The 121,896-nt window shown below is 45.3% G+C and overlaps 3 protein-coding genes and 1 pseudogene across 5 annotated transcripts; 2 read left to right on the forward strand and 2 right to left on the reverse strand.

Annotated features, from left to right (window-relative positions):
* Nucleotides 1-13,564: 13,564 nt before the first annotated feature.
* Nucleotides 13,565-39,236, forward strand: CSF1R (colony stimulating factor 1 receptor). The gene is made up of 21 exons (XM_036242096.1): nucleotides 13,565-13,958; nucleotides 17,937-18,197; nucleotides 18,598-18,882; nucleotides 20,525-20,661; nucleotides 21,337-21,496; nucleotides 22,610-22,793; nucleotides 25,169-25,284; nucleotides 25,438-25,558; nucleotides 25,642-25,832; nucleotides 27,224-27,339; nucleotides 32,432-32,558; nucleotides 32,684-32,788; nucleotides 33,261-33,371; nucleotides 33,890-34,040; nucleotides 35,960-36,048; nucleotides 36,160-36,254; nucleotides 37,172-37,294; nucleotides 37,374-37,485; nucleotides 38,061-38,160; nucleotides 38,781-38,889; nucleotides 38,987-39,236. The coding sequence occupies exons 1-21, from the start codon at nucleotides 13,910-13,912 to the stop codon at nucleotides 39,119-39,121; spliced, it is 2,877 nt and encodes a 958-aa protein (XP_036097989.1). The 5' UTR covers nucleotides 13,565-13,909; the 3' UTR covers nucleotides 39,122-39,236.
* On the reverse strand, nucleotides 21,468-83,452 carry HMGXB3 (HMG-box containing 3). Of its 3 annotated transcripts, none has more exons than XM_036242094.1 (21): nucleotides 83,000-83,035; nucleotides 79,783-79,921; nucleotides 78,305-78,479; nucleotides 74,495-74,992; nucleotides 73,413-73,511; nucleotides 71,596-71,727; nucleotides 66,784-67,202; nucleotides 64,930-65,105; nucleotides 64,697-64,794; nucleotides 62,474-62,572; nucleotides 60,557-60,706; nucleotides 56,650-56,951; nucleotides 56,026-56,153; nucleotides 52,798-52,929; nucleotides 49,531-49,715; nucleotides 46,180-46,399; nucleotides 44,705-44,838; nucleotides 44,116-44,232; nucleotides 42,440-42,649; nucleotides 41,131-41,496; nucleotides 21,468-21,509 (listed from the first exon to the last, which is right to left on the reverse strand). In XM_036242094.1, the coding sequence occupies exons 2-21, from the start codon at nucleotides 79,917-79,919 to the stop codon at nucleotides 21,504-21,506; spliced, it is 3,783 nt and encodes a 1,260-aa protein (XP_036097987.1). In that variant the 5' UTR covers nucleotides 79,920-79,921; nucleotides 83,000-83,035; the 3' UTR covers nucleotides 21,468-21,503. The 3 variants fall into 3 exon arrangements, with proteins under 3 accessions (XP_036097987.1, XP_036097988.1, XP_036097986.1); XM_036242095.1 differs by lacking the exon at nucleotides 21,468-21,509 and having other exon boundaries at nucleotides 40,077-41,496; nucleotides 66,784-66,959; nucleotides 67,056-67,202; nucleotides 83,000-83,037; XM_036242093.1 differs by lacking the exon at nucleotides 21,468-21,509 and having other exon boundaries at nucleotides 40,077-41,496; nucleotides 83,000-83,452.
* A 9,390-nt stretch (nucleotides 83,453-92,842) lies between these two features.
* On the forward strand, nucleotides 92,843-93,370 carry LOC118615933 (annotated as a pseudogene).
* Nucleotides 93,371-102,475: 9,105 nt separating this feature from the next.
* Nucleotides 102,476-120,184, reverse strand: SLC26A2 (solute carrier family 26 member 2). The gene is made up of 5 exons (XM_036242077.1): nucleotides 120,112-120,184; nucleotides 117,409-117,520; nucleotides 108,749-108,933; nucleotides 105,466-106,195; nucleotides 102,476-104,455 (listed from the first exon to the last, which is right to left on the reverse strand). The coding sequence occupies exons 4-5, from the start codon at nucleotides 106,168-106,170 to the stop codon at nucleotides 102,896-102,898; spliced, it is 2,265 nt and encodes a 754-aa protein (XP_036097970.1). The 5' UTR covers nucleotides 106,171-106,195; nucleotides 108,749-108,933; nucleotides 117,409-117,520; nucleotides 120,112-120,184; the 3' UTR covers nucleotides 102,476-102,895.
* Nucleotides 120,185-121,896: the final 1,712 nt, after the last annotated feature.

A 121,896-nucleotide genomic window follows, 5' to 3' on the forward strand; every position in this document is an offset into this window, starting at 1 on the left:
CGCAAAGGGGCTCCCTCCAAATGGGTTGGACTTGAAAAAGTGAATGTCACATTGATGACCCTGCACACTCTTGAAGATCTGATGAGCATGAGGATGGCCAGATAGATGTGTGTGGAGACCATGTTCCAGGAGGACCGAAGAGATCAGAGTGCTCACCTGGTGCCTCCGGGAAGCACAGGGTGCCCTACATCGTGGGGGCCTGATGAGGGACAGGGAACAGAGTTGCCTGGGGGCCCAGAATGCAGCACCAGGAGCAACAGGCAGGTGCCCAGGGAAGCAGATTCGTCCCCCAGCAGGGAAGCAAGGGCTCCAGGTCTCCAACAACAGGAGGCACGCAGGCGACCTCCAGGAATGCTGTGGGGAATGGTACGGGCCCAATGACCGGGCAGCAGGAAGTGGAGACTTGGGGGTGAGACCCCGAGAATCCCAATTCTAGCTCTGAGTCTTCCCCAAAGTAGCTGTGTGACATGAGATGTCACCCTCTCTGGACTTCCCTTTTCTTACCTCGACAGTGGAGACAATATGTACTTGACTGAGTCCCTGTCTCTGGGCCTGTAGGAAAACATCAAAACGAAAGTGCCTGATAAACAAGAAAGGGCTCACGCCTCCTAAGCCAGGCATGAAACTCAGAAGCCAGAAATGAAAAGAGAACGGATTTGAATACATGCAAAGTAAAACCTTCTGTGTAAATAAAGGTACCAAATAAAAAGAGAGGTCGGAGACTGATAGAAATATTTCCAACAAATAGGATTACTAGACATAATGCAGCATATAAACAGTCCCAACAAATCAATAAAAAGATAAGAAACAAATAGAAAAAGAAATAGCCAATACACACATGAAAAAGAGTTCATTGCACCACTAATCCGGGAAATGCATATTAAAATCTCAATGAAATAACATTTTTTATCCTATCAGTTTGGGAAATACTTTAAAGGTCAATAATATCCAAACATCAGCAAGAATATAGTGAAGCTAGGTTTCCCACACACTATACACATTCACATGGTCTCTTTTTTGGAGGGTGATTTAACAATGTTCCACATTTTAATGTACCTACCCTTTGACCCAGCAACCCCTCTTCTACGGTTGGATCCTGCTCAAATGCTGGCAATACATGCACAAAGATTCATGATGGTCACTGCAACATTGTTTACAAGGGAGTGAAACCTACAGTAACTAAGGCATCCATTCAGTAGAGTGCACAGAGATTCATGAGCAAGGATGTTCACTGCAACAATGTTTACAAGGGGGGAAATCTAAAGTAAGGCATCCATTCAGTAGAGGAATGATGAAATGAATTTTGATACATTCATATCATGAATACAGTACAGCAATTTAAAAAACAAGGTAGATCCCTATGTACTAACAGGAAGAGATTTCTAAGACATGTTGGTAAGTGATAAAACTCAAGTCCCAATGTGATAAATAGCACATGGTAAAGTATGGATAAAAGGGTGGCTGGATGGGTGACTGGGTGGGTATATGGATGGATGGATGGATGGATGGATGGATGGATGGATGGATGGATAGATGCATGCATGAGAACATGCAGGGAAACATTGGGAAAAGTACATACATAATTCCTACCAATGGTAGTTGCTGGGAAATGGGCTGTGGTTGGGAAGAAAAGTGTTTGAGGGACTTCTATTGGGGGGTGGGGGCTAGTTCCTATTTATGTACGAGTATTTTACAGCATTGGTGTTAAAAAAAAAAGGTGTGAAAGCAAACAGTTCTATAGAATTCTGTTTTCTGCTGCATTCTAAAAGAGTTTATGTAGAATCGGTATTATCTCTTCCTTAATTATTTGGTAAAATTCACCAGCAAAATCACTGGGCCTGGAATTTTGTGGGGTTATTTTTGTTAGAAAAAAATGTTTTTATCCTCACCTGAGGACATTTTTTCCATTTTTTTGTTCAGATAGAGTGGGAAGGAGAGAGAGAGAGAGACAGACAGACAGACATCAACATGGACGTGAAAGGGACACATCAAGTGGCTGCCTCCCACATGACCCCAACCAGGCCTGGGGACAAATTGCAACTGAGGTACATGCCCTTGACTGGAATCGAACCCGTGACTCATTGGTCTGTGATCCAACACTCTAACCACTGAGCCAAACCGGCCAGGGCAGAAGATTTTTAATTATAAGTTTAATTTATTTAATAATTGTAGAACTATTAATGTTTTCTCTTTCTTCCTGAGTGAGCTTTGGCAGTTTGTATCTTTCAAGGGATTTGTCCATTTTATCAAACTTGTTGAATTAATTGGGCCAGAGTTCTTCATAATGTTTCCTTATTATTCTCTTAGTGTCAGTAGGTTTGGTAGTGATGTCAGCTCTTTCATTCTTTATTTGTAATTTATGTCTTTTTTATTTTTTTCTTAGATATTTAATTGATTTTTTTCCAATGAAAACAGGTTTTAGTTTTATTGATTTCTCTCTCTCTCTCTTTTTTTCTTTTTGGTTCTGAATTTTATTGATTTCTGCTCTTTATGTCTTTCCTTACAGTTGTTTTAGGTTTAATTTGTTCTTCATTTTTCTATTTTCTTAAAGTAGAACTCAGATTATTTATTACTTTTCATTCAAGTAAAAATATTTTTGAAACTTCCCTGTGATTTCCTCTTTGATTCATGGTTTATACGTTTGTTGTTTGTTCAATGTCCAAATATTTGAAATTTTTCATCTATCTTTCTGTCAATAATTTCTATTATGGTACAAGAAATATTTTGTGTAACTTAATTATTTAAACTTTTTATGTTTTTTTTTTAATGGCCCAGAGTATGGTCTCTCTTGGTGAATGTTCCATGTGTCCTTGAGAAGAATGTATATTCTGCAGTTGTTAAATGGAGTATTCTGTAAATACCAATTATGTCAAGTTGGTTACAGTTTTATTCAGGTCTTCTATATCCTTACTGATTTCCTGTCTATTTGTATTATCTATTATTGAGAGCTAAGTGTTACCATAGATTTGTCTGTCTCTTCTTTTACTCTTGTTGGTTTGTTTCATGTATTTTAAAGCTCTGTTCTAAGAAGCATATACGTTTGGGGTTGTTGTGTCTTCTTGGATAGTTGATTGCTTTGTCATTATGTAATATCCTTCATTATCCCTAGAACTATTTCTTATTCTGAAGTCCATTTTGTATGATATTAATAGAGCTACTTTTGCTGTCTTTTTATTACTGTTTCCCATCCTTTTACTTTTGTTCTATTCAAGTCTTTATATTTAAAGTGGATTTCTTATAGAGAGCAAAGAATTGTTTTTGCTTTTTTTAATCCAACCCGACAACCTCTACCTTTTAATTGGTCTAGATAGCTTACATTTAAGATAATAGTTGATACTGTTGGATTAAAATCTACCATCTTGTTAGATGTTTTCTATTTGTTCCATCTTGTCTTCTTTCTTTTTAACTCTTTCTCTGTCTTCCTTTGGATTAATTGTGTGTGTGTGTGTGTGTGTGTGTATATATATATATATTTTCATATATTTTTAAATATGTTTATTTTTATTGATTTTTTAGAGAGAGACAAAAGGAGAGGGAGAGATAGAAACATGGATGAGAGAGAAACATCCATTGGCTGCCTCCTGCATGCCCCCTACTGGGGATTAAGCCCACAGCCCAGGCATGTGCCCTGACTGGGAATCGAACCAGTGACCTCTTGGTTCATGGGATGATGTTTGATCCACTAAGCCACACTGGCTAGGCTAATTGAGTATATTTTATAACTCTATTTTATCTCTACTATTGACTTATATTTTAAACCTTCTAAGTTTTTTTTTTAGTTGTTATTTTAGGTTTGGCAATATATATCTTTATCAAAGTCTACTTTAAAATAATATTACACTGCTTTAAACATAGTCTAAGGAACTTGCAATAGTATACTACTGCATCCCCTCCCTTCCCATCTTTTGTAGTATTGTTGTTATATATTTTACTTTTGCATATACTATAAAATATTGCTACTATGTTTGCTCTAAATCAGGAGTTCTTAAACTATATAGCCCATGGGCCAAGTCCCTATTTGTAAATCTTCTTTGGAGAAATATTTATTCAACATTTTTGCTCACTTTTAAATTGAGTAGCTTTTCTTTTTGTTGTTGGTTTATAATACATATATATGTTCTGGATACCTAACCCTTATATCTGTGTTTTGCAAATATTTTTTCCCATTCTGTGTGTTGTCTTTTTTTTTCTCTTGATAGTGTTCTTTGATGCACCAAAATGTTAAATATTGATGAAGTCAAATATATTTTTTTTCCTTTGGGTTTTTGGTGACATATCTAGGAAACTGTTTCCAAGTCCAGTTCATGGATATTTACCAATGCTTTCTTCTAAGAGTTCTATAGTTTTCGTTTTTATATTTATGTCTAGGATCCATTTTGAGTTAATTTTTGTATATGGTGTGAAGCAAGGGTTCAACATCCTTCTTTTGTATGTGGCTATCCAGTTTTCCTAACACCATTTTTCTAACACTCAAACCCCTCATTGTATTTAATTTCATTTTTCAATTACAGTTCACATTCAGTATTATTTTATATTTGTTTCAGGGGTACAGCACAATGGTTAGGCAATTATATAATTTCCAAAGTGATCCCTCTGATAATTCTACATGCACCATACATAGTTATTACAATATTATTGACTGTATTCCCTATGCTGTACTTTACATCCTATGACTTATTTTGTAACTTCTTAATCCCTTCACCTTTTTCACCACAACCTGGGCATGTGCCCTGACCAGGAATTGAACCAGTGACCTCTTGGTGCATGGGTCGACGCTCAACCACTGAGCTACACGGCTGAATGAGAGTTTTGGTTTTTTTAAATTGCTGCTTTAATTTCATTAGTAGCAATGGGTCTGTTCAGATTTTATGATTCTTTTTCTTTTTTTTCTTTTTTCTTTATTTTTTTATTCTCACCCAAAGACATTTTTGCATTTATCTTCAGATAGAGTGGGAGAGAGAGTGAGAGAGAGAGAGAAACATTGACATGAGAGAGACACATCAAATGGCTGCCACCCCCATGACCCCAACCAGGGCCAGAGACAAACTGCAACCGAGGTACGTGCCCTTAGTGGGAACCAAACCCAGGACTCTCTGGTCCGTGGGCCGACACTCTAACCACTGAGCCAAACCGACCAGGGCTTATGATTCTTCTTGATTCAGTTTTTGAAAATTGTATGTTTCTAGGAATTTATTCATTCATTTAAGATTGTCCAATTTGTTGGTATATAGTTGTTAATATTTTCTTACAATCCTTTGTATTTCTTTGATGTCAGTTGTTATTTCTCCTCTTCCATTTCTGACTTTATTTATTTGGGTCCTCTCTTTCTTTTTGTGATGAGTCTGGTTAAAGGTTTGGCAACCTTGTTTATCTTTTCAAAGAACCAGCTCTTGGTTTCATTGATCTTTCGTATTTTTCTTTAGAGTCTATTTTGTTTATTTCCACTCTGATCTTTATTATTTCCTTTCTTCTAGTCATTTTGGTATCTGTTTTTTGTTCTTTTTCTTGTTCCTTTAAGTGTAAGGTTAGATTGTTTATTTGAGATTTTTTGTTTTTGTTTCTTGAGGTAGGGATGTATTGCTGTGAATTTTCTTCTTAGGACTGCCTTTGCCATGTCCCATAGATTTAGGTCATTGTGTTTTCATTATCATTTGTCTCAAGGTACTTTTGATTTTTTCCTTGATCTCAGTGTTAACCCACTCGTTGTTTAATAGCATGTTATTTAGCCTCCATATTTTAGTGTTTTTTTTTTTCAGTTTTCTTCTTGTAATTGATTTCTAGTTTCATACCATTGTGGCCAGAGAATATTCTTGATATAATTTCAATTTTTAAATTGTATTGAAACTTGTTTTGTGGCCTAACAGGTAGTCTATCCTGGAAAATGTTCCATGTGCACTTGAAAAGAATGAATATCCTGCTGCTTTTGGGTGAAATACTCTAAAAATATCAATTAAATCCATTTGGCCTAGTGTATCATTTAAGGCCATTGTTTCCTTGTTCATCTTCTGTCTGGAAGATCTATCCATTAATGTCAATGGAGTGCTAGTGTCCCCTACTGTGACTGTATTATTGTCTGTCTCCCCCTTTAAGTCCATCAATATTTGCTTTATTTATATATTTTGGTGCTCCTATGTGGGTGCATAAATGTTTACAAGGATTATATTCTCTTCTTGGATTGATTCCTTTATCATTATGTAATATCCTTCTTTGTCTCTTATTATAGCCTTTGTTTGAAAGTCTATTTTTTCTGATATAAGTATTGCTACTCTACTGTGTTTTTTCCATTTGCATGAAATATCTTTTCCCATCATTTTAGTTTTAGTCTGTATGTGTGTGTGTGTTTTTATCTGAAGTGGGTCTCTTATAGACAGCATATGTATAGATTTTGTTTTATTATCCACTCAACTACCTTATGTCTTTTGATTGAAGCATTTCAACCATTTACATTAAAAGTGATTACTGATAGGTATGTAGTTATTGCCATTTTATTCATTATTTATGGTTTTTTTTTCTTCTTCTTCTTCTTAAAGACATTTCTTTAATATTTTTTATAATACTGGTTTGGTGGTGGTGAACTTTTTTAGCTTTTTCTTGGGAAGTTCTTTATCTCCTTTAATTTTAAATAATAGCTTTGCTGAGTAGAGTAGTCTTGGTCGTAGGTCCTTGATTATTATCAATTTGAATATTTCATGCCAATCCCTTCAGCTTAAAAAGTTTCTGTTGAGAAATCAGCTGACAGTCTTATAGGAGCTCCCATGTAGAAAATTGTCTTTCTTTTGCTGCTTAAGATGCTCTCTTTGTCTTTAACCTTTGCCATATTAATTATGATGTGTCTTGGTGTCAGCCTTTTTGGGTTCATCTTGTTTGGGACTCTGAGCTTTCTGGACTTGTCTATTTCTTTTGTCAAGTTAGGGAAAATTTCAGTCATTATTTCTTCAAATACATTCTCAATCCCTTGCTCTCTCTTCTCTTTCAGGTACCCCTATGATGTGAATGTTGTTACACTTGATGTTGTCCCAGAGGTCCCTTAAATTATCCTCATTGTTTTAAAATTTTTTTCTTTTTGCTGTTCTGAATGCGTATTTACTGCTGCCTTGTCTTCCAAATTGCTGATTCAGTCCTCTGCTTCATCTAATCTATTGTTGATTCCTTCAAGGGTATTCTTCATTTCAGTCATTGTATTCTTCAATTTGACTCGTTGTTTTTTTAATACCCTTTTTCTTTTTTTTTGGCCAACTAACAAGCTCTTATTGGGGCAAAATGTTACTAGTCCAGAAAAACAAGTAAAATGGGATCTGGGCCTAAGCCCATGGAGATGGTCTCTACTGAGGGGTGTGCCGGGAGCTGCCAGCAGCCAGTATTCCCAACATTGAGGCACGGGTGCCTGGGCCCTGAGGGAGCACTGTCGGGGGCAGTCCTTCCGTTTCTGTCATTCTGAAGCTGCCATAACTCAGGCCTTCAGGTACCTCCCTAAGACCGCACACTGTGAACTCTGGAGTTGCTACTAAACAGAAACAGGAGTACACAGTTGGATTGTCTGTCTTCAGTCCTGTGCATCTCTTTCAGGAGGAAACTATACATAGAGTCCTGGGCTGGAGGCCATCCTGCGCATATCTACCTGGCCATGAAGTGATCTCAGCTTTCATCCACTCCCCTGGTGGGACCTGTCTTTCTGGGTATGAGAACCTTAACATTTTTAGCTAAAGCCTCCTCTTTCAGCAGCACAGGTGATTTATGGGGGTAGACTTTTTCATATGGTCATGCTGAAGAGCTGTCAGATTGTGTTGAGTACTCAGACTCAGGAGGCAAACTGCCAAGGTTAAAAATAAGAAAGGAAATCATACCAACTTGAAGTCTGTCAGCAACCTCTCTGTGCTTTAGTTTAGTTTTTAAAGTGGTTTCTATGTCCTTTTTTATGCTTACTGTCTCTTTGTTGAAGTTCTCACTAAGTTCCTTGAGCATTCTTTTTTTTTTTTTTATCCTCACCCGAACACATCTTTGAGGACATTTTTGCATTTATCTTTCAGATAGAGCGGGAGGGAGAGAGGATGGAAGAGAGAGAGAGAGAGAGAGAAACATCAGTGTGAGAGAGACACATCGAGTGGCTGCCACCCACACAACCCCAACTGGTGCTGGTGACATACTGCAACCAAGGTACGTGCTGTTAGCAGGAACCAAACCCAGGCCTCTCTGGTCCGCAAGCCAACGCTCTAACCACTGAGCAAAACTGACCAGAGCCCTTGAACATTCTTATAACCAGTGTTTTGAACTCTGTATCTGGTAGCCTTCTTGCCTCCATTTCATTTAGTTCTTTTTCTGGAGATTTCTTCTGTTCTTTCATTTGGAACATGTTTCTTTTTCTTCCCATTTTGGCTGCCTCTCTATATTTGTTTCTCTGTATTACGTAGTAGATCTGCTCTGTCTCCCAGTCTTGGCGTGGTGGCCTTATGTAGTAGGTGTCTCGTGGGGCCCAGTGACAGTCACCCTGACCATCTGGGTTGGGTGCTCTAGGATTGTGTCTTGTGTGAGTTGTGTTTGCCCTCCTATTGTAGTTGAGCCTTGATTGCCGTTGGCACATCAGTGAGTGGACTGACCCTCGGGCTGACTGGCCAGAAGGATTGGCCATGACCACAGTGGATGGTCTGCTGTGGGGGCATAGACCCCATGAAGAGGGATTTGCCCCAGCAGGGTCTGGTGCCTGCTGAGACTACCCTTTGTGTGTGCCACTTGTGAGCTGATCGGGTAGTGCTCTGCTCTGGTCTGAAGCTGGCCACCAGGTGTGTTGGTTTTGGGGACTCTTGGCGGGGTTCCAGTGCAGGTCAGTGTGATATACTGACTGTGACTGGTTTGGGGCTACCTGCTAGGAGCTATAAAGCATCCGTGGTTGGTAGCTGCCTGTGCTGGGCCTGGATGTGCATGGAAGAGGCCATGCTGTGAACCAAGGCTGGCTGCCACCAGTACTGGGCCTGCGGCAGGTCCAGCAAAAGGCCCAAAGTACTCTGAGACCTGCCACCACCTGTCAGCTGCCGGAAAAACTCAGCTGCCTAAAGAGCATACTCAAGTTGGTACTGAACTTGAGTACTCAAGCACTTAAAGGTGGTACTCTAGTGAGGCAGGTTCTCAGGGAGTCGCCAGGGTAGGGGAAGTGCTATTTACCAGGTTAATACAGATTAAGTTTTGGCCCCAGTCCTGAGCCTGAGGCCACTTGGCAAAGCTCTGCAGCGGGTCAGGGCCTCCGGGAGTCATGAGGGTGGAGCCAGTGGAGTTCACCAGACTGATGCAGAATCAGGTTTGGACGTGTGGGTCGAGGGCTCCACACAGGGAAAGTGGCAGCCATCCCTCCTGCCTTTGCCCTGAAGTCACACAACTCAGTTTCTCCCTGTATGTCTCTGGCACCCACCACCCCCTCCACCCCCACGCTTGACCAACATTTCTTGAGAGTCTTCTAAAAAAACACTGCAAAGGAGGCCTAGGCTGGTTGCCACCAAAAGACCTTCAGGTTGTGCGTGGGCTGGTGGGGTAGGACCCCAGGGAGCACAGTAGTCAGGGTGGAGATAGTGGAGTTCACCAGGTCACCAGGCTAATGCAGGATCAGTTTGGGCCATGTTTGGGGAGGCTCAACACAGGAAGGATAGCACCCAACAGTTGTGCGGGAGGAGAGCTCAACACAGGGACAATGGCAGCTGTCCCCTCAACTCTCCCTCTGAAGCCACACAACTTAGCTTCTTCTTGTATATCTCTAGGCACACCCAAAGCCTCACCAAAATGTCTCGAGAGTTTTACTCAAACCAGCAGCCTTGCAGGGCACAGGCTGATGCTCAACCAACTGAGCCACCTGGGCTCTAGAGGGTTTTTTTTTAATTTGTTATTTTAGAGAGAAAGATAGAAATACCAATGTGAGAGAGAAGTATCTATTGGCTGCCTCCTGCACGCCCCCTGCTGAGGATTGAATCCGCAACCCAGGCATGTGCCCTGACCGGGAATCCAACCGGGACCTCCCAGACCATGGGAAGATGCTCAGTCCACGGAGCCACACCAGCTGGGCTAGAGTTTTTAAAGAAAGACTGCAACTTGAACCCAGGCTCCTTCCAAAAAGAGCCCAGGCTGTGCACAGGTGGGGTGGCTCGGGGTCTCAGGGAGTCACCAGGGTGGGGTGAGTGATATTTACCAGGTTCACACAGACTCAGATTCACACCAGTGCTGAGCCTGAGGCCACTCAGCAGAGGTCTAAGGGTACACCGGGGCCAGCCCACCCCCCTGGGCCTGTGGACCTTTGCAGTGAGTCAGGGTCTCAGGGAGTCACGAGGGTGGAGCTAGTGGAGTTCTCCAGGCTAATGCCGAATCAGGTCTGGACGTGTGGGACGAGGGCTCCACACAGGGACAATGACTGTTGTCCCTCCTGCCCTTGCCCTGAAGTCACACAACTCAGTTTCTCCCCATGCGTTACTGGCACCTCCAAGCTTGACTGGAATTCCTCGAGATTTTAAAGAAAGATTGCAAGCAGGCCCCAGCTGACTGCTGCTGAGAGAGCCTTGGGCAGTGCAGGAACCGGATTGCGCAGGTTCGGATTTGGTCATGTTGAGGAGGGCGCTTGACACAGAAAAACAGTGGTCGTTCCTCCAGCCCTCACTCTGAAGTCAGCTTCTCCCTGGATGTCTCTGGTGCCCTCGAACCACCGCTCCCCGGCTGGAGCCCAAGGTGAGTGCCTGCAAGTGAGAGTTGGTGTGCTGGCCTTTTAAGAAGATGCCTGGGTTTCCAGCAGACTTCCTGTCACCCGGACAGATGAAATTCCTCTGATTTTCACAGCCAGTTGTTATGTGGGCTCCTCTTCCTGGCACTGGGGTTCCAGGCTGAGGAGCCCAGTGTGGGGCTCTGACCCCTTGCTTCTAAGAGGGGGCCCACTGCAGCTGAGATACTCCTTTGATTCTCAACCGCCACACATGGGTGTGGGACCAGCTCCTTTTTCGTCTCTGCCGCTCCTACCAGTGTTGACCTGGCTGCTTCTTTAAATCATTAGTTATAGGACTTCTGTTCAGCCTGTCTCCAGATAGTTATTCAGGTTGATTGTTCTATAATTTAGTTGTAATTTTGATGCTGTCATGGGAGGAGGCGAGTATAGTGTCCACCTACTCTACTAGTCCACCTACTTGACCAGAACCTTTAACACCATTTGTTGAAAAGATGGTTCTTTTTACATTGAATAGTCTTGGCACCCTTGTTGAAAATCAGTTGACCATAGATATAGAGGTTTATTTCTGGACTTTAAATTTTATTCTGTTGATCTAGATATCTACCCTTATGTTGATACCACACAGTTTTGATTTCTGTAGTTTTGTAGTAAATTTGGTTTCTTCTTTTTAAAATATGTTTTTATTGATTTTAGAGAGGGAGAGAGAGGAAGGGAAAGGGAGAAAGAAACAAATATTGATGAGAGGGAAATATCAGTTGGCTGCCTCCTGCATGCCCCCTACTGGAGACTGAGCATGTGCCCTAAATGGGAATCAACTTGGTGATCTTTTAGTGCCTGGCATGATGCTCAACCAACTGAACCACACTGGCCAGGGCTGTAGTAAATTGTGAAATTGGACAGTGTGACTCCAACTTTGTTCTTTTTCAAGATTGATTTGGCTATTTGGGGAAAATTTTATGGGTATTTGAGAATCAGCTTTTCCATTTCTGATTTTAAAAAAAGACCACTGGGATTGCATTGAATCTGTAGATTACTTAGGGGAATATATCATCTTTATAATATTAAATCTTCTAATCCATGAACATAAAATGTCTCTCCATTATTTAGTCTTTTTAATTTCCCTCAGCAGAGTTTTGGGGTGTTCAGTATATATATTTTATATCTGTTTGGTTAAATTCATTCCCAAGCATTTTATTCACTTAGTTGCTAAGGCAAATAAAACTATTTTTTAATTTTCTTTTTGGATTGCTCATTGCTAGGGTATAGAAATACAATGAAGGTTTTTGTGTGTGTGTGTTTATATTGTATCCTGCAATTTTGCTGAAATCACTTATTAGCTCTAGTAGGTTTTGTGTTTTTTTTTTAGATTCTTTAGAATTTTTCTATATATAGGATCATGTCATCTATGAATAAAGAGAAATTACAATTTCCTTTTTAATTTGGATGCCTTTTATTTCTTTTTCTTTGTGATTGCTTTGGTTGGAACTTCCAGTACAATGTTGAATAGAAGTGGTTAAAGTGTCAACCTTGTCTTGTTTCTGACCTAAGGAGGGGAAGCTTTCTCTCTTTCACCATCGAGATAGCTGTGAATAGTCTATGTATGCCCTTAGTCATGTTAAGAATATTGACCTTTATTCCTAATTTGTTTGCTGTTTCATCATGAAAGCATGTTAGATTTTGTCAAAGGCTTTTTCTGCATCAGTTGAGATAATCATGTGGGTTTTTTTTTTTTTTCATTCTACTAATGTGGTGTATTAGATTGATTTCTATGTATTGAGCCATCTTTGCATTTCTGGGATAAACCCACTTGGTCACATGTATGATCATTTTAATATGTTGTTGGATTTGGTTTGCTAGTGTTTTTGTTGAGTATGCTTTCATCTATATATATATATAAGATATTTGGTCTAGTTTTCTTTCCTGTGATGTCTTTGTCTGGCTTTGGTGTCATGGTAATACCGGTGTCATGGAATGAGTTGAAAAGTATTCTTCTGTTTTTTGAATGATTTAGAAAATAGTTGAGATTAATCTTCTTTAAATGTTTGGTAGGACTCACCAGTGAAGCTATCTGGTCCTGGGCTTTTCTTTCTTGGAAGATTTTTGATTATTGATTTAATCTCTTTGCTAGTTATAGGTCTATTCAGATTTTCTATTTCTTCTCGGGTCACTTTTGCTTGGTATTCAGGATTACTAAAGGTTCAAAACACTTTCCTAAAAAAAAAAAAATGTGTATGTAAAATATATTACATACATCTCTCAGTATATGGAAAGAATGATCATTTTCCTGGGACAATGTTACATTGGGATTTTTTAGTTTTAGGAAGTAACTTTCCAACCATGTTGTTTAGAAACAAGAAAGGAAATACTAAGAGATCAACGAAAAGGGGCAAAAGCAATTGGCTGCAGGAAAGGCAGGGGCAGAAGAGTGCTATTTTTTCTTAAGAAATATAGAAACACAGTTAGACTCTTTGTTAAATATAAATAAATGATTTAATGAATCCATGCAAAGGCAGTTCTATAACCAGGCTGCCTGGAGCCCAATCCCACCTCCACCGTTTGGCAGCCGTGGGATCATGGCAAGTTTCCAGTGTTTGATCTCTCTGAACCTCAGTTTTTCCATCTGTGAAATGAGAATGATAAGGGTACTTAGCACATAAAGTTTTTGTGGGAACCAAAGGAGATCATGAATGCAAAGGGCTTGGCTGGTGAGTGTCCTGTCAATGGAAGCTTCCTGCTGCTATTATCAGGTGTTCTCAGACCTACCTAACTTCCCTTACTGCTTAGCCAGAGCCACCTGGCCACTCTGTAAACACCCATTTGTGCTACTGACTGACTGCTTGACCTTGAGTGTGTCTTTTCCAATAGGACCCTTTGGAGGTGACTTCAGAGAGCGCCAGACTTGCCAGCTCCCTCAGGCTGAGGCTGGCCCTGCCCCAGACTCCAACCCCTCCCGCTGGGGTCATGGCTTTGTTTTCTTCTAAAGACCCAAGATTTCCAAACTCTGTGGTTGCCTAGCTTAGCTAAAAGGGGAAGAAGGGGATCAGCCCAAGGAGGAGGAGGAGGAAGAAGAAGAAGAAGAGAGACACAAGACATATAGCTGGTGCAGTGGGGAGGAACGTGTCCAGCCAGCTTTCCTGGTCCCTGCAGAGCTAGCAGCTGGGAGCCCAGTGCCTGCCCACCCCCAGCCCTGCATCAGGCTGCCGCCTCCCCACAGAAGCCATGGGCCCAGGGCCTCTGCTGGTCCTGCTGCTGGCCACAGCTTGGCATGGTAAGAGCAGAACTGAGGGCCCTGCATAGGGGTCGGGGAGGGGGCTGTGACAGAGAGGTTTCTTGTGGAAGGACTGTAAGCCCCTGCCCCTCACTGGGTGTACCCATCTGTGCTTCTGTCTCCCCAGCCTGGACTGCAGGTTTATGGCTCTTTGCTTTGGAGAGGTGATGAAGGGGTGGAAGCAGCCTGGCCAGGGCTGTGGATCTCTCAGCTCAGATGTTGACTCCTGAACAAGCCCCCAATGTTCTCAGGGCTTCCCCGTCCACATCTATTCGATGGCAGGTGTTGGGGGCGGTGATGGACTAGATTCAAGCAAAGCTTTTCCGATTCTATTGTGCATACAGATGCCCTGGGGGTCTTGGTTCTGACACAGTAGGTTTGCGGTGCTACCTGGGACTCTGCATTTCTAACGAGCTCCTAGGAGATGCCAGTGCTGCTGGTGCAGACCTGCCTCAAGCAGGGAGGCTCTGGGGAGCCCTGACGGCTCTGCCAGCTCTGCCAGCCTGTGACCCGCCGATTGTGGGCAGGGCCTGAGTTGGGGCAGTGGTCCTTCCTCGGAAGGCTTGGGAAAAGGGTTGGAAGGAGAGGTAAGAGGTGAGTGAGCAAGGCTGTGGGGGCTGCTGTGAGGGAGCCGGGGGATGGGGTCAGAGCACCCTAGATGGGGAGAGGCTTGCTAAGACCCTGGGCTAAGGAGGGGCTGTGTCCCAGGCCTTGGTGTACAGCGTGCGCGTGTGTGTGTTGAGGGACATCCTGGGAGCTGACGAGGGAGGGGTCTGTCAGGTAAGTGGGAGGAAGAGAGGTTTGGGGGATGGGGAGAATTTGGGAGCTGAGAAGAGAGGGTGAAGCCTGGACAGGCGCAGGAGGAGGCCCTGGTCAGTGCTCACCAACCTCCAGCCCGGGGCGGGCAGGCCTGCGCAGGTTTCCTTTCCCACCAGACAAGCCAGCAGGAGAAAAGTTGAGGGCAGACGTTGAGGGTGTCAGCCCTGTCTTACGTGAATATCCAGGACAACAGGGCAAGACAAAACAGGACAGACGTCTCTCCGACCACAATTCCAGAAGGCCAGGGAAGGCATTGGCTAGAGGGATGGAGCAGTAGAGAGAGGAGAGAGGAAGAGAGACTCGCCCGTGAGAACAGACAGGACAGAAGCAGAATACAGAATCTGCTCTGGCTGGTTTGGCTCAGCGGTTGGAGCATCGGCCTTTGGACCAGACAGTCCGGGGTTCAGTTCCCGCTAAGGGCACATACAAAAAAGAATACAGAATCTAGGAAGGAGGTTATGGAATCCAAGATCAGATATTGCTGTTACAGACTCTGATCTTTAAAAGTTAAAAACTTGAGCCCTGGCCAGTTTGGCTCAGCGGTTAGAGCGTCGGCTTGCGGTCCGGAGAGACCCGGGTTCGGTTCCCGCTAAGGGCACGTACTTCAGTTGCAGTTTGTCCCCGGCCCTGGTTGGTCGTGCGGGTGGCAGCCACTCGATGTGTCCCTTCACGTCGATGTTTCTCTCTCTCTCTCTCCCTTCCTCTCTCTCCCTCCCACTCTATCTGTACAAAAAAATGGAAAAATATCCTCGGGTGAGGATAAAAAAAAAAAAGAAAAAAAAAAAAAGAAAAGTTAAAAACTTGATATCAGAATGTCAAGACCAGAGGGAGGTTAGAAATACCACAACTGAAGCATAGCCCAGGGTCTTAGGAGCTCTCGACAGCGCCAGGAGCTGTGTCCTTCACTGAATCCTCCCAGGACCTCTCAGAGATAGGAACTCAGATTACTGCACTGGACCGGAGCGTAGCCCGAGGGTCAGACAGGTGATGGCACCTACCCAGCCTGGAAGGGAGAAGCAAGTTTCTGACTCACACTGTGTAACCTGCGTGGCTGCGGCTGCCATGGGGCAGTGCCCGCTCTGTTGGGATTAGCAGACAGCCTGCCAGGAATGTTGCTGCCCCTGTCCCCAGTAGTCACAGGGCACAGGAGGGCTCCACCCCCACCCCTGCTGTTGGCTTTGGCAGTACCCACCCGCTCATTCAATCCCTCTGTTGAACAGCTCCTCCTCAGTATAGTAGTTAGTTTCCCTGCCTGTCAATCCCTCTGTTGATCGGAAGCTTGGGCAGGGAGGCTGCTACAAAATTAAAATATAAATTAAACCCTCCTGAAATTTTTTTTTTAAAGTCCTCACCCTAGGATATGTTTTGCATTGATTTTAGAGAGAGGGAGAGAGAGAAACATCAGTCAGTTGCCTCCTTGCATACATCCCAACCTGGGTATGTTCCCTGACCGGGAATCAAACCCACCGCCTTTTGGTGTACAGGACGATGCTCCAACCAAGTGGGCCACCCGGGCAGGGCCCTCCTGAAATCATTTGACAGAGATCTTCTGACTCTGGGATTGATGGTGGGGTTGGGGTGGATCGATCCATTTAAAGAGCATGTGTGGCCCTGGCTGGTTTGGCTCAGCGGTTGGAGCGTTGGCCTGCGGTCCAGAGAGACCCGGGTTCGGTTCCCGCTAAGGGCGCGTACCTCGGTTGCAGTTTGTCCCCGGCCCTGGTTGGTCGTGCGGGTGGCAGCCACTCGATGTGTCCCTTTCACGTCGATGTTTCTCTCTCTCTCTCTTCCTCTCTCTCCCTCCCGCTCTATCTGAACAAAAAAATGGAAAAATGTCCTCGGGTGAGGATAAAAATAAATAAACAAATAAATAAAAATAAAGAGCATGTGTGCAGGATAGTGGAGAAGCCCTGAACGCCCTCAGGCCAGAGTGTCCATGTCCCCATTGTAAAAGCCCAGGGGCTGCACTCACCAGGGGCACCGGTGGGTCAGTGGCAGAGCCAGGCCCTGCAGCCCAGGCTGTTCTAACACCTAGCAGGTGGCATTGCCTCTCCTGGGACAGGGGACAGTGGCTAGGAAGGTCGGGAAGCAGAAGTGAGAGCATCCTAGGGAGAAAGGCCACAGGCGGAGCGGAAACAGGGGCCAGACCGGGCGCCGGCAATGTGTTTCCGCAGGCACAGGCCAGGGCGCCTGTCAGCCCCTGCAAGGCCCTAAATCAGCTCTCACTTCCCTCCTTTGCCCCTATTTTAGGCCCCGGAGAAATGCTGACACTGCAGAGGCAACGGGCCTTCTTCCCGGAGGGCCTGATAAGGGTTTCAAGTTCTCTTTTCTCCTTCAAGAAAATTTTCCTTAAAAGAGATTGGCTGTCCAGTAAACACGACAGTGCCGGGGCTCGGGGTAGACTAGAGCGTAGACATAATGGGTAACTCTTCCTGAGTATTTATTTGGTGACAGGTGACCTTCCAAAGGCTTTCTGTGCATTTAAACCCCTTGGCATCCCAATAAATGGGCACAATTATTGTCCCCATTTTATGGGTGGGGAAACCGAGGCACAGAGCCTCTGAACCATCCCAGTGCTACAGACCAGATGTGCAGTGGTGGGAGGGGGCACAACGGAAGAATTAGAATCTTTTTCATTCTGCTGGGCCAGGATCCTACACCTCTTCTGCTTCCCCACGCGAATTAAGTCAGAGGACTCTGCCATGAGCTTCCCATCCATCTGTCCCCTCCTCTCCTGGCTTGAACCCTTGCTTTGAGCCAGGCCCCAGGTTTTGCGCTGAGTGAGCAGCCACTTCAAGAGCAGGAGGAATCCGCTCTTGGGGAGAAGGGTGATGCGCTCCCAGTTGTGAAGGCTGAGGCGGGGGTGGGGTCGCCCGTGGACAGTGACGGGGAAAGACCCAGAAAGCTCCCAGCCCCTCTTTCTCAGAGGAGGGGCCTCCCGGGCATCAGAGACATCAGTCCATCCCTGAGCAGGTTTTCGGAGGGGGGCTGAGCAAATGACCAGAGAGGGACAAGGACTTGTTCAAGGTGACCCTGCAAGTCACAGCTGAATCCCAGCACCAGCACCACCCCTGCCAGGGCACCGCCCATCTCAGAGGCAAGGAGTGACCCAGGGGATGTCACCTTAGGCCTCACTTTTGTCTGCCATCTTCCGTCCACCAGCTCAAGGGGTCCCGGTGATAGAATCCAACGTCCCTGACTCGGTCGTGAAGCCAGGCGCGACGGTGATCCTGCGATGTGTGGGCAATGGCAATGTGGAGTGGGATGGCCCCATCTCCTTCCCCCACTGGACCCTGAACCCTGACGGCCCCAGCAGCACCCTGACTACAAACAATGCCACTTTCCAAAACACGGGGACCTACCGATGCACTGAGCCTGGAGACCCCCTGGGGGGCAGCGCCAGCATTCACCTCTACGTCAAAGGTGAGGACTCTGGGCCCGCTCCCTAGAGGCCTGACCCAGCGGCCCCACCAGGCTTGGGCAGGAGGGCTGGGCCCGCATATTACCAGCTCCACATGTGTGGAGCGCCTGCCTGAACAGGACCTGTGGCCATGCATCTAATTTAACGTCGTCCTCACAATAACCCTGTGCGGTAGATTCCAGAAGTATGCCCATTTTTCAGAAGCTCAGAGAGGCCAGTCATTTGCTTAAGCTCACACAGCGTGGAGTAGCAGGGCTGGATTCCCCCACTCTGAGCTTCCCTGGCCTTGTGTGACCTCAGGCAAAGGATCAGCCTCTCTGAGCCTCCTAGTCACCCCATCCAGAGACCTCTCGGCCTGGTGGAGGGATGGCAGTCGTAACCCTTTATCTCCCTGTGCTTCAGACCCCGCTCGGCCCTGGAACTTGCTGGCCCAGGAGGTGACGGTGTTCGAGGGTCAGGACGCCCTGCTGCCCTGCCTGCTCACCGACCCGGCACTGGAGTTAGGGGTCTCCCTGATGCGGGTGCGTAACCGGCCTGTCTTACGCCAAACCAACTACTCCTTCTCGCCCCGACTCGGCTTCACGATCCACAAGGCCAAGTACATTGAGAACCACGATTACCAGTGCTGCGCTCGAGTGGGCGACAGGACGGTGACATCGCTCGGCATCCGTCTTAGAGTGCAGAAAGGTGCGTGGGGCAGGAGGGCCAGGCCAGGCGAGGAGGGCAGGGGCAGGGAGCCGGCCACCAGGCTAGTTGTGGCTGGGCCTAGGTCTGATGGGACGCCACAGGTATCCCTTTCTTTCACTTCTTCCTTCCAATCATGCCACCGTCACCTCCTGGGGCAGGACACGCAAGGTGCGGCTGGCGGGGAGGCAGACCACGAGCAAGGAAATAACTCAGTGGGCAGAACCAGCTCAGATCATGAAACGTGCTAGGAAAACCATTAAACAAGGTGATGGAATCGAGGGTGTGGGGACGGGGGAGGGGCCTTGCCGAGAGAGACATTTCATTTGAGCAGAAAGGTGAATGAAGAGAAGGAGGTGGCCCTCAAAGGTGTATTTCAGCAGAGGAAACAGCAGGTGCAAAGCCATGAGGTGGGAAGAGGCCCCGCACATCCCAGGAACAGAAGGAGGGTTCGAAGCCCTCCTGCACCCTCAGACATGGACTTCCCACTCAGTGCAGCCTGGGGCTGGTTCCTGGGCACTAAAGGAGGGGTGGGCAGGTGGGACAGCTTGAACTGTCGGGGGGGGGGACCTGTTGGGCAGTCGTGGCTTGTTCCTTTCCCCTCGCCCCTGCTGGGCTGGTGGACGAGATTCTAGTTTCTGGAAAGACTGAATAAGGAGGCCCCAGGCTCAAGACCTGGGCTTGAGATAGGAATCAGGTCCCTGTAATGAAGGCCAGGGTCAGAGCAGCAGGGCTGGCCCAAGGCCTGGGCTTGAGGCCACAAAACCTGCCCAGAAAGTCAAAGGACCCCACTCTGTGGGCCAAGGAGGCCATTAGGGCGCTTTCCCCAGAGCCCTGGTTCTTCCATGACCTCTTCAGTGACCTTGGATGTGTCCTTCAGTGTCTCTGGACCATGGAGCTCATCTTTCAACAACAGCAACAGCCACAGATATTAATTCAGCGCCTACTATGTGTCAGGCACTGGGCTAGCCGCTAGGGAGACCCACTAGACTAGAGAGGAAGTAACGTACCAGTTGTGACAAATACACCCAGCCAGAGAGAGCTGGATGTGGGTGTGGGCGGGGGGCGGGGAGGCTAACCGAGCACAGAAGTCCTCCCCGGGGAATGTTTGAGTTAAAGATCTGAAGGGCGAGAACAGGTACCCATTCAAAGTGTGTGGGGAGCATTCCAGGAGGGAGGTCCGGTGTGGCTGCCACGCAGTGCGTGCAGGGCGGCCGGTGTGCGGATGATCGGTCACAGGGCCTGGGAGTGTGGGAAGAGCTTTGACTTCTTCTGAGAGTGATGGGAAGCTGGTGAAAACTGGCACAAGAGAAAGGCATGATCTCTTAAGCACTCACTCTGGCTGCTGCGAAGGGTCCAGGTGGCAGCGGGGTTGGAGGAGGCAGGGAGGCCTTCCAGGGGGTTGCTGCAGGGCCCAGAGCAGAGGGCAGTGAGCCGGGAGAGGTGGGGGAGTAGAAGGAAGCGGACTTTGCAAGGTCTCGGTGGGAGGTGAGAATTGCCAGCGGGGAGATGGAAGCACCAAGGGTGCCGCCCAGGACTTGGGATGGGACTGTGGTGGGGGCCTTGGCCTGCAGCCTCGCCCATGGCAGGGAGCAGAGCCGTAGCTCTGGCCTGGATGTTTATGGGTCCCCTCCCCTCGCCTCAGTGGTCCCAAGGCCCCCGACTGTGACACTGGAGCCTGCAGAGCTGGTACGGATTCGAGGAGAGGCCGCCCAGATCGTGTGCTCAGCTAGTGACGTTGATGTCAAGTTTAATGTCTTCCTCCAGCGAGGAAACACCAAGGTCAGTCCCCGGGGTGACAGTAGGGTGAAGTCTACCCATCTTCCCAGTACACCAGGCCCTGCAGGAATGGAGCCCCCAGCCCCACCATAAGCTCACTTTCTGGGCTGAGGGCACGGCCCAGGGCCAGAGAGGGGAGTGGACTCACTCAGGATCTCACTGGGGGTCAGTAGCTGGTCTCAAACCAGGACTCAGGTTCATGCCATTAAAGCTTGTGGGGGTGGATAGGGAGGTGGTATTCCATCCCCTTGGCCCATGACCTTTGCCCCAGCCTATAGACAAGAGCCAGATGTCAGCTCACCGACTTAGCAAAGGAACCCTGGACCACCTGTGGAGCCCAGGGATATAAGGGCTATTTCAGAAGGACTATCTTTGGGAGAGAGGGAGTGTTTCCAGGAGGAAATGGCATTAGGCTGCTTCTGAGAACCCCCACCCACCCACTGTGCCTGCTGTGTGCCAGGCACAGCCATCTGCATGCAACATGTTAAGTATTTCCTCTTTACTGCAGCCCTGGACATGTGGGGCTGGTATTAGTACCGTTTTACAGATGGAGAAAGTGAGACTCAGAGAGCAGTCCCTTGCCCAAAGAAAGGAAGATGATAATCCTGAAAAGATTAGGATTTGAACTCAAATCCCTAAACAAACTTGGTATACCATTTCCATTTCTTCTGGCTGCAGCTCGCCATCACCGAACACACTGACTTCCATGATAGCCATTACCAAAAAGTCCTGACTCTCAACCTCGATCAAGTAGACTTCCAAGATGCTGGCAACTACTCCTGTGTGGCCTCCAATGCCCGGGGCCACCACAGCACCTCCATGGTCTTCCGGGTAGTAGGTAAGCATCAGGGCTGTGGAAGAGAGAGATGCATAAGGGACTGAGGAGGAGGGAGCTGATTGCAAAGAAGAAGACGCTGTTCAGACTATCTCTGCTAGAATCCCCTTATCCTAGGCCTGGGACACCCACAAAACATAAACACGCGAACAATGATCAACCAGTGTGATCGTGGGGGAAGTTCAGGGTGTCAACACCGAGGGGACTTGGGGCCTCTGAGCCCCCCACCTTCTGCTTTTCCTTTCCTCCTCAGACTCCCAAAGTAGCTTGATTTTAATTTATGCGAGATTTAATGAGAAGAAACTAGTTATAACTCTTTTAGGTGCAGGTAACAGAAACCAACTAAAATTGGCCCAATCAAAAGAGTATTTTATTGACCTCATAGCTCAAAAGTCCATGGATATGAGCTTCAGGTACAGTTGGATCTACGTGTTCATGTGATGTGGACAAGAATCTGTTCCTTCCCAACTCTCAGCGGTACATTTTTTTTTTTTTTTGTGGAACCCCAAAAAGCACCAGGCATGATAATGCCAGTAGAATGAGGTCTTTTCTTGTCCCAGAGTCCCAACAAAAATCATGGAAATGAGTGTCATGGACTCATGGATTTACATGCCTACCCCAAACCAATCACTGGTCCAAAGGGGACACCTTACTCTGATTGGCTGTCCTGAGTCACACGCCCACTTCAGAGCTGGATGTGGAAACCATGCTGATTAAACTAGTGCCAGAAGAAGGGGAGATGGAGGGGGCATGTGAAAAACATAACACACTTTTTACTGCTAAGTTTTTTTTCCAAAAAGTTATAACCACAGAGGCTGATATAGTCAACCTCTTAATTATGCAAATAAGGAGGTGAAAGCATCAGGGAGGATAGTTTTCCCAGGTTCTCCCAGGGACTGAGTGGGAGAAGAATTTGGAGCCCTGGGTTTCTGTGGTGGATGGTGGGAAGAGAGGTATCAGAGGGCAAGCAATGGTTAGGGTTGAGGACTGTGGGCCTGGCACATTGTAGGCATGCAAGAGGGTCCAGCTGAATGACTGCATTGATGGGTAGATGACCAAATTAACAAATAAATATCATCCCACTAATGCCAGATGTCTGTGTGTTCTGCTTTCCAGAGAGTGCCTACTTGAACTTGACCTCTAAGCAGACCCTCCTCCAGGAGGTGGATGTGGGTGAGAGACTCAACCTCCAAGTCATAGTGGAGGCCTACCCGGACCTACAAGGCTTTAACTGGACCTATCAGGGACCCTATGACCACCAGCCCAAGCTCAATTTTGGCATCTCCAATGATACATACAGGTACCAATTATCAGCTCCCATCTGCATAGACTCACAACCAGTCGGGGAACGCTTCAGCCAGGAGTCAAGACACTTGGGTTGTGTCTCAACCTTGCTGTGTGACCTGGAACAAGTCCCTTCCCCTTTCTGGGTCTCACTTTCCCTGACTATGTAGAACCTGAATCTCGGTCGTCTGTGTTGGAGATTTAAATCAAATTTGCAAACCCCTCTCACCCCCATCCTCGGGAAATTCCCTCAAGAGTGAACCCCACCTTTTCTTGGGGGTATGCATTCTCATGGTCATCCAAGAACTCTCAATCTCATTCATTCTCTTCTTTCATGGCCAATCCAGTTGTAGAAGACACTGTCCTGTGATTTCCACTCCTAGACACATTCCTCATAATGATCACATAGGGTGTCTTGCCATACACACAGGTTTGGGGGTGGGGTAGAGGAAATTCACACCATCCTAATCACAGATTTATCAAAAAGTTATTTAAAGGCTAGGGTCACCCAGCCCTGAGAATTTCTCCCAGGCCATTCCTCAACAGGCTCAAACTCAGATAGTGCTATCTGACTACATCTTCTCTTCTCCAGAATCCTGCTTTTCCCTCATGAAAAACATTTTAGTAATCTATTTTTCCTGTCTCCTTGTGGACTATATCCTCAGGGTCTTATTTTCCCATCCGAAGCGGCCTAATCAGGTAGCTTTCTAAACAACAGAGCTTCCTCCCTAAGGGGAACAATGATACTCTGATGATAAAAGAGGCTGAAACAATGGTGTCTTTGCCCTGATCTATTTGAATGAGAGGGTGCAGTTCAATCAAGGACAGCAAGTATGTGGGGTGTGTGTGATAACATCCCCTCCCACACTCATGACAGACATCCCTCAGCTGTTTCTGCAGTCTGGATGCAACCTCAGAGTCCTCCTCAGCACAGTCTCCAGACAGGATTTCGATCACAGTTGACTCAAGAGAGCCGACCTGTTTGCTATCCCTGGGCTAGATAATCCCTTAGACACCTTCCTAATCCTAAACTCTCTGGGGTTCTCTTTCTAGCTCCTGAGACCCAGACCTCATCGGCTCCTGAACTCTTGCTTGTCGATCATTATATTCTACAAGAATGTTGTTCCTTTGTCCTCATCTTCCTCCTCCCAGTCCCATTATCCTTTTTGGCCAGAATTTCTAGCTTCCTCTCCTCTAATGCAGAAGTTCTGAATCTGGAGTCTGCAGACCTGAGAGGGGGTTTATGGACAGATTTCAGGGATCCATAAGCAACAGGGACATTGCAGAAAGAAACCAGGGAGACCACCTCAAACATTGCAGTCGGGAGCCACTGGTCGCAAGGCAGACAGGCCACCAAACAGCCACCACCCTTAGCTCATGTGGCGGGTGTGCTCCTAATGGTGACTTTGAGTCATCCACAGAAGTCAAATTCTTTCTGTGTCAGAGGTAAATGTTAGCTATCACCCAAAATGACACGTGTAGAGAGGTGCTTGGACACCAAAGGTCTGAATGAGCTAGCCCTCTGAATACCATGCGTTTTAGTCTTGCATGGTGGCTGGTAGGCATTTTCCCAAGAAGAGCTGGTAATTTGCTCTACTTTATTTCTGAAATACTTTTTCCTTGCCTAAACAATACATGTTCATTACGGATCAATTTTAAAGTAGAGAGTAAGAAGAAAGAAATCACGTAGCATCAGCTGAGGATATGTTGTTGTTTACCCCTGCCGCCAGCCTTCTCTGGAATAAAGGGCACATTAAATCGAGTGCCTACAGTGAATCAGTGTGCCAAGCACTCTGAATACATAACCCTGTAATCCTCAGGCCAAGTCTGTGCGTTAATTTGCATCCGTGTCACCCTCACAGAAAAGGAAGAGAAGGATCAGGGAGGTTAAGTACTTGTCTGAGGTCACACAGCTGAGAACTATCAGCTCCAGGACTGGACCCTGGGTCTCTCTAACCCCACGGCTACCTCCTGCTTCTCATTCCTCGCTCAGTCCTTCTGGGCAGGCTTGGAGCTTTGGGGATGGCAGCTGGCCCGGGTGCTAGTGTTTTCAGCAGGGGTGGCTTAGCCCAGTGATGGTGGCGGAAGCAGGTTTGTTCACTGGGGGCTGTGGTGTGTCTCCCAGTGTCGGTCTGCTTTACAGACCTCACTTCTGCAAACCCTCAGAATAAAACTGCTTTACAAATAAGAGGACCAATTCAAAATTGGGTTGGTGGTTTTTCCATGTCTCATTGGCACCCAGCCAGCCAGGTACCTGGCTCAGCCAAGGCCTCCGTGCTCTGGATGCTTTTACCAAAAAGAAAACAAAGCCCCTAGGGTGGTTGTCTGAGCTCGTTGTCCTGGCGGGGACCACACCAGGCCCACCCCAGACATACTGCACCTCTCACGCAGGTACACCTCCAACCTCTCCCTGCCTCGCCTGAAGCCATCTGAGGCCGGCCGCTACTCCTTCCTGGCCAGAAACACCAGAGGCGAGGATACCCTGACCTTTGAACTCATGCTTCGATGTGAGTGATGGAGCAGGGTTCAGGGACGCGGGGTCCTGGAGAGACAAGCTGGGAGAGGTTGGGGGAGAGGAAGCTCAGTTCGAGGTGGTCAGGCAAGGGGCTTTGGGGCCTCTGGGCTGACCCCTCTCTCTCCTGCCCTCCCTTCCTCCTCAGACCCCCCAGAGGTAAGGGTCGCATGGAGCCCTGTCAACGGCTCTGGTGCCATGCTCTGCGATGCCTCTGGGTACCCCCCGCCCAACGTGACGTGGGTGTTGTGCAGGGGCCATACCGATAGGTAAGTGGACTCCTCTAGCCTTCCTCACCCGGAATGAGGGGCTGGGCACCCTGAAACTCTGAACCACACACTGCTCTTGACAGATGTGATGAGACCCAAGCGCTGCTGGTCTTCGAGGACCCACACCCCAAGGTCCTGAGCCAGGAGCCCTTCCAGAAGGTGACTGTCCAGAGCCTGATGGTCATCGGGACCTTGGAGCACAACACGACGTATGAGTGCAGGGCCCACAACAGCGTGGGGAACAGCTCCCACACCTTCCAGCCCATCTCCGTAGGTGAGCCTGCCTTCTCCTTCCGCTGTGGGCCCCGCCCCAGGCCCCTCCTGAACAGAGGTCTCCTGACGTGGCCAGATTGGGGGAGTCTAGAACCCCAGGAATGGAGGCAAGGGGGAGAGTGGAGAGGAGCAGATGTCCAGAGAGAAGCAGCCAGAAGCAAGCACAGCCGCCTGGCCCTCTGCTCACAGCCTGCGCTCGAACACAGGTGTTAACTCACAAGTGCTGACATGGCAGCTGTGACGTCCTAGGTGTCACTCGACGCAGGGGAGCACGCCTCCATGGAGCTCGGTCTGCTGAGGGAGGCAGGCCATGACAGTGCCCAAATCCAAGCCCACCCAGGGGCCAGCTTGGTGGCTTCCATCCCTGAGCCCCTTCCTGCCACAGACACATCCATCTGGGGCCACTGTCCGCTGTCAGCCCTGGGTACTGACAGGCTGCCTCTGTCGAGAGGAAGGGACACCTTTCTCTGTGGTGCACGAAGGCTCCACGTGGGTAGCTCTCTGATCTGTGCAGAGGCTCACGGCACCCTCAGACTCCTGACAAGCAGATCTTAGCACCCATGTGCCAGGCCTAGCAAGGCTCTCTTGGCGCAGAGAGGACAGAGCAAGAACGGCCTGGCTCAGGGGGGGCCTCTCAGGTGCCGCAGCTGCGGGCTTTGGAGCAGCTGCTGCCAGGACCCGACCCCACACATAGCTGCTGCCAGCCTCGCTGTGCCAGGCATGGCGCTGAGCTCTGGAAAGACATTGTGTCAGTGCACTGGCTCATCCCTGGGGGTGAGTGCTGTTTCCCTCTGACCTTGGAGATGAGGAACCTGAGGCTTAGGGAGGAGTCACAGGTTCAATGTCACACGCTGCCTAAACAGCAGAGGTGAGGTTTGGCCTCAGACCCATGCTGTTGATCTGCTCAGGGTGATGGAAATGACATCTCTGAAAACATCGAGAGAACTAGGGTTACTGATCTGGGAAGAGGAGACTTTCTGACCCTTGGAAGGGCTGGGGAAGCAGCAGGGAAGAGCCAGGAAGGCAGATTTCAGTCTAACATCTAGAAGGTCCTTCTGCTTGAGCCGCCCAGAGGTGGAGCAGGTGGTGAACCCCATCGTGGGGCGGGGGTGCACGCCAAGGTTGGGCACTAGGCCAGGCTACTGCAGAGGGGCTCCTTGCCCCGGCAGGGTTTGGGGCTGGGCCTGGGCAGAGCCTGTCCTCCCTGCCGCTGGCTGGGGAGCGTCTGTGGAAAGGCTCCCCGAGGCTCCGGGGGCTTCCAGGTGAGAGGACACGGTGCGGGCAGAGCATTCCCTGAGTCCCCACTGTCCCAGGGGACGCACTGGCCTATTCGCAGTGGGCGGGGATCACAGAGGACCCCCCTGTCGCTCACTCCTTGCCCGCCCCTTTCAGGAGCCAACATACAGCCCCTTGATGAGCCCCTCTTCACGCCTGTGCTGGTCGCCTGCATGTCCATCTCGGCCTTGCTGCTGCTGCTGCTCTTGCTGATTCTGTACAAATACAAGCAGGTGAGTCTGCGCAGGGCGGCACCACCCCAGGCCCCGAGTGTGCTGGGCCCTGGGACAGCACCCCCAGGCCACGCACTCCCCCTGGCCCCCATTCGTTTTGTCAGCCAGTCATTCTGCCAACGCTCTTTAGCGGGCGCCTACTATATGCCGATGTGAGCAGGGTGCTGGAGCTCTGAGGCTCTGCCCTCGCGGGGCTCGCTGTCCAGTGCGGGACACAGTGGATACTTAATTCCCAGGAAGGTGAGGGCGAGAGAGGCTCTGGGAGAGGCATGGGTTCTGGGAGCGTGAGCGTGGGATCCTGCCCCAGCCCGGGGCTCGTGGGCACACAGAGAGGCAGGACGTCACAGGCCAGGCCTGCGTCTCACCCTCAAGCGCGGTGGTCTAGTGCGGGGGGAAGCCTGACCATCATCAGCCTCTTTGTTATTTAGTATCGTTATCCCTAGTGACCACTGATCGTGTGCGGACCGTAGTGCGCTGTGGGTCACTTCGAGTGCACCATCGGTAACAGCAGTTCCAGGGGCACTGTTATACACTGTCCCTACATGCAGATAGTACCACTAACCCCATTTTACAGGGCTGGAAGCTGAGGTTCCAAAAGGCTGAGACAGTTGCCCTGGTCTACAGCTGGCCAACGGCAGAGGCTGGTTTGTCAAAAGCCTGTTTTTGACCATTATGCGAAACATTCAATCGTCTTATTTTATTCTCACAACACCCAGAGGCAGGGCCTATTACAGTCAGCATTGTACAGTCAGGCAACTGAAGCTCGGGAAGGTGGGAGAACTGCCCAAGGGCCCCAGGCCCCTCCACACCTGATCTACAACCACACCCCCTGGCGTCCTGCACGAAGGACGGTATCCGTGTGATCAGATGCTGACAGGGCCAGGCCGGGGGCTGTGGAGGCCAGCAGTGCAGGACTCTCTTCCGCTGGTGGGAAGGGGGACTGCTTGGAGGAAGTGGCTTGGCATGGGCGGGACAGGTTTTGGAGGATGAGGGCTGCAGCAAGGAGAGACAAGACCCAGGGAACAGGTCTGTCTCAGGGGAGAGGGCGATGTGTGTAAAGGGTGGTGGAAGACCAAGGTGGGTCCTGGAGATACTGGCACCTAAAAGAGGAGGCAGATGGGAGCAGGTTGGGGATCTGAGGGCTTGGACCTCATTCTGTAGGCTCAGGGCCATCAGTGGTTTTGACAAGGTAGCGATATAATCTAGGGGTAACTTCTTCCCCACACTGGCATTGGGGTTTTTAGTGGGAGAAGAGGAGTTGAAGTAGGTAGGATGGGATGTGGGGGCACCCCAGGGGCTCATAGGTTTGACTATGCTCATGCCAGCACCCAGCTCAGAGCACAGCCCCCAAGAAACCAGGGCCCAGGTCAAGACTTTGGAGATCTGGGTCCATCTCTGACTTGTTTTGCCATATGACCTCAGCAGACTCACTGAGACTCTGGGCCTCAGTTTCCCAGCCTGTACCATGGACAGGTGGCCTTTAACAGCCCTCTTCTTCCGACATTCCACAAGCCTACTGATAGTCTGGTTTAAGAGCCAGGGGTTCTGAATTAGACGGATCTGGGTCCAAATCCTCCTCCTCCCTGTCTCTGTCTGTGGGACTCTGGAAAAATTGGTCTCTAAGCCTCTGTTTTCTCCATCTGTAAAATGGAGCTACAAATGGCAGCTACCCCACCAGGCTGCCTCAGGGAGTCACAACATCAGGTGTGTAGCGGACCCCACAGGGTGCTGGGCTCAGAATGGAAGCCGCACACCCTTGTCCCAGGAGGAAGCTGGCTGGGGAACCCGGATTATTAGCTCATGCACATTGGGACTGGAGGGATGTCTGAGGTCGGGCATCTCCTTGACTACACACCAAAGTGGTGTGGGCCCTGCTCGCCCACTGCCAGGGACAGGACCTCACCCTCATGGCCACCCGTTCCTTCTCTGAGCAGCTCTTCCTTATATGGAGTTGAAAACCGCCTCCCGGTGCCCCACAGAGCTGTCTCCTCCGCCCTGGACAGCCTGCCGGGATTCCAGAGAAGTGCCCAGTTCCCCCTCAGCCCCTTCCGCCTCGGCTGCCAGGCCCCTTGGCCAGGCTGGCTCAGGGACACCTTACCCTCTCTCCGTGGGACCATTTTCGGAACACGTACTCCCAGCCACCTCATTTCCTAGCCAGGGAATTCACCTGCCCCCTGAGCCCCCTCAAGGCCAAGAGAAGGAGGGCAGCTTATGGCACGAGACCTTGAGGCGTCAAGATGGTCATGCCCCAATCTCAGGGCCTGCAGAGCAACCCCCTCTGTTTTGCCCCCTGGGGTTCTGAGACTTACCCCTTCACTGGGGACTCAGCCTGGTCAGTCCTCGCTGCCTAGGCCTGGGGCGGGTGGCCCCATCTGGAGGAAGGGTTATTTCTGCCTCAGGCTGAGTCATCGCCTTTCTGGCCCCCACAAAGACCACAGAGAGGGGGGTGGGGGGGGGGGAAAGGCAGGAGTCAGCAGGCGGGAAGGAGGCGGGGCGCAAGGAGCATCGAAGGGGATGGGAAGCCACCAGAGGCCAGGATTCTGGGGGTCAGAACTGAGCTGCGGGGATTGGGGCAAACGGGCTGGACAGGAGGCTCCTCAAGGTATCTGAAGTCAGAGAACATCCACGCACCCAGAACCAGCAGGCCTGGTGGGCGGGTTGCAGGGACTTGGCTGTCTCCCGCCCATGCCGACCGCAGTTGTCAAGGGGAAGTTGGTGGGCACAGGGCCTGGACCTGTCGTGAGGAATAAATGAGGTGACGCACAAGGAGCACGTAGCCCAGCACTTGCTCACAGGAAGTACTAGAGAAGCATGTGCCGCCATCATTCCAGTTATTAAGAAATCTGGCCTCCCTGGAAGGGTTTTCCCTCCGAGGAGGAGCCCCTCAGGGTCGAAGCTCTTTCCAGATGTCCTGGGCTGTGTAGGGGCAGAGATGGGGGTCGCTTGCCAGGAAGGGGCCTGAGGCAGGCTGGAGAGCTGCCTCCTCCAGGTACAGAGTCCAGCCAGACAACCTCTTCTCCTTCCACCCCCTCCAATATCCCTTGGTGGCTGGGGCGGTGGGGAGGGGGCTGACTCAGGCCCAGCTGCGGGGACAGAGGAAGGAGAAGTGGTGAGGAGACAAACAAGCCTGGGCCACAGAGGCTCTTGGGGATGGAAGAGGCCTGGGGACGGTGGCGGGGGGGCGAAGAATCCCCTCCTAACTCCTTCTCCATCTTTTGGGCTGGAAAGGTACACACACGTGCAAGGTTTGAATCCCCTAAGACTCAAAAAGTTCCCCCTTGCCCTGGCTGGGTAGCTCAGTTAGTTAGAGCATCGACCCAATACGCCAAGGTTGTGGGTTCGATCCCTGGTCAGGGCACATACAAGGATCAACCACCAAATGCATCAACAAGGAGATCGACAAATTGGTTTCTCTCTCTCTCTCTCCCTTCCTTTCTAAAACGACAACAAAAAAATAAATCACTCCTCTGTGCTATTTCAGACTTTCTTTCCTCCCCAGCTCCAACATGGGAGTGTTCAAGTTCACCTGTAGTCTCCACCCCCCACCCCTCCAGGCAGAACATCTTCCTGACATCTAGATGCACTCTTTCTCCCAAACTACCACCTGCAAGTCCTTCCCCATGGCTCTCTGGAGTCTTGTTTCTTAGCCAGCGAGACTCATGGCCACAGGCCACTCTCCTCCCCAACACCCACTCATACACCCTGTGACTGCCCCGAGCTGGGTGCCCAGGAAGGAGCCCAGCTGTGAAGCTCAGCACAGATGGTCCCCATCCCCAAGGGGACTGACAGGAAAGAGTCGGACTGCTGACCGAGGCCTCAGTGTCCTCCACCGCCCTGCCCAGCTTCCATTTCCCCCTAAACACCGTCTTCCATCAGCACTTCTCATGGGCAGCCCCTGGCATGATGCCCCTGAGTAGCTGCCACCCTGGGCAGGAAAGAGAGAGGCCACTGATCCTTCTCCCCAGAAACAGCTCTGCTCCAGCGGGTGGTCAGTACAGCATGTAAAGCCTGGACAAGGACACAGGTCCTCCAGACACTGACCCGTGGCAGAGCCCCTCATCACAGCCCTCAAGACCGTCCTGACTCAGGAACCTCCCCTGCTCCCCTCGAGCCACGTGGATGAGCACCTTGGTCACTCAGACCTGCCAAGACCTTGCCCACCCCACTGAGCTCCCTCTCAGCCCCACAGGGGTCTTCCTGACTTGACTGTAACCATGCCCGTCACCTCTACCCCATCACCCTGCTGCATTTTCTCACAGCACTCCGAAAGCCTCCTACATGTGCGTTTGTTCGTGGTGAATGCCCGTCTTAGCCCCTAGAATGCAGACTCCATGAGCGCAGGGACCTGGTGCTGTTCGACTCTGAGTCCGCGGTGCCTGGCACACACCGGCGCTCAGAGAAGGACTGGAAGGGAATATTCAGACACGAAAAGGAAGGGAATTGTGTCCCATGCTACAGCATTACGGAGACGTTATGCTAAGTGTCACCAAGGCACAGACACTGCAGGATCCCACTGACGCGCGGCGCTTGGTGTCGTCGGACTCCTGCGCTAGGAGGTATGGGGGCGGCCAGGGGGAAGTGGGAATGGGGAGCTGTTTGAAGAGGAGGGAGTTTCAGTTTTGCAAAATGAAGAGAGTTCTGGACATCCGTTGCACAAGAATGTACTTAACACTGCCGAACTGTACACTCGAAATGGTTGAGACGATACATTTCATGTTACGTGTACCTCACCGCAATTAAAAACAAAAACAATATTCGGGTTAGAGGTTGGATGGGTGGATCTCAAGTGCTACCCTCTCCCCCCGCTCAGGAATCACCTAAATGATCAGAGGTATCGAGGCGCTCAGCTATGATCCCGTCCAAGTCTTTGAATCCACAGGAGGGTCACATGGGGAGGCCAAGCCAGGAAGGGACTGGACTCTCTGGGTCACGGGCACAGGAGACATGGCCGCTCTCACCAGACCTCGGACCACGCGCCGCCGCCTCCTGCTGAGGGCCACGGGACTGTGCACCCCCTCTACCTCGGGTTGGAGTGAGGTCCAGGATCCTGCTGGGCCTGGCTGCCACCGGCTTCTTCCCTCTCCCTCTGCAGAAGCCCAAGTACCAGGTGCGCTGGAAGATCATCGAGAGCTACGAGGGCAACAATTACACGTTCATCGACCCCACCCAGCTGCCCTACAACGAGAAGTGGGAGTTCCCCCGAAACAACCTGCAGTTTGGTGAGACGGGGTCTCCGCCCACCAGGCCCGGTGGGCCCAGGGCTGCACGGGTTGCAGGGAGCCTGTGGGCCTTGGAGAAAAGCCCCTTGGCGCCCGGGGACCTAAGGAGCCTGTGTGTTCGGCAGGTAAGACCCTTGGAGCCGGTGCCTTTGGGAAGGTGGTGGAAGCCACGGCCTTTGGTCTGGGCAAGGAAGATGCTGTCCTGAAGGTGGCCGTGAAGATGCTGAAGTGTGAGTGAGGGAGGGGCCTGGGGCATCTGGGGGAGCCGGTAGGAGTAGTGCATGCTAGGGGAGAAGCTGCCTTGTTGTCACAAGAGGCATCGCCCACATTTTTGGCCCGTCGGAGCCTGAGGGACAGAACCTGGGGTTGGCAGTGGGGACTCCTGGATTCCTTTGTGAGCTCCAGGCTCCCTAACCCCTAGGTGTGGAGGGGCTTCTGACCGAGCTGGGGTACACATGAGGCTGGGGCACACAAAGCCACCCTGGGCCACGGCCTGGCTGCCTGCCACCTGAGACCAGCTCAGTGACAGGCAATCTCTCCTCTCCTCCCCCGCCCATCTGTGTGTCGCATTTCTCCTCCCTCTTTCCACCCCCAATTACTCTGGGGCTCTGGGTACCTGTCTGTTCCCCTGGGCGTGTGTCTGTGTGGCTCTTCATGTCCGGCTCTCCCCCCACCTGTGGGACCTGTGGTCCCTCCTCCCAGCCACGGCTCACACGGATGAGAAGGAAGCCCTCATGTCAGAACTGAAGATCATGAGTCACCTGGGCCAGCACGAGAACATAGTCAACCTTCTGGGAGCCTGTACCCACGGAGGTGAGGGCCCCGGCGGGCACGGGAGCCCATGGTCTGGGGGCCTCTCGGTCCATCTTTCACTGCCCATCCCCTCCAAGTGAAGGTAGGAGCCCTGTGTCAGTGTCCCTTCAATTCCAGACACCTGAGCTGGTCAAGCTGCTGGTGCATGGCCGACAGTCTGGGGGCTCTGAGCAGTGGCTCTCAGACACCAGTGGGTGTCAGTCGTCTGAGAGGGAGCTGACAGTGCAACCTGGGCGCTGCTCCAGGCAGTCTGACTCTGTGAGTCCGAGTGAAGCCCCGGGGCCGCCATGTCCACCCCATCCTCTTCTATTGGAGCTCTGACCTTTATGGAGCTGCCATTAATCACCTGTGAGGAAAGAATTATTTGGCTACAGGGTTTTTTTTGGAGATCCCTCTGCTTTAGACAGGTGGGGCTCCGAAGTCCCAGTTCAGGGTGCCTCATGGCCCCCGCCTCAGGTTCCTATTCACATGGGGAGTGGGTTAAGGGGTGCACTCACCCCTCTCTCTTGCCTCTCTAGGCCCTGTCCTGGTCATCACTGAGTACTGTTGCTATGGTGACTTGCTCAACTTTCTACGAAGGAAGGCTGAGGCCATGCTGGGACCTAGCCTGAGTCCAGGCCAGGATCCCGGCTACAAGAACATCCACCTGGAGAAGAAATACGTCCGCAGGTAGTACCCTGGCTAAGGACAGGAAGGAGGCTCAGGGCTGGGTGGCCAGTGTCCCTCACACTCCCATCTGTGCCATGGGGAGTAGCCACCCCAGGTTGGACCAGCAACTGTTTTTTTACATATTCTCATCATCCAACAAATATTTGAGCACCTACCATGTTCTGGAACTATCGAGGCAAAGATGGGCAGCTCGCAGTCTGGTGAGACAGGTGGTAATGAAATTCTCACTTTAATGTATGTGAAAGCTCAACCACGACTGTTCAGGGCCCGAGCCAGACACAGGCAGATCGTGGGGTCATCGCCGTTTCTTGCCGGTTTGCCGAGAACCACTGTACTCAGGAGCAGCCAGTGTCAGGTCCCCGCATCACCACAAAGAAGTGAGGGCGGGGTCTGCGGGCTGCTGGGCGAGAGGAGCAAAGCGGCAGGACTAAGGTCCGCTTGGGCCTTAGTTTCCCAGGCGAGCCGTGAGGGGCATGAACCTCTCGGGGTCTCTCCCGCCCTGTTGTTCTGCCGTGAATCCTGGAAACCACACAGGCAGATGGACAGAGCCATGTGGGGAGCCAGAGAGAGGAACTGGCCGGTTTCATGTCACACACGAGTCAGGGGCAGAGGCAGAGTCTGGGCTAGATTCTGCCCTTCTGACTCCTGGTCCAGTGCTCACCTGAGCACACTGCTCTGTCTTGGGGCTGGTGGAGCCTCAGCACCAGGATGCTGGGGACCGGGACAGGATCAGAACAAGAAGGGTGTGTACTGCGCCCCTATCCTAGCCACTGTCAGCTGCTAAGCCTGGCGGGGCAAAAGGGGAAGAAGGCTATTTCACTCCATCCTGTGTCCTTGAATACGCGGGCTGGCTGGATCTACTTCCTCCTCTGATTCCCGGACCCTGAGCTGGAACCAGATCAAATCAAAATGAGAACCAAAGTGAAGTATTAGCTTCCATCCTCAAATCTGCAGGTGGGAAAAGGATTCATGGAGTGAGGTGATATAAAGGGCAAAGAGCACGGGAACCAATCCTGCCCATGGGATCCCAGGCTACATTTATACAAGTATAGTTTCTGGACCAAGGGGGGGATGCATTTGCCACGGTCATAAATGAAACACTGAGCGCGGACGTTGTCAAGGTACACATCTCTGTCACAGAGGGGACAGGAGGGTGAGAGGCCCAGAACTCATCTGCCTGGAATGTTAGAAGCAGTAGTGGCTACTCATTCCAGAGCATGCTTCTCAAACTCCCGACACCCAAGCATGGGCTCGTGGGCCTCACCGGAGAGCTGTTAGACATGTACACTCTCAGGCCCACCAGACCTGCCGAGTCACAATCTCCACTTACACAAGCCCCCCCCCCCCCCCCCGCCGAGTCTGCACGTGAATTACAGCAGCACTGCTCTAGGCCAGTGGGCCTCAACTCAGGCTGCACACTGGACTTGCCTGGAGAGGATGAAAAGTCCCAGTGACTGAGTTTTGCCCCCAGACTTTCTGAAGTGGTCTGTGCACGGGGAGTGTTTAAAGCTTCCCAGATGATTTTAATGTGAGGCCAGGGGTAAGAACACTGTCTAGACAGAGGGCTCACAGAAGGGGCCCTAGACTGTGCTCAGATCCCTGCAGGGCTGTTATGGGGGAGAGGGAGCCCACTTCTCTGTGGTCTCTGAGGGCAGAGCAAGGACTAGGAGGAAAATGCCATGGGCAGACTGGCATTGCAGTGAAGAGCTTTCTAACAGGCAGAGCTGCCCGAGGGAACAGGCTGTCAGCTCCCTCCCTGGGTGGCCAAGCAGGGACCAATGATCACTCACACAGAATGTGTCTGGGGCGTTCCTTGTTGACTCCAAGGTCCCTTTTCCCTGCTGAGTGGCTGGAGGTCAAGGCCTGAGCTGGGCAGTAGGGTGATGGAGACTGACTAGCCCTCGGTCCTCTCTATACAGGGACAGTGGCTTCTCCAGCCAGGGTGTGGACACCTACATGGAGATGAGGCCCGTCTCCACTTCCTCAAATGACTCCTTCTCCGAACGAGGTGAGGAGGGAGAGGAGAGGGGCTGCGGGGCCTGGGCAGGGCAGGGCAGGGCAGGGCAGGGCAGGGCAGGGCAGGGCGTGGTGGGTGCCCTGACGCCTCTCCCCACGCCAGACCTGGGCAAGGACGAGTGGCCACTGGAACTGTGGGACCTGCTCCACTTCTCGAGCCAGGTGGCCCAGGGCATGGCCTTCCTCGCTTCCAAGAACGTGAGTCGGGAACCAGGGTCCCCACCTAGTCACCCAGGGGGCGGGGGCTCCATTAGTCTGGAGGACGGAGGATGAGAGGAGGAAAGTGAGCATGAAAGGCAGGAGCCAGAAGCAAATGGGCAGTGGCCACAGGGCCTTGGGGCTGCAGCCTCAGAGCTTCCGGAAGGTGGCAGAAAGCGGTGCCAAGTTCCTGCAGGAGGGCCCCGCTGTGCGGCAGGCTGCGGTGCACCCATATCCAAGAACAGGCTTTCGTTTTAGTCAACACTGTGAACAAGACAACCATTGTGTCAACAGCATGAAGCAGTCTTGTGGGGAGGATAACGGAACCCCCGAGTAGTTGGGAGGCTATTAGATGACATGTACAGTACACTCAGCCCAGGAGGAAGTGTCCCGGGAGTGAGAGTGGTGACCGACCCCCTCAGAGCATGACTTGGGAGCCATTTGATTGCTGGCTCTGCCACTTGCCGTGTGACTTAGAGCAATATTGAAATTCTGAGCCTCTGCCTCTACATCCATAAAGATAGGCACGATCACAGGGTTGAGGGCAAATCAGGGTTACAGTGTGTACAGATGCTCAGGGAAGGGCCTGGCGCGGCCGGACCCTGGGAACGGCAGCTATTATTAGAAGCCGATGTGGGCCAGGGTCAGCTCACTGCTCCAGGGCTCGCTGCTTCCAGGCCCGAGTGGACGCCCAGCTCCTTCAGCTGCTGCTCAGGGCCGGAGAGCCAAGAGTGATGGTTTCTAAACATTAAATTGTCTGACCACTTACAATTTTCTCAGCCCCTGGGAGAAGTTAGGGACGGGTCATGATCAGAACCGATGCCCACTCCCTGAGGATCTCGAGGCCTCTGGGCCCTGGCTCTCCTGCACTGGGCTCAGGTCGGGGAGGGCCAGGACGAACCCGGTCTCTTTCCCAGTGCATCCACCGGGATGTGGCAGCCCGAAATGTGCTGCTGACCAGTGGGCGCGTGGCCAAGATTGGGGACTTTGGGCTGGCTAGAGACATCATGAATGACTCCAATTACATCGTCAAGGGCAACGTGAGTGCTGGGAGGGCTGGACCAGGTTGGGGAAGGGTGGTGAGCCAGGGCCCAAGGTGACTGGGGTGCGCTGTGCTAGGCCCGCCTGCCCGTGAAGTGGATGGCTCCAGAGAGCATCTTTGACTGCGTCTACACGGTTCAGAGCGACGTCTGGTCCTACGGCATCCTCCTCTGGGAGATCTTCTCACTCGGTGAGCAGCCAGCCTGGTGCAGGATCAGCCTGGGCGCTTGTGTTTAGTTACCTGTGGTGTCTTATGCCTCCAGGAAGATGTTAGTCAAGGATGCTTGGTGTCTGGGGCAGACCAAAGGCTGGTGGGCATGAAGGAATGTGCAAAGCATCTTAAAACCGTGCCTGCAGCTCCAGCATGGGCGGGGCAGACCCTCCAGCCCGACAGGCACTCCTCTGGGCTGCTCCCTCATCTGCTTGTGCAGTTACCACTTCCTAGAATGCTATTTCCCCTCGTTGTCCAAAACATGCATATTCTTGAATGCAGCTCCCATTTCTGGAGTGCTGGGCACAGGGACTTAGGCTAAGTCCTTCAATGCCCTTCTCCAAGAGCCTCTTATTCCAAAGTCTGCTAGAATTGTGTGGTGTGACCAGGCTGGGTGATGGCTCTCAGCTTCCTAGAACCTAAGCCCTTTGCAGTGCCCAGCACAATTAGCACTGAGGAGCTGTTGTTCTACTGTCGAACCCCACCCTGGCCAAGATGTGTATGGGGTGGAGATGGGGGGAGTACTGAGCATGGCACGATCTTGGCCTTTGCAGGGCTGAACCCTTACCCTGGCATCCTGGTGAACAGCAAGTTCTACAAACTGGTGAAGGATGGATACCAAATGGCCCAGCCTGCATTCGCTCCAAAGAACATGTAAGGGAAAGACTCCTGGGAGGGAGGACATCTGACTTTGAAGGGGATGGAAAGGCATGTGACCCACTGTTCCTTGTCCACGGTGACCCAAGGCCAGGGTTTATCTCCCCACAGTGGACTAAATAACAAGCCCCTTTTAGAGTTCAGGGTTACCTCTGGTTTCCCAGCAGCACAGGGGTGCCAGCTGAACATGCATCTACCCCCACTGCCTCCTCCGTAGCCCATCTCGGAACAGCCTCCCCGTTCACTGCCAGGGTGGATCCACCCTGCTGGCTACTGAGCCCCAGCAGCCCACTTTCCACTTTAGTCTCTTACCACAGCCAATCAAGTGCTCATTCTTTCAGCCCACCTCTCAAACCTACCTGCTGGTTGCAAAGAGTACCCCTTCTTGCTTGAGCAAGACAGTATCTCTGATTCTCCCCACAGCTGTCACAATGGGCAGGATGAAAAGATCTTTCTCCAAGGGCTAGTGGGAAGACGGAGATAACACATACCAGGGCTTGGCTCAGGATTCATGCTGAGCTCACTCTAGGTTTCGGGCCCTCTGCTGGGCAGGACTCCGTAGGGATGTGCATATGACATGATCCCCAGACCCAAAGGCAGCCTCTGTCCTGTCTCAGATACAGCATCATGCAGGCCTGCTGGTCCCTGGAGCCCACCCACAGACCCACCTTCCAGCAGATCTGCTTCCTCCTCCAGGAGCAGGCCCAAGTGGACAGCAGAGAACAGGTGAGAGTCCCGGCTCAGGGTGGCTGGCTGGCTACAGCAGAACAGGCTGGGCCTGACCCGTCAGGGCTGACCATCCCCTGGCCTCGCCTTCCCTCAGGGCTACACCAATCTGCCAAGCAGCAGCAGCAGCAGCAGCAGCGAGCAGGAGAACTCGAGCGAGCAGCTGGCCTGCTGCGAGCAGGGGGACATTGCCCAGCCCCTGCTGCAGCCTAACAACTACCAGTTCTGCTGAGGTGACGACAGGGAAGCACTGCCCATCCCCTCCTCCAAGCTACAACTCCTCTGTGGCTGGGGCGCCACAAGGGGATACAGACTCTGCCCTTGGTTATTTCACTCACTAGCCCAGCCCAGCTCTGAAACTCAGGAAGGAGGGACCCACGAGATATCGGAGAGGACCCCACTTCCAGGAGCTGGGTCATCACTGCCAGCCAGGGGCTGGGGCTGAGCCCCTCCCTTCCCACAGTTCTCAACACTGTGGCTGCATGTGTGCTCTGAGAACCCTCAGCTCACCCTCTTAACCTTGTTCCCATTTCCAGGAACCCCTCCCCCACTCCCCTCCTGTCTCAATGGAAAGACTGGCTTCACAACTATGAAGGCCCCAGGAGCTGTCCCTACATTGAGAAAACGACACTCCTGGGCCTTAGATGAAAGCGGCCCTTCCTCTAACTGCGGAACAGAGTGGACAGGCACTGACCCCTAGGCGCAAGTGGCTCCTTTGCATGAATCTAACTGTACCTCACAGCCTCTGCCCTCTGGTCACCTCTCCACAGCCCCCTCCCACCCTGGACCTGGTACTGCTGTAATGAGCCAGGTGGCAGCTCAAGTTTGGAGTGTTCTGCTCAGTCCCCGTCATCCTGAGCTGGAAGGCAGGGGACCCGTGTGGCTGGCCACACCAAGCAGCACACACTGCTCCAGGTTGACGCATCATAACTCACACCAAGCAGCACACACTTCTCCAGGTTGACTCATCGTAACTAACAGTCACACTGCGGGATGCCACCATCAACATTAAACTAACAGCATTAACACAGCTGGCCTCTGGTTCTTTTCTCACAAGGGCCTGCGGATTCCCTGGGACCTCCTGACACCCCTCCTCCATGTCAAGGGACCAGCTCAGCATCTCCGGAGCTCAACCACACTGTACCCCACAGAATGAGCATGGAACTGACTCTTGCTTCACCAAAACCAGATAATTTAATAAACTTTATTCTTGCTGGGGCAAGAGGGAGGGGAAAAAAGCCATCTACTCCACTCCTCTCAATAAATTAAATAACACATGGCCAATTCCCGTGCCCTAAGCAAACCTCGGGCACTTGAGCCAGTCCTGCTGTTTCCTTATGGCCCAGTCTGCTTCCCCTTCACAGAAGGGAGTTTTTCCTACTGCTGCCAGGTTATGTCATACCTTGGGCCACATCCCCTCTGTGGCTGTGGTGAGGGTCCAGGGCCCAGAAAGACCCAGAGAGGATGTAGGGAGCAGCAGCAGTGGCCAGGGAGAGAAGGAAGGGGATCTTCTTCCTCAAAGCTTGAACAAAGAGGCCAGTCCTGGAAGAGAGCTGTGGCTGTTTCTCCCTCTCTTCCCTGACTTGGGTGCAGAAAAAGCAGGAGGACTGAAGTGCATCCCTCATCTGGGAGAGCCCAAAGGGGCCCCTAGAGTTAATGAGGCCCCCCAAGGCCCTGAGTCAAAGGCAACAGGCTAAGGAGCTCATGGGGCAGTCAGGGAGGAAACAGCACTCCCCTGGGGCGGGAAGAACTATCTCAGCACCTGCCCACCTAGTGCCGTGCTCTGCTGTAGCCCACCCTGGGACCTCCGCCTGACCCGCATCAGGCCCCCGGAGAGCCACCAGCTACCAGCTTTCCCTCAGCCTCCCTTCCCCTCTGTTGAATATACTATGTCCTCCAAGTGCTTTCTTGGGGCTGGTAAGGTGTGTGTACCGGTACCTTTCCCGATCCCTGGAAGGTTGAGAACCAAGGACCCCAGGCCCCACTGTGCTCAGAACATGGGAGCTCTTTGGTCAGTGCCAGCATTAGAGGCCCTCCCCACAGGTGAACACTCTTACAGGTCCCCTGGATGGATCTGCTGGGGTAAGGGCCTCACTATGGCTTGAGAGAGATGGTGTGGTCCCCGTACAAGACCCAGGCTTATTCTGCCACTGTGGCCACCTCCTCTTCCTCACCCTCCTCTTCTGTCTCCGTCTTGATCTGAGCAACCCCAAGGCGGTAAAGGGTGTCGCGAATGACTACCTCGCCAGGCTGGCAGCTCTGCACAATGTCGTGGATCTGCCGGTTGACAATCTCACGGCTGGTGAGGAAGTCCATGAGGCGGTTGTAGAGGTAATAGTGGGTGGCATTGTCAAAGGCAATGGGCCGCTGGCGGACACTGTGTGGTTTGCTGTCTGTGATAGAGGCTAGGATGGTTGCGTACGGTGCCAACTCAGGACACAGGGCCAAAGAGTGGTGCCCAGCACTGGAGTCACCACGACTGGGCTGTGTGCCTGCATGGACAATGTGCCGTGTGGCAGTCTTGGTGACCGGGTGTTGGACAGAGTGCTCGGCCTCCGTCATGTCCACAGTATAATGCTGATCCAAGAGTTCTGGGCAGGACACGCTCTAGAAGAGAAAGAAGCCACTCTGACATGACGGTGGGGACCTGTGGAGTGGGTGAGAGTGAAGGCTGCGGGGTCATCAACCCTGTTTAGATCCTCACAACACATACTGTGTCTCTGGGGGCAAGTCCCCTCTTTTCCCTCTCTGGGCCTCGGTTTCCTCACGTGAGAAGGGTGACAGTAACCAGAACAGATGCTGGATTATCTGAGCTGCCACTATTTATTGCTGTGCCTGGTCAACTGAGGCAGGGCTGCAAGGCAGCAGGAGCGACTGGTTCCCACTGAGGCTCAGACGCTTCCTGCAGTGCTCAGCTCAAGGTCACAGAGCCAGTGAGCCTCAGGGAATAAGGAAAAGGTGAGTGATGTCCTCTTTCTCCTATTACCATCCTGTTTCTTCCTGCAGAGGGTTTGGCTGGCCTGGGGGCACACATGCCTCTGGTAAGAACCATTGCTTGGTACAACGTACCAAGACAGAAACAAGGGCTCTGCCACTAACATGCTGTGACACTGGACAAGTTAATTTCCCCCTCTGGGCCTTACTTTCCCGTTTTAATAAAAGGAGAAGGCTGGACGAGATCAGTGTTTTCTAAGCCACTGTGCCTCAAATCATAACAGACATGCCATCCAAGGCAGGGCTGGCTGGGGCCTTTAGTGTGTCAGTGTCCACGATGACTCTCAAAGGTGGCAATTTTCTAGGTTTATCAGGAAGGCAACTCTGATCCCCAAGATACCTGTGTTTGGGACACCCTGGGCACCCAAAGGGACATGCTGTGGCTGCACACACATGGGCTGGTCAATAAAATGTACTGAGTAAATGCTGGCTCCAGAGCATCAAGACAAAACACTGAGGAAGAAAGGATGATGGAGACAAGGCCCTCCCAAGGAACCAGGGGGTGACACATGGCTGGCCAGCAGAATTTACTCCAGGTCCTCAGAAGAAAACTCACCACAGGTGGTTCCGTGGGGCTAGAGAAACAGCCCTGGTTTCTCCCCCACATCTGGCTGGTCAGCTCTGGGTAGCAAAGGTCGGCACACAGGGCCACTGGTGAGGCCATGTCTACCACATAGACAGGTGGCCAATGGCGAGAAGAGGCAAGCAGATCCACATGGTCACGGGCACTCTCGCCCCGCACAAGATACTTGGAGCCACAGATCACCTAGGGGGAGAGATGGAGGACCCAGCACAGCATTGAGAAGCCAATCTGCAGAGAGACTGAGTTGACTCAATGACTTCTTCCCAGGAAGATAAACAATCACCAGAGCCCATAACATTCTGCTTCCGTCCTCCTCCTGTCCCTAAGTGAAGTTGCCAGCTCACCCCTGACCTCCTGATAGAAAAGTTGGGAAAGTCTGGTCCTCAGCTGAGGCTGAAAAAACCCCCAGGTCATCTGCTCCAACCAACACCCACCATCACATCACCCTACCCAGTACCACCATCTAGCCCAGTGGTTCCCTATCCCAGCTACATAGCACCAGCAGCTAAGAGCTGGTTAAAAATGGAGGTTCCTGGGCCTCATCACAAATCTAAGGCATTTGTATTCCACACAACTCCCCACCAGACCCTGATGCAGGCTAGCAAACACCTCTACTGACAGAGCCCCCAAGCTCCACTCCACTGCCAGGTAGCTGTGTGTACACTGGAGAATTCTGCCTCTGCCTCCACCTTCCACCTTCACACTCACCAGGCTGGCTGCTGCCTCCCAAGTGATATGGCTCTCCCATCACAGCCCTGAGATCTCCAGCTCCCACATCTGTCCCTGTGTTGTCAAGTGCTTGTCATGAGATGGTGCCAGTCACATGAACACAATTCTCTAAGCAGGCTCTGCTTTGCCAGGGTGCAGGCATCTAGGGTCTCCCTCAGACACAGCTTTGTTAAAGGAGCTGACAACCTAATTCTCTTTTGACAGCCAGGCTGCCCTGCCCAAACACACATCTCAGTGAACTGAAGCTCTGCTAGCCCCCGCCCGTTTAGTGCTGTTCATGAGGTGTTATACCCCTGGTGTCTTCATGGGCCTACTCTGTCATACAGCACGACCTTTCCAGAGTGATCCCGGTGCCTTCTCTGTCCGCACCCTCTACAGACAGAGTGATCGCCCTAAAACCACAATCTGGCCATGTCCATCCAATTTCCCATTCAAAACCATCCAAACTATTACTTGGGCCTATAAAGCCGCAAGTGATCTGGCCTCTGGTGACCCCTCCGACCTGCCTTCTCTGGGCTCACTAGGCTTCACACTGAGGCTTAGTGGCCTCTTCCTCTGCTGGAACACTCCTTCCGAGTTCATCCCCGGGGCTCTCGGCCTTCTCTGGCTGCCCCTCACTGTCACTTCCTATCTCAGGCCCCTGCACCACCAGCTGTGGTGACTTTGTTTTCTCACTAAAATGAGGTCAACTAGGAAGAAAAGACATCACTGCTCACCTTTGTACCCTCAACAGCACATGGCAGGGTGCTTAGTACCCCCTGATGACAACCCAGGCTACCTGCCTAGCTCAGAGAGTGGCACCTGACACGTGGAACGGCTCCACAGGCTCCCAGATCCCATAGGATGAGCTGCCTCCACCAGCCTGCAGGCAGTGTGTCATGAGCAAGTTCACCTCAAGCTTCTCCTTGTTATTCTCTTACCTGATGGGGGCACACCTTGTAGATTTTACCCCCTGTGAGATGAGGCGGGGGCTGCCTAGCTCTGGCTCCATTCTGCACAGATTCATAGAGAGCCAACAAGGAGAAGCAGAGCTGGTCCTGGAGAAGAAGGACAAGATGAAAACAACGCAGTAAACTCTACAGGGCCAGGCCTGCGCACAGCACCAAACGCCCACTTCAATGCCCAAAGCGAGGGAAGTCTCACTAGCCGGATGTCCTCTAGGTACAGATGGGGACTCTGAGGCCCTCAAAGGATCAGGTCACGGACAGAGCCAGCCTAACTGACCAAGCTGCCACTCTGTCAAGGCCACTCAGAGGCCTGCATCCTTCCTACTTTTTACAGGGCGGGAAAAACTTCACAGAGAAGCTAATATTTAAGTCTGATCTGAACTTAAACATAAAATGTTCAATAGCTTTATTAGTATGAAGGGAAGTAAATAATGTATGAATAAAACAGCATCCTCTGTCCAACACAGGTGCTCAGTCACAGGTGCTCATACTGCTGCCCAAAAAAATGGAGCATCAGTCTGCTCCCAACATCCCTGTTTCTACTGCTACCCCCAACACTCACCTTGGAGTCTTCTGCCCCAAAGGGGATACCGCATCGCCTCAGCAGCTGCTGCAGCTCCTCCTCACTGTAGGAGCCCAGTTCCTCCAGCTTGCAGGTGCCCTCCTGGAGCAGCCTCACCAAGGCACTGCCATTGCCTGCAAGAGACAATGGTGCTGAGGAGGGCACTGCCTCAGCCACAGTCACAGGCAGTACCTAAGACATGAGGGTGAGAACAAGGGGCAAGGCCTACAGTGCAGCAAGGAGTGGAAGCAGGCTCTGCCCTGGATGCTTGGGGAGGTGGACTCAAGACAGTGTGACTTTTGCAAAGGTCTGAAGTTTCACAGAAATGGCTTTGTGTGCCCGAACATCTGATATATTTGGCAGAGAACCCTTGCAAAGAACTCCCAAATGGGTCAGCTTTTAACCTTTTAAGGTTTTTCAGAACTAAGATCTCAGATGCTTACCACAACTACAGAAACAAGAAGCAGCAACTACAATTTTAAAATGCTCTCTATACACTATGTTCTTGAACCAGCCTAATTAACAGAAATATGTGGGGGCCTTAAAAAACAAGCCCTGGGCACTGCAGCAGCAAACAGGAGGTGGGCCCCAGTATCTAATGTTAGGAAGCCCTGTTTGAGAACCAGTGGATCGCAACATACTAAATACTTGGAAAAATCAATTCAGTGGGTCATATCCAGAATTTAAAAAATGAAATAAAATAGGTAATTAAGTGTACTGCACTTGGTAAGAAAAAATACTGTTCTGTGAACGTTTTGTTTTAGTTACGGATACACACACATGGATATACTTATATGAGTATCATGCTGGGTCATGATGCAGAACCTATTTCTTATTGTGAGCTGCAGTAAAAATAAAAAAAGTAGAAGGCTACCACTCTAATTAATTAGATCACTTACTCTTCACAGCACCTCAGGAGGTAGGTAACTGTATCATGCCCCCTTTGTAACTGAAGCAACAGAGGCTCAGGACAATGAAGGGAATTGGTGGAGGTCACATGGCTACTAATACTAAGTAGCATAGCTGGGACTCAAATTCAAGCTGTCAGAAACCTGTCTCAACAGCTGGTACAGGGGGTCTCAATGTAGATCCACAGGGCATCTGCAAAACCATCTAAAAGACTGTTCAGAAGGCAGACTCCCTGGCCTTCCCCTACACTAATCAATGAGAATCTTTGGGGTTGGAGCCTTAGCATCAGCATTTCTCAGAGGATTTCCGAATCAGTGCAGTGCATCCCCAAAGGCTGCCTGTGGGCTGTGCGGGTCAGTCCTCTACAATATGGCTGGCAGCTCTTCAAAACCCCACACCATGGCTTTAATCTCTAGGGACTGTCACAAGTTGTCTTATCTGTCCAGAAGGAGCCCTTCAGGTGGGCCTGGCCCCCACTCTGCCATTTGTGCATCTTACCATGGACAAGGTTCTAGGCTCTTAACTAGGCCCTTCCCTGACCCCAGTCAGCCACCAGGTGGCCTTACCAGGTACTGGCTGTACATCCGGGTTTTTGTCTTTCTCAGTGTTGACGACCACAGCTCCTCTCATGAGTGGTGGGAAGAAGGGGGCAATAACAGAGGCATCAAACTTGGTGATAGGGATGCTGGCAGGGAAGGCCACCTGCTCAATCACCTCTGTCTCCATCGTGGCCCAAAAGTCCTCCACGTTTACCTCACTAGAGCCCAAGAACTCAGGCCAGGTGAACTAAAAGGTCAGGACAAAAAAGGTCAAACTGTAGGAGCCACAGAATATTAGCAACACAGTAGCCTATCTTCTTGATACACTGAGAGCAACCAAGGCTGGGGAGGAGGGGTTATGACAGCCATGCACTGCTGGGACATCCCCAAATCTGACACCTTAGTACCTGTCTTTTGGTCACATAGAAGCCTGGGGGTGTCTGAGTGAGACTACTGGAGCGCAGGCAGAACAGATGTGAACAAAGGTCTAACTCCAAAGCCCAAGCACTTAATCCCTATAGCGGCTGGCAGGAATCATCAGAATAAAGTTTAGTGACATTCCACCCACTTCCAAGGTCCTGTTAATCCCTGACCTCTTTCAGAAAGGCCTCCCAGACCTTGCCAGGCAGCATACATCTATCTCCTCTACCTCATGCAGGATTTACTTATCTGTTGTAGGCACCTAGTGGTTGTGCTATTCAATTCTTACTCTGGTATCCCCCTTACATGGTCCTCAAAGTGTGACCCTGATCCTGGAACATCAATCACCCGGGAACTTGTTAGAAATGCAAATCCTCAGCCCCGCTCCAGCCCCACTGAATCAGAAACACTGTGGGCGGGGTGGGGTGGGGCAAGCCCTCCACACTGAAGAGTTTGAGGACCACTGCCCAATACAATTCCTACGCCAGCCAAGTCTGAGGACCACTCCTCTACACAAGACATCTATCTCCCCCATCTCACTCCCCTTCCTTCCCCACCTCAGAGGGCACAAGCCCTCTGTGAATAAAAGACAAAGTCTCCCTCCTCATTTCCACAAGGTTCTGAGCCCACCCTCTCCACAAAAAACAGGGGACAGGAAATGCCAACTGAATATGCTGTGTGTACAACTGACATGGCTGCTGTCATCAGTCCAGAGGGTCCTCCTCTATACTGTCCCTGAGAAGAGAGGCCAGCCTGACAAGTCTCCTCACAGACAACTGCATATTTAAGTTTTGTTCAGTAACTTCCTGTTTTATTTCATAGACTTCAGGATACTCCTTACCCCTCCTCCCCACATGCACCACACCACTCTACACACACAGAAGGGAGAAAATCAAGTCAGTCCTGGTCTCCAGAAAGAAACAGCCAATGCCGCTGAAGGAGGCACATGCCTCCTGAGAATGAAGGGAGCACTCCATGAGGAAAGAGCCCTGGCAGGACTATGAGACATGAGCTCTGCAGGGAGAAGGGCTTCTGTCTATTCTGGAAACCAAAGTCTCTGCAGTCCGATGTGTTCAGAAAAACCAGCCCAGAGACCAGGAGGTAAGGGTGAGCATGGCAGTGATTACAAGCTCAGACCCTGAAGTCTGATAATCAGACTGAAGTCAAATCCCAGCTCCACCCCTTCCCGGCTGAATGAGCCTGAAGGTCCCCTGAGCTTCAGTCCCTTTATCTACACAAATCTCACAGAGTTGGGGTGAGAAGTCAGTCATATAGTAAAACACTGAGCATACAATAAGAACTTGGCATATGTAATGAAATGCTCAATTGTAGCTGCATTACTATTAATATTACCATTAGGCAAGCCAATCTGAATGAGTTTAGAATAACCTCTTGATGAGGTAACACACTAAATTTCTTTTTACAGTTCACTTTATCTACCAGGAACACTCGGAATGCTCCAGGAAGCAGTATGCTTGTTTTCATGTCTTGTTATATACCACCGTTCTTCAAATATAAATACTTTTGATCAATATATGTACTTTTTTTTTTTTTTTAATTGGGAAGAAAAAGAGATTAAATCCCAAATATGCTTAACTGGCCGAGCTAAAGCTTTTCTCCAAAGGTCCCACACCTCCCTTGGTGGTAAACAGGTGAGCTGCAGGCCTGGTGCCCTAAGGGTCACTCCCTGTTGCAATCCTCTGGTCACAGAGTCAATCAACCTACGGGATTTTTAACCCCTGGACCAGGTTAAGGAAGATTCCCCTTTATCCCCGTTTGCTAAGAGATTTATCATAAACAGGTGTTGAATAACACTGAACAACTCTTTTACATCCAATGAAATAACCATACGGCTTTTCTCCTTTAATCTAAGCAGTGAATTATATTAGTGTATTTTCTAATGCTGAAGCAATCTTGCTTTCCAGGATAAACTTTGTCACAATGGATTACTTTATTCACTGTTAGAGCTGATTTCCTATTATCTTATTCAGGACTTCAACATCTATATTAATGAGTATAAATCAGCCCCAATTTTTCTGTTATATTAAACGTCTGGTTTTGTTTTCAAGGTTATATGGCCTTATACAATGAGTTGTATATTTGCTATTCTTCTATGATTGGAATCACGTTTCTTGGATATTTCTTAAGAATTAATATGTAAAGCTATCTGAGTTTGATGTTATCTTTGTGTGAACATTTTTTAGTTAAGAACCTAAGTTAGACCAGGTACTCAAACCCTTCAGAGACTTTCTATTTCCCTCAGTGTATATATTTCCTTAAAATGGTCCTTGCAACCCCATGGAGCGTCTAGCCTCCTGAACCTCACGTGTCCTACCACTCTCTCCATTGCTTACACTTCAGCCACACTGGCCTCCTTGCTGTTCCCCAACCATGCCCAGCAAACCCACCTTAGATCTTGTTCTTGCTGCTCCTCTGCTTGAAATGTGCATTTCCCAGAGAGGAACATGGCTTCCCACTATTCAAATGCCCCCTATCAGAGGCCATCTCTGACAATTCTCTATAAAATAGGAGTTTCCCTTTACACCTCACCCTGGGCTTCACTGTTACTACATTTCTTGTAATTTATTATATGTAATATATGTAAATATTATATCAATGTAATATATATAATTAATGTTTGTTTCCTGTTTCTCCAAACCAGAAGAAGGTGAGCTCCATGAACACAAAAACTTTTTGGGTCTTTTTTTTTAAACTGCCATTTCCCAAATGTCTAAAAAGTATACCTAATTCACATTTAATAAATTTGTTGAATGAATAATAAATGCCTGTTTCCATCTGACCTTCCTTAAACGAAAACCTGGGCAGTGCCAGGAAAAAGCCACTCTTCTCACACAGGACAGAACCGGGGCCATCTGCCCCTGGAGACACCATGCAAGAAGGTGGCACTGAAGTGTGAGGACAGTTCTCAAGGTTACCCACGGTGACTGAGACACGTACCTCCACACTCTTCAGCGCCAGCACATTGTCTTCGCTTCTCTGGGCCATTTCCACTTTGGGGGCCACGCCACAGATGCCACAGATCATGTCATTGTAGTCTCGGACAGTGAGGCACTCAAACGCCCAGTAGCCATTGCACAGCAGCTCTTGCAGCTGGCTCAGCTCCTCAGAGGTTAGCGTCTTCTCTGGAAGAGCAAGAGCTCTGAGTAGGTCACAGAAAAAGACCCCCGAGGCCACTGGGGATGAGTTAATGGCCAGCAAGAATAGTAATTCTGCAAGAGGGTTTCTCTCCTAAGAACATCCAAGATTACTAACCACTCTGAGGGGTCAAGCACCCTGGACTTCAAGTGCTCAGGTGGCAAACCAGAGGACAATTCCAATCAGTTGTATCTGCCTGTACTAAGCACCTACCAGGCACTAGATGCTGTATCGACAACTTCAAATTCTCATTTAACTCATATCTTTATGAATGAGGAGCTATTATTTTCCTCACTTTATAACTGGAGAAACTGAGGCACAAATAACTTGCTCAAATCACATTGTCACCACTAACTGGCAGAGCCAAGACTCAAACACAGGCCTGTCTGGCTCTAGAACCTTTGCTCTAATCCATGTGAGCTCATATCAGGGAAAGTGCAGGAGGACTAGAGTCTTTAAGAGTGGGAAGGAAAAGCTTAAACAGAAATAAGTAACGAGAGCAAGGAGAAAATCATTTCTAACAGTGAGGGTGGTCCCCTCAGCATGAGCCCTGGTACTGATAGGAGACGTCCAGAAGCTGGGTATTCAAAATGAGTCTGATTAACATGCAGCAAGGCCAAGTCTACCTATGACCAAAGGACGGGCTTCTAAAAATCAGTTTAACCTCATGCTGAGGGTCCCTAGATGTATGGACAGACTCGCGCTTTTCAAAGTTAGTTTGACATGAGTAAAATTCAAGAGAAGTGAGTTAAGACTTCCGGTCAAGATGGTGGTGTAGGTAAACGTGGTATCGCGTCCTCCCACAACCACATCAAAGTTACAACTAAACGACAGAACAATCATCATTCAAAACCGCCTGAAATCAAGCTGAATGGAAGTCCTACAACTACGGAATTAAATCAGCAGCCACATCCAGACTGGTAGGAGGGGCGGCTGCGCAACGGGCTGGTCCCACACCCACGTGTGGCGGATAAAAATCAGGAGGCTCCCGCGGCTGGGAAGGTCCTTCCTGAGAACTGAGGGGTCCCCGTCCCACACCAGGTGCCCCGCTCAGGGTTCCAGTGCCAGGAAGAGAAGTCCCCATAACTTCTGGCTGGAAAAACCAGCGGAAACTGAGGCTCAGGGAAGCTGAAGCGGCTGGAGCCCCAGGCAGCTCCCTAAAGGGCCCGCGCACAGACTTATCGAACTCACTCCCTCTAAGCTTGGAGGGGTGGCAGCTCGAGGGGTGCCAGAGACATACAGGGAAGAACTGAGCTGTTTGGCACTGGAGCGAGGGCTACAGAGGGGGCTTTCTCGGGGACAAACGTGCTGTAAGAGGCCTTTGATCCTTTGGTGAGCCCTTCCCTGGGGCAGCAGACAGTCTCCATATCTGGGACTCCAGCAACCTGGCTCACACTGGTAGCCCCGCCCTGGTGACTCCCTGAGGCCCCGCCCCACCACGCCCCACACAACTTTCAGGCCCACCCAAGCTGTTGCCACTTGCTTAACCATAGAATTGGCCTGTCTTGGATCCTGCTTCAGGTTTTTCCTAAATTCTTTCAAACGAGCAGCATCGGGTCTCAGCGAGCCCCATACCTCTCATTAAGTAATACACTGAAACAAACACAGGGAGGCAGCCAAAATGAGGATACAAAGAAACAGGTCCCAAATGAAAGAACAGAACAAAACCCCAAGAAAAGAACTAAGCAAAAGGGAGATAAGCAACCTAACAGATGCTGAGTTCAAAATACTGCTTATAAGGATGCTCAATGAACTTAGTGAGAACCTCAGTGAACTTAGTGAGGGCCTCAAGAGCATAAAAAAGGACCAGTTAGAAATCATGGATACACAGTTAGAATTGAAGGAGGCATTAATTGAAATAAAGAATAATTTACACAGCTTCAATAATAGAGTATGTAAATCCAAGGAGCAAACCATCGATTTGGAATATAAGGAAGCAAAAAATGCCCAATCAGAACAGCAAAAAGAAAAAAGAATCCAAGAAAATGAGGATAGTGTAAGGAGCCTCTGGGACAACTTCAAGCGTGCCAACATTCGCATCTTGGGGGTGCCGGAAGGAGAAGAGAGAGAACAAGAAATCGAAAACCTGTTTGAAACAATAATGGCAGAAAACTTTCCTAACTTGGTGAAGGAAACAGACATACAAGTCCAGGAAGCACAGAGAGTCCCAAACAAGATGAACCCCAGAGGCCCACACCAAGACACATCACCATCAAAATGCAAAAGGTTCAAGACAAAGAGAGAATCTTAAAAGCAGCAAGAGAAAGGCAGCTAGTTACCTACAAGGGAGTTCCCATAAGGCTGTCAGCTGATTTCTCAAAACAAACTTTGCAGGCCAGAAGGGAGTGGCAAGAAATATTCAGAGTGATGAAAAGCAAGAACCTACAACCAAGATTACTCTATCCTGCGAAGCTGTCATTTAGAATCGATGGACATATAAAGAGTTTCCCAGACAAGAAAAAATTAAAGGAGTTCATCACCACCAAACCGTTATTATATGAAATGATGAAGGGTCTTTTTGAAGAAAAAGATAAAATGTATGAACAAACAAAATGGCAATGAATACATATCTATCAACAATAGAATCTACAAACAAAATGAACAGGTAGAAAAGAAACATTCTCATAGATACAGAGAATATTTTGTTGGTTGCCAGTTGGGAGGGGGGTTGGGGTGAAAAAGGTGAAGGGATTAAGAAGCACAAATTCATTGCTAGACTGACAAACCTCAAAGGGAAAGGGGTTGGGGGAGTGGGAAGAAATAAACCAAAGAACTTATATCCATAACCAATGGTCACAGACAATAGTGTGGGAAAAGGTGGGAGGGGGGCGGGAGTGGGGAGGAGAGGGTCAATGGGGGAAAAATGTGGAACATCTGTAATACATTTTACATCCAACAATAAAGATTTGGGGAAAAAAGAAAAGAAAAGTGAGTTAAGAGGCCAAGAAATGTCTCCTTTTCAAAATATCAGACTCTCCCACAAGATGACCATTTCAACCAAAGCCCATCAGTGAAACATCCCAAGGAGCTTGGGCCTAACGTTGGGAAAGAGAGGGCGCCAACCTTTACCTGTCTGCTCCTGCACTGACTTCAGAACAGTGTTGATAGACACTCTAGGGTCCTCTCCCAGCTTGATTTGGTTTCGGATTGCAAAAAGCAAGTCCAGGCTCACTAGCAGCTTGTTCCCCACATTAAAGAGACCTGCATGTTAAGAAGAGGTAACAGGGAAATTCACCATAATATCATCCACAGTGACCAAAAATTGGGAACAAACTGAATGTCCAATAGGGGAATAATTAAATAAATTATGGTGCATTCATAAAACAGCAAACTATCCATCATTACAAAGAATAAGGTAGACCTAAATGCTCCAATGCAGTGGTTCTCAACCTTCCTAATTCCGCAACCCTTTAATATAGTTCCTCATGTCATGGTCACCCCAACCATAAAATTATTTTCGTTGCTACTTCATAACTGTAATTTTGCTACTGTTATGTCTTAGGCGACCCCTATGAAAGGGTCGTTCAACCCCCAAAGGGGTCGCGACACATAGGTTGAGAACCATTGCTCTAATGTGAAGTTGTCCATAATACATTATTAAATGAAAAAAAGCAAGTAATAAAATACATATAGCACTTTTTTTAAGGTAAAAAAATAAACATCTCCCTACCACCCAGCTCAGGCCTCATGACCTCTCACAGGTGCAATGTGGGGAAAGACCAGGAGTATTCTTTAGGGGTAAAGGGTGGACTTGATCACAAAGAGACAGTACAAGACAATGTTTTGGAATGATGAAACTGTTTTATATATTGACTGTGGTGGCAGTTACACAACTCAATGCATTTTTCAGAAGTCATAACTATACAGTAACAAAGTAAACTTCACTGTGTGTAAATTTAAAACTACTCTATCCTGCAAAGCTATCATTTAGAATCGATGGACATATAGTTTCCCAGACAAGAAAAAGCTAAAGGAGTTTATCACCACCAAACGAGTATTATATGAAATGTTGAAGGTTCTTCTTAAAGAAGAACAACAAAAATATGAACAATAAAATGGCAATAAATATGTATTTATCAAAAATTGAATCTATAAACAAAATGAGCAAGCAGAACAGAAACAGACTCACAGATACAGAGAATTTTTTATAGGTTGCTAGATGGGAGGGGATTGGGGAGATGGGTGAAAAAGGTGAAGGAATTAAAAAGTACAAATTGGGCCCTGGCTGGTTTGGCTCAGCGGTTAGAGCGTCGGCCTGCGGTCCAGAGAGACCCGGGTTCAGTTCCCGCTAAGGGCACGTACCTCAGTTGCAGTTTGTCCCTGGCCTTGGTTGGGTCATGTGGGTAGCAACCACTCGATGTGTCCCTTTCACATTAATGTTTCTCTCTCTCTCTCCCTCCCACTCTATCTGAACAAAATATCAAAAAATGTCCTCAGGTGAGGATTAAAAAATAAAAGTACAAATTGGCCCTGGATGGTTTGGCTCAGCAGTTAGAGTGTTGACCAGTGGACCAAAGAGTCATGAGTTCAATTCCAGTCAAGGGCATGCACCTTGGGTTTTGCTTCGGTCCCAGCCCTGGTCAGGGTCATGTGGAAGGCAACCAATCAATGTGTCTCTCTCACATCAATGTCTCTCTCTCTCTTTCTCCCCCTTCTTCTCACTTAGTCTGAAGATAAAATGGAAAAATATCCTAGGGTGAGGATTAAAAAAAAAACACAAAAGTACAAATTGGTTGTTAGACTGACGAACCTCAAAGGGAAGAGAAGAGGGGGACAGGAAGAGATAAACTAAAGAAGTTACACGCATATATGCACAACCAATGACAATGTGGGGAAGGCAGGAGGGGGAAGAAAGTAGGGACATCTGTAATACATTCAACAATAAAGATAAGTTTAAAAGGGAAAAGAATATTTAAGCCCTGGCCAGTTTTGCTCAGTAGTTAGAGCGTTGACCTGCGGACCAGAGTCCTAGGTTCTGTTCCCGCTAAGGGCATGTACCTGGGTTGCAGTTTATCTCCGGTCCCCGTTGGGGTTGTGTGGGTGGCAACCAGTCAATGAGTCTCTCTCACATTGATGTTTCTCTCTCTCTCTTCCCCCCTCTCCCTCCCACTCTATCTGAAGATAAATGCAAAAAGAAAAAGAAAAAGAATATTTAAAACTAAAGTTAAAATGAAAATATATAATCCTAAGGCACTACTGGCCTGAGAGACTGCAGGGAAATGGCATTCCATTAACCGCTGGCAAGAGCATAGGTAGTACAAACTCAATCTGGCAATACAAGAAATTTAAAATAAGGCACCATAAGGTTCTGAAGACAGAATAAATAACAAACACTCTCATCTTCAGCACCCAATTCTACATATAAAACTCAAGATTCAAATTCTCACAGTGGTTGGTACATGATGAATATTCAATGAATGTTTGATGTTGATGAACAGAGGGGAAATGGGTGAGTATGCAGCAATTTCACTTTGGAGCATCTGCCCAAAGGACATAATTAAGGCTGTACACAAAGATTTAATTATAAAGAGGACTCTAAAATAGAGGCCAGTTACTTCTTAAAAATGTTCATGTATTTCTCCACTTGCTGGCACAAGAATAAGCCCATGATATACTGCTGAATTTTAAAAAGCACATTCCAAAACAGCATCCAGCACAACCCCATTTTTGTTGAAAGGAAAGCTATAAACCTATAAATCCCTCCACACTTTCTTATATTCTACAGTAATGAATAACATACCTGGGATTAGAGGGCAAAATGTTAAGTGATTATCTCATGGCAGGATTACCAGTGATTTTCAGTTTCTTCTATTTGTTAGCATTTTCCAGTTTTTCTATAATCAAGATGTATTATTTTAAAAATAACTTTGTTGCCAGGCCAGTGTGGCTCAGTGTACTGAGCGTTGTCCCATGGAGTGAGAGGTCCCGGTTTGATTCCGATAAGGGCATGTGCCCAGGTTGCAGGCTCAGTCCCCATTTGGGGGCTTATAGGAGGCAGCCGATCAATGTTTCTCTCTCATATCAGTGTTTCTCTCTCTCTCCCTTCCTCTCTAAAAAAATCAATAAAAACACAACAGAAAAAGTAAAATAAAAGTAACTTTGTTTAAAGACCATGAACAATCCTAACACTTGACAGGTACGTGCACACTGGAGCTGAGACACCCAGGAGGAAACCCCTCTCCCTCAGAAGCCCTATCTGAAAGAAGGTCCAGTGCTCGCAGACCAGAGGTCCGACCCACAGAGGCTGTTCTCAAGCCTGCCTTAGGGAACCACTGAGGAAGAAAGGCTAGCACCCACCTGTATAGATGTCCATGAAGCTATGCAGGGCCAGACAATGGGGATTTAGACACATCTTCACCTGGGCAGTCACCACCTGCAGCCGGTTGGCTGTCAGCAGCCAGCACTCCTGAGGCCCAGCCAGGCAGCTAATACCCAAAACATCACCAACAAAAACAGAAAGAATATCAACCTCTTAATAATCAGCCTCCAAGGATCAGTGATAAACAACAAAATTCTCAAGACTTTACCACAGTAGGAAAAAGAAGGTGCTGGAGCTTGTGTCCCAAGGTTTCCTAGGTGGGTGTTCCACTTTGTTGGAATCTGGTCTGTGGAATCACCCCCCAATTTAATATAACTCTCAATTTAACCAATCCCACCGAACTCCCAAATATAAGCATTATGCTGGGCAGTCCAGAGGTAAACTAAATTCTAAATTGGTGACAATAACTTTCAGGCATTTTCAATGGAAATAATGGATGATTATTAATTATTATTAACTAGCAACTGGAAAGTAAAGGAAACTTAAGAAAAACAGAGAATAACATCTTCAAGGTTACAGCTTAAAAGTTGTTTGAAGAAAGGGGCATTATGGGCCAAGTGAGACAGGGCAGCTAGGGGCAGGAATGTGAGAAGGCTGCTTACTTTTGTCCCCCTTTGAATAATGGGCTGTTACAGAGAAGGCACTGCGTGGATGGAGACTCATAATAATTCGACCAAGAGGTTTGCTCGATGGTGACTGTCTCCTCACTCACGTTGGACAGGATGAGTCGAGAGCTGTTGAGTTCATGAATCAAAGAGAAGACCTCGGCCAGCTCAGACTCATTCTCAGGAATCTGCAGAACCTTGCGCAGCAGCTGCAGCGTGGACTGGCGCTGGATCTCCCTCTGGCCGGCGCTCAGGGGCTCTGTGACACTCATCCCATCTGGGAGTGGTGAGCTTGCCTCCTGGGAAGAGAGTAGACTGATCACCAACCACCCAGGGCAGGAAGAGCCAGCCTCAGGCTCTATCATGAGAGGCTGTGAATGGCAGAGGGATGGGCCCATGACTGAGAAGGAAAACCTACGTCCCTAACCAGCTCCGTTAATAATTCACTTGTGACTTATGGCAGGTACTTTCTCCTTCTGGCACTGCTTCTCTATCAATAAAGTGAAAGAACTACGAATATACACCTCCTAGTAATGGATTCCGGTGTCGGCTCCCGTTCACCAGGGGATTTGGAGGAAAAGAGATCTGGGTTTCAGTTCTGGATATGCCATTTAACAGCTCTACAAGTGTTACCCAAAGCAATTTACTTAATCTTTCTGAACCTCAATTTCCTCACCTATGAAATGGAGGATCAAAATATTAGTAATCTCCTTGAGTAGTTGTACAGAGTAAATAAGATACTGTAAGTAAAACACTTAGCACAGTACCTGGGATGCAATGAAAAGTCTATGAATGGTAGTTTAGACATATAACCAAATATCTATAATAATGTTTTATCTTTAATGTTTTGTGGGTTTCTAGATATAAGAGCACTTTATATACTAGTCAGAGGCTTCCAGGAACAAGGTTCTGAAATGCTCATTAAAAACAGGTCCTTCTCAGGTGGGTCCCTTTTCAATGGAGGCCCTTGTGCAAATGCAGCCTGAATTACTCCCTTCTCCCTGCTCCTAGAGTCCATCCCCTTACTGCAGAATTCAATGTCTCACAGTTGGTAAACCACTGCCCACCCTCGTCAGTGAGTATAGGATCCCTGCTTATTTATTAAGTCCTAATACCGGCATGAGGTTGAGGTACACAAAAGATGCAAATTCATATTTGCTGGACATGGTATACACTGCTTGGTAGAAGTTAATAAAAGAAGGCGCTTTCTATTAATTCTACATCCTAGGACAACTCTTGTCCTGCTGTCTATAATAGTTTGGTTACTTATCTTTCTCCCTCATTAAACTATAAGCTCCTCAAGGGAAGGGGCCATGCCCTACTCGTCTTTGTATCTCCAAAAGCCTGACCCATGTAGGCATTCAATATATGCTTGCTGAAAGAATGAAGAGCTGAGTGACACTAGAATTGAGCTGCCCTAGGAGGTTGTGTGTTCCCTGTCATCACTATGTTGAACCATGGGCTGGGAGATAAGTTGGCAGAATACTATCCTTTGGCTCTGAGCCACAGATGAAAGATGCAAAGGAATGAAGACTGTTTCAGCCCAAAGATGTTGCAATTTTACTTACAGCATCTGAAGACAAACTGCATAGGTAATGTATGGCCACCAGGGGGCTCAAAAGAGCAACACATGCAAAGGCCCCTGGGTTTCTGACCGGTTATTTTATTTTGTGGAAAACCATGACGACACTTCTCCTAAAATTAAGGAGATTGGAAGGTAAGGGAATGTCTGAAGATGAGGGTTCTTGGGGTAGGCAGCTACTGGTTAGCCAAAGACAGAAGGATATAAATAAGAGTGTGATTTGAAATTAATTGGCAAGAGGTATCTAGATAATTCCTGCCTGACCTGGAAAGTTAAGTGACCTCATTATCCAAGATCTAGAGACCAACACCCACTTCCATGCTGTAAACCAACATCTAAAGGAGCAGGAAGGAATGTTCAGAGCATCTACCTACACAGAATACAATTTCATCCCATAATTACTGATCGACACGTTATTGTATTGTATTAGAAGGTACAGGGTTAGAAGATATAGGGGAAACAGATATACCCGCCCTAAAAGAGATTATGGTCTCAAGGGGAACTAAAAGAGGGAGTTAAGACAGGGCATGGTCAATGCTGGTAAAGAGAAGCAATTAAACACATGGAGAACTCAGGAAGAAAGCTCACACTGCCAGCAGAGGGCACCCAGTGGAACGGAAGAATGTGCTGGATGATACGGATCTTACATGCAATTTCAGGGGTTTATAGATTGCTTGAAGCTCAATTCTGAGTATTCTGTAGGGCTCATGGCCCTGAGAATAAAATGCCCCAATCTAATCCACCTTGTCACCTTATTTATTGATGGGGAAAACAAAAGCTTCCAGCCTAGGGTCTTTCAATTCCTAGTACCAGTATTTTTTTTCACTAAGCTGTCAATGCCCACATACTTTAGTTCCACTTCCCTTTCTCACAAAGACAATAACCTCACACCATCCCAAGCACAGAAACAGACCTGGAGACCAGGGGATGGGATTCATCAGCAAAAAAGCCTCTCCTCATATGCAGAAACCTTGAGGCCTAAAGCAGTTCTGTCCATGTCTCAGTCCTGTTCACTCCCAAACCCACATAAGCCTCCTTCCTCACGTAGCCTTTTTCTGGGCCTCTCCCTGGCTCAAGAACATTCACTGGGACCCCCTAACAGAAAGACAGACTGCCCAGTCTAGCACTGAAGATCTTCCATGATAGGGCCCTGACATGCCTTTCAAGCCTATTTTCCATATTTCTCCCATAAATCCTCTCTTCTGGCCATGTGAACACCCACTGACTCCCTGCCTCTTCACTTTTGCTCATGCTTGCCCATGAGTGCAACATGCCTTTCCCTTCCATCCAAATCCTGCCCACTCTGCAAGATCCAGCTTAGATCTGGAGTGGCTAGGCTCCACCTCGGATTCTGACCATGTACCATTCTTTCCCCGCAAGGCAGATGAGTTTACGTTCTTCTAATTACTCTCATCCTAGTCATTCCATTTGCTGCCTCAGATACTATTTCTGTCCATTTTTAAAAACTCACATGTGGCCCTGACCGATATGGTTCAGTGGTTAGAGCGTCGGCCTGCGGTCCTGAGAGACCCGGGTTCGGTTCCCGCTAGGGGCGCGTACCTCGGTTGCAGTTTGTCCCCGGCCCTGGTCGGTTGTGCGGGTGGCAGCCACTCGATGTGTTCCTTTCACATCGATGTTTCTCTCTCTCTCTCTGTTCCTCTCTCTCCCTCCCACTCTACCTGAACAAAAAATGGAAAAATGTCCTTGGGTGAGGATAAAAAAAAAAAACAAACAAAAAAAACTCACATGTGGAAATTCAGAGGACCTCTGAAAAAGCCCATTTTTCCTTGATCTGAAAATAAAAAGCTAGTGGAATGTGTTTTACTCCAAATAGTTTGGTCCAACTTCAGGGAGCAGGCCTGCTAAGAATGCTAGAAGTAAAGTTTTATGACTAGCCAAAAGTTCTACAAGGAATGTGAGAAGCAGTGATCTAATCTACAATTTTGGTGTTGTCATTCTCTATTCATCAAAATACTACTGACAAGTCCTCTACCACATCTCAGAGCTAAAAGGATGTAACCTTTCCATCTCTTCTTCTGAATCCTATTTAAGGCCTGTGTTACCATTCTCTTTGGTGAATGAACTCTGGGTTCACTGGGGCAGAAGAGTCTGAGATCAAGGTATCTGATCAACCCCTCACCCTAGCAATGAAGACAAGGAAGTCCAGAGAGAAAAAGGCACTCGTCCAGGCTCAGAACCTATAACCTGGTTCTAGTTCTGGTGTTCTATCATGTACTAGGAAATCCTTTCATTTCTACTAAAACAGGTTCACTAACAGAGCCCAACCCAAGGCCAAGGGATGTGTTTGGGGAAGGAACTCACGAGAGCCTTGGTGGTTTTCTCAGTCCGGTCTTTGGCAAGGTTAAAACCACAGCTGGGACAAATCCGCGGTTTATGCCGGTTGGTGTAGACATAGCTACAAGAGGGATTCTTGCACTTTCCCCGGCCTCTTGATGTAGCCAGGCCCAAATCCTAAAAAAGTAAGACCAATGTTCAATTCTTCAAAAGTTGAGTTATAAATGGACAGAGCCAAGAACCAGGATGAGCAGCTATCAGTAAACCAGAAAAGAAAGTGGCAAATGTAAAACCACAGTTAGACTAACTTCCAAAGAGTCTGGAAGCAAGATCCCTGTTCTGCGGTCATCCACTTTAGTCTTTTACTTTTATATTTTTATTGATTTTAGAGAGAGAAGAAGGGAGAAGAGAGAGAAAAACACGTATGTGAAAGAGAAACATCGATCGGCTGCCTTCTGTACACAACCTGACTGGGGATCAAACCTGAAACCTGTGTACATGCCCTGACTGGGAATTGAATCTGCGACCCTTTGGTGCATGGGTCGAAGTTCCAATCAACAGAGCCACACCGGCCAGGGCCCCCCCTTTTAATCTTAATATAGCTTCTATAATGTTGTGAAGTCCTTCCCATCTGTGAAACAAGTGAACTGACTGTCAAAGGCCAGAGATTCAAATGCATTTGGGGTTCAGGCAGAATGAAGCAGGCCTGTTCTAATGGAGAGTGAAAGAGACTGTGGTGAACAGATTTCAAGCCCTGCCTAAATACAAGTTGTAACTTCTGAAATATTTAAGCTAAAAGCTCTGGCATTTAATCTCCTATGATAGACTGTTGTCTAATCAGCCAAAGAGAGGGTCCTGGGCAGTATCTACCAGAGAGTAACCCTAGTGGCCTCTTGTAGCCAAAGGGGTGGGTGGTGAGAATATGCATGGCATGCAGAAGGTAGTAATTAGGAATTTGGAATCAGAAACCTGAGCAGATCTCGGGATAGAGACGCATTCTACTTAAGGATCAGGCTAGGTACCAACTCACCATCCCGTGCTGTCTTGTTCAATACTAAATCCCCAGCACAATGTTTGGCACAGAGCAGGTGCTCAATAATCTTTTTTTTTTTTTTAGTGAATGACTGCTTTTATCAGGTAAGAATTTATAAACATCTAGCTGCTCTCTCAAAATATATGCATTTTATTTAACTCAGTGAGAGAAACTGCCAAAGGCATCTGGCTGGTTGATAGCTTAAGGATCAACAAAATTAGAGAATGTTAAGAGCAAGAGAAGCCCCGACATGGTATCCAAAGCAATGCAGCATTTTAGAGACAATAAAAACTAGACCAGAGAAGGAAAGAGCCTTGCCCAAGGCCATGGGGCATGCTAGCAGCAGAACAAGATTCACTTTGGACTAGGTTTCTTTGACTTCTAGTGTTTACTCCATGCTCCTAATGCTTACCCTCCAAAAGGATGAGTCACACATTTGTTCACTGGGATGTTAATATGTGGATGTTAAAAATAAAAGAGGGAGAGGGAAAACCTTGGTGGGAAATACCAGGTTAAACAAAATAAGTTGATTTACTAAAGTACTTCTCAAACCTTTTAAGAAACTAAGATTGAATGTGACTATTTTGAGGAGGAGAAAATATAAAATTTTTCAAACTTATCTATGAAACACACTTCTATAGCTTAAAAGGTCCAAAGATGGGTCTGGATTCTCATCTCCATTTATTTTTAGTAGAAATATCCTAATCTCAACTTTATAGATCTCTCCTGGGAAAAACAACAGATCTAGCTGATTTGCCCAGTACCTATCATTTGTACAAGTGATGGGGTCTTCAGAATCAATGATCTATCTCTGACCTTCCTCTTACTCCCCACCCACCGCAGACTCCTACACACCCTCAAACACAAAATCAAACCACCTCCGTGTCAACCCATCACTTGGCTGCACTTACCAGTGTGACAGTGCAGCTGTACTTATATGGAGGAAACATATCAGGCTTGACCTCTACAACTTTCAACTGAGACGTCCTGTTGGCTGAGCCATTTGGTAGCTGTGGATCAGAACAAATCATTTAGTGTGTCTGAACCTCAAACTCCTGAGGTCCTGTGTTCTAAAACAGCTTGAGGAAACAGTTTTCCAGGAAATTTGTAGAGCCATTCTCCCAATGAGCCCTCTGGGATGCTAGCGGTCAACAGCCCACCAAAGGTTGAGTGTCCCTTTCAAGTTCACATGTTGCCACACTCTTCTGTGTAGCTTCTAACACTGCATATTAGAAATACTATGAATCAGATTCACAACTACTATCAAGTGAGAAAAACGTATAATTAGTTGCTATACACACAAATACGTGGTTGAATAACGTTTGCATAGAAAGAAGTCCAGAAGATTTTTCAGTCAAATGCTCCAGGGTAGAAGAACAAGACTGTTTCCCCTTTAACCACTATCTATAAAATTTCAAATGTTCTATACTGAATGTAGATGTTACTTACATAATTTAAAAAGATGAAAAAAGCATTCTAAATTAAAAGTATTCTGTAATACTAAATTTAAGTTGATTTATAGAATATAAGATTTCACGTACTTAAGGTTTAAGACTAGCAAACGGGCTTATTTTAACAAATACCAAAATTTAAACCAAACAAAACTAATTACAGAGAAGACTGGGAGTTTACACAAGTAAAGGGAATAATCTAAGGGCTGGAAATCTACAAAGTGGTACACTCGGTGCTGACACATCTGGATGACAAGCAGACCAGCCTTCAAAGTAAAAGCCGGTTGATATTCTCATTGTGGCAAAGTTATAACTATCAGACAAAGGAAGTTACCTGACATAGTGCACATGGCAAGGGAGATGGTAGACCGATTTTCCTGTTCCAATTTGGTCCATGACAGGGTTTTCAAACTACAAGCCACAATCCACTGAGGGGTCGTGAAATTAATTTAATGGGCTGAAACTAGCACTTTGAAAAAAGAAATGGAAAATACCAAAGTGACTGCACACAATTAAGAGCATTACTTCATTAAACTTTTAATGTGTGGCTGTATGTATGTTTACTGGGCTGTGATGTAAAAATGTGTTTCCTATTGGGGGTCTTGGTCAAAAACAAGGAGTCTTGTGAAGAATGCTGACTTAGGGAATTTTGATTATAACTAGCCACATATGGCAAAAGAACTAAAAAAAGAAAAATCTAAGAATAAATGTACTTGAATACATGGAATTTTGACACCTTGGAAATCTTACATAACTATGTCGTTAAACTGAATGAACTGTACTGGCAACAAATCAGTACACAGAGTAAGCCATTTTTGTTTGTTTAAAAGATTATATTAAAAAAGTAAACACACACAAATGCAAGAAAGGAGTTGAAGGCTAAACGAGCACACGCCGGACTGTTACTAGTAGTGAGTTCTGGGTGGCAGGATCACAGGGACTTATTTTCTTTCTGCTTTACCTGAATTTTCTATATTTTGTAGAACAGTCATGCATTCATTTTTTTTTTTGGTACGTGCCCCTAGCAGGAACCGAACCTGGGACTTTCTGGTCTGCAGGCCAACGTTCCAACCACTGAGCCAACCCATGCATTCATTTTTTTAAAGGAGGCTAAAGAGACATGAAAACTAAACACAATATCTAATCTTTGACTGAACCCTGTACTAGAGTAAAAAATGCTATAAAGAACATAATTGGGTAAAACTGACAGAATTGAAATACAAATAATAAAGCACTGTATCAATGTTTCAGTAATAGAATATCTGCATTTTCAGGAAATACACACTGAAGCATTAAGAAGTAAAAGGCCATGTAGCCTTAACTTATATATTTTTTATACATATACGCATATATGGGGAGAATACCTATGAGCACATTAGAAAGCAAAATGAACTAAGACATTAACAACAGGTGACTGGGTAACGAGTACATGGGTGCTCTTTGTTTTTGCTAATTTTTACTCTTGCAAGTGTTTTTCTAAGTTTTTAATTATTTCTAGTTTTTAGACACACATTTAATTTTATAACAAGAAATTAATTAATTAAGAAATTAACGCTAACCCCCTCCCAGAGGTCCACCAGTGTTAAGAATGAGGGTCTGCTTTTTGCATACAGCTTTGGGACACTAAACAGAACCTGTTTTTGGAGCACACGGCTCCTCCTCAGGGAAGGGAATGCATCTTACCTTCACCTCACCAGTGTTAGATGGCTGTTGGATGGGCTGGCCCAGCTGCTTCAGTGTGCTTGGCTTCAGGCCACAAGTCCTCACAGAGGGAGTCTTATCTGAGACAACCAGGAGCCAAACTGGTAACTCATGTGCATTCAGTCTCCTTAAGTCTCTCATCTCCATTCTCAACCCCCACTCCTGTCCCCTTCCCATTAGACAGTCCCTCCTCCCAGGTCTGTCCCAGTCCTTACCGCTCAGGGGAAAGGCCTGCCTGGTCCTGGGCAGTCCCACACTGTTGCCTCGACCCACATTAGCTGGGGCCGGCAAAATTGCTCTCATGGGTCTTGCTGCAGCCAGTAATGAAGGTTTGCCCCGTGCTCTGCCTTTAAGCTCTGGGGCTCTGGGGCCAGAGGTAAGCAGGTCAACTCTGGGAAAAAAAAAAAAACAAGGAGGAAAATCTCCTAGAAATTCAGGACCAAGAGGAAGAAAAAGACAAGTACAATCTCTAAACAGCACTTTATTGGAGGGATAATTTAGTCGTTCAACTGTCAGGCTTTAGACAGATGGGGTTCAAATAAAACTTTTAAGTAGATGTGTGGCCCTGGGCAAGTAATCTCACTCTTCTGTTAACCTCAAGTTCCTAATATGTAAAGTGGGATAGTAATTACATATGCTTCATGGGTTATTATGAAGATAAATAAAGAAGTGCAAAATAGTACCTACAGTGTGCAATATCAATAAAAACATCTAATCTGCCTCTAATTAGAACAAGTATTAAAAATATATCAATCTCCCACATGACAGCGGCTTAGAGACCCGTAACGGTCTGTTTTTTTCCATCTGTAGCTACTGTGTTGAGCGCAGAGCCTGCACCATAGAGGGCCTCAACCCATGCGTGCTAAAGTGATTCATGTGCCCAAACAAAAGGTCTCAAGTGCACAGCTTCATCCTCTAAGGATACAGAACTATCTCAAAGTATACTGTTAAAATAAATACATGTACACATAACAATATACATTTATATTTTTGAATATGACTAAAATTATCTCCAGAAACAGGATGCTGAGATTATTGCTTGTCTCTGGGAAATGGAAATGTATGACTGAAGGACGGAACAGAAAGGGTAATTTTATTCCTTAAACCTTTTGAGTTTAACCATGTGAATATATTTCCTACTCAACAATAACATTTTTAAATTAAAATTATTATAAACCAGAATTTCTCAACATTGGCATATTAACATTATGGGTCAGAAAATTCTTTCTTGTGGGGGCTACACTGTACATTATAGAATATGTAGCAACATTCTTGGCCTCTACCAGTAACCCCATCCCAACCAGGTCATAACAACCAAAAATGTCTCTAAACATTGCCACAATGTTCCCTGGAGGCAAAATTATTCCTCATTATGAACCACTGATATAAACAAGTAAGGGCTTTCAATTATAAGACCACAACTGCCCCTGTGTAGGGGCTACTGGGAGAATCCAGTTATGCCTTTAAGGAGGGAAAAGGGGGAAAACTAGCCCACACTTAATGCACTTCATCCTATCTGCAAGGCATACAATCTTTTTCAGTCTGTATGGTCAGCCACTGAAGATAAGACTATTTGCAATACTCTACTCAAGATTTTTCAGGGGAGAGAAATGAAGACAAGAGGCATGAAGTGACTACATCCAAGGTCAAATGGAAGCCAGGGACAGAGTCACAAACAGAACTAAATTCTCTGACTACTAAGACAGGAATCTTTCTATAAGGTGCTCTAATAGAGCTTCTCTTTCCAAATCTAGTATCAGGATTGAATACTAGTTTATACTATTGCCCACGGCCTGCACCAGCAAGAACCTGATAACTGCTTTAGGGAGACTGGCAGGAAGAGATGTATAAAGGAACCTAACAGCAGGGCAGGGATAGCAGAGTATAGGAGGAGGAAAGACATTCCATGTCTCTAGTCCTTGGTTTCTATGTCTCCAAAATAGTAGCCATTAATGGCTCTGAGGCCTCTCAGGAATGTTGTAAGGACATGGGACAAAACAAACGAGGCATTTCATTTCCCAGCTGCTATTCTAAATGCAATCCTATAACATATAAATATATTGGTTTACCCTGTAGGTTTTTTAGGAGCAGGGAGTGAACTGGAGATGCTGGTCCCCTCGGCTGGTGGTAGTATGTCTGGGCTAGGACTGTCATTCTCAGTTGTCCTCAGAGAGACCTCAGGCTGCACACCACTCTTGACCACTGGCGTCTTAGTGACTGCTGTACCACGATTCCCAGGAGATTCCTTGACCAAAATATGGGCATCTGAGATGACCACTTCTTCCCACTCATTCTCCTCACCCACTTCTCTTGGAGGAGCTACACTTAGGAGCTGGCTTACAGCTTCCGAGTTCTCCAGAGTCAGTTTGGAGGTGTTTTCCTTAGAGGAATTTTGCTCAGTGATGACAGACTGCTGATTTCTTTTAACCACAGATCCTTTGGAGGAGACACCAGGTGCCAATTCCACTTTGACTTTGGCTGGCTTTTCCTAGAAAAAATAAAAATACCTTGTATGTATATGGCATTTTACAACTGACAACACATTCACAAATATTCTCTTATTTGATCCTCATTAACAATAATGTATGGGCAACAGATAAGGAAGTCAAGGCCCAGAGAGGGGAAGAGGCTAACTTAAGGTTCCAAGTATGAAACTGGCCAGAATCTAAGTCTTCTGATCCAGGTCCCTTTCACTACAGTATTCAATGCCCAAGTTAGGATAAAGTTCTTCTCCTCCTAACAAACTTCTTATTGGCATGCCTTTAGGTTTCAGAAAATACACAGTGGCATTTTTTACCTTGACCTCTGACTGTTCAAAGCCTACTTCTCTCTCTGTCTAGAAAGAGGTTGTCACGCTGCCATATTGGGTCTAGAAGTCCTAAGTTGTTTATCTTGTGGTCCCTTTATGAGATTCAGTTAATCCCAATGTGGTCACAATCTCACAGAGAGACTCAAAGCTTCCAAGAAAGAAAAAGTCTTATCTTTTATCTAAGATTCTTTCAGGTGAGTCTTAAGGCTGACTTTTACACATATGCTACAAGCTTCTCCTTCGGTCAATTTAACTCATACATATTAATTATGACTAGAAAATAGTCAAACTCAGTAAAAATACCAGCTGTCATCTCAGATAGACCTACTTTAAAAAATTCCTTGGTGTTTTAGCTTTTATCCAATCAGCACATATACACACATGCATATACAGGGTGAGGCAAAAGTAGGTTTACAGTTGTTCGTATGGAAAATAATTAATAATAAATGAATAAACTCTGTTTCACATTCTCACAATTAGAAACAACCCACTTTTGCCAACCCCCCACACACACACTTTTAAACATTTTTTAAATAGTGGTTGTCTCCAGGAAAGGTTTTAGAAAGGCTTCTTTCTTTCATGTGAAAAGGCACTGTAAAATACATGAAACATAAAAACTGGGTTCTACTAGGCTCAGCTTCACTCCTAATTATTTAAGTGACCCAAAGCAAGCTTCATCTGAAAACCCACTTCCCCTTTATAAAAAGAGAGAGGCTCTGGCCGGTTTGGCTCAGCAACAGAGCATTGGCCCACGGACCAATGAGTTGTGGGTTTGATTCTGGTCAAGGGCACATACTTCGGATGTTCGGCCCTGGCCCTGGTCAGGGTCATGCGGGAGGCAACCAGTCTATGTGTCTCTTTCACATCGATGTTTCTTTCTCTCTCTCTTTCTCTCTTCCTCTCTCTCCCTCCCATTCTATCTGAAGATAAACAGAAAAATATCCTCAGGTGAGGATTAAAAAAAATGAAAAGTAACACGTGAGAGAGTTGGGTTCTCAGTGCATGTCAACAGCAGCAAGACAGCCTTTCAGGTGAAACAGGACCCCCCCCACCCCCCACCCCGCCCCACTAGCATCTGTGGCTGTCATTCAATTTCATTACTATCTTCCAGTCATTGATTACCAAAAACCCCTTACCTTTCCAAAGCCCCTAGGCACATGCTAAATCTAGTTAAGAACTTTAAGAAATTATAGACGACCTTTACGAAACCTCCATAAAGCCTTCTCAGATTCTAACACCCACTAGCCCATGAAGACGAGTAAAGATACAGAAAAATTCCAAGTAAATTGCACAGGGCTTATTGACTGCTAACGAGGGAAAAGTCCAAAGAAACAGAAGTTAAATTAAGCCTCTGAGATGAGATCTCTGAGCAAAACACCACCCACTTAAGTAGACTATTTTAGACAAAAATCATTTGTAGGAAGACTGGATAATTTAAGCAGTAAAAGCAACAATTCTAGCTGGTGATCTCACATTTCCTTAACTCAACCTCCTCTTTTTAGATGTCACCTTTCTTTCAAGATGAAAGGCAAATACTACCAGTTGCCCTCTCAACAGACCTCAATTACCACTATCAGAGGGCCCATAGGAGTGAGGCCCTGAGCTACAGGGCCTTCTATACCATCTTTTGTTCTAGCCACTCACTGGGAACTGTGCCACACGTTTTTGGGCTAATTTTAGCCAGTATGAACTCCAGAACAATACAAGAAAAGGTGAATCATTTCCTGACTGACATTTGGAGCTTTTAGAAACTATTTATACTTGCTTCAAAAATCAGAACTAAAAAAAATCTTAGCAATGTTTAAAAAGTGTATTTTAGTATAAGAAAAAGTACTGGCGTAATTAGTGAACTTAACAAGTGACTTCCCTTGAATCTATTTTCCTCAACTGGAAACTTGGAGTTGAACTATCTGAAAACCAAAGTCACATTTATCTCTCAAATTCTAAGTACATTAATGCTAAAATGTTACTCTTTTTCTTCTCATACTCACTTATTCTGTTCCTATGAGATTTAGAAATCATAGAATCTACTCTTTACCTAGTAATTCTTGCAAAAACCTTTGGGAAAAAATTCTGACTTAGCAAGCCAATATGGGTGACAAGTAGCTAAGTAAAAAAATTTGTTTTCATGTCATGAGTTTGATCTCAGAAAGAGAACCATGGTTCAAAAGTTATTTTAATGAAAGGTGGGGGGGGGGGGCATAAAAGAAAAAAGAAAAGAAGCAGTTAAAATATAATCTGAAGAAGTCAAAGCCACAGGGTCAACAAGATTCTTCCATGCAAAAGCACAGGAAATAAGGTCAACAGACAGACCTGCTGTGAATGAGTGAAGAAGGGCCAAGGAGGGTTCTGACTACCAGCAATTCAATCTCCCTACTGCAGCTGGCATTTGGGAGAGAATAAGTAGGGTGGGAATAAGCTGAATGGCTTCACAGAGGAATACCAGAGGTGAGCACAAGAAACTCAAGCAAATCTCCTGAGACACAGCACTAGATCCTTCCTGTCCCGAGTGATCACGTTAATAGCAATAATAGAATAATTATACTGCTGCCAACAGTGAGAGAAGTTAAGACTCGATTTAATATATGCCAGGACCATGTCATCTACTTTATATGAATAATTTCACTGGACCCCTGCAACAACCCCAATGAGCTTGGTACTATTGTTAACTTCCAATTACAAATGAAAGGAAACCTAAATCAAGAGTAGAGAAATAAAATTACTCGCTCAAGGTTAAACAGCTAAAAACTTGGGAAGCAGGGGTTTGAACTGAGGAAGCTGACTCCAGAACTGTGTTCCTAAATATTATACTATTCTGTCTCCTGGAATTGGTACTACCTTGAATTCCAACACTAGCCAGAAGGCAAATATCATCATCCCAGTATTTCTCAAAGAGATGTTTTGTGGAAATTACCCCAGAGAAACTTAAGTATACTGCTATGTAAGTTTTCTCTACACAAATACATTTGGACCATGCTGAGTTAAACCATCCTAGCCTAAGCTATTTTCACAAAAATAATGTCCCTTTTCCTTTTTTATCTATCCAAATTCTGATCCTTTTAGACCATCCCCTCTATAAAACCACCCCTGACTATTCCAGTCCTTTTGGCCTTGAAAAATTTATAGTATAATATAAAACATGTGACAAGTATGTATGATTTATATAGTAGTACCAAGCATAAACAGGTAACAAAATACATGCATTGAACTTCACTTCACAGGGGCATAGCTCTGATGTTCATTCATTTATTAAGCATCAGCTACTCAGAGAAATAGAAGTATGTTGGGAAACTTAGATAGACTACGAAAGAATATCAGGTTAAGAACCTCCACTTTTAATAGGAGCACAGGAGACTGAAAGGACTTTGAGCTAAGGAGTAAGAAGATGTGACCTATACTTCTCAATAACAAAGCAGTCAGTGTAGCCCTGGCCAGTTTGGCTCAGCGGGTAAAGTGGTTAGAGCGTCGTCCCATGGATCAAAGAGTCCCAGGTTCCATTCCAGCCAACGGTACATACCTCGGTTGCAGTTCGTCCCCAGCTCCAGCTGGGGTCGTGCAGGAGGCAACCAATCAATGTCTCTCTCTTATGTCAATGTTTCTCTCTCTCTCTCCCACCCTCCCACTCTATCTGAAGAGAAATGGAAAAATATCCGCAGGTGAGGATTTAAAAAAAAAAAAGCAGTCAGTGTAAAGGATGGATTGCTAAAAATTTAACCCTAACAGAAAATGAATAAATTAATATGGTATAGTCATCCATGATAAATTATAAAGCAATTACAGACTATGTTTTTGAAGAATATTTAAAGCCATGATTTTTAAATGAAAAAGAAAGCAAGATACAAAACTTATATATTCACACACAAAAAAGATCAAAATGTTAACTAATGACTTTTCTTTGAACAGCTTAAGACTATGGGTAACATTTTATTCTTTCTTTTTAAAACAGTCTACAATGAAACTGACTGACATGAATGGTCAGAAAATAAAAACAAATGTTAATTTTTAAAGTTTCTATTCCTAAGGGACACCTACTTTGTAGGCTTCCAAAGCAGCAATGGCCAAAAGACCTTACCTTTGGGATCCACTTCCCTCCTAGGAAGTTACCACAGGTAGGGCACTTAGGTGGTTTGTGCCTGGTGACATATGTAAAGGAGCAACCTGGGCTGGTGCATGTCCCATGGCCCCGGCGGGTGTATGTAGTGGTCTGTTAAAAAAAAAAAAGAGTGGGTCAGAATCAATACCACAGTCTAACCTCTCTCAGATCCTGATGACCATTATAACCACAATGTCAGGACAATAACAGCTTGTGCAAGGATAGGCAATTCATGGTATAAAAAAGGTCAGAGTTAGAAAGGTCCAAAGATACAACTAGTGCCCTTTTTAGAAATGGAAAAACTCAGTTAAAATAAGATAGCTGTCCAAGGTCACACAGTTAAGTACCAGAAAAATAAAGATAGTAATAGCTGTTATTTTTTTAAACTGAGATATAACTGACATATAACATAGTATTAGTTTCAGGTGTCCAACATAATGATCAATATTTGTATATGTTGCACAACAATCACCACAATAAGTCTAGTCAATATCTATCACCCCACAAAATTTTTTTATGATGAGAATAGCTGTTATTAATTGAGCAGGGAACCACAGAGCACTGAACACTTTACACAGTGTCTCATTTAATGCTCTCAGCAGTGCTATGAAGTAATACTACTACTAAGGTTCAGAGTGGTTAAATGCTTTGCCTCAAATCATAGTGACTCAATGGCAGAGCTAGACCTAGAAACCAAATCTCTCTGATTCTTGGTCAAAGATTCCTTCCATGCACCCAGCTGCACCCTATGGCTCTGAATACTTCAAAGAATGTGCTTCATCTTCATTATTAGTTAAAAATCAGAGAATCTAGGGTTCAGAGATATAAAAGCAGACCATGGTCACTGAAAAATGAGAGGGAACTCCAGCAGAAACCATAATTTATTTTTTAATTTAATTTTTTGTTAATTCTCACTCGAGGATATTTTTTCTATTGATTTTTAGAGAAAGTGAAAGGGAGAAAGGGGGGGAGGGTAGAGAGAGAGAGAAAGAGAAATATTAAGGTGACAGAGACATACTGATTGGTTGCCTCCCACACATGAGATCAAACCTGTAACCCAGGTACATGCCCTTGACTGGAAATCATACCCGAGACTCTTTGGTGCTCTATCCACTGAGCCACACCAGCCAGGGCAGAAACCAGAATTTAATTACTATTTTCAGTCCCTGGTTGACAATCCAAGTATGCAGAGGGCAGACTTGTTTAAGTTATACATAGATTTTCAACTGTGTAGGTGGTTAGTGCCCCTATCCCCTCGTTCAAAGGTCAATTTTACTTGCTTATGAATATATTCAGCCACTAGCTCTCACCACCTCTGCTGATTTCCCTTTCAACAGAATGTATTACAAAATGGGTTACTGCATTTCAGTTACAAATAGAAATTAGCCATGATCCATTTCTAGATTAACACTGGAAAGAAAACATTGCCCTTTCGGATTTGTTCTGTCACTTATGAATGTGTATTCAGCTATTAATCCCAGATTCCCAAGCTTGGCAAAAAAGAAAAAAACCTCCCTTGAGAAAACACCAACCTGCCACTAAGCCACCTCTTTCAGGACACCTAGTAAAAGGTGATTATGATAGTGCTAACAGGTCAAGAATGAGTGTGAAGTGGTGTGGCACCAGGGAACAAGACAAGGCCTTGGATTCCAATTTTGCCATCGACACATAGAATGACCAGATAATCTCCGACAAATTTGCCAGTCCCAGCATCCTAAGGTCTAAGACTTCTAGAAAGCTACCTGGAAGAGAATTCTTAAGGAGGCCTAGTTTCCATCAATTCCCCACACACTGACCAGTTTGATCGAGGTGGGATTTTCCACAACCGAGTAGGCAGGAAGAGGCAACATGATGAACTGCGTGGCGGGCACCGAGGAGCTACTCTCACTGGAATCCTGTGGGCACATGGAGAGGAGAGTTTTACTGAGACAGAGTGAAGAACACCGAGGTCCTCCCCAACAATGGAAGATCAGATTGAGTCCAATAGCCATAATGTGCTTATTCCAAAAAAATAAAATCTACAATTACCTCAAAATAAAATGTTTAAGAGCAAATAAAAATAGCAGTTAGTGAAAGAACCCAATCCTCTGACCCTGTCTAATGTTCTTAGCACCATATCAGTCTGCCTTAACCCGGCCGGTGCATGCTTTATTAGCATAAGCAGCACTGAGGCAACAAACAGTAAAATGGATTTAAGCCTGACATGGATTCCTTTACAGGCCACAGGGGCTACAACATGTGGTCCTCTCAGCAAACTCCTAACTCTCAGAGGACGCCATCCTACCAAGTGTAATACAGGGCATGGTGGCACCTTCCTGCTTCCAGGAGTCCAGGCTGTGGACTGCTCTTTCCTGAAACTGGGCATCACACTTAAGCTCTGGAGAGAGACTTGCCTCTTCTCTCAGCTACTAGTCCCATCAACCTGAAGAGAATTTGTCTTCCTACCTACTTTTTTTTGTCCATGAAGACCATTTGAAAATTCTACATAGTTCAAGGAGCCATTGTGTTTGTTGAACCAATCTTCAGGGAACATACAATCCTAACCGATACTAGTATCCTGACAGATCCTGGCTTTACCTCATGGATAGCCCAAGTATCATTTCCATCCTTCCTGCTAATGCATTATGTACTATCTCATATGAAGAGAATTCTGCCTGTGCTAGGCAAGAGGAGCCAGTGAGAGTGCCTGAGAAACAGAAAACAGCCCGGAGCAAGGCTAGGTAGGGGCAAAAAGGTTCAAGAGGACTGCATTCCTACTAGAAGCGCCACATCAGCAGCTCTCTTAATTACCACAGCTCCAGAATCACACTGCATGGTGCTAGCTGCTTTATTAGTAATTCCAGAGAAAGGAAGAGACATCAGTACCAAAGCCACTCACCCTCATGACTGTTACCACTGACATGCTATCCCCAACCTGGGGTTGAGGCACAGCCAGGCTTCCGGTGGGGAGGTCCGGTGAGCCGTTCACTAAGGTCTCTTCAATTACCAGGCTTGTCTGGTAAGGTTGGTGGCTCTCCCCTACCTCCAGGGAAGCATCCTCCAGGAGTACATCCTGGCTGAGGATCTCTGAGGTGGTGATCTCCTGTACAGCTCCTGGCTGGGCAAGGGCTCCCACCTCTTCAGCTAGGGCCTCCACAGCCATGCACTGCTCTGCCATGCCTGCATGGCTGGGCACTGTCTCCAGGGCAGTGTTGGATACAAGAGATGGTCCTTTAGGGGACATCTGGTTCTGGGCCACACACAGTTCTAGCTGAGGGCAGCTCCGATCCTCCTGCAGGCTGCTCTTGGGGATGATGATGTAATCTGAGCGGGGTAGGATCTTGCGGAAACCTGGGATGTCTGGAACCACAGCAGTCAGTGTAGAGAGCTTAGAGTTCTGAAGATGAGGAAGCCAGGAAAGGGGAGACAAGCAAAAATAAATGCAGTAAGGCCACATGGATATACATTTCTGAGCTCCCCAACCCAAACCTACTGTAAAAAGGACCAGAAAGACTCTACCCTCTTGACCTAAGACTTAGACAGGGTCAGCCTCTGTAATAGCAATGACACCTTTATTTGAATCACACTTTAACCAATGTAGTTTCCTCGCTCATTTGCACAGGAAACAGAGAACATGAATTAGACTCTATGAAGGGCACTGATCTTGGCATCTAAACTGTGAATGGGAACCCCAGGAGTGGTATAGTCTTGAGCAAATCTGTACCCCTTTTTCAGACTAGCTGCCCAAACCGTAAAATGAGGGAGCTGAATCTGGTTATTTATGAGTTCCTTTCCAGCTCTGATACTTTTAGAATTCCATAGTAGCCGAAGATTTTAAACACCAGAATTATAACGTGCAATAAAAAGCAAAATGCCTAAATTACAAGTCAACAGGCTGAGTTGGAACTCATGACAGCAAGAATTCAAACATTACTGGTATCTCCCAGCTTACAAAAAAAAGAGGATGAAGAGACACAAAGCTAAGAAGGCTTCATGAGAGAATGTGCACTTGGAAGGGGTTATCGAACAAAGGCCTAAATATATTGGGAGTGGAAGAAAAGAATATAAATATTAACACTGACCTAGGGTCTTCAAGTTTAGAAAAATAATTTCCTAGCCTTAAAAATAACACTATTAAGTTAGATAATATTATCATTCCCATGTGACAATGAAGGAATTGAAGCTCAGGGAGGTAAATTTTCCCAAAACACAAAATTAGTATGTAGTAAAGCTGGGACTCCAGGCCTAGTCTACTAAGATGCTCCGCCTCCTCTCCCCCCACAAGGATTGTTTCCCAGACTCACAGTTTATAAACAAATTATCTGGCAGAGGAAGTATATAGTGGCAGTTCCAAAACATTAGGTAACACAAACCTGTTCCTGGAAAAGGAATGCCAAGCCAATAAGGACAAAATATCTAATGGCAGTGGCAGATGGGCTCCACTAAGGGAGAACAAGTATTTTTGTGATTTTTTTTCTTTTTTGTGTCTCCCCCCCCCCCCCCGCCAATTTAAACCAAAAGTTACCCAATAAGAAAATAGAAAAGTTCAAAGTGAACAGTTGAGAACTGAAATTAAATGGAATAAAACATAATTTCAGAAGTATTTTTTAAAAGAAACACTAAGTCAATTCCAAAAGGATCCTTAAATAAATCAAAAGCAGTAAGTCAATGAGTCACTTAAGGTACAAAGGAAGCATTCAGATGATACAGGAAAGCAGACAGACCGAATCCTTTATGGAACCTTTACTGAAGAGATAATGGAGAAATGACATTCTCAATCCATCCTTTGAAGTAGACAGGTCAGGAGAACAAAAGCAAGCAGTGGCAAATGCACAGGATGGTCTGGACTCAATCAACAGATTCAAGGACAGAGAAACCAGGATGGCCTGAATGACATTCACCTTACAGATAGACTGGAGGGAATAACACTGGAACCACTGGCCCTGTCACCTGGCAGGAGACCTGAGGTGCTGCCGAGGAGACAGCCTGCCACAAGGATTCTGATAGGCTTCCGAAGTATACAGGCAAGAGGGTCTCACCATCACACTAGGCAATGTGAGGTCAAACACAGCACATAAAGTCTAACCCAGTCTTGGCATAGTCTAGATGCTCATTAAATGCCACCTTTTCTTATTATATGGTCACTGGATATTTAATGTACTAAAGAGTGATATTTACTGACCGAGTCAGTTTGTGCCAAGAACTCAGCTAGGTGCTTTACATTATATATTTTAAACAGTGTGAGAAGATACTACTATCTCCATTTTACAAATGAGAAAACCAATACTCAAAATTAAGTGGTTCTTCCAAGATCACAGCTAGTTGGTATCTGAGCTAATGTATTGATGTTCTTGGAGGTAGTGGTAAAATGATGGTAGATATAAATTTACAATGAATAAGGAAGAATCATTGCAGAGGATTTATTTAATTTTTTAAAGGTCTTAACAAGGACCTACATTAATGTCTAGTTTTAAAAACCGTATCACTCCAGATCAGGTAAAATATTTTGGTATCATGGGGAAAAAGATTGCTGAGTTTATAATGGGGAAACCAATGGGAGCATGTGTACTTCTCCTAGACTCCACCTCTTCTCCCCCCTCCTGTTTCCCAGATTCACAGTTTAGAAACAAATTATCTGGAGGAGGAAGTACACAGTGACATCTATCTCCAAGACTGTAGGTAACACAAAGCTGTTCCTGCAAGAGGAATGCCAAGCCAATAAGGATAATATATCTAAATGGCAGTGGCAGATGGGCTCCACTAAGGGAAAAGTACAGCCTATTCTGCTATAACACAGTTGCATTCCTGGAGAACTTTTGCTCTACATTATCATAAGAGAAGTTAGAGACAATTGTTTCAATTGAAAAAATGAAGTTAAGGTTAAAAGGTTTCAGCATGCAATAACAAGGTTATTTTCCTACAGGAATTTTAGTTTTGAAAAAAATACAGCAGTGTTAATAGTTGTCAGTGCGTTTTGTTATCATGAACCAGAATAACCCAATTGCTTCCTTGCTTATTCTTTAATTCACGCAAAGCTTCAGTCTCCTCCATCATCTTCTTTTTAATCTTGCATTTCAGGTTCTAGCATAGTTAACCACCACTGGTGGTGACATTATACAAAGCAAATATATCAAATCAAAAGCAGAGCCTATTTGCTGATCATTATACCTTACAGGAGTCAGTACCACACAAGTTAATTACATTATATTCAATTTATAATATGAACACTCACAATGTAGGAGAAATGCCTATACGGGGTGGGCAAAAGTAGATTTACAGTTGTAAGTACATGAAACAGTTTATTCTTGTATTCTATATTTTTCCATACAAACTGTAAACCTACCTTTGTCCACCACTGTAAAAGCTACTATATTAAAGGAAAATAATACTAACTATCCACAAGAATAAAGGGGCTCCAAGATACGCTAAAATTCAGGAAAATAATCTAAGAATCGCTGCAGATAACTCAGAAAAATATCAGTTCCGTGTACTACTACAATCAAAGAGGACAAAAGAGTACAGGGTATCATCAAAATTAATGGCAATAATGGTATAATGACAATATCAGGTATAATAACAATATCAGACTCAAGAAAGAAAAATGACTCAATTCAAAGTTTTCCTAAGAAAAGGAAACGGGTGTTGATCGCCCCAAGGCTTTCGCCACTGAACCAGTGGAGAAATCAGTTGGGGGAAAAAAATTACTTACAGGATCCAAACCTTCTTTCTCTAGTTTGGCTTTCTCCAAGTAGTAACTCCTTTCAGCCACGCTGAGAAGCCTCCAGCTCTCGCTGATCTTCTTATTGATCTCAGACTGAGGGAGGTGTGGGAGCTCCTGCTGCACTTTCAGGTAGATGTCATAATAGTACAGAAGGTAAGCCGACCTGAGGAAGCAATGACTTCTTAAGGTTTTCCCTCATTCAACCAGTGAATACTACAATGTTAGAGTTTGGGTAATGAAGAGGTAGATACAAAACTCAGCTTTTCATTTAACTAAATGAAGAACTAGAGCAAAGAAACATTTAAATACCCCCCTAGATGGTGTATCAGAGGTTTCTCTTTAGAAACCAGGAAGCAAAGAGTTCTCTGGTTTACTTCCATGGACATTTTCTGCAGGGATGATTGGCTTTAAAACCCAATAAGCAAAGACAGCTACAGGTGCCCTGTCATTCCACTCAAAGAAAGGTTATTTAGGGGTTGATTCCATGGTTGGGTTACCACTCACACTCTTTACAGTCTTCGGTCATCTCACTGATCAATAGCACTTCAAGGCTGAGAGAGGGAAGCAAGAACTATCAAAGTGACCCAATGCTGGTGGCCACAGCAAGAAGTTAGGAGTGTTCAGTTAAGAGGGAAACCAGAGCTATAATTTGGATAGTCTTAAAAGGTATTTTTGGTACTATTTATAAATCCACATTTTTATTAATGCTTTATTTTAAATATTTAAACACTAACAATGGTAATAACAAATAAGTTATTTTGTACAATAAGTCTTCCTTTAACATTGTTGACAGGTTCTTGGAATTGCAGCAAAACAATGTATTATTAAACCAATTTCATCATAGGCTAATTGATATAAATAAGAGTTAAGTCCCTATGCATCCCAATGTTATAATGAAATGACACTGAAAACACACATTTTTTTTTTTTTCCCCCTCATCCGAGGACATTTTTCCATTTTTTGTACAGACAGAGTGGGAGGGAGAGAGAGGAAGAGAGAGAGAGGGAAACATCGACGTGAAAGGGCCACATCGAGTGGCTGCCACGCGCCCGACCAACCAGGGCCGGGGACAAACTGCAACCGATGTACATGCCCTTAGCGGGAACCGAACCCGGGTCTCTCCGGACCGCAGGCGGACGCTCTAACCGCTGAGCCAAACCGGCCAGGGCAAAAACACATATTTTATTCAAAGACCTGTTGTACATAGCTTCCACCATCCGTATGATACAATTTCCTCTGACGGTCTAGAAATGTGACCAAAATCTGGCCAGGAATGGCAATTGCCAGCATCAATCTCCCACTTACCACTCCCCATCTCCCTCTCCCCCAACTCCAATGCCTATCCAGAGATTTCAATTAACATGGAACTCTCAGTGAATCTGGACGCAGTCTTAAAGTCTTCCTCAACACAGCTCTCCAAGCAGCTACTGTTTATAAACGTCAGCTACAAAAATATGTTGACTAACCTGGGTTTCTTGGCCTTTTCTCCATGTATTTTATACTTTTTCTTCTTCTTGGGTGGCCCAGGGGAGGTATAACAGTAGGATTCCTCAATTTCCTCCATCACGACAGTTACCTCAGTACCATCATATGATGCATCCATGGCTAGAAGACAGTGAAATACAAATATGTTTCAAGAATTGACCCTAAAGGGAACAGCAAACGATCCCTTATCTCTGCCAGGGCGTTAAGGCTGAGTCATTTCCCAAACTCAGTAGGTCCTAAAAAGTACCTGGGGGGTACTGACTAGATACAGATTTCAGGATTCCTCCTGGCCTTCTGCATCAGAATCTCAAGGGTACAGAAATCTGCATGCTTAACAAATGCTCCAGGTGATTCCTTTACTGAGATAAATGTGGGAACATTAGCTTAGCCCTTTCACTTATATTCATTCACTCAAGGGATACTAACAGTAATCCTTCAGCTCAAAGATTCTAGTCACACATTATCAGAAGTCCACATGGTAACAGGTAAAAAGAATATTAGGCCAGGAGTCAGATGTTCCATCACCTCAGGCAAACCACTTCATTAATTCACTCAGTCATTCACTCAAACATGCAGTAATTGCCTATATAAGAGATTTCTTTACATTCTGCCAACCTGTGTGACTTTGGGAAGGTCCTTTAGTTGCTTTAGGTTCAATTTTCTGATGCATAAAAAAAGAGATGTCTCGCCCTGGCCAGTTTGGCTCAGCGGTTAGAGCGTCGGCCTGCGGTCCGGAGAGACCCGGGTTCGGTTCCCGCTAAGGGCACGTACTTCGGTTGCAGTTTGTCCCCGGCCCTGGTTGGTCATGCGGGTGGCAGCCACTCGATGTGTCCCTTCACATCGATGTTTCTCTCTCTCTCTCCCTCCCACTCTATCTGTACAAAAAATGGAAAAATATCCTCGGGTGAGGATAAAAAAAAAAGAGATGTCTCACCCACCTTACCACAGATTTTTAGTGGCAAGGCTCAAAGATATCATAGACATAACTTTGTTTGAGAATAGTTGAATGCCATATGAAGAAAGGGTTCATATGAAAGATGAATAATCCTTTTTTTTATTCTCACCTGAGGACATTTTTTCATTTTTTTGTTCAGATAGAGCAGGAGGGAGGGAGGGAAGGAGAGAGAGAGAGAGAGAGAAACATCAATGTGAAAGGGACACATTGAGTGGCTGCCACCCGCATGACCCAACGAGGGACAAACTGCAACTGAAGTACATGCCCTTGGCAAGAACCGAACCCGGGTCTCTCTGGACCGCATGCTGACACTCTAACCGCTCGCTGAGCCAAAACCAGCCAGGGCAAGGTGAATAATCTTTGACTGAGATGCTTAACGACCTGCCCAAGGCCACCACAGCAAATAGGGACTTACATGACAGATTTGCTTTTTAATTCAAAAATCCAACTCTGAACCTTCTTTCATTATACTATACTGCTCCCCATCTCCACTGGCAACCCTCTAAACCAGCACAGTTCAATAAAATTTCTATGATGACGAAAATGTTCTATTATTTGTGCTCTCCAATATGGTAGCCACTTACGGCTAACGACCACCTAAAATATGGTTGGTCTGATTAAAGAATTGAATCAATTTTGTTTAATTGTAATCAATTTAAATAGTACATATGGCTAGTGGCTAGGGCAATGGACAGCACAGGTGTAAACAATAATCTGACAGACCAACATTAGCTCCCTGCCACTGGCCTAAGAAACAGAAAATCTACTAAAGGCTTTTCCTAGGGAAAGAAAGGCATACAACAGTTGAATGAGTTCATTGTGGCCACATTCTAAATTGGAGTTACACCCACGAGACTCAATCCTTGGAGGGAGAACACCACGTGAATTTTACCAGAAGGAAATAACATGCTTGCTCCTAAACATGTGTCTATTTTTTTTGAGAATTTAGGATTCTAGGAAGAGGGAGTTGTGGCAGTAAACACAGGGCTGATCTGTTTGTGTATTATAAAGCTCACATCTTAACTTAGACCTCACTACACAAATGATAAGGTGTCTTACAGGGTATGAGAAAAAGAGCACAGTACATTGAGTCAGCAGACCTGGATCCAAGTCTACACTCTAACCTTGTCATCTCTGACTAGCCTATTCCCTGCTGTAAATTTCAATTGTTCCTCAAATGAGACAAAGAGGCTGAAATCAATGGCTCCTAACTTTTTGGGAGACAAGAATCCCTTTGAGAATGTTGTGAAAGCTAAAAAAAATCTTTCCTAGAAAATGCAGGCAAAAAATATTTCATCTATAATTTTAAAGACATACAGTACTCCAGGATAAAAACACATTATTCTATTCCCAAGGTTATTTCTAGTTCTGTATCATCTCTTAATTATTTCCCTTCCCACTATAACACACACACACACACCCTCCATTCTGTCATAGTGCAACCCTGGAAGAGAACATAACCTACAATTTGGCTGGGTAAGTAAGAGGCCAGTGCTTTCACTGGGTAAGGAAAGCTAGAGTTCAAATCAAGGCTACGTGGGGGCTGCACTTTTGCCCTTAATAATCGATTCCTCGGCCCTTCAGAGTCTTGGAGAAAAAAGCAATTAATTGCAGGAGAGCATCTGTAAAGAGTGGCATATAGGGTTTTAGCACCCAGAACAAAATGACTTAGAAAACAATACCATTACAACCACCTTGGGGTGGGGGCAGGAAGAGACTAACCTGAGTTTTTGTCCTTTTTGTCTATTTGACTACCCCCGTTTTAAGCCTGGGTCCACGTTTTCAGATCCCAAGCCTCAGTACAGCAATACCCCCCTCCTCCACCCCACCCAAGGCAAGACACTATAAAGGTTAAAACCAAGGGCTCTGAAGGGCAGAAAACCAGGATTCTAATTTAAGTTACACATTTTAACAGCACCCACAGAACTCTATGACCTTGAGCAATCTACTTACTGTTTTCTCACCTGCAAAGCAGTTAAGGGCAGTACTTGAAATTTGGAGACACTTACACTGTCCCATCACATTCTCCTCCCAACCTCCTGAGATGGCTTTGACGGCTCAGCTATGGACCACGGTTTGACTCTGGGCTAGTTCCTTTCCCTCTTTGGGTCCCAGATATTTCAAGGTACCGAATGCGGGAGGGCACTAAGGCTCACTGTTCCTACTTTGTAGAAGGCAACAGGACTGAGAGAGCCACAGCACCCAGCTCGCGGTGCAGCGAGGCGCTCAAGGGCGGGACTTACCCCGAGGAGCGTGCAAGCCGCGCGGCTCACATTCCCGGAGGCACCCGGCCCGGGGGCTCGACGAGCGGGCTGGCCCGCGCACTCGCGCTCCCCGCTGTCGGCGAGAGGCGGCTCCAGTCGTGACAGTGGCAACAAGGAAGTGGAGGCGAGAGCTCGCGCGCGCATCCCGGGGCCTGGAGGAGCCCCAGCCCCGCGGCCCCGCCCGGCGACACACGGCGCGGAGTCGCGACAGCCCTTTCGCTCCTGTTCCTCAAAGTCACGATATGAGGTTTTGGAGGGCGGGTGAGGGAGCACAGGTTCACTCTGCAGGCTCTTCACCGACGCCTGCTGAGGGCCCCGGGGGGTCAAGCCCCGGGGAGCCCGAGGAAGACAGCAGAAACACGGGCGTCGCCGCGGCACCGGTTCAGCAGTGAAGGCAGCAGCGGCAGCAGCAGTAGCAGCAACAGTAACCTCGAATCGCCTGGGAGACCCGTCCCGGCAGCCCTCGCGGCGCACAGGAAGCGGCCGCGGCGCGTGACTGCGTGCGACGGCCTTGCGCAAGCGCAACAGCTCAGCCCCAGCTGTGGGGCGGGCCCAATGGAAACTGCTTGGAGATTTATGGAGGGGACCGATACAGTGGACGGACTGCTTCCGGCCTGAAGTTCGGGAAGGAAGAAGCTGCGGCCGCCCGCTGTGGGAAGTCTTGGCCACCCGGTCATTGACGTCAGGCGTTCAGGTAACTGGGGCGGGGCTGTGCTCGAAGTGAAGGCTTTGAGGCGCCGCTTCACCGCTCAGAGCCTCGATGGGTTCCGAGGAGCCCCAGCACTAGAACTCTCAGCATGGCGGGCACGGCCTGATCGCAGCCCTCCCCAGTCAGCCGCCACTCGTCCAGGATGGGGCTCTTAGTGTTGCAGCAAGCTGCCCTCCTCACCGCGGTGATCTACCCTCAGCCCGCCTCTGCCACCGTCCCACACACAGCAATGGCAGCGAGTTCCCGGAGAGACTCAAACTTAATTAAATGACCCTATGGAGAGGCTCTAGAATCAGATATGGTTGTATTGTCCTTTCCCCCGCCGATGTCACAGATTGTGATTGTCCCACATTGGTACAAATCCTCGCACGACCCTCACTATCTTGCAAATGTGTCTCCACAACGCCTACTCTTCTCCAGCTACCACTGTTACCAGCCTTCTCCTAGTCACCATCATATCCTGTCTGGACTGATGCAATTGCTTCCCACCTCCACTCTTGTTCCTCTACAATCTATTCTCCATACAGCAGCCAAAGTGACCTTTTTGCACTGTAATCTGATTAAGTCACTCCGTGCTTAAAACCCTCCAGAGTCGTCTTGTCCCCTTAGATTACAAATCAAATTTCTTTTTTTTAAAAGTTTTTTTCTTTATTAGTTTTAGAGGGAGAGGGAGAGAGATAGAACATCAAGGAGAACACCGACCAGCTGCCTCCTGCATGTCCCCCCCCCCCCCCCAATCTGGCCCACAACCTGGGCATGTGCCCTGACTAGGATTCGAACCAGCAACCTCTTGGTGCAGGGGTCGTCGCTCAACCACGGAGCCACATCAGCCGGGCCAAATAAATTTCTTAACGCTGGAGCTACACGACTTTGGTTTAGCTCTTGCTTCATTCTCTTTCCATGTCTCTTCTCAAAAGGGGTAATTCCCAGAACAAGCTCTATAGCACTCTGTAGTATTAAGAATACTGGTTTTATGGTTAGCCTTACCTGGGTTTGAATTCCAGCCCTGCCACATGTAAGCAGTATTAAGCATGTTAAAATAATAAGTTATGTTTACAACATAGATCCTTAATAATTGGTTCTCTTCTCAATAAATGGCACCACCACCCACTGGATTACTCAGTGCTCAAGCCAGAAATCAGGAAGTTATCTTTGACTCCTCGAGCACCTCACATCCAATCCATCAGCAAGATCTGCAAAAACGTAGCCCCAAAGTGACTATGTCCTACCATTTCCACTATTGCTCTTAATCCAAGCCACCGTTATCTCGCATCTGGATCCTGCAGCAGCTTCCTAACTAGTCTCCCAGCTTTTTCTCTTTTACCTTCAATTCTGTTTTTCACACACAGCAGTTGTCTTTCTCCTTGTTTAAGATCCTTCAGTAGCTTCCTGTGAACTCAAATGAACATATCCAAACTGTATGTGACCTACTAGACTAGCCTACATTTATTTCAGATTTAGGGCCACCTCTTGGGAAACGACTTTACCTATTAGGTTCCCCACTTTGCAATCAAAGAACTCTTCCTAAAGTGCAATTCTGATCATATCATTCTAAAAAAATCAACCTCTAAAGGCCTCATATTGTCCCAAGATCAAGCTGAAATCCTTACTAGGCCTTTCTGTGTCCAAAGACTTATTTTTTTCCTCACCATGCCATTTTTTTTTCTGTAGTACTTAATTACCTTTACACATATTTTCTTCTGTCTCATGACTTCCTATTTATACTTTAAGGCCTAACATCAACATTATTTCCTCTTTGAAGTGTACTTTCAATGCATGCCCTACCCAGCTGATCATCCCTACTTCTATGTTCTAGTCATGGTACTTTGTAACTTCTTATAGTATTCCATACACTCTAGTGTTTTTCTTCTCATCTTCCCTGGTAAGCTCCTCATAGGTGGGCACTATGCTCCATTCATCTCTGTATGGCTGGCATCGAGCACATGAATGGATAGACAGATGTGTGGAGGTGGTGGTAGAAGCCATTCCTCAGAAAGAGGCAATCACAGTATAAGGTCACGGCAGCTTCTCTTGTCCTTTGAGGAGTCTTATGATAAACGGTCTAAGCAATTACCAAAACTTCTGCTGTATTATGTTTATTTCCTTTGTAGCATGTATCACACTAATTTATCTGTTTACTTATTGTTTATATCCCCCCACCACATTATATATTTCATAAGGGCAAAGACCTTGAGTATGTTGTTCATCACAGTATCCTTGTAAATATTCATTAAATGAATGTATGGCTACCAGAATCATCCTCCCACAGTGAACATCCTTCCCAGCCAAATGGTGACACAGCTTTGAAGATCTCAATTTGGTGGAATTTCAAGTAAGACTACGGAGTGGCAGAAATAACACCAATCTGAGTCAAGAAATCTAAGCTGTATGACCCTGGATAACCCCTTTTCCTGGACCTCAGTTTCTGTATTTGTAATATCCCTTGAATGTATACAGTGCATTGCTATTTGCAAACCACTTTTACAAAATCTGTTTTTATTTTTATTTTATTTTATTTTTTTGGTACGCGCCCCTAGCGGGAACCGAACCCGGGATTCTCTGGCCTGCAGGCCGAAGCTCCAGCCACTGAACCAAACTGGCCAGGGCTGTTTTTATTAATTTTTAGAGAGAGAGGAAGGGAGAGGGAGAGAGGAACATCAATTTGAGAGAGAAACGTCAATTGGTTGCCTCTTGCATGCCCCCTACCAAGGATCAAGCCTGAAACTCAGGCACACACCCCAACCAGAATCGAACCGGCAATCTCTTGGTGAATGGGATGACACTCAACCAACTAGCCACACCAGCTAGGGCTGCAAAGCTCTTTTACCATCTGTTATTTCAATCTATTCTCATAGTAGATGGAGCAGACAGTGTTACTATTTTATGAAGACTCAGAAAGTGTAAATAAACTAGATTACTTGTAAGATCTGTTCTATTTCAAACATCCTAAAGTAGTTAGTCGCCACGAAAAGTAGTATGAATCCCATCTTGACTTTGGCCTTATATTATCATTTCTTAATAGGATTTTTAAAAACCTGAACCCATTTTTTATTGTTGTTGTTGTTAATCCTCAGGCGAGGATATTTTCCCATTGATTTTTAGATAGAGTGGAAGGGAGGGAAGGAGAGAGAGAGAGAAACATTGATGTGAGAGAGACACATTATTTGGTTGCCTCCCGCACAACCCAGGGCCAGGGATCGAACCTGCAGCCCAGGTACGTGCCCTTGACGTGGAATCGAACCTGCAACCCTTCGCCTCTGAGCCAAACTGGCCAGTGCTCAACTCATCTTTTAGGGGGAATTAATTATCTTTGGTTCCTGATAGGTATTCCATTTTGTCTTCTCTGTTTTCCACACTTGTGGCAAAACAAACCACAAGGAAGAGCCGACACAGCGCTGGTTGTTGTGGCCCAGCCCTCATTCTGCAAATATAGCAAACAAGGGGAACAAGTAACATAGGCAGTTTTCCCTGGAGGAGAAAATGAAAGTTATAAAAGCTGCAGATTCAGGCAAGAATAAAGGTGATGTGGCAAAACAATTCAGTATCATTCCCTACTTTGTCTATTCTTAAAGGATGGTGTAAAATTTGAAGAAAAGGTGAGGTAGCATCTACGGAACCCCAGCAGCAAAAGATGAGGAATGCTCTCTATAACAACATCGATAAGGCTGTTTTTGCTTGGTTTCAAGAAATCCATGTCAAAAACATTCTTGTGACTGGTTCTATCATTTGGAAAAAAGCACTAAACTTGGCCAACATGCTTGGCTATGACAATTTTCAAGCAAGCGTGGGCTGGCTGACCAGATTTAGGGATTGCCACGGAATTGCTTTGAAAACAGTCTGTATTGATAGTGACAGACTAATGAATGATATAGGAATAGATAAGGTTAACGAGTGGCATGCAAGGGAAAGTATAAAACTGATTGCTGATGACAGCCTAGATGATATCTTTAATGCTGACAAGACAGGAGTGTTTTTCCAGTTGCTTCCCCAGCACACACTGGCTGCTAAAGGGGACCATTGTAGACGGGGAAAGAGAGAAAAGCAGTGATAGACAACATTCTTTTGAAATGGGGGACTGAAAAAAATGAGACCATTGATTGCTGCTAGGTCAGCCAGTCCACACTGCTTTAAGAACGTCCATTCTCTCCCTTGTGATTACTGAGCTAACCAATGGGCACTGAATCTGTTTAATAAGTGGCTGATGCAAATGGATGCCAGGATGAAGCGGTGGAATGTCAAATCCTCCTGTTCAACAATTGCTCTGCTCACAACATACTTCCATGCTAGGAAAGGATTCGGGTGGGGTATCTGCCCTCAATTGTATTACTGTCCTACAGCCACTGAATCTTGGCATAATTCACACCATGAAAGTGATGTACAGGAGCCACCTTCTATAACATCCTTTTCAAGCTCAGCAGCAGTGAGGATCATGGAAAAGTGGACATCAAGTAGGCATTGTCCCTATGGAATTGACAGATTCTGACAAAGCAGAAGCAGCCAGTGAACCAGACATTGCCTCTGAAAAGTTGTAGCACTCAGTGGCTATTGCCACCTGTGTCCCAAATGAAGTAAATGTGCAGGACTTTGTCACTGTAGATGATGACCTCAGCTACAGTGGCTGATGGACACAGAGGTCATCCAAGGTATAAGGGCCAGTGAAAATAATGATGAAGCTGGAAGTGAAGATGAGGAGGAGGCTTCTTTTTACCACAGCAGCCCAAAATCACCATCACAAATGCCATCTCAAGTGTATAGAAACTTAGATGGTTCTTTTCCACTTGTGTAGGTGTTCCTGATGCTGTTTTGGACAGCTAAATGAGAAGAGTAACACAAACTCTTGTTGATTCCAAAATTACAGATTTCCTTCAAACAAAATAATGTAGGCATTATTTTGCCTCTTACTTTGGAAGCTCACAAGAATCTTTAAATCTTTAGGTTTCTTTAGATAGGATATTGAGCTTACGTGTTTTTTGTTTGTTTGTTTGTTTGTTTGTTTTTATTAATTTTTGTTACAGATGTTTCTCCTTTTTCCCCCACTGATTCTCCCCTCCCCCTCCCTCCTGCCCTTTCCCCAGTTTGTTGTCCATGTCCACTGTTCATGCATACATGCATATAACTTCTGTGGTTTATCTCCCCCCCGCCTCCCATTTAGGGGATTGTCAGTCTGTATCCCACTTCCGCATCTCTGGGACTACCCCCTTCCTCAGACTGTTATGTTCATTATATTCCTGAACTTACGTTTTAAGCAATATAATTCTAACAACATTCCAATCCTCTGAAATAATCAGGAAACTTCCTTGAATGGACTTTGGAAATAAAATTTGACTAATATGTGTGTTCTCTTTTGATTAATAGAGTGGCTCCCAAATTTGTCTAAACCTTAGGGTCACTTGAGGATCTTTTAAAAATGTCCAAATCCCAGACCTTATCCCTGACCAATTAAATCATGATGTCTGGTGATGGGTCATAAGCATTAGCAGTTTTTTAAGCTTCCTGGGTGATTCCAATGTGCAGAAAAGTTTGGGAACTACTGGATTAACCGCAGGAAAATCAAGCACACCGTGGACCTGGCACCAACTTCTTCCCAGTAAGTCTAGCTCAGTGTTTTCCAAATTTTGGCTCACTTCAGACTCACTTGGAAGGCTTGCTAAAACCCATATTGCTGGGCTCTCTGAAGTTTCTGATTCAGTAGGTCTTAGGTGGGCCCCAAGAATTTGAATTTCTAACAACTTCCCAGGTGATGCTGATGTGGTCCAGGGTCCATACTTTGAGAACCACTGGTCTAGCTGGATTCTAGCACTTCTCTCTTCAGAGGGCCACTTCAATACTCCTCATCACTGTCAAAATAATAATAATAAAATAATAATAACTAATAATAATCTGTTCTTACTACAGAGCTGTTAATTAAGTCCTTTTCACTAATTTAGTGACTTTAGAACCTTCTTAGCTATTCTCTTGACTGCCCTGCCAGTTAACCAAGTATTTAGTAAAGGTACATTTGTCTGTGCCTAAAGAATTAACAGGGGCCATCTATCCCATTAAAAGGTCTTGTGGTGCTTCAGGCTTACTAAATAGGGAGTGAAGTACAGGGAAATAAAGTACATTAAAGAGGAGACATGGTACCATCTGGGAGACAGGTTATGTCAGAGAATACTGTTAATCAGGATTATGGAAGAAAACATATAACCCAGTGTACCTCAACTGCGAGATGAGGTGAGAGGAAAGTTTGGAGCAAGATGGATGTGTGAGTGTGTTTGGATGGTCCCCTATTTGGATTATTCACACTGTTCCTCTACACACCTGTGATCCAGCCTGGACTATGTAATTAAGATGAGGGCACATTATATTTGCCTTCACTGAAATTACTTCATAAATAACCTGTATTCCTTTGTGCTTGTTTTGCAGAGAAGTCTGTTAGAGCAGAATTTATTTTAAATTATTTAAAACTATATAAATTTATAGTCAGATTTTTTTTGTTGTTAATCCTCACCCAAGGATTATTTGATAGAGTGGAAGGGAGAGAGAAAAAAACATCGATGTGAGAGACACACATCGATTGGTTGCCTCTCACATGACCCCAATGGGCTGGGGAGCAGACCTGCAACCCAGATACATGGCCTTAAGCCCTTGACTGGGAATCAAACCCATGACCCTTTGGTCTACGGGCCAACACTCTAACCACTGAGCAAAACTGGCCAGGGCTATAATCAGATTTATATTAAAGTTTTCCTCCTACTGAGAGGCACTCTCGATATCCTTTATAACCTTAGTATCCCTAATAAGTCAGGTAAATGTCAATTTCATTTTTTAGAAGGTACTCACAATACCTCTTAGTGTAATTTTTTTCCCCTTCAAGTTAATTTTGTGGCTATTTCAGAATCCCATAGCAACTCAGTTATTTTTCTTTCTGTAGTTACTTAATTGAAATGTGTATAAGCAGATTAATCATAGAAAGTACAGCTTCTGTGTTGAACAAAGAACAATCACAAAAAGCAGATGTTTAAATGGATGTTTTTGAAAGCTTATCTTGCCTATTTTTTCTTGTAACTAGAATTTGAATTAAAGGTACTATACATATTTAAAATTTTTAACACTTAAGAGAGGAAAACTCTTCTGGCTAAGTCCTGTGGGTATACTCATTTCAGCACCTTAACTGTTTTCACCACCTTGTGTCAGGATGACTGACTCAATTTCCCGTTCTTTCCCTTATCTTTCTCCTGACATGTTTTGCACATAACGTTAGATCTATTGGCATCATGCCATTTTCCATGCCCACTTGTCTGGTGGTTCCCAAATGCTTACATAGACACAGACAACAGGATGGTGATAGCCAGAGGAAAAGGCGGGTAGAGGGGAGGTGAAAGTGGGCAAAGTGGGGGAAATGGCAGTGGAAAGAAACTTTACCTGGGGCAATGGGCGCACAGTGCAGTGTGCAGATGATACTTTGTTGAGTTGTACACTTGAAACCTGTATGGTTTTGTGAATCAATGTCACCCCAATAAATTCAATTAAATAAATAAAGCATTTAAGGCAATCTGCTGTATTAGATTAAAGGCTTAAAATTCTATTACATTTGTGACCAATGAAAAAATAAAAAATAAAAGACTAGATTATTCAGCTGAGTTTTAGCACCCTCTAGAATTGACCACAATCTGCATTCCAGCTTGGTGGCTCCCTACAATTCAGTGTGTACTGCCCTAATAGGCCATTGTCTTCTTTCACTCTATACCCATGTCTGCTAGTTTGCCTTTTCCTGACCGCCTTATCCTACTCTCTACCAAGCTAGGCCCCACACATTCTTCACGAACTTGAGTCCTCTTCCAGCCTTTCTTGAAAACTCCAGATCCACCTTTTTTCCCAACTCCTCAGCACTCTTGTCTCTGCCCCTCAGTTAAGCACTTAAATGTTTTATCAATGTTCTGTAGCTCTTTAACTAAACAGTAAGCTCCATGAGAACAGGGATCAGTCAGCCTTTTGTGACCTTAATGGTGTCTAGCACTGTGCTGGGCACATCATAGGCCCTTCAATAAACACTTGTATATAAATTGATACATACATGTAATGTGTCAAAGCCAACTTTTTAAGTTGTATTAAGTATTCATTCTACTAGAAAATGACTTGGAGATAAGGTAGATTCCTCTATTAAGGAGGATTTGCAAAAAGTTTCCATGAATATCATTGCATAATACATTATTCCAATCCAGGTTATAGCCTGTTCTTTGATAATAAAGAATTTTAATATATAAAGTTAAACTTGTTTCCTTCCACTGAACATCATTGCGGGATTCTCCATTTACACACATAATATTTTAGTATGAAAGGCTTGTCTAAGTGCCTTGCACTAGTAGTGTTCAGTAAATATGTGCTAAAACTTACTTTTAAAAACTCACATTCTTGACTCATTTAACATATCTTATGAATTAGAGCCAGGTAGATGGAAATGATGTCCAAAAGAGAGCGCTCACAGTCTGGTTTACATTGGCTAAACCTTTGATTCTATTGGGCATTAGGGTTTTGTTTGATGCTTTGTTTTTTAAACTGAAAGAGATCATCGCTTTTTAGTCTGCTCTCTTTGTCATGCCCTCTCTGGTCCCTTCACGCCCACTTGAGGACTTAGTTTTGCTCCAGTTGGCCAATCTATTCCATAGGCCAATATTCTAGAACTAGGCACCTTTCTCATTTGTACTGTTTTGAAAATAAAAAGGTATACCTGGCACAGACCAAGTGTTCTATAAATGCTATTGTCATTACTATCCACCCATTTAGAATTTTACCAGTACCATCTAGAGACCGACCTTACCAGCCCTTTCTTCCACTAACAGATCTTGGGGTTGTATTCCAGAACCACCTAGCATGATAATAGATATGGGAAAGTAGGAGTTTTCTTTTCTTTGCCCCATTCCTAAGAAGGGCTCTTATATTAAAAAGGATGGAAACTGGCAGTGCCCTCAGGGTCCCCTGGATCTGTTTCTTGCTTCAACAGTGTTTGGACAGAACAGATCCAGACACCCCTTCTTCCAACCTCTTTTACAGTTACCATCTTCAGAACCATCTCAGCCTCTAAGACCAGCCAACACCATTTTTTTAGTTTAACTTCTTATTGTCTAGCAGCCATGAGACCCCAAATTCGTCAGAATTATTCCACTAAGGGGGAGGCCGCTGTCAACCACCTGGTCAACCTGCATCTGCAGGCCTTCAACACCTACCTCTCTCTGAGCTTCTATTTCAACCACCCAGATGTGGCTCTGGAGGTCGTGGGCCACTTCTTCTGTGAGTTGGCCAAGGAGAAGCATGAGCGTGCCAACCTTCTCTTGAAAATGCAAAACCTGCGTGGTGGCAAGGCCTTCCTCAAGAAGGTGCAGAAGCCTTCCCAAGATGAGAGCGGTGAAACTCTGGATGCCACGGAAGCCACCATGGCCTTGGATTAGAACCTGAACCAGGCCCTTTTGGATCTGCATGCCCTGGGTTCCACCCACATAGACCCTCATCTCTGTGACTTCCTAGAGAACCACTTCCTGGATAAGGAGGTGAAAATCATCCAGAAGATGGGCAGCCACCTGACTAACCTCAGCAGGGGGGCCAGCCCTGAAGCTGGGCGGGGAGAGTATCTCTTTGAAAGGCTCACCCTCAAGGATGACTAGCAACCTTTAGAGCCCAGAGGCCTTTACATGGCCCCTCTGCATCCCCTTGTTGTCTTGCTTCTGTTTGAGGTTCTCTCTGAAACCATTAGGAATCCTTTTAACTACCCTGAAGTTCTCTCCCATGTCTTGGACCAAATGTTAACAATAAAGTTTTTACAGTAAAAAAAAAAAAAAGGGAAGGAAGCTAAGAGTTATTGATTGTCTATTATATGTCAAACAGTTTCACTTAATATTTCCAGAAAATCATAATGCAAAAGGACAGATAGGCTCAGATAATGTAATGTTGCAGACCTATTAAAGAACTGTTCATGCTACCTGAAGCCAGTTATCTTTGAAATAGATTGTGGTAGCATATTCTGGCCACCAGATGGCAGAGGTAGGCTACATAAGGGAGATAATTTAACCAACTGAAGAAACCTTAGGAGCAGCCACTTGTAATTTCTCTGACATGGTAGATTGAGAGGGAAAGGGCTGTACGAGGAAGACTGAGGACTGTCCTTAGCCCTATATCCACACTTGCACTTCTTCCACAGAGCTGAGAGATGTAGAAAGGGGTGTACATTTGGGAAGAGGCTTCACTGCAGGTATGGGGAGATGGTGTATGTAGACTATTCCTCACAAAGTATTGTGCTCCAGTTAGGAACTCCACTCCCAATTCTCTTAGTCGGTATAAGGTGTTAGCTTCAACTGATTGATGAAAAAAAAATGTGACTCAAAATTCACATACCAAAATGCAGAGGTTGGGCAGTAGTAAACAAGTCAGATTTGGGTTTCTGATTAAAACACAGTACATAATGGAGACACGCAACATGAAAACTGGAAGGCTCCTCAAACAGTGTAATCCTCCTTCCCTCTTCAGTGATGGAAAAAAGGATTCCCCATAGGGTTGACCTCCTTACGACCACAAGCAAAAAGGAAAGAATTGGGTTTCTTTATGCTTTATGGCTTTCTTTTTCTTTTCTTTTCATCTTTATTGTTGAATGTAGAATGTATTAGATGTTCCACATTTTTCCCCCATTGACCCCCTCCTCCCCACTCCCGCCCCCCTCCCGCCTTTTCCCACACTTTTGTCTGTGTCCATTGGTTATGCATATAAGTTCTTTGGTTTATTTCTCCCCGCCCCCCCAAACCATTTCCCTTTGAGGTTTGTCAGTCTAGCAATGAATTTGTACTTCTTAATCCCTTCACCTGTTTCACTCATTCCCCCAACCCCCCTCCCATCTGCAACCAACAAAATGTTCTCTGTATCTATGAGAATGTTTCTGTTCTACCTGTTCATTTTGTTTGTAGATTCCATTGTTGATAGATATGTATTCATTGCCATTTTGTTTGTTCATATATTTTATCTTTTTCTTCAAAAAGACCCTTCATCATTTCATATAATAACGGTTTGGTGGTGATGAACTCCTTTAACTTTTTCTTGTCTGGGAAACTCTTTATATGGCCATCGAGTCTAAATGACAGCTTTGCAGGATAGAGTAATCTTGGTTGTAGGTTCTTGCTTTTCATCACTCTGAATATTTCTTGCCACTCCCTTCTGGCCTGCAAAGTTTCTATTGAGAAGTCAGCTGACAGCCTTATGAGAACTCCCTTGTAGGTAACTAGCTGCCTTTCTCTTGCTGCTTTTAAGATTCTTTGTCTTGAACCTTTTGCATTTTGATGATGATGTGTCTTCGTGTGGGCCTCTTGGGGTTCATCTTGTTTGGGAATCTCTGTGCTTCCTGAACTTGTATGTCTGTCTCTTTCACCAAGTTAGGAAAGTTTTCTGCCATTATTATTTCAAACAGGTTTTCGATTTCTTGTTCTCTCTTCTCCTGGCACCCCCAAGATGCAAATGTTGGCACGCTTGAAGTTGTCCCAGAGGCTCCTTACACTATCCTCATTTTTTTGGATTATTTTTTCTTTTTGCTGTTCTGATTGGGCGTTTTTTGCTTCCTTATATTCCAAATCGATGGTTTGCTTCTTGGCTTTACATACTCTACTTTGAATCTGTGTAAATTATTCTTTATTTCAGTTAAAGCCTCCTTCATTTCTGACTGTGCATTCATAATTTCTGACTGGTCCTTTTTTATGCTGTTGAGGCCCTCACTAAGTTCACTGAGGTTCTCCCTGAGTTCATTGAGTATCCTTATAAGCAGTGTTTTGAACTCAGCATCTGTTAGGTTGCTTATCTCCATTTCGCTTAGTTCTTTTCTTGGGGGTTTTGTTCTGTTCTTTCATTTGGGACCTGTTTCTTTGTCTCCTCATTTTGGTTGCCTCCCTGTGTTTGTTTCTGTGTATTACTTAACGAGCGGTATGGGGCTGAAACCAGATGCTGCTCGTTTGAAAGAATTTAGGAAAAACCTGAAGCAGGATCCAAGTCAGGCCAATCCTATGGTTAAGCAAGTGGCAACAGCTTGGGTGGGCCTGAAAGTGGGGTGGGGTGGAGTGGGGTGGGGTGGGGCGGGGTGGGGTGGAGTGGGGTGGGGTGGGGCGGGGCGGGGTGGGGCCTCAGGGAGTCACCAGGGCGGGGCTACCAGTGTGAGCCAGGTTGCTGGAGTCCCAGTTTTGGCCACTGTCTGCCAACCCAGGGAAGGGCTCACCAAAGGAACAAAGGCCTCTGACAGTACATTTGTCCCAGAGAAAGCCCCCTCTCCAGCCCTCGCTCCAGTGCCAAACAGCTCAGTTCTTCCCTGTATGTCTCTGGCGCCCCTCGAGCTGCCTCCCCTCCAAGCTTAGAGGGAGAGAGTCTGATAAGTCCGTGTGCGGGCCCTTTAGGGAGCTGCCTGGGGCTCCAGCCGCTTCAGCCTCCCTGAGCCTCAGTTCCTGCTGGTTTTTCCAGCCAGAAGTTATGGGGATTCTCTTCCTGGCACTGGAACCCTGAGCAGGGCACCTGGTGTGGGACGGGGACCCCTCAGTCCTCAGGAAGGACCTTCCCAGCCAAGGTGTCCTCCTGATTTTTATCCGCCACACGTGGGTGTGGGACCAGCCCGTCTCGCCACCGGCCCTCGCCCCTCCGCCCCTCCTACCAGTCTGGATGCGGCTGCTGCTTTAATTCCGTAGTTGTAGGACTTCCATTCAGCTTGATTTCAGGCGGTTTTGAATGATGGTTGTTCTGTAGTTTAGTTGTAACTTCGATGTGGTTGTGGGAGGACGCGATACCGCGTTTACCTACCCGCCTTCTTGACCAGAAGTTCTGCTTTATGGCTTTCTATAAGGACAGATCCTCTTGTTATAGCTAGGAAAAATTAATGACTGACTCACTCTCCAAAGGTAAAGAGATGGTATTTTAAAGTTCACTGGTGATCTAAATCTACTTCTTAGTAACCACCCCCCACCTTGCACTTAAATAATTTAGACACAATATTTTATTAGCATAACAATTTATTAGCAAATGAAATAACACCTCTAGATCTTAACACATATACGATCTTAAGGAGTAAACATCATGAACATATCCTTCCAGAAGAAAAGGGTCTACTATTAACCAACTCTCCCTTTCCTGCAATAGGCTACAATTATCAATAAGCATCCTCATCTCGTAGAGGGTTAAGCATAATTTATATGGAATAGCATCAAGGCACTTGCTTTAATTAAAAAAGATATATGTGGTATAAAACATGTTCCTAAAAGTCACTGGCCTTGAATGATGAGGAAAAAAGGCAGTATACTTTTTTAGTGAATAGACAAGACTCAGAATTTGAGTTCATTCATGTGTCACCCTGATATTGTCTTGATTTGTATATAAATTTGCAAAGGAGACAAAAAGGTAGCATTTTATATAGATTGGTTTGTTCACACTAATTTTGGAGAAATCATGGCAGCATCAGAATTCAAACAGTAATTTCCCAACTGATTTGAATTAAAAGGCAACAGTTGTTTGACTCCAAGTATTATCTTATTATTTTAGGGATGAGGAATGTGATGGAGCAATAAGTAAAATAAGTTTACTAAACCTGAAGTTAAAAACCCTTTCTGGCTTAGGCTGCTTATCTGTTTGCCAATTAAAAAACCTTCAGTTAGAAATTTAGTCATTGGTATTTTGTAATAACATTGTGAATATTTGGTTTTTTTCAGAGTCATAGTTCAAGTCCAAGAAAGATTATATACATGGTTCCAGTGTAGACTCACAAACATGGCATCTCCAGGAAAGGCATCTGGTACCCTTCATTATTTCACTGTTTGTAACTCAGTATCTCCTTCCTATAAACATCTCTAAGAGGAAAATAAAATATATACCAACACTCCCCACACAATTTAATATAATGCTTATTTAACTTTCCTAAGTGTATTTAACATGTTCACCTTAAATTTTAAGTGCAAAACACTTTTTAAAAAAAATAGTCCTTGTCAGAATAAAAATTACCTTATAAAAATAAATCTCCCCCACTCCCACATCTAAATTCTCCATTCCTAGCTACTAATATATATATTTAAAACTAAAATGTACCTTTAGCCCTGGCCGGTTTGGCTCAGCGGTTAGAGCATTGGCCTGCAGTCCAGAGAGACCTGGGTTCGGTTCCCGCTAGGGGCACATACCTCGGTTGCGGTTTGTCCCCAGCCCTGGTTGGGTCCTACTGGTGGCAGCCACTCGATGTGTCCCTTTCACGACAATGTTTTTCTCTCTCTCTTCCTCTCTCTCCCTCCCACTCTATCTGAACGGGAAGTGGAAAAGTGTCCTTGGGTGAGGATAAAAAAATAATAATAAAATGTACCTTTAAGTTACAGTATTTCAACAATATTTTACTTTAATAATAGGCTATGATAACAAACCAGCTGATGTATTATTTTGGCCTGTTCCATTATATTCCTCATTCTTGTTATTAGCACTCAAATTAATGATTCCATTTACAATTATCTAAAATCTTTATATGGGCACTCTCCTTCTCAGGAGCATGCCCTCCCCTTCCTCTGCCCCCCTTCCTCCTCCCTCCAGGCAAGTTACCTTTGCCTTTCTCTCTCCTAAGCCCCAAGGGCCCTTCTTTTGCTTCTGTAACATTTTTCCTGAGTCCAAGAGGCCCAGAGGGCTCACTTCTACAACCTCTGTAACTTTCTAAATAAGTTTTCTCTTATAATTTGAAACAACAAATACCCAAAAAACCTTTATACAAAAAAATAAATAAATAAAAGCCAAATTACTTCAGAGCTTAAAAGCTTTCTAGATCCAATCTCCTCCTTTTGCAGTTTTTAAGCCCAGTTTCAAATAAGTCATCACTAGAACAGAAAGAGAAAACATGGGGGGGTGGGGGCATTAGAGAACAGAAAAATTAAGCAGTCTAAATACTATCAACTGTGTTTTTGTCATGTCACTGTGGAATCATTCCCTGGAGAGACCAGGGCATCCATGCCTCCTTGTTTGCCTCAGCTGCCTGCATCCTGCTCAGACCTTAGTCCAGGCAGCTCCTCCATAAAGCACCTCCAAGTGCCACTGTGTGTCACCCAGAAAAGTTACCATACAGCCTGCCTGCTGGATTTAGTATCACAGGCCCCGCACATGACACAGAGCCCTAGGCTAGACTCCTGCATAGGTCCTCAGGAAGTGTTTGGGGAATTATCTACATTGATGCAAAAAAAAACCTGTGGCTCATCTATAGCTCACAACATAGAGGAAAACAATTCATTAAAAACATTAATAAGGATCACAGACCTTGAATTTATCATTATAACTCCTACACTCAATTTTAAGTTCCCAAGAAATTCACTACTCTAAGATCAGAGCTAACACCCAATGTGTTCTTAAATGATAAATTACTAAGAGAACACAATGCATGTTTAAAGATCACCATATACCACTGTAAATTTAGTAATAAGTAACAAATTTGGCTTCAATGTCTACTATTGTTTAAAAGCTAATTGCCCTGGCCAGTTTGGCTCAGCGGTTAGAGCGTTGGCCTGCGGTCCGGAGAGACCCGGGTTCGGTTCCAGCTAAGGGCATGTACCTCGGTTGCAGTTTGTCCCCGGCCCTGGTTGGTCGTGCGGGTGACAGCCACTCGATGTGTCCCTTTCACATCGATGTTTCTCTCTCTCTCTTCCTCTCTCTCCTTCCCACTCTGTACAAAAAATGGAAAAATGTCCTCAGTTGAGGATAAAAAAAAAAATAAATAAAAAAATAAAAGCTAAGTCAGACCACCCAAATCTTGTTTTCCTTTGGTTCTAATTAAGTTTAAAAAGTAATTGTCTACTAGACATCTGTCCATGTTACTACCATCAGAGGCACAGATAGTACTGTAGTCACTAGTGCTCCAGAGTAGGCCGGCCTGGGCTTTTGTCACAAAGCTGGCTACTGTGTGCTCCTCAGCTCTTTCATCTTTGGTGAATCTGTGCCCCTCTCCTTCTAGAAACAGAACCCAGTTTTGACCTTGTTGTCAAACTAAGGTGTGGCTCCTAAGCCTGACCTCCCTACTGCTGTGTGGGACTAACCAGGGATTGGATCCTATTTAACTGAATGCCTGTTTTCCCCCTTGTTTGGTCAGAGATGGTCTTTTCAATGGTCTATTCCTTTCACTCCTCTCTTGAATGTTAATCCTTAGTCTCTCTGTACATGGACATACTCCACCCCTCTGTAGCAAATCTAAAAATAATAAGACTGTAAAGTTTTAACCATTAAGTGCATACACAATACATTTCAATTAAATGACCATTTTAAGATAGTCAGAATTTTATACATTTGTCAATAAGTAATGAGAAAATGTTTCATTTAGACAATAAAATTTAGAGTAAGCAGGATATTTTTGTACCAATAAAGCTTGTAAAATATCACCTTGTGAACTAAAAGTCCAAGGCTATGAGAATGAAAACATTAGTTTTGCTGATAAATTGGGCTTTGGTTTCACATTTGATTTCTTTAAATATCAGCAGAAAAATTTTAAAACATGTACATATAGGCTGACCTCGACTCAAGCAGAAATGGTAAGATATAAATTCTAGTGAAATCTTAAATGATTTTACAACTGGCTATCAAAAGTAGAAGCTCTTGTTTGTTTGGATAGGAGAGGTACAAACCAGAGTACAATTTAAGAATTTGATAATTGCATAAAGCTCCAGAATTGTTCATATCCACATATGAAGATAAAGGTCAAAATCTGTTACTTTATTCTTCTAAGCGGTTTTTCAAATTCTTCAAAGACTTTATTTATTTTTTGCTGTGGTAGTGTTTGCTAAATTATAGAGTTGTCTTAGACATGTACTCTGTCACACATCATTAGACATCTATAATGGTCTGGATTCAAATCTGGCTTGGGGGAGGAAGGCAAGGATTAAAAATAAATGACTGACCAAAATACTATGATTTTACTACTACTATTAATAAGACTGGATAGAACGGGCAAAAATTGGCTTAAAAAAACAAAACCAAAACCACAAACAGCAGTTAACATTTCTGAAATTCTAGACTTACATTCTAAAAGGATGTCCAAATTCAGAACACTATTACATTCAATCATGATGTCAATCACCTCAAAGCCAGACACCCAGCTTTTCTTCAGAGAAACTGTTTTAATAACAGGAAGGTATGTTCCAAGTAAATAGATGGACACAGCTCTACCAATAGAAAAGCAACACTTGCAGTTAATGAAGACAGCTATATTAAAAATGTCTAACTCTGCCCTGGCCAGTTTGGTTCAGCGGTTAAGCGTTGGCCTGCGGACCAGAGAGTCCTGGGTTTGGTTCCCGCTAGGGGCACGTACCACAAAAAAAATAAAAATAAAATAAAATAATTAAAAAAATGTCTAACTCCAACAGATGCCCTACATAAAGGGTTTGCTTCTCATAAATATTTAAATCATTTAGAATGTATGAGCAAGTCAAAAAATGATACTGCACTTTTGCAAATATTATTGTTTGTTTTAAATGGTGTAGCTAAATGTTTCAATCTCAAATGAGTCTCCTAGTACTAGTTTTGAAAAACCTGGTTCTTTATCTCACTTGTTAAGGTCCAGATATAGAACTAGAAGCTTTCAATGTCAGACATGCTTGCTTTTCAAAAGAAACTCTTCCTATAGCCACAACCCATGGCCAGCTGTCATAAATAATTTAGTTGTATGAATGTGATGCTTCTAAATACTCTTGCACAATAGTTAGGTAGCCCAAAGAGTTAAAAGCTGTCATTGTCATCAATATTTACTGTAAATCAATAGGGTCCATGGCAGTTGAGTATTAGCTTTGTTTTCACTAAAAGATCTACAAATTAATTATTTATATTCCTTTGGAAGCTTCAGTGCATTCTTTTCTGTTGGTTACAATAAATGTTTCTTGCAGAGAAAAGATGAACAGTAAGTTCTATTTAAGAAAGACTGTCAATCCCCAAATGACCCTTGCGAAAATGCCATGGGAAGGAAAAAAAAAAATCACTGCTAAGTATATTCCTAGCTGCAATCTGTCCCTAACAGTTTGCCTCAAGCTCCTTTAAAATGCTGTACAGAATTGCAGAGTCAGCATTCTGTCTTTTGTCTGGCAAGCTTGTCACTGGTAATCAGACACAGCAGTTTGGGACAGATTCCATGGAAAATACATTATATTACTGAAAGCTAAAATAGAGCTTAATGGTAGAGAAATACTCAGAAACAGGGACAAAGATTACAGAAAAGACAGGGAGGATTCCCATTATTTTTGCTGATTATGAAGCGCTCTTTGCTTACCTACTTACTCTAAACAAAAAGGCATGACTAAAAACATCAAATGTATTACAAAGAGTGTTCCATATAATGTGAAGTTGGCCGGTAGGATTCACAAATATGCCCAGACTCCTGAAAGGCCTGTGCCCATGGTTCCCTGCCTTAAAGAGAGGAATGGTGCTTTCCTATTAAAAGCCATAGATCCTACTGATGTCTGGGGAGCAGAGACTGGGTATGGAGAAGTACAAATAAGAAAAAAACTGCCCTGGCCGGTTTGGCTCAGCGGTTAGAGCGTCGGCCTGCGGTCCAGAGAGACCGGGGTTCGGTTCCCGCTAAGGGCACGTACCTCGGTTGCAGTTTGTCCCCGGCCCTGGTTGGTCATGCGGGTGGCAGCCACTCGATGTGTCCCTTTCACGTCGATGTTTCTCTCTCTCTCTCCCTCCCACCCAGTCTACCTGAACATGAAAATGAAAAAAATGTCCTTGGGTGAGGATAAAAAAAAAGAAAAAGAAAAGAAAAAGAAAAAAACTTGTGTAGTTATTACCTTGTGCTCCAGAGGCCTCTGGTTAGCTGGTACAAGAGCAGGCACAACATTCTTTCCCTGCCCCCTTTCCACTCTCTCTCCAAAATGCCATATCATGTAGGCTTCAGCACTTCTCATGTAAATGCCAACTTCACCCCTTTACCTCCTGGAGAAGAAAGAATCTAAATGCATATCTCCTAAAAGAGGATGGTCATTAAGTTTAAGGGCTACTTCACAGTTCAATTCAATAGACATTTTAATCCAAGAAAGCTTAGAACCACAACATTTTCTTCTTTTTGATTCTGCCTAACTATAATATGCTTTGCTGCATTCATGTATCTACAAAGGCCATCAGCTTCAAAGGAAGAATAATGTCTACCCAATAGGTTATAATTTCAAGTATGCATGTTGCTATTGGCTAGACATTATTTTTCCTTCCATCTCCTTATTCAGTTGATCATTGGAAAGACTAAGACCATTGGGAATACATATTCCTTTCTGATTTTGAGATTCTTCTGCAAAAGCTATTGCTTCATATACACTATAAAAGAGGTTGTCATCTTCCTTTTTGCAATACTCTCCCCGGGCCAGGGAATCTTTCACAGAGGGATTGCACTGAGCCAGCAGAACTTGTATGCCAATGGCTTCATAATCTCTGCGAACTTCTTTCAGCGTATGGATCCCTGCTGTATCTAAAAATGGGATTGCACTGCAGTCAATCACTATGGTATGGAATGCCAAGGGATCATGGGCAAGTTGCACTGAAACTTCATCCTGGGTTCCACTGAGAGTCACTGTTTCCTTTTTGATCCTTCTCTTTGCTGCCTTCTTCTGAGCTGCCTTTACTAAGATTGGGTTGAGAGTTTTTTTGTATAAAGCAGATTTAAAACATTCTTTGTTTATATAGTAGAGAGGGGCCACAAAGCGGAAAATCTTGATGCCTGGCTTTGCCTGAAGGTTTCTGTAAGCAGACATGGATTCAAAAATGTCCGACTCTTCCACCAGGCCAAGCAATGAACTCTTTGGCTTCTGAGTACGGAGGATGACACAAAACATAGAAAAACAAACTCCAATAAGCAGACCTATTTCAGTACTTATCAGTGCAGAGGAAAGCATAGTAACAAACCAGATAACTGTATCCATTCTGCTAACCCTCCACATCTTGGGCAGATCCTTAAATTTACATAGAGCTCCCCGGAGATTTACAATAGTGATCACACCAAGGACACTTTTCTGAAGGGAATAGAATAAAGGAGCTATTACCAGGAGGACCAACAAAAGAACCAGAGCTGTCATCACCCCAGACAGCTGAGTTTGGCAGCCTGTTGATTCTTTAACCAACGTCTTTGCAAGAGCTGCGCTAGTAGTAAAGCAGTGGAAGAAGGAAGGGATGATATTGCAAAAGCCAATGGCATACATTTCTTGGTTAGCTTTGACTGTGTAGCCATGTTTCTTGGCGAACATCTCAGAAAGTGATACAGTGATAGCAAAACCAATGATAGACATAGCTATTGCATCAGTAGCCACACTAGGAATTAAGTTCCAGTCCGGTGCTTTGGGTGACATAAACCCAGTGGGAATATGTCCGGCAACACTGGTATTGTATGTCTCATGTAGTTTTCCAAAATGAGAGGCTAATGTCGCTGCCACAACGACAAATAGTTCAGTAGGAATAGGTGCCTTAAGCTTGGACTTGAAGTGCTCATTGAGTTCTTTGGTTGGCAAAAGAACCAAAAGGCACAAAAGGCTGGTGATTAGATCACAGATATTGGTCTTATGGATGTTTCTGAAAATATGTATCCAAGTAGTGATGAGTGATCCCACGCCATTACTCCGAGGAAGGCTGAGCCCAAGGAGATACTTGGCCTGAGATGTAAGAATAGTGAAGGAGGCACCAGTGACAAATCCACTCAGCAAGGCATCTGAGAGGTAGACAGAAACAAAGCCCACTTGAAAGAAGCCCATCGCTACCTAGAAGGAAGGATATGCAAGTGTTAAATATAAACAGAAAGGAGCCTCTAAATCCTGTATTAACCTGGCATTCTTTGCATGGAGACATGCCATCAGAGTATCACTGAATGTCAGAGCTAGAGAAAAACGCAATCATATGTCAATCCTCGCATTTTAGGGACAGGTCTCATTTTACTGACACTCAGAGGGCTAAGCACACTGTTACTCATTAGCCCAGATAAGACAAGAACTTAGGATTTCTACCTTCTTAAACTCCTAAAACAACTCTCTATACATCACCCTCTCTCCCTCTCCTTCTCACCCAAACACCAAATAGTGAGCTACCCTTCCCCTTCCCTTATTGGTTTCAAATATCTGTAATAGAGATTTAATGCTGGCACTGATTCTTGGATGCCAAAAGGCAGGGGGCATGATGATAATGGCAGATTAGCAGATTCTATGGGAGACCCAAGAATTTAGTTTCTACTCCTTTTCCTGGCTAATACAAAATAATGGTCCTCAACTTTCCCCCTCTGTAATAGTCCAAGAGAACTATCTTTAGTGAGAGTCACTCACTATAGCAGTAATTCTAAAGGAAAGAGAGGATGGTCATCTATAGTCTGAAAAACTCCTGCACTCCACCCCCATTCTGTTACCTGCCTGTTCATGTTGACTCTGCCAATAACCAACCACATGTAATCTCAAGCTAAGCAGTGTTTCTCAATATATAAAATCAAGGAGTTGTACTAGGCGGCCTGATGTCCCTTTTTGGTCTACATTTTTACAACCAAATAATTAAAATCTGGCTAACTGAATTTCTGGGTTAAGAGGTAGCTTAGCGTTGAGAAAAGAGAAGCAGGCTTTTCTTACCTCTATAGTCAAACCAGGGTTTGAATGTTGGCTCTACCCCTCACATATTCAATTAATGATAGCATTAATTATTGTGATATCTAAGTTCCCTTACAGATCTGAGATTTTATGCATAGTGATTTCTCTTGCCAGAAACAACTACTCATTCCACTGTTTCTTACCTGATAAACTCCAGCCATAAAGGTTACAGTGCTGCCCACTGTAATTGCATAGCAACTTCTGTCACACATCCTGTCCGATATCTGATTTAATGACGTGCTCCCATTCGACACCATTCCTAAAGATGGGGCAATATGGGCAGTGTCATAGCCAGCTTTGCTTAGTTCTCGGTCAACTACCTCACCAATCATAAGGCACAGAATTCCAAAAATGCCCACCGAGATGTGACGGGAAGTCCCCAATAGGAAATAAATGAGGCTGGCAAAAAAAGATGTGTACAGACCATAGATCGGTTCCTGGCCAGCTAAAAGGGAATACGCAATAGATTGGGGCACCAACAAGATGCCCACAATCAAGCCAGACATCACATCTCCTAAAATGTTTTTCTTCAAATCATATTTTGGGAGCCATTGCAAAACAGGAAGGAAACCCAAAATCGTCTTTTTTGCTTTGGTTGGGCTGCACTGGCAACTCTTCCGTAGTTTTTTGATGACGAATTGCTTAAGGTTAGTATTTGATTTTTCTTGAGGCTCCACGTGGATCCTACGATAATGTCTGCATTGATTAGTGGCCTCAGATTGCTGCAAGTCAGTACGTGGTTCCTTTTCAAGCTCCATGTGGATCCTGGACAGAGGACTGTATTGGCCTTTTCCTTCAAGTGAGTCCTTGGGTGAAAGGTCATGTTGCTCTGCACTTTCCGAAGACATTTCTGGAGATAGATGCTTTAGCCTCCTACCCCAGAAAAAATACCAGAGTTAGCTGATTAAATAATTCTCAGTGGGCAACATTTTATTTTTAATTTATTTTATTTTATTTTTTAGAGTGGAAGGGAGGGAGGAACAGAGAGAGAGAGAGAAACATCAATGCAAGAGAGACACATCACTTGGTTGCCTCCAGTACAACCCTGACTGGAGCCAGGGATCTAACCTGCATGCAACCCAGGTACGTGTCCTTGACCAGAACCGAACCCATGACTCTTCGGTCCATGGGGTGACGCTCTAACTGCTGAACCAAACCAGCTAGGGTTCAGTGCTCAACTTTTTTTTAAATTGTTTTTTTTTTTAGAGGGGGGGGGGAGATAGAAACATCGATGTGAGAGAGAAATATCAATTGCCTGCCTCCTGTACACCCCCAACTGGGGATCAAGCCCACAACCTGGGCATGTGCCCTGACTGGGAATCAAACCGGAACCTCTCAGTCCATGGATTGATGCTTAATCCACTGAGCCACACTGACTGGGCTCAGTGCTCAACATTTTAACAGCCCTACTTCTCATTCATGAGAGTTAAGAGGAGTTCAGTTTGGGAGTAGGTATCTTATAGTCACTTTCCTTAGTTGAGCCTCATTTGTCTTGGTCAGAAAAACAAAAAACATCATAGCAGCCAAATCAAAGCAAAAAAATCACTGGATAAAGGACTTCCCAAGAGTACAAATCAGTTAAGGATTCTTCTCCATCCCTGCCTGGATCCCTCTATTGTTTTTTTCTCCAGAAAAGGTATCAGGGTGGCCTGTTTCCTCCTTTCTAAATGTTATCAACTGTCTTCAAGTTTTTCACTTCCAGATACACTGCAAAATAGGATCCGGTCCCAAACCTTCACCCCTACCTGTAAGTACTTGAAACAAGAAAGATGGTCTTCGAATGGATCAAAAAGCTGTGGTACATATACACAATGGAGTACTACGCAGCGGTAAGAAAGAAAGATCTCTTATCCTTTGAGACTACATGGAGGGACCTTGAAAGTATCATCCTAAGTGAAACAAGCCAAACAGAGAAAGACAAATTTCATATGATCTCACTTATTTGTGGAATATAATGAACATAACAGTTTGAGGAATGGGGTAGTCCCAGAGACGTGGAAGTGGGGTACAGACTGACAATCCCCTAAAAAGTGGGGAGGTGGGGGAGGGATGAACCACAGAACTTATACGCATGTATGCATGAACAGTGGACATGGACAACAATCTGGGGAAGGGGCAGGGAGAGGAGGGGGTGGGGGGAATCAGTGGGGGGAAAAAGGAGAAACATCTGTAACAAAAATTAATCAATAAAAAAAAAAAAAGAAAGAAAGATGGTCTTTTGAGGAGGCTTCTTAAATAACTCTCTAATTGTTGAAAATAAACATAAAGAAGAAAAAAGCAAGTGAAAGAGTAAAAATAAATGTTTTTGGGAAAAGAAAGAAACCAGGGCAGAATGCATTTAGGTCTTCAAACAACACTCCTTTGCTTGATAGGGAAAAAGAGAGAGAAGTTGATAAGAGATTGTTGAAGTTCAAGAGTATCAAGAGCATTGCGTAGGCTATGGGGCAAGTGTCTGATGCATGCTCTAGAAAGTTTTGGTCTATTCTACTCTCTTCTAATATGGAGTCATATCTGCCCTGTTTGTGCAAATAAAGATTCTCTTTCCTATTCTATGCACACACTCTGAATAGAGATATAATGTTGCCCTGCACTTCCACTTGGAGGGTAACCCGGTGAGCCTGCATCTCTGGGTCCTAAACTACAGAACTAATGTCATAAGACCTTCCACTAATAACTACAGGAAAATGAAGAAGGCAAATAAACCAAAATGAAAGAAGGGGAAACAACAACAACAAATCTTGTAATAAGAGTAAAAGAGGAGGAAAAAGCAGCAGGAAAAATCAGTGTCTTTGTGTTAGCTGCTTGCTTAATTTAGCATGGCCATCCACTTCTCTGCCTGTCAAGATCCTAATCAGTTTTAAAACCCAGTTAAAATGCAACCTCTTATACAAAGCACTGACCAATGTCTCCTAGCCCAAATGAGTCATTACACCCTCTAAGTCCCTTAGCATTTTGCACCTCAATTATAGTATTAACCACATTCTTATATTTGTTAAGTAGGAGTCTCTCCAGCTCCTGGATGAAAGGACATCTTGTTCATCATTGTAATCAAACGAATGTAAAATAGTAACTCTAAGAGAACGGGCTTGCAAAATGTTTGAATGAATGAAAGAATAAATGAATAAACAGATTTATGATTATAGCCAGAGAGAGATAAAATATAATAGATGGAGGACTCAGGAAGTTTTCTGTTTTGGAACTGACAGAAAAGTAGGCCCTTGTAAAGTTCTATACACCTAACATTCCCAAGATGCCATATTCCAGGACCCAAGACCCATTTAGGAACACAAGACACATAAAAATAACCCATATTAATTTTATTTATGTTGAAGGATAATCTTACTAAACAAGAGTAAAATAATAGTTAATTTGATGGTCTTGTTAAGTAGATAAGGAAAAAAAGAATAGATTTTGATGGCCACTTACCCTGAGCAAGTCAATCAGATTGGTGGATACACAACGCAGATCTTCATTCCTCAATGCAACCAGTCTGTGACTCTCTTCTTACTTCCTACTTTCAGGCCAGCCTTCTCCAAGTGCACTTCTTATGTTCTGTCATTCTATTTTGGAACAACTCTTGGTGATTTCTGGGTCAAAAGGCTTTTCCAAACCTAAGATATACAAAAGAGGCATAAGAAAATACTAACAAAATCCACACCTTGTCCTATATGGCTGCTATCTGAGAAGGAAAGGGATAAAAATTACTACTAGAAAGTACAACAGTGATGGAAACTGCAAGAAAGAATCAAATTGAAATGCTGAAAGTGAAAAACACAGTAACAGTAATGAAGAATGCCTTTGACAGAATCATCAGTAAACTTGACAGAGCCAAAGAATCAATGAAATTACAGATAGACCAATAGAAATTGTCTAAACTGAAACACAGTAAGAAAAACAGATGTAAAAAATCAATAACAATAATGTAAGAGAACATGTAAGAGCTGTGGGACATATTAAACAATCTAACACATGCATAATTAGAATTCCAAGAAGAGAAGGCACAGAACAGGCAGAAGAAATATTTGAAGACAAAATGGCCAAGAACTTTCCAAAATCAATGACAGATACCAAACTATACATCCAAGAATCTCAATACCAAGAAGGTAAAATAAAAACATAAAGCAAAACAAATCCCCACACCTATACATTTTACATTTAAAACAAAAGACAAAGAAAAAATCCTAAAAACAGCAAAAGGGGGAAAAACACATTATATACACAGGAACAAATATAGTATAAACAGACTCATTACTGGAAATCATATAACCCAGAAGATACTTTATCACAGAAATATAACTGCCACCCAGAATTCTATCAAAAAGATGGAAAGATAAAAGCTTTCTCAGACAAACACTAAGAGGACGAATGCCAGCAGACCAGTACTATTACATAAACATATACCAACAGAAGAAACTCAGGTCTACACAATATAGAACAAGAATGGAATATATGAAGACAAAATAAAATCCATTTTTAATTTTAAAAAATCTTTAATTGCTCTAAAACATCATTTTCAAAGCAAAAATATAAATGCACTTTGTTCATAGTTTATAAAATAAAATGTATGAAAACAATAGATGAAGGATGGGAGGGGAAACTGGGAATTGTAAGGTCTTACACTAAATGTGAAGGGTATAATATTATTTGAAAGTAGGCTCTGATTAAAGGTGTATATTGTAAACCCAAGGGTAACCACTTAATTTTTTAAAGGTATACATAATAAGTCAATTGTTATTTTATCTGTAATTGTATAAAGTAGAATCATAAAAAATTCTTAATTAGCCCAGCTGGTGTGGCTCAGAAGTTGAGTGTTGACCCCTGCACCAAGAGGTCGCTGGTTCGATTCCTGGTTAGGGCCCAGGTTGTAGGCCAAATCCCCAGTAGGGGGCATGCAAGGAGGCAGCCAGTTGATGTTCTCTCTCATCGATGTTTGTCTCTCTCTCCCTCCCTCTCCCTTCCTCTTTCTAAAAAATCAATTAAAAAAATGTTTTAATCTTTTTTAACTTTACTGTTGAATGTATTACAGATGATTCTCATTTTTTCCCCATTGACCCCCTCCCCACTCCTGCCCCCCTCCTGCCCTCCCCACACTGTTGTCTGTGTCCATTGGTTATGCATATATACATATAGGTTCTTTGGTTTATTTCTTCCCACCCCCTAACTCCCTTCCCTTTGAGGTTTGTCAGTCTAACAACCAATTTGTACTTCTTAATCCCTTCACCTTTTTCACCCAGTCCCCCAACCTTCCTCCCATTTGGCAACCAACAAAATGTTCTCTGTATCTGAGAATGTTTCTGTTCTGCCTGTTCATTTTGTTTGCAGATTCAATTGTCGATAGATATGTACTCATTCCATTTTGTTTGTTCATATTTTTTATCTTTTTCTTCAAAAAGACCCTTCAACATTTCATATAATAACAGTTTGGTGGTGATGAATTCCTTTAGCTTTTTCTTGTCTGGGAAACTCTTTATATGGCCATTTATTCTAAATGACAGCTTTGCAGGATAGAGTAATCTTGGTTGTAGGTTCTTGCTTTTCATCACTCTGAATATTTCTTGCCACTCCCTTCTGGCCTACAAAGTTCCTTTTGAGAATTCAACTGACAGTCTTATGGGAACTCCCTTGTAGGTAACTAACTGCTTTTCTCTTGATGCTTTTAAGATTCTCTCTTTGTCTTGAATCTTTTGCAATTTGATGATGATGTGTCTTGGTGTGGCCCTCTTTGGGTTTCTCTTGTTTGGGACTCTCTGTGCTTCCTGGACTTGTATGTCTGTTTTCTTCACCAAGTTAGGGAAGTTTTCTGCCATTATTGTTTCAAACAGGTTTTCGATTTCTTGTTCTCTCTTCTCCTTCTTGCACCCCCAAGATGAGAATGTTGGCATGCTTGAAATTGTCCAAGAGGCTCCTTACACTATCCTCATTGTTTTGGATTCTTTTTTCTTTTCGCTATTCTGATTGGGTGTTTTTTGCTTCCTTATATTCCAAATCAATGGTTTGCTTCTTGGCTTTACCTACTCTACTACTGAATCTATGTAAATTATTCTTTATTTCAGTTAGTGCATCCTTCATTTCTGACTGGTCCTTTTATATGCTCTTGAGGCCCTCACTAAGTTCACTGAGCATCCTTATAAGCAGTGTTTTGAACTCAGCATCTGTTAGGTTGCTTATCTCCATTTCGCTTAATTCTTTTCCTGGAGTTTTGTTCTGTTCTTTCACCTGGGACCTGTTTCTTTGTGTCTTCATTCTGGCAGCCTCCCTGTGCCTGCTTCTATGTATTACCTAATGAGAGGTATGGGGCTAGCTAAGACCAGATGCTGCTTGTTTGAAAGAATTTAGGAAAACCTGAAGCAGGATCCAAGACAGTCAATCCTATGGTAAAGCAACTGGCAACAGCTTGGGTGGGCCTCAAAAGTTGGGTGGGGCAGGGCCTCAGGGAATTACCAGGGCAGGGCAAACAGTGTGAGCCAAGTTGCTGGAGTCCCAGATTTAGTGGCTGTCTGCCACCCTAGGGAAGGGCTCACCAAAGGAACAAAGGCCTCTGATAGCAGGTCTGTCCAGGAGAAAGCTGCCTCTCCAGCCCTCATTCCAATGCTAAACAATTCAGTTCTTCCCCATCTCCAGTGTCCCTCAAGCTTCCTCCCCCACTCTGGAGCCTGGAGGGTGCAAGTCCAAGTTAAGTCCATACGTGAGCCCTTTAAGAGGAGCTGCCTGGGGCTCCAGCCACCTCAGCCTCAGTTCTCACTGGTTTTACAGCCAGAAGTTATGGGGACTTCTCTTCCTGGCACTGGAACCTTGAGCTGGGTGCCTGGTGTGGGACAAGGACCCCTCAGTCCTCAGGGAGGACCTTCCCAGCTGAGGTATCTTCCTAATTTTTATCCGCCACACGTGGGTGTGGGAGCAGCCCATCCACGCCTCCACCCCTCCTACCAGTCTCCATGCCTCCATGCGGCTGCTGCTTTAATTCTGTAGTTATAGGACTTCCATTCAGCTTGATTTCAAGCGGTTTTGAATGATGGTTGTTCTGTAGTTGTAACTTTGATGTGGTTGTGGGAGGACATAATACCATGTTTACCTCCGCCGCTATCTTGACCAGAAGTTTTTTTTTAAATCTTAACCCAAAGGAAAGCAGAAAAAGAGGAAAAAAGAAAGACCAAAACCTGATGGAACAAATTGAAAACAGCTAGCAAGATGGTAGAGTTTAATCCAAACATAAAAATGATCATATTAAATATGAATGGTCTAAACATTCCAATGAAAAGACAGAGGACTCTCAGATTGAATTAAAGAAATAATAAGACCCACCTATATATTGTGTATAAGAAGCCCACTTAATTTTTTTATTTTTTAAAATTTTTTTTATTGATTTTAGAGAGAGTGGAAGAGAGAGAAAAAAACATCAGTCAGTTGCCTCCCACACACCCCAACTAGGGATTGAACCCACAACCTGGGTATGTGCCCTGACCAAAAAATGAACCAGTGACCTTTCGGTGCACAGGGTGATGCTCAACCAACTGAGCTACACTGGCTAGGGCAAGAAGCCCACTTTAAAGATATACATAGATTATAAAGTGAAAGGACTTGTCCAATTTAGTAATTTATTCAGCTTACAAGTGACTCAGCCTGTTAATAAAAATCTAGATTTTAAGACTCTAAGATAGCTCTTTTTTGAGCATGGTACTTACTATTCCTATCACCTATATAATTAGTTTTCTCTAACTTCAGGCACTTTAGAATTTAGCTACTCTACATAACCTAGTTTCACCTACCTGCTACTCTAACTATCTAACACTAATATCTACAAACTTATACCCAATTTTACTTTCTCTATAACTCATGGCCATGGTCCCTTTCCATCTCTAGCTCTCAAAAACTTAGGTATTCACTCACAAACATTCCTAGAAGTGGAACTTCTCAATCTAAAAAGTATCTATAGTCCCCTTACTTATCCTACACACTCCCTAAAATTGTCCTCAAAACTATATTTATTGCTTTCAAACCTATTTTAAAAACCAAAACAATACAAAACCACATTAAAAATTATCTTAAACTAAATTGTAGGTATGATCTCCATACAAATTAAGCTCTTTGAGAGCAAGCTCCATTCTGGTTCATCTTTGAAAGTATCGCACTATGATTTCCAAAATAGGAATTAAAATACTCACTAAACAAGTACCAAAAAAGTTGGATGCAAAACAATACTGATTTTCAAGTGGAAATATCTGGTGTGGCTCAGTGAACTGAGTGTCGTCCCATGCACCAAGAGGTCACTGGTTCAATTCCCAGTCAGGGCACATGCCCAGGTTTCGGGCTTCAGCAGGAAGCAGCTGATCAATGTTTCTCTCTCTCTCTCTTCCTTCCTCTCTCTCTAAAAATCAATTAAAAAATATTTTTTAAAAAGGGAAATAATCTACTCTAGAACATATTTTTCAAACATCCCTTTTTGCACAAAAATCCTCACTTCCCCAAGCCTGTTACTGCTTTCATTATAGTATTCATCAATTGCTAATGAAAATTAAGAAATTAGTGTTTATCCTTAGAATACAGTCTACAGTCAGACTTCCATCTTAAGAAGGTTGGAATAAAAACTTTATATCCCATGAAGTTAAAAAAACAGGATTCTACTGTATCATCTAGGCTAATTCCCCCTTTATTAACTTCAATAACTGAGAGTAGATTAACTCAAGGAAAATATTTGAACCTTCCACATTACCCTGTAGGAATTGGAGGAAAAAAACAACAACAAAATATTTGAAAAATACATTTACATATGCATACATTAAAGTATAATGGCAGTTTAGGCAACACTAAAGAAAAGACATTTCTGTATTTTCTTCTTTAATTAGGCACCTGACTGCCTACAAAATGGTCTTATCCAGATGACTAAACAGAAGCACCTGTACAATTTTCCATGTGAACTACTGACAGTGGAGAGCACTGGACTAGAAGAGAGAGATATCCCTTCTTTTTATTAAAATATTTTTTAAATTGATTTTAGAGAAAGGGAAAGGGAGAGGAAGAAAGAGAGAGAATGAAACATCCACATGAAAGAGAAACATCAACTACCTCCTGCGTGCCTCCTACTGGGGATCAAGCCTGAAAACTAGCTACCTTCTGGTGCATGGGACAACGCTCAACCAACAGAGCCACACTAGCCAGGGTGGGACATCCCTTCTATGTAAGCCTGATGGTCAGCCAACTTTTATTTGAAAATTTGCAGATATAAGTGAAACAATATCTACTTTTGGTAAGTAGTTACAAAATATAATTTTACCTAATAGGGCATATAAAACAGTTTTGCAATTTGTGAAACCAAAATGCCTTTTCAGAAGATAATAGTTTTCAGAGGGGAAAGATAAAGTCTGCTTCTGAAACATAATGCTTCCATATTCGTACTTTGCTCTAATTGTATATGTGTGCTACAACCTCACTGCTAAACAAAACCAAAGCTGCCAACTACTACAATCATAGCATCTAAGCAGGGGAGAAATCTGCAAAGAGCAGGAATCATTTAGAAAGCCTTCAAGGAAAGGACATATCTCACTGGGGCTCTGAAGTCTTTTCAGGGTTGAAAAGATAAGGGCTTAGAAAAGTGATCAGGGGGAAGAAAACACAAGCAGCAATAGTTCTGAGGTTGGAGAAAAAGAATCAGAGATTAGAATGGGCATGTTTAAAGTACCAATGCATATGGGAGATTAGCAGGAGAGGAAGCTGCAAAGGTATCTGGGAGAGATTCTAGAGGGCCCTGTATGGCAAGTTGGAGAAAGAAAGACTTTAATCTGCAGGCAGTGCATAGGCTCTGAAGGTTTTTGAGAAAAATTACTTACTAGATCACTCATTTGATAAATAATTATGTATTATCTTATTATATCTTCTGGTACTTAAAGGAAATGGACAATTCTAAGATGAATTCTGAAATGAACCACACAAAAGGAAGGATGGTGGATGAGAATATGAAGGAGGAAAAGGAAAGATAGGAGACAACAAAAAATCTGACTTTAGGTTTCATACGTTTGAGATTTCTAAAAGATGTCCAAATGAGGGTGCCAGGTAAGTGAGTAGAAATGGGGGTCTTGAGAAGCCAAAACTGGAAAAATTGGTGCGAGGAGGACACACAGGTCATCGGCAAGTAAATGGTATCTTAGTCTTCTCTGAATTCCCGCTATTTAGATGTTCAATAACTGTTTGTTGAATAAATGTTTTATCTTCCCAACTAGATTAAAAATTATCCAGGGAAATGTTTTACACTTCTGTGTACTCTCACAACACCTAGCATAGAATTGGGCACACAGAAGGCACTTAATAAGTAGTTTTTGATGGAGAGATTGGTTTTTGTTTTTAAAAGTTATTTTAACCAAAACAAAAAAACAAAAACAATTACCTTTGACTTTTTAAATCTGATTTTTGTTTCTTTGAAAGATCATTGACATCTCTGGTGATAATGTAAAATGGTGTAACCACTATGAAAAAGAGTTTGGTGGTTCCTCAAAAAGCTAAATAGAATTACTATATGAGCCAGCAATTCCACTCCTAGGTATATAACCAAAACAATTGAAATCAGGGACTCAAACAAATACTAGTATGCCAAAGTTCATAGTAGTACTAGTAACAATAGCCAAAGGTGGAAACAGCCCAAGTATCCATCAACAGATGAATGGATAAACGAAATATCGTGTAAGCCATACAGTGGAATATTGTTCAGCCATTAAAAAAGAATAAAGTGCCCTTACCGGCGTGGCACAGTTGGTTGAGCATTGTCCCTTGCACCAAAAGGTTGCAGGTTTGATTTTAGATCAGGACACATGCCTGGGTTTCAGGCTCGATCCCCAGTGGGAGACATGCAGAAGGCAGCGGATTAATATTTCTCTCTCCCTCTCCCTTCCTCTCTCTCTGAAATCAATAAAAACATATTAAAAAAAAAAAAAAAAAAAGACTATAAAGTTCTGCCTGCTGGTGTGGCTCAGTGGCTTGAGTGTCATTCCATGGACTGAGAGGTCCCCAGTGATTCCAGGTGAGGGCACATGCCCGGGTTTTAGGCTCAATCCCCAGTAGGGGGTGTGCAGGAGGCAGCCGATCGATGTTTCTCTCTCACATCGATATTTCTCTCTCTCCCTTACACTTATATGAAATATCTAGAATAGGCAAGTTTATAGGAACATAAAATAGATTATTGGTTACCAGGGGCTAAGAGAAATGAAGATTGCTTGTTCAAGTTGTGGAAACAAATGGTAGAGATGGTTATACAACATTGTAAATGTACATAATGCCACTGAATTATACACTTAAAAATAGTCCAGCCAGTGTGGCTCAGTGGTTGAGCATTGACCCATGCACCAAGAGGTGACCAGTTATATTCCTGGTCAGGGCACATGCCCAGGTTGTGGGCCAAATCCCCAGTGGGGGGTATGCAGGAGGCAGCCAGTTGATGTTCTCCCTCATTGATGTCTCTCTCTCTCTCTCTCTCTCTCAAATCAAAAAAAGGAAAAAAAATAGTTAAAATGGCCAGTTTATGTTATGTATATTTCAACACACACACACACACACACACAGAAAACCAGGAGGGGAGAAAGCATAGTATTATAAGGTTCTTATACTACACATTAAATGGTATATCATTTGAAGATTAATTGTGATAAATTAAAGATGCATACTATCGGCCCTAAAGCAGTCCTACTGATAATTGAGTTATGGCTAATAAACCAACAAAATAGAAAAAAAATGGAATCCACAGAAAATACTAAATAATTCAAAAGAAGACAGAGAAGGGGAAATAAATAGGAAATATAAAATAAACTAAATCCAAAGTTTGAGGAAAATGTGAAGTCTTAACATTAACTTGCTATTCATGTGAACAAGTCATTTACCAAAAGTTCTTTCTCTCTTCTTTTTTAATCCTCACCTGAGGACAATTTTTCCATTTCTCTTCAGATAGAGTGGGAGGGAAGGAGAGAGAGGGAGAGAAAGAGAAACATAAATGTGAGAGAGACACATTGAAAGTCCTTTCTCTCATATGGAAAAAGCTGTTAGACTAGAATAAGGCTAGAATAAGTGTGGACTGTACAGTTTGGAAATAATTTTCTGGTACTCACATTACTCGTAAGCAGCGGAGCCATGACTGGAACCAAAGCCTGCCTGATTTAAACCTACTCTCTTCCTGTTTCCCGACCACTTATTTTGAAACTTGTCAAATCTTCAGAAAAGCTGAAAGAAAGGAACACAGGTATATACACAGTTCACCTATTTAACAATTTAAAAATTCACCAAATGTTGATGTTTTATTACATCTGTACTTTCGCACTCTCCATACACACAAGTTTGGGGTTTTTTTTCTTCCCCTAAACTATTTGAAAGTTGTAGACATCCTTTAGTCTTAAATGCTTAATTAAACAAACATTTTTGAACCACTATGCTATGCTGCCTCTTCTTCAAAAGAACTATTCATTAACAACATGAGACCAAACCAGTTAGATACACTGCTGAAAAATCTGCCATGGCTGCTTCCCGCCACCTGCTGAATGTAGTCTAAAAACTTTAGTATAGTCGTCTATGAATGAGCCTAAAACTGCCTTTCTTTTGCTTCCTTCCACACACCAGTGTTTCAGTCACTGAGCTTTTGCTCCTGTTCTTTCTTTAGTCTGGGATGCCTTTCCCTTCCATCTCCATCTACCTTGGTCCTACCTCCATCTATCTTGGTCCTTTCTCTAATCCTTTAAGGCCCACCTCAAGTGGATAGGGGATGAAACTTCTTGGGTTGTGCTTCCCCAACATATTACATATAACTATTTAGCACTTAAGTTTATACTATAGTACCTAGAGTATACATTTAAAGGCAGACACCAAGTCGTTCTCGTTTCCACATAACGCAGCACTAACATGACGCCTCACACTTCATATGTATGACTCTCTATCTGTGTTTATTGAAATGAACATATAGGTGAAGTTTCAAGTAAATATAATGAAGAAAAAAATCTTCCTTATTTTCTGTTATCGAATTATAAGCAATATTCATTTATGTCTGTGATGCAAAAAGAAGAACCACCATAATAAGGCTCATAACAGTAGCACAAGCACTATGACATACCGATTCTGGTATAAAGCCCAATGTAAGACAAAACAATAAAATACCCAAGAAAATAATGTAAAATCATGATCACATAAATAGTTACTTGCACATTAATTTGCTGCTTCCAAAACGATTTCATATATACCTCCCATTTGCCTCCTCAATGAATCTGAGAATAGCATATGAATTCCTATCTCTAATAGGAGCAAATTCAAAGTTTAGTCACTTGTTCAGCTAGTAGGACCAGATTCCCAAACCTCATTTTCCAATCTCTAAGCTTAACTCTCTTTCTAAAATACCACACAGCCCCCAAGTTTGTTTCCTTGCTAAGAGGTCTGAGGAGCTAGGTCAAAGCAATACTCTGTGGCCAAGTTCTCAACTCATTTCTGAGTTATTCATTTTAATTGATGAAGGGAACAAACTGCTTGAAGTAGGTTTGGTAAAAGAATTAAGAATGTAATTATTTTTATATTTCATATTACACATACATATTGGTAATATTTCCATTTTCTATTAGGAGTAATGGTGTAAAATTTATGTCTGTAGCTACGCTTTGGTTAGAATAATTTGTATCCCAGACAACAGTCAAGCAAGCCAAGCAGGCTCTTGCCTCCATCCACTTTTGCTGCCCTTCTAACTGGAATGCTAGGATTTTTCTCAAATGTTACCTTAATCAGTTCCTTCCTAGACACGATATATAAAATAGCACTACAGCCACCACCTGCCTCCCTCCCAAGCTCATCCCTGCCTTGCACTCCTGTCTCCTTTACTTTTCTCCCTAACCCTCTCACCATCTTCCATGCATTTACTTTTTGTTAATTGTCTGTCTTTCCCCTGAGAGTAATAACTTGCTGTTATTCAATTCTTAGCAAACACTGTTGAGCAAATGGATAAATGATAGTTTAATAGCTATGTGTTAAAGAAAAAGGGTTTGCCCCTCTCCCTCTACCCGACCCCCCTCCCCACACACACACACAATAACCAAGCTTGTGCAAGAAATTATTCAGTTTAGCAAGCATCTGCCTGAGGGTTTATGCTCACTAAAAGTTATGTCTGTGCTCAAAAATCTCCCCTAGTAAATCCAATCTAGATCTCTGCAAAGCCCTGTGTCATTTTTAGATCTTCCTCTAGGAGGCAGCACATTATAGTACTGCATGTACAATGATTATTAAACCAGAGATCTGTTAAAATGCAGGTTGTCAGGCAAGTCGGGGGATGAGATCTAAGATTCTGCACTCTGATTCCAAACCAGTGAGCTGAAGGCCAAACTTGATTAAATACTGGGTATGATTTGGAGTCAGGCAGTTCCCAGCTATATTGTTCAACAGCAATATACCACTGGGTGAAAAACTTCCTTTTACTCAGTGTCATTTTCTCACCTGTAAAATGGGGACAGCATCACCTGACTTGCAGGGGTGTTGTAAAGCTAACACAAGTAAAGTTCCTAGCACAGTGCCTCACATATAGCATTTGCTCAATAAATGATAGCTACTAGTCTCGGTCCCCTGAGAGTCCTGAAGGAAAGAGAAAAAAAAAAGACTCATTTCTTTCCAACAGGTTTGGTTCTCCATTTCTTATTGACTCTATTTTCAAAAACAAGAACTTCTGTTTAATCCAATATTGGATATCACATTAGTGCCAGACTTCACATAAAGAGCCCTAGGGACAAAGGGGGTATGGAGGAACTAGACTAGGTACCAGAAAGGAGTCCTGAATGCTTCTAACTCACCATAGTCCCCAATCTGTGCAAGGAAAGGGCCCAGTCTGATAGTCTATGCGTTGAGAGTACAAGTCCTGGCTCTGCAAATGACTTGCTGTGTAATTCTAGGCAAGGCCCTGGTCCTCTCTGTGTCCTTTCAGTGACCCCTTCTAACCATGGAAGAATTACAAGTTAGTCTATGAATCTCCAAGTAGTATATACAGGTCCTGATTTGTACTTAGCCAGGTGTATGATTTTAAAAACCAAGCTAATCAAGTCCTCTCCGGTGTCTAGGCCTCAGTTGCCCCATCTGTGGGGGAGAAAAGAGAGGGTAGTGACAGCAGCTCATTCTCCTGGGTCCCACTCCCAGATACCTGGGTTCGCTTGATGAGGACTCCTTCCGAAGCGCAACACCTTTTTATCTACGAGGTGGGGGGGCACTCGGCGGTGAGGTGCGGACTGGAGGGAGGAAGGAAGCCCTCAGGGCCGGGAAGACCCGGTTGGGGAGTGGGGTTTTGACACTTGCCCTGCCCCCACCTCTCCCTACCCAGGTGATGACCCCGACCACCGCCGGCCGCGTGGGCTACCGTTGGAACCAGTTTCCTCCCAGCACGTGTGGGACACAGGCCAGGACGACCCCAAGAGCAGCCCGCCGGCCGGCATCGCTACCCCACCCCACCCCCGCCCTTCTCGCACCCGCGCCCCTCTTCTCCTCCCCTCCCTTTCCCCACCTCTCGAGTCTGGGCGCCCGGAGGCCCCGCGCAGCGTCCAGCGTCCAGCGTCCAGCGTCCGCCGTGCAGAGCAGAGGCGCACGACCACGAGCAGTGGCAGTGGAGCCTGGGCGGGCCTCCCTTTACCAACTCATCCCCGTCCCCGCCCATCTTCCGGCCCCGAGGAGGCGGGGCCGGCTGGGCGGACCGGACCGAGGGGCTCGGGGACCAGGTACCCCAGGAGGGTGCGAAAGCTATTCCTGAGCCGACTCCGGGCGGTGGCAGTCACGTGGCACTCGGGCGAGAGCCGCCAGCCAATGGCGGGCCGGGCTGGAGGTGCCGGCCCCTGGCTGCTTTCCTCCTGCGATTGGCTGTCAGGGCAGAAAGGGCCATGCGTCCCAGATTCTTGGGGAGGGCCCTGCTCCCTGCGCGAGGCGGGGAATCACCTAAGTGGGCGTCCGGAGGATCTCCACCTTCACCCCGAGAGTGCAGCGAGGAAGGAGTATCCAGAACGACGCCCAGAGCTTCCAGTGCTCTGCGTGTGCGAGGGGACCGTCTTGATCTCTGACTCCTTGGGACCCGGTTCCCTCCCACCCCGTACAGACGGGAAGTGGAGGCCCTGAATGGGAACGGTCAGCGAGGTTAGAGGCTCTTACCCGAGCGAAACTTAGCCTCCACGGAGGGCCCAAGAGCCAGAGGCTCTTTTTTAAATGTAAATAAAAATGTAAAACAAATATAAACTGTCATTCCAGTTCTCCGTTAAAACCCTCAGTGGCATTCCTTGACATTTATAGATAAACTCAACTCCTCCCTATGCCTTCAAGGCACCAAATGCTCTAGACCCTGGCTGCTGCCTCCTCACCTGGCATCCCTCCTCCCTTACACCCCCCCCCCCCCCCCCCCCCAGGCCTCTGCCCAGGTCTTGAGTTTCTGTTAGCTGTTTTTTTCTTGTGTCTCAGGTCTCAGCCTAAAGACTGGCCCTCTCCTCAGAGACACATTTCTGGCCAATCATATCCTATTATGCGTCTTGATTTAATCAGCCGGAACTGTTACTCTCTGATAGAAAGATAAATATATAATGAGAACTCAAATTCAAAGGTCGAAG

Source organism: Molossus molossus, unplaced genomic scaffold (assembly GCF_014108415.1).
Source record: "Molossus molossus isolate mMolMol1 unplaced genomic scaffold, mMolMol1.p scaffold_m16_p_4, whole genome shotgun sequence".
Classification (NCBI taxonomy): domain Eukaryota; kingdom Metazoa; phylum Chordata; class Mammalia; order Chiroptera; family Molossidae; genus Molossus; species Molossus molossus.

Bases quoted from the DNA above. Each gene is read 5' to 3' on its own strand.
- SLC26A2 (XM_036242077.1), bottom strand. From the start codon at position 106,170: ATGTCTTCGGAAAGTGCAGAGCAACATGACCTTTCACCCAAGGACTCA. The intron at 104,456-105,465 runs GTAAGAAACAGT...CCTTCCTTCTAG, and splicing joins TTATGGCTGGAGTTTATCAG to GTAGCGATGGGCTTCTTTCA.
- CSF1R (XM_036242096.1), top strand. From the start codon at position 13,910: ATGGGCCCAGGGCCTCTGCTGGTCCTGCTGCTGGCCACAGCTTGGCAT. The intron at 37,486-38,060 runs GTGAGCAGCCAG...TGGCCTTTGCAG, and splicing joins CTGGGAGATCTTCTCACTCG to GGCTGAACCCTTACCCTGGC. The intron at 38,161-38,780 runs GTAAGGGAAAGA...GTCCTGTCTCAG, and splicing joins GCATTCGCTCCAAAGAACAT to ATACAGCATCATGCAGGCCT.
- HMGXB3 (XM_036242093.1), bottom strand. From the start codon at position 79,919: ATGGATGCATCATATGATGGTACTGAGGTAACTGTCGTGATGGAGGAA. The intron at 62,573-64,696 runs GTAAGATGCATT...TCTGATCCACAG, and splicing joins CTAACACTGGTGAGGTGAAG to CTACCAAATGGCTCAGCCAA. The intron at 46,400-49,530 runs GTACGTGTCTCA...CTGACCTTTTAG, and splicing joins TGGCGCTGAAGAGTGTGGAG to TTCACCTGGCCTGAGTTCTT.